This window comes from Cryptomeria japonica, chromosome 6 (genome assembly GCF_030272615.1).
Source record: "Cryptomeria japonica chromosome 6, Sugi_1.0, whole genome shotgun sequence".
NCBI lineage: Eukaryota > Viridiplantae > Streptophyta > Pinopsida > Cupressales > Cupressaceae > Cryptomeria > Cryptomeria japonica.
The window spans coordinates 31,838,990-31,983,168 of NC_081410.1; the positions used below are offsets into that span (position 1 = coordinate 31,838,990).

At 36.0% G+C, this 144,179-nt stretch overlaps 2 protein-coding genes across 3 annotated transcripts; one reads left to right on the forward strand and one right to left on the reverse strand.

Annotated features, from left to right (window-relative positions):
• The first annotated feature begins 52,262 nt into the window (after positions 1 to 52,262).
• Positions 52,263 to 83,716, forward strand: LOC131069999 (pyruvate kinase 1, cytosolic). Of its 2 annotated transcripts, XM_058005550.1 has the most exons (17): positions 52,263 to 52,572; positions 65,035 to 65,131; positions 65,327 to 65,424; positions 65,987 to 66,142; positions 67,247 to 67,324; positions 67,438 to 67,569; positions 70,251 to 70,331; positions 70,861 to 70,932; positions 71,071 to 71,160; positions 75,526 to 75,670; positions 75,840 to 75,928; positions 76,056 to 76,151; positions 76,304 to 76,371; positions 76,658 to 76,757; positions 80,625 to 80,720; positions 82,496 to 82,555; positions 83,067 to 83,716. In XM_058005550.1, exons 1-17 carry the CDS (start codon positions 52,504 to 52,506, stop codon positions 83,217 to 83,219), a joined length of 1,680 nt encoding a protein of 559 aa, XP_057861533.1. In that variant the 5' UTR covers positions 52,263 to 52,503; the 3' UTR covers positions 83,220 to 83,716. The 2 variants fall into 2 exon arrangements, with proteins under 2 accessions (XP_057861533.1, XP_057861534.1); XM_058005551.1 differs by lacking the exon at positions 80,625 to 80,720.
• Positions 59,607 to 61,260, reverse strand: LOC131070000 (uncharacterized). The gene is made up of 2 exons (XM_058005553.2): positions 60,354 to 61,260; positions 59,607 to 60,262 (listed from the first exon to the last, which is right to left on the reverse strand). Exons 1-2 carry the CDS (start codon positions 60,975 to 60,977, stop codon positions 59,882 to 59,884), a joined length of 1,005 nt encoding a protein of 334 aa, XP_057861536.1. The 5' UTR covers positions 60,978 to 61,260; the 3' UTR covers positions 59,607 to 59,881.
• Positions 83,717 to 144,179: the final 60,463 nt, after the last annotated feature.

Genomic DNA, 144,179 nt, shown 5'->3' on the forward strand with positions numbered 1-144,179 from the left:
ATACAGGTGGAAACATTGAAAGACCTTAAGATAGAAACTCGATTAAAACTATAATCCTTTAATCTACAGAAAGTAAGCCGAATCAAAAGGAATCGACTCCAACCTGGAGTCTAATGACTAAAGGTGACTTCTTAGTGTTGTAGAGATTTCCCAAATTCTTCAAGAAGCCCAAAACAAGTTCAAGAGTCTCTTCCCAAACTTCGATCCAGACAACAAATTCCAGATTCCCCAAAAGAATTTTCCCAAATCTACCAATTTCATTCAAAATTCCTAAACCCCAAAATTTCACAACCCAAAATTTTCACGGGAATGCAACATTTTTCCCCCCCTGCTTTTTTATATCCTTTCTCAAAATGTTAAAAAAAAGCAGGGAGATATCCTTTCTCAAAATGTAACTCCTCATTCAATATTGCATGTAGGATATTTTCCCACTAGGATATTTTCCCACTATCTCCAATAACTCCTTTCTTTAAATTATTCTAATTTATTTATTCGATTTAATCATTAATTTTTTTGAGCATTATGCAATTGCCACATAAAATATATAACCCAATTAAACATTTAATCCCCTTTTTAATAATTATTTTTTTAAAAGGGAAGGATAAGTCAAATCATTGTACCAATTAGATTAGTTTAATTTAAGGTTGTACAAATTTAATTAATTACTCATTAGTACTCAAAATATATATATATATTTGTAAAGTGGAAAATTGAGAGCTTAGCAAATCCACCACGGGGAAAGGAGGATTCACTAAGCTCAATTTTCACTTGAAGGGACTTTACATTAAAAAGAGGGGGACGAATCTACTAGATCCAAGTCTAAATGATGTAAGGACTAAATAATAAGTATTTTGGTGGTGTTTGGGATGTGATTGACCCTCTTTTGTAAGTTGATTAATTGAATTAAGACTAAGTGTTGGAAATGAAGACAAAGTATGTGAAAACAGTGAGCTATAGATTCGTGATTCAGTTGTGCACCTGGATCTAAGAAGTTTGAGATGATTTGGAGCTGCTCTCCAAAATCTGCTGAAAGTCACAAGGACCGTGTGTCCGGACCAGGTTGCCCCCAACTTAGTCCTCTAAACTTTCTGTGCGTCAAAAAGGGCTTTTTCATCTCTACAAATAAAGATTAACTCCAAAAGTACAACTACACACCTGCTTTCTGCACATAGAAGGAAAAGGAAATATGTTCGAAATGGAATAATGAAATTGGAATGACTGAAGGTACAAATCCTCCTCTTTGAGGGGATGTTGAATTCCTTGAAAATGAAATGCTTATACCTCCTTGTGAAGTTTTGCTTGCCTCCACATGGAATTATGATTAGGATGATGATCTCCTCTTTAATGCTTGAAATCTTGGCTTTATTGTTGCTCCAAAGCTTGAAGGAAGATTGAAAATTCTCAGTTGCTCTTGAATGCTTGATAATGGTTGTGGGATTTCATTAGATCTTGTGTTATGTCAAATGAGAGGTGAAATACCTGTTATATACTTCTTTGTAGGAATAATTGATTGATTTTCTGACTTGAGCCGACATAGAGGGGATTTTCTCGCTGTAAATTTGAGTTAGGTTAGGAGGAGGGGATCAAGATAGGTCCCCATTAAGGAGGATCAGGCTGCCAAACCTTGGTCCTACCCTAATTTGGGGCAAGATCAAGGTACAAGTAGGGTTTATCATTGAATTAGATGAAGTTCTTGACATGTATGAGCATAATCAGGTCAAGGGGTGCAAACACTAAGGTGAAGACCCAAATGCAGTTGAGAATTGTAAGGGGTGCAATTTTAGGACATTACATTTAGCCCCCACTTTAGCGGGAGTATGAGCTTACGCAAATACTTTCGATAAAGTACAAGGAATTCTGATTGAAAGACTTTCACCACGTCAAAGAGGTAAGATTCACCAAGCCCCTAGTGGACTTCAAGATCTTACGAGTTCAATGATAACTTAAAAGGGAAGATCATGAGAGAGAAAAAGAGAACCATGACTGCAACTAGTAAGGTTCTCTTACTATGAGTCATGAAAAGAAGATACCAAAAATCACAAGGCAAAGACAAAGTTTGCTAAGTAACTTTAAGTATCAAGAGAGAGAATCATGAGTAGAGTGTATACCCCCACGTTAAAGCGATAGCACACACCTTGCTGGGAGCAATTGCTTTAAGGTAGGATACACCCAAAGAAAACAAGCATGTTATTGCAATAATTTATGGTGCAGCCACGGATAGGAGGATCCCCAAAGAGGAAGTTCGGTCCATGCAACAAGATCAAAACAACACAATGTAACAAGAGAGAGAGAGAGAGCCATATCAGGCGTGGATCAATTCATTGATTCAAATGCAACTATCAGTAACATTCGGATTACATGCAGGCAACTGCCTTATTAATGAAATACATCCATATGCATCAATCTGGAAGCAAACATCAGATTCAAACTACAATCTACTATTCTATATCCTTGCCCGCCCATCTGCTACGATCAAATAAATCATTATATAGCATCCGAGAACATCCAGGTCGTCCAAGAAAGATCACATTCCCCAAAGAAAGGAAAATGAAACGTGTAGATAGGTCGGCCCAAATATGAGATGAAAATCCTTTGGAAAAGAATCACCACGAAGTGTGAACCAACAAGAGGGTCAGTCAGGCATCAAAGATAATCTCACATATAATAAGTCAACTCCACAAATCAAGGTATCTCTTCGTAAGATTCAAGAACACCAACTAGCCGTTAAGCTCAAGCATCCAGGGAAACAAAAAATTGTCAACCAATCTGGAAGCAATAGCTTGCCGGAAAGAGATCCAAATGAAATGCAGAAAGAAGAACAAGAATGAAGTTCAAATATATCTCCGCAAGAGAAATGATCAACGCCAAGGTATCCAGTAACTCTTGAAAACAAAACTACTAAAAATAATAAATAAACTAAAAGGAAATATTTTTGGGTGATGCAAGATTGCCAAGAACCAGGGATGCTCCTGCATTAGACTTTCGAGGTTAATGAAAAGTGAGTCCCTCACTTTGCAAGGGCTTGAGGGAAACCAAGATGGTCTACCTTAGCTTGAGAATTCCAAGAAGAATCCTCAACTAGTCTACCTTTCCACTTCACAAGATACTCTCGGTACTGATTGTTGTGTGTGCTCTTACTGACTCTGTTATCCAAAACTTCTTCAATGTCATCTAGTTTCTTCTCAGGAAACTGCTTCAATTTTGGTTTACTATCATTGAGTTTTGCTTCATGATATTGATAAAGATCTGCAATATTAAAAATATGTGATATGTCCAAGGTTTCTGGTAGCTCCACTTCATATGCATTACCTGAATCACGGTCCAAACTTCTTCATTCTCAACTTATTATATGTTCCAATAGGAAACCTCCCCTTTCTCAGATATACCATCACTTCATCTCCAACTTCAAATTCCTTATGTCTTCTTTTCTCATCCGCCTTCTCCTTTTATTTTCGATTCATATCTTTGAAATACCGCTTTACCTCTTAATGCAATAACTCCATATGATCTCAATAGTTTATGCTTATGCACTCCTCTTAGCTTCATGACTAATATCTTTCAATTCTGAAACTCCTTTAGGATTCACTCCAGTAACTACCTCAAATGGTATTTTTCCTGTACTCCAGTTTACTGAATTATTATATGTGAACTTTGTCTTTGCCAATATCAAATCCCAACTTTCAGGTTTATCTCCACTCAAACATCTCAACAAATTCCTCAAACTCTGGTTCACAAACTCAGTCTGTCCATCTGTCTGTGGGTGAAACATAGAATTGAACTTCAAATTTGCCTTCATCTTCTTCCAAAGTGTCCTCCAAAAGTAACCAACAAACTTAGTATCTCTATCTGAAACAATGCTCTTCAACAACCCATGCAATCTCACAACTTTAAAAAAAATAGATCTGCTACATGAACTACATATGTTGTCTTCTTACAAGTTATTAAATGTACCATATTTGAAAATCTATCCACCGCAATAAATATAGAATCATTTCCTCTCCGAGTCTTCGCTAATCTTAATATGAAATCCATGCTTATATCTTGCCAAGGTCTCTCTGGTACTGTCAAAGACTTATATAATCCAGTACCCTGACTACTTTCTTTTGCAACTTGAAAAATTCTACAAATTTGAACATATTTCCTGACATCCTTATGAATCTAAGGCCAAAATTAATTTTCACTCACCAAAGCCATTGTCTTATCAATCCCGAAATGTCCTGCCAATCCTCCACTATGTTTCTCCTTATCAAATTGTCTCTCATAGAACTTCGAGGTATACGCAACTGATTTCCCCTAAACAACATCTCACCTTGAATAAAATAATCCAACCACTTACTCCAGTCTGGAACAATAGGTTCAACACAAGCTCTCCAAGGGTTTGCAAAATTAGGGTCTTCCGCATATAGGGTTTTCAATTCATCAAATCCCAATACTGCAACTCTCATTTCTGTTATCAAATTTCTTCTTCTACTCAAGGCGTCAGTGACCTTATTTGACTTCCCACTTCGGTGTTTTAAAAGAAAAGTATAACTCTGTATAAACTCAACCGATCTCTTATCTCTCTGATTCAACTTACTCTGACTGCTCAAATACTGTAAAGCATGATGATCCATGTACAACACAAACTCCTTAGGCAATAAATAGTGTCTCTACTTCCTCAAGGCTTGAATTATGGCATAAAACTCTTGATCATACACTGAATATCTTCTTCTCGCATCATTCGAATTCTCACTGAAATCCACCTGAAAGACTTTACTAAAATCCGGTAAGGCTAACATGGGTTGCTCAGTCACCTTTTGCTTCAACAATTCTAAATTGTGGTTTGCTCCAGCTGTCCACTTAAAATACTTTCGGTCTCCCCTCATTGTCTCAGTCATAGGGCTACAAATTGCACTGAAATTTCTGATGAACTTCCGATAGAAACTAGCCAATCCATGAAATGATCTTACCTCTCCAATACTCTCTGGTATAGGCCATTCAATGATTTCTTTCACTTTCTCAGGATCCATCTTCAATCCATCTGCAAATATCACAAAACCAAATTATACAAGCTCCTCCTTCATGAAACTACACTTTTTCAGATTAATCAACAACTTCTCTTCTCTCAGTCTTTACAAAACTTGTCTCATATGCAACAAATGTTCCTCTTTTGTCTTACTAAAAATTAGAATGTCATCTAAACATATACTCACAAACTTACCCAATAATTTCTTCAATACCTCATTCATCAATCTCATAAAAGTTCTCAATGCATTAGTCAATCCAAATGGCATTACCAACTACTCATACAAACTTTCATTTGTCTTCAATGTTGTTTTTCATTCATCACCTTCTCTGATTCTAATCTGCTAATATCCACTCTTCAAATCATTTGTGAAATATCTAGCTCCACTCAAACAGTCCATTATGTCATCCATCCTTGACAAATGAAACTTGTACTTTACTGTAATCCAGTTTATTGCTCTTGAATCGATACACATCCTCCAATCTCCATTCTTCTTTGATGCCAACACAGCAGGTACTGCACAAGGGCTTAGACTTTATCTAATCAAACCTTTCCTCAATAACTCTTGCACTTGCCAATTCAACTCCTCATTCTCTATCAGTGTCATCTAGTGTGTTACCTTATTAGGAAAACTAGCTCCGGGAATCAAATCCATGCAATGAATTATGCTTCTCAAAGGGGATAATCCACCAGGTACGTTATATGAAATGATTTCTTCATCCTCTATCAGCAATTATTTTATCTCATCTTGTTGTTCTTCCTTCGGTTTCAAATCAGGTTCCTTAGGTATCAACACATAACACACATTTTCACTCTTCAACCCATCTAGAAACTTTCTCCCATCGACCAAACAGATTCTGACACTCGTGCATATCTCACTTCTCAAGGGTTCCTCTAGAGGCAACAAAGTTTTCTTTCTCCCATTTGCAACAATAGTATAGATATTCCTTCTCCCATCATGCATAGCTTGTTTATCATATTGCCATGGCCTTCCCAATAAAACGTGGCAAACATCCATAGGCATAATATCACACAAAGCTTAATCATAGTATTCTCCTATCTTCAACTTAACTAAACATTGCTCGCTTACCATGATCTTATCATCATCTTGAATCCATGCTATCTAGTAGGGTTTAGGGTGTTTCAACCTCTACAACTTTAGCTTATTCACCATCTCCTCTGAGGCCAAATTTTTTGAATTGCCATTATCAATAATAATCTTACAACACTTACCTTCCACCTTACATCTTGTTCAGAACAAATTCTTCCTTTAAAATGGTTCCTCATCTATCTCATTTTGGCATAGGGCTCTTCTTATCATCAAACCTTCACCATCCTCTAGTTTGTTCAACGATCTGGTAGGTTCTTCTTTTGCAAAAGCAGTTCTTCCACCATTCTCAGTCCTCTTAATCCCTTGTCTGCAATCAAAATCTTGGTGTCCTTCGCCACCATACTTAAAACGGGTTCCAACAAACTTTCTCTTATCGTCTCTCCTAAAATCCTCATTCTGGTAACCACCTTGTCCACCATTGCAGTAGTAATTTCCTTTGTTCCCTCGGTTTGAATTTTCATCACTCTTATCTTCTACCTTGCCTTTATTCTATTCCAAAAAGGATCTTTCACCTCCGGTAAAGGATCTATCTCTTTTAAATCTTCTACATCTTCCTCTTTGTCTCTTCTCATGCTTCTTATTAAATCTTTCTTCAGCTTTTAGGGCATACTAATAAGCTTCTTCCACACTCTGCAATTTCACCATACTAATATGATCTTGTATAGACATTCTTAAACCATTAACATACCTTTATCTTCAACTTTATCTTCAGCATGTCCAGATCTGATATTCAACTTGTAGAACTCCTCGGTGTACTCCTTCACACTAGATTCTTTTTGCTTCAATTTCTGCAATCTCCAAAACAAATTGGCTTGATAATCCACTGACAAAAACTTCACCTTCAACTTACTTACCATCGGATCCCAAGATTTAATTTTATCCTTTCCTTTCCTTTGTCTATCAGTCTACAAGTGTTCCCACCACAAGAATGCATGTCCCTTCAACTTTGTGCAAGCAAATTTCACCTTCTTCTCTTCACTGGTACCCTCAAAATCACAGTATTTCTCCATCTCGGTGATCCAATCTATCAACTCATCCAAATCCAACTTACCACTATACTCTAGTGGGTTAAAGTGTGGTTTATTGTTCACATTTGTCAAAGCTCTAATCAATCTTTCATCATCTTGCACCAACTCCAGTTGACGTCCATCTTCTGGTTCAACATTATGCTCTTCTTCTTCTTCATCACTTACATCCTCAATATGTCGACCTCTTCTTTGCGCGGTCTCAACAACATCCAAACGAGTTGCAATCTGTCTCAAAATATCCATCACTACCGGATCAACATCTCTCTAGTTTCCACCTCTTGCATTACCTCTTCGGGCTATAGGAGCAAGTCCTCTGCAGTTGCTGGTCAAATCCGCAATCCGCCACCCTATAACAACAAAATTCAATAGGACAAACTTTCACTATGATACCAACTGGTGCAACCACGAATAGGAGTATCCCTAAAGAGGAAGTCTAGTCCATGCAGCAATATCAAAACAACACAATGCAACACAAGAGAGAGAGTGCCAAATCAGGCATGGATCAACTCATTGATTCAAATGCAACTGTCGGTAACATTCAACTTACATTTAGGCATCTGCCTTATTATAGAAATACATCCATATGCATCAATCCAGAAGCAAACATTAGATTCAAACTACAATCTACTATTCTATATCCTTGCCTTCCCATCTGCTGTGATCAAATACATCATTATATAGAATCCGGGAACATTTGGGTCAGCCAGGAAAGATCACATTCCCCAAAGAAAGGAAAATGAAATGTGTAGATAGGTCGGCCCAAATATGAGATGAAAATCATCCAGAAAAGAATCACCACGAAGCACAGACCAACAAAAGAGTCAGATAGGCATCGAAGATCATCCCACATATAATAAGTTAGCTCCATAAATCAATGAATCACTCCACAATATCTGGGAACACTAACTAGTCGTTAAGCTCAAGCATTCGGAGAAACGGAAAATTGTCAGTCAATCTGAAAGCGATAACTTGCCGAAAAGAGATCCAAATGAAATGTGGATCCAAAACAAGAATGAAGTTCAAATCCAAATCCACAAGAGAAATGATAAATGCCAAGGTATCTAATAACTCTCAGAAACAAAACTGCTGAAAAAAACAAAGAAACTAGAAGGTAATATTTTTGGGTGATGCAAGATTGCCAAGAACTAGGGATGCTCCAGCATCAATTTAGCCCCCAAGAGAGGATAAATCAAAGGAAAATGAACACAAATAAAAAATAATGAAGTTGCTTCACTTATCTTTGGAGTCAATATACTTGTTATGATAACTCGTGTGTGTGTGTGTGTGTGTGTGTGTACATAGAATTGTCCTCATCCCCCAAAGAAAGGAAACAACCATGGAAGAAGGGAACACGTGTCTTTTGAGTCAACATGGGAGAGACCAAAATAAATCTCAACACTTTGCATCATCCTCAAGTAGACAACACTAGGGACAACAAATAGAAGAATAGGGGAAACAAAGAGAAGAATGTCATAAATAAGTAAGAGAGGAGAGAGAGAGAATCTACAATGCCAATGAAGCTAATCAAGCACATCATCCTCCCTCCGATCTTTGTGATCACTATTTTGGGAAGGTGGACAACATGCAAGAGGATCCACATCGAGCACAGTAGATGGAGCTATCACAAGTTCCAAACAAGGACCATGCTCTAATGATGAGTCACTTTGTTTGTTACTAGGAGCTAGGATTAATGCTTTTGAAAATTTTGTAGATATATCATTGTCAACATCAACATATTCATATTAAACATTAGAAATATTAAGATCAACATTAGAAATTTATAAGAATAGAAGCTCTAATAGGAATAGAATTTGAACCATCATTTGTTTTAAGTATTTTGCATCTTGGAGAATTAGGTTGAACATCTTGTTTAGGAGAAATTGGAATCATGTCAACAGTTGGTGTTCTAGGAGAAGAAATGGTTTGGGAAGGAACTTCACGAGCTCTAGCATGATGTCTCCATAAGCATTCTCTCACACAACGATTTTGTCTAGTTTTGGTTGAAGGTTGAGGAGGGTTAGGCTCATTAGGTATAGGATTCGTCTCTTCTTTTAGAGAAGGATGAATTGGTTGAGGTCTTTTAGGCTGGACAATAGGAGAGGTCGGTCGCTTCTCTCTATAATATTAAGGAGGAGGAACCACACCATATAAAGGAGGAATGGGAGTTGTAGGAAGGAGACCATGTCCATCATGAGGAGGAGGGATAGGTATAGCCTTAGGAGGAATAGATAAATGCTTAGGAGGAAGAGTAGACTCATCCATAGGAGAAGGAATAGATTCTTCTTTAGGAATAAGAATATCTCTTTTCTTAGGAGAAAGGATACTCTTTTCTTTAGGAGAAGGAATGGGTGCCTCTTTGGGAATAATATTATTTCTTTCCTTAGGAGGAAGAATAATCTTATCCTCAAGAAGGGGTATATGATTATCAAGAGGAATGCTAAGTGTTGGATTTATCAGTTTGCTCAATGACAAAATCATTTCATTTTTTTCAGTTTTGATATTATCTAAAGAGAGCATCACTTCTAGGTTGACGAGGTTGGAATCGTTCAGACAAAAAGTAATCAAGACAAATATCTCCATGCCTCATTGTAGGTTGAAATATGTTATGATTAACAATTATGGTTTCACCATTATGAGGAAATTTCAAACACTTATGAATAGTAGAAGCGGTCACTTTCATGGAAGAAAGCCAAGGATGTTTCAACTTCACACAAAATTGAACGAATGTAGGAATGATAGCAAATTGAACATCTAAACATTTAGTGCCAACATCACTAGGAAGTGTCATAGAACCAATAGCATGATAAGAGAATCCATCAAAAACTTTAACTATCACATTAGTATCATCATATATCACTTGATGCAATTGCAAAGTATAAAGAAATTCTTCAGTTATCAGATTAACCATGCAAGCAGGATCAATAAGCACTCCTCTAGAAGGCATGCCTTTGATTTTCGCACTTATGTATAATGCGCCATCAGGTTCTTTAATGGTCTCACTAGGATCAAATGATATGCATAAATCCTTAAGAGGTTCTTGTTGATCTACAAGGTTCACCACATTATTAGATTCAAAGCCAACATCATTGGGAGAGAAAGCAAGATGATCAGTCTCAATCACATTAGTGGAATGGGATGATAAAGGATCAGTGAAAATATGAAGGTTTTGGTTAGCAGGAGCTAGGGATTTTTTTCCTCTATCATTCGCACCTGCCACAGATATGGTATTGTTATCAATCAATTATTGAATCTTACTTCTCAATGAAAAACATTTTTCAGTATCATGACCAGGCTGACGATGATATTGACAAAAAGTTTTAGCATCAAAGTAAGGTGAAGTTGTTTTAGATGGATAAATTGGTTTCATTTGGGGAAGTTTTAACACATTCCTTTGTATTAATTGAGACATAATGCTATGCAAAGATTCATTCAAAAGAGTAAATTATTTTTCTCTTTTAAAGTATCTAGATAAAGGAGGCACACCTGTAGTGGCTACCAGTTGATTGTTGTTGTTGTTGTCATTGAATTTGATGAATCCATTGTTTGGTTTTAACTTCGCAAACGATTGTTGAGCACTATCACCCTTATCACTCAGAGACATGGAAGGAGATGATTGTTCAAATTGACTCACAGTCAGTTGATAATTGTGAAGTACTACACACAATTGCAGAAAGGACCAATGTAAACTTAGTTAAGAGAAGTATTGTGAAGTAACTTTAGGACCAATGTTATTGTGAAAATATTGAATAAAAGCATTAGCCAATTTTTGAAAAGAAGTAATAGAATAAGGAGGCAAAGAACAATGACATTGCAAATCTCTATCCCTTAATGTTCTAGTAAATAATTTTGCTAACAATCTTTGATCATGAGCAAAGTCACTACACAAATTTTGGAATGTTTTAACATGAGTTAAGGGATCACCTTTTCCATTATAAAGTTCTAATTGAGGGACTTCTACATGTTTAGGAGGGACGAATCTAACAATGTCATTGGATAATGGGCTTGCTACATCAAATGTGGGCACATTATACTTGGATTGATTCATAGAAGTTATTTGTTGTTGTAAGGAAGACAGTATTTGGGTAAACTATTGATTGTAGCTTTGGTAGAAGGATGGAAATTAGACATGTTGGATTGAGAGGGTGGAGTAACATTATTGAATGAAGGAAGAGATTGAGAATAAGGAGGTGTGACACTATGATAAGGAGATAATGGAGAAGGTTGGGTAACACATGGAAGACTCATGGGAGGGATAAAGGAATTGTGATTGAAGGAGTTGCCCCCTTGACTAACATTTATAGGTGGTGAGTGTGATTGGATAATAAAGGGAACACTCGTGGTAGGAGAAATAAAATAAGAGGTATTTCACCCATGGCTAACATTTGTAGGTATGACATTTTGTGTAGAGTTAGCCATGATGTTTGATGTGAAAGTAGGAACACTAGTCATAGGAGTTGTTAAAAGAATGGATTGATTAACTTGACTAGGAGGTTGCGTATAACCTAGGTTTTCAGCACAACTCTTCATGGGCATGATATTAGAATCAACAATATGAGCAATACCACAAAAGATATCAACACCATGTTTATCACTTTATGTGCGATGAAAAATATGTGGGCTAAACTAATGGCTAAAAAGAAAGCCAATTGACCAAAAAAGCACAAGACATCATACACCTCAAGATTAGAATGATAAAATGAAAATGGAATTCAAATGAAATAGAAAATGCAAACCAAAATCCCTCTTAGATTTGATAGTTCCTTGATTTTTATGTATGCTTGATAACGTCTTTGGATGTTCGATAATGTTCCATGATATTGATGCAATGATAAATGGATTGATGGATGAAAATAATAAGGGATATGGTTGAGTGATAATTCCAGCATAGTAACAGTGTGATGTATGAAAAGTGGATTCAGAGAGGATTTAGTCTAAAAATGGAGGGATTAAATAGGCAAGACGAGGAAGGGAAGGATAGGTGAAGAGGAGACAGTTGTCCTCGAAAAAAGGACTAGTGGCTCAACTATATGGGAAAGAAATGGCATGTGTCCTCATGGACACATGTCTATTTTGGGAAAAGCCACCCAAAAATAGGAAGAGTGAGGACACATGTCCATTTTGGGAAAAGCCACCCAAAATAGGATATTTTCTTAAAAAGGAGGAAAAGTGGTTAGGATGTGCACACCTGTGTGAGAGGTTAGAAGGGATAGGATAAGGTTGGTTGGAGGGTTGACTAGGCTAGGGAAGTGGGTTGGTTAGGATAGGATTGGAAATAGGTTAGGGAGAAAAGTTAAGAGTCGTGTGCTCGAATAGGATTTGAGTCCAATTAATTAATTGAATTAATTAATCAATGGGGGTTTTGGGAAAAGGGATATTTAATTAATTAAAGGTAATTAACCAAATGGGATGGCAAAAAGGGGATTAATTAACTAAGTTAATTAATTAGGAGGAAATGGGTTGGGGTTTAATTAATTAATTGGAAGAAAGGGGAATAATTAACTAGGTTAATTCATTAGAAGACAGGGAATTGGGGATTAATTAATTAGAGGAATATGACTGGGGGATTAATTAACTAGAAGAAAATGAATTGGGGATTAATTAATTAGGAATTAATTAATAGGAATGGGCTAATTAATTAAGAATTAATCAATTGGAAGAATGGGGATTAATTAACTATTTTAATTAATTAGAAGAAAAGGAATTGGGGATTAATTAATTAGGAATTAATTAATAGGAATGGGCTAATTAATTAAGAATTAATTAATTGGAAGAAAGGGATTAATTAACTAGGCTAATTAATTAGAAGAAAAGGAACTGGGATTAATTAATTAGGAATTAATTAATTGGAAGAATAGGATTTAAATTTGATTAAATTAATTAGCCAAATTTAGGTCTCTACATTTTTCCCCTCTTCATGGTGGTGGTAGAATAGTGTCAGTGCAAAGAAAAATAAAACACCCGAGAGCAAGGAAGCAAAAAATGCCCCAGGCCCAAAGAAGGAATGGGTAGGGATGCCCCCTAGAGAGGGTACACGGGGAAAAAGGAACTAGACTGCGTCTTGAAAGAAACATTACCCCAACGAACAAGATAGAAGGAAAGAAGAAGAATGGGAAGGGGAGAAAAATGAAAATATAGTTGATGATATGGATGAAATGATCATGGAGCTCGAGCACCCGCAAAAAAGGATGCCATGTAGAGCACTTATTTTGATTTAGCAATGTTTGTGAGTCACCAAGGTATGAAGAACTGGGGTGGAATTTTACATCCAATGCATGAACTGACACATATAAATAGACACACAAGCTAATCTAGCACCACATAGAGTTACAGAGACCCTGCAAGCAATAGTGCTAGAAGAACCCCAAGCAGAAGATATGCCCCAATGTAACATGAGATGACAAATACCTCATGAGGGTACAACAAAGGGATACACCAAAAAGACACACTCGAGAAAAACCAAAAGCAATAAGATCACATCTCAAGCCTTGTTATTCCTAGCACACCATGATATAAAAGATCGTGGTGAGCTCTTGAGAGCTTAAAAAGATAAACAAAGATAAAAAAGAATAAAACCCAACACGAGTGTCTCAGATGCCTTTTGTCAAAAGGATAACGAATTTGATTTCCTTGGGAAGGATACATCCCAAAGATGTCTGACTTGAGGAAGGATACATCCTACACAGACTAACGATGGGTGTTGGTGAGAAGGATACATCTCGGAACAACACCAAGATAAGAGATTGATGATGGGATGACAAAAGGTACCTGATGGGATCATGATGACAAAGACGCTCTAGGATGATTGTTGAAGAACTAACTGATAGGATATGGTCTCGAAGGACAGGACTGACAGACACCCATATACAAGACACTAAATGCAAGATGACCTAAGAGAATATGGATGAAGGAAGAAGACCTAGGGACATGCATGATGTTGCCCCAATCAAGATGAAAAGCCATGATAGATTGATGATTGACTAGATTGATTGAAGAGAGAGGAGTGATTGGAAGAAACCCGATAATGATGATGATTGGAGGATTCAATTAGATAGGAGTGATTGGAACAAACCCGATGATGATGATGATGATTGGAGGATTCAATTAGATAGGAGTGTTTGGAACAAACTTGATGATGATGATGATGATGATGATGATGATGATGATGATGATGATGATGATGATGATGATGATGATGATGATGATTGGAGGATTCAATTAGATAGGAGTGATTGGAACAAACTCTATGATGATGATGATTGGAGGATTCGATTAGATAGGAGTGATTGGAATAAACCCGATGATGATGATTGATGAGTTGAGACATTGTCATATCTCTATCCTCAAAACTCTTGAGTTCTTATCATCTTTTGGTTTGCATAGTAATAGTGATGTATTGGAAGTTGAGTATATGTATTCCATATGTTAAGCCTAAACTTATTAAATCATGTTTTATCTTTGTCAGTTTATTCCTGCAACCATGTGATTTATTCCAATTGCTATGCAGATTATTTAGGGCAAGATCATATGTGAAATTAATATATATATATATATTGATTAAATAAAATATGTATGTATGTTCTTGTATGTTATTTCTTTTGTAGTGCAAAGAATAAATGATGTTGCGGTGGATTTTCGCCTATCGCGCCTATTGAAGGGAAGGATACTTAAGTGATGACTAAAGATCAAATTGTAGAAAAGTTGAGCAAGCGTAAGGGACATCATAAGAGAAGCAATCAAGCAATACTACCAATGTCTAACTTAAGTGGACATTGAAGTTGTAAATACCACCACAGTATCTTATGACTGTGGTTCGGTCTAGATCCGTGTTTCCTACAGCATAACTCTAGCTATCTCCTTTCTCGGTCAATCATCTGCCTCTTCTTTTCGACGTGATTTGTGTTGTCTATTGTAGATTATTTATTTTTAATAAGAAGCTCTTCTTCTTCTCAGAGGTTAGATAGAAAGAGAAAAGAATTGAACAGAGGATTTTTCATAAGCATTATTGAGTTTCTTGTCGTATTGAACCATGTAATGATTTTCCAAGAACAATGAATAAAATTGTGTTATTCTGATTTTTAAGAGTTGTTTTCAGAAAGCCTGGTATCACTCATCCAAGGGGGCCCACTTGGTGAGTGTTCTTGTGCATTCATTAAAATTAGTTTCCTTTCATTAGCCGCAATAGACATTCTTGCATGGACTGTTCTTGCAGCCACTGGAAATAGATCCACTGACTATTCCTACAGCCAAGCCAGAGCAGAGTAATTTATGTTTATCAGCATTGAATTTATCTAGTATTGCTTTTATGAGTTTATGCAGAAGTCTTCCTGTAGCCTTTCTATAGTTTCAATTCTTGATTATCTTTTCCGTATTATGTTAGTTGCTGCAGTAATGCAGAATAGTTGTCACGGGAACTTAGTGCATATATAGTGCAAACCCATTTCAAGTATTACGTCCCTGGGTTGACAATCAAATGAACACTAGCTATGAAAATAATGACTTTACCAAATGAATGTCCAAACTTCAGGTTGAGACTTCAACTAGAGTTATTATTCTTATTGTTGTGTTGAACATTTTTGGCATCGTTGCCAAGGATGGTGTCAAACTAAGAACCTGTTATGGTTATTATCTTTTCAGTTTTCAATTAATTGTTTTTTTTTGGCATACCTGATTGTTCAAAAAATTTCATGAATCTGCATGCATAGGCAAAGAAGAGATGTTCTAGGTAGATTTCTGCCCAGTCATCCTAATCATGCAGAAAATAATTCCTCATATATAAATCCTTTTGTTGAAATTTATCAAACCCCAGAGAATTTGAACCACCCCGAATCTGAATTCCCAAAAGGTAGTCTTTAGTTCCTCTTTGGACCTCAAGAAGAAGAATTTCATATAGTAACAACCCCCACAAGTCCAATGCAAGGAAACCCACCTCCTGGTGGAAATAATCCACCACCACCACCTGTAGACCCAATGTTTGAGTTCCCTATATCTGATTAGCATGATAATGCCAATCTCAAGATTGCTCCAGCTTCTTCCCTCCCTAAATTCTATGGATTGGTGACAGAGGATCCAAACACATTTCTGTTTGAGTTTGATGTTCTCTGTAGGAGTTTTGACTATACTACAGATGCCCATAGACTCAAAATATTTCCTGCCACCTTGAAGGAATCATCCTTAAGAAGGTTTATGAGCTTGGGTAGTAGCACAATCAATACATGGGATGAGATGAAACGATTGTTTCTTGCAAAATATAAAGATTATTGTAGATGCACTGATCGTCATGGGGATGATATCTTTAGAATGACATAGAAAGAAGATGAGAGTCTTGAGGATTATCTGGAGAGGTTTCTCTTCAGTGTCAAGAAGTCCAAACATAATACTCTGAATGAAGATTCCCTCAAGTTGATATTTTTTAGGGGAATCGGTGATGAATGCACTGATTCTTTGGATCTTATGGGAAGAGGTGATATTACACAGTCCACTTGGACTGAAATAGGACAAATTTGTAAGATGTATTCCAGAGTTTCTTCTAAGAAGAATAGGTGTTTCAAGCCAGGAACACCTTCATCAACATCTAGTACTCGAGTTTCTAGAATGGAACTTAGTCATTTATTGAAGGACTTTAAGGAGGACATCATAAATAATATGGCTACTCAGTTGGATACACTTTCAGCTAAGAAGAAGCATGAAGAAGCTGATGCATTTCTTGTAGAATTTTGCCCTCATTGTAGACAATGAAAGAAGGATTGTAGATGTAAAATGGTTACAAATATGGAGGTTCCTAACTTCAAGCCAATACAAGGTGACGATGAGCAAGTCCTCTATGTTGCTCAAAGAAGGCCAAATTTTCAAAGATAAGGTATGCCTTCGGATCCACTTTCTTTTTCTGGTTAGAGTGGACATTCTTATGTACCAAATAACCAAGGCAACCACCATATGCTCAAAATCTTGGTGATTATAAAAAATGGTATGGTTCTCAAGGCCAAGGGCAACATTTTGCTAATCAAATGCCACAATGGCAGCAACCATAAGGGAATTGGTATCCACCTCAGGGCCAAGGAAGTCAGTTTCAAGGGAATTAGTAACCTACTCCTCAATGGAGGGGGAGTCAGCCATGGACTGTCCAATCTTTTGGTTATCAATAGCCTATTCAGCAGCTGCAACCTCCTGCAATAATGCCTCCTCCTACAGCCATTGTTGTCCCACCTAAACCAATGCAGTTGCCCTTTCAACCAATGCCAAATCCTAATATCAAATCTCAACAACAACAACAAGCTTATTCAACTGTTCTTAATCAATACCCAGCCTATTCTCTATCTCTAAGTGATATTCACCTCCGATCTGGGAAAAAACTACATAATCCATCTCCTCCAGTTATAATTGAGGTACAAGAAGAACAAGAAATCTCTGATCCAACATATATAATACCTCAGAAGCAGATATTACCACCATTTCCCTAGATATTGAAAGAAAAGGATGTTCTCACATAAGAATAGCAAGGCTTTGATATTATAGACCAACTGAAACATGTTTGTGTTAAAATTCCATTATTGCAAGCAATAAAAGATGTTCCTATATATAGTAAGGCACTGAGAGAAGCATGTCTAAAAAAACCTGGCAAGAAGAAGAAGGATCTGCAAACAGTGCATGTTATGGGTCAACTGATAAATATTATGTTAGGAAAGGTTGCAATTCCAAAATATTCTGATCCAAGTAGTCCTATTGTAAGTATAGTCATTAATGGCAACCAGATAATAAAAGTTTTAATTGATTTAGGGGCAACCATTAATGTGATGACAAGAGAAGTAATGAAACAACTTGAAATCAATGGTCTAAGGCCTACACCCATAGTTCTACAGCTTGCCGATAGCTCTACAGTGAGACTAGATGGTATGATTGAAGATGTAGTGGTTATTTTGGATTCCTGGGAATACCCTGCAGACTTTATGATTCTATCTCCAAAGGTAATATTGGGAGGATATCCGATAATTTTGGGAAGACCTTGGCTTGCCACAACTGATGCATATATTGGATGTAGATCAGGGGATATGACTATTTCAGATGGGAACTCTACAAAAACATTAGCCTTGTATTCTCCTACACAACCCCAGTGTGATCAACAACAAGCCATTTGGCCTATTTTGGGAGAAGAATATGAGGAAGTTGACTCTATTAATCACCTTATGATGATTAATCGAGGGCCATTCATACAATTACATGATGAAGATTCAATTCTTTATAAAATTATAATAAATGAGTTGATACAAGAACAACAATTGAAGGAGTTAGTACCGAATATTACAGGTTTAGACTTTCCTGTAGCCACTAATATATTGCATACCCTGTTGCCGCAGGAAGCCTCTACTTCTCATTTTTGTGATATAAACCAGATTGATCTTACTATCAAGATAGAATTTGATTTGAATAAATGTTTGAATATCAATAAAGATCTTTCAGATACTCAAAAGGGGACCCTCATGGATTTGTTGAAATGTCATAAAAATTCTTTTGCATGGGATTACAAGGATATGCATGGAATAGATCCAACAGTTTGTACCCACCGTATCTATATAAAAGAAAAAAGTTGCCCACTCAGATAGTCGTAAAGAAGAATCAATCCTGCATTAAAAGAAATGGTTAAAGAAGAATTGCAGAAGTTGTTAAAGGCTAGATTTATCTATCCTATCTCTGATAGCCAATGGGTATCACCTTTGGTAATAGTCCCTAAGAAAGGAGGAAAATGGAGGGTATGTGTTGATTATAGAGCCTTGAACTTAGCAACAAGAAAAGATTATTTTCCATTGCCATTTGTGGATCAGGCATTGGATTCTTTGGCTGGTAAAAGATATTTTTCATTTCTTGATGGATTCAGTGGTTACAATCAGATTTAGATAGCCCTGGAGGATCAAGAAAAGACAACATTTATTTGTCCTTAGGGCACATATGCATATTATGTTCTTCCTTTTGGGTTGTGTAATGCTCCAGCCACTTTTTAAAGAGCAGTAATCAACATCTTTTCTGATATTTCTCAAGACATCATGGAAATCTATATGGATGACTTTACAACTTATGGTTCAGAATTTGAACAAGCATTGGGGAACCTGAAAAAAGTTTTGCAACAATGTGAAGACTATAGTTTGTCATTAATAGTGAGAAATGCTTCATGATGATGCATGAAGGAATATTCCTTGGTCATCATATCTCTGAAAAAGGAATACGGGTGGATCCAACAAAGATTGAAGTCATTCAGCATATCAATGCCCCTATGAAGAAAAAAGATGTAAGAAGTTTCCTTGGTCATGCTGGATACTATAGAAGGTTTATTAAAGATTCCAACAAAATTGCAAGTCCCTTATATTCACTGCTTACCAAGGATATGGAATTTAAATGGACCTCTGCATGCAATGAAACTTTCTCGAAGCTTAACCATGCCTTGACTCAAGCACCAGTTCTTAAAGGTCCAAATTGGTTTTTACCATTTCAAATTCATATAGATGCATCTGATTATGCAATAGGGATAGTATTAGGACAGAAGATTGACAAATTGGAAAGTGCAATATATTATATTAATAAGAACTTATAGGGACTTGAGTTAAATTACACAGTCACTGAAAAGGAAATGTTAGTTGTTATATATGAACTCAGCAAATTCAGGCACTATATCACAAGATATCCCATATTTGTGCATACAGGTCATACTGGAACTAGATACCTCATGAATAAGCCTTAAATTACTAGTAGATCAGCTCGATGGTTATTGTTGATGCAAGAATTTGATATCATAGTTGTTGATAAACCAAGGAAGTCTAACGTGGTTGCAGACTATCTTTCAAGACTTCAGTTGCAAGAGGATTCTTGTGAGATTTTGCCAAGATCAAGAGCTCAATGAAATGTACAAAATAGAGACACAATATAGGACAAGAATAAACTATATTCTCATCAATAGAAAATGATCAATAATAATAATTACATACAATGTAGATGAGCTTGCTTATATAGGCAAGGCTAGGGATATGTGAGCACACAAACATGACATGTGGCTCAATAAGAAGCAAGGGTAGGTAGGAAATAGGTGTGGGTAGGTAGGAGAAATAATATAATAGTCCACATGAGGTGGATCACCCACTGAATGTGGAGTGTAACAACAAGATCAACACCATAAAAGGTGGAATTTCTCCTACACACACTATCCCAATGTGGCACAAACACCCAAGTGTCTCATACCCAAACTACTATGAAATGCATTTCCTAAGTAAACTTAAGTAAGTGTAATAATATCCAAGATGAATAATTATTTACACCAACACCCCCCCTTAAGTGCAACTTAGGGGAATGCACTTAAGTCTACAATGCAACTAAGGAATGCAAGATGGGTCCCGGCTACTAGGCCATGTTAGGTACCCATGTACAAATGCAAATGCATGCAAACCAATGCAATGAAAACTCTCACAAAGTGGGGAAAGAGAGAAAAACCCAATGGGAAAAAACCCTCCCCCAAAAGAGAGATGAAAAACATACAAGAGAACTCTCATAGAAGAATGTGAAGGACAAAACCCCATGTGAGGAAAAACTCCCCCCCATATGAGAGAAGAAGAGAAGCTAGGAAGCCCCCCCTCAATGTGGAATCTGCACCAATGATAGAAGCTCGATGTATGAAAAAACTGCTCCACGAACGTCGAACAACATTCCTCCCCTTAGGAAGAAACAAAACCAAAGGTGTATCCATGAAGTCTCCCCAATCATGAAGGGAAGATGTATGAAGAAAACTCATGATGAATGGAATCTCTGAAAACTGTTCAAGTGTCCCCATGTTGATGCCGAAAGATACCCCCTCCAAAGGTGGTAAACTATGCCACACTATTGAAAAAGGCACTCAAAGATCTAGTGGAGATGGATGTAGAACATGTCCCAAAGACTCACATGTCTCCTCAAAACATAAAGAGACCTCCTCCAACTGTTGTACATAAGTATCCACAATCATGTCAACCTCGAAAGAATGATCATGTAGAGAATGAACAAGAGGGTCAGAGTGTGCCCTCACAACAATCGAAGAAGGATCACCTTCATCAAAGAGAAGATGAATGTCATCAATGATGTCTCCCAAATCTGCAATGTAGGATTCCACAAACAAACCTGCTATATCTGTCAAGTAATCATCCCATGAATCTGAAGCTGGAAGACAATGAATATCCTGCTGCATTGAATCACATGAAGGCAAAACTGTCACACTATCCGCATCATTAGGTGAAATAGGTGATGTGATATCAATATGAGGAGATGAAATACAAGGCTCAAGAATGGGGTCACATGTGAGAATCCCCATGTTCAAGTGCCCAAAGTTCTCCTCAAAATTTGAACCATCACAAGAAGTGTGATCATCATGTATAGAATCATCAAATGTGAAATCATTATCATCAACAAAATTTGAAAAGGAGTATAACCGAGATGCATGATCAACCACCCCAGTCGCAATGATAGCTCTAGTCTCCAAGTCTCTAATGAAAACTGAGTCAAGTGTGAACTCCACAACTCTCTTAGTTGCGCCATGTGTGATTTGATAGATAGAAAGGAGATTGTTTGTCAAGTGGGGTACACACAACACATCATTGAAGGAGTTATCCCCAATGTCAATAGATCCTTTCCCAATCACATCCATGTATGTATGATTGCCCATCAAAATCTGTGGTATGGTGCAAGGCTCAAATGTAGAGAACATAGACTGTGAAGATGCCATATGATGAGAAGCCCCTGAATCTAGAAGCCATCTCTCTGAATCATCATTGATAGTAGCACATAGAGCTTTTCCTTTTCTTGTTCCAAAAGGGTGAGTCTTCCCACTTGTAGAAGTGATGAATGCTTGCCCTTTTCCTTTTGAATGTGAGGAAGTGGAAGTTGATGAATCATCCTTCTTGTAGACTTTAGGCAAATCAATGTTATACTTTTTGATGATATGTGTAAGCTCATCAATCTTCTTAGAATGGCAACGATGCTCCTCATGACCAATCTTTTTACAATAAGCACAAGTAGGTCTCTCCCTCTTTGGTGAATTATCTCTCTTGGAAGAGGATGAATCTCCTTGTTGTGGAGAAGATGGTGCTTTTTCTTTAGGCTTTGATTGCCATTTCTTTTTGTTTGAGTTGTCCTTTCCTTGATTTCCTTTGTTCCCTTGATTTGCCACTAATGCTTGAGACTTAGAAGCCTTAAGAATGCCCATGCTTATCAACTTAGTTTGTTCCATCATCAACATTTCATTGAAAGCATCAAATGTAGGTGTAGTCACATAAATCTGTCCACTTAATTAAATGAATACTTAGTATTTATTTGATTATTTAACCATCAATTAATGAATTAATTAAATTAATATTTAATTAATTCATCTTAACCCTCTTCTCCTATTAATTAAATAAATTATTCAATTTATTTGATTTAATTCACTTAACCAAATTCAGACCATTAATTAAATAAATAAATCATATTTGTTTAATTAAATCTTCTCTCACATTTAAATAAATTAATATTTATTTAAATCCCCCAAAATCCCACCTCTCACATTTAAATAAATTAACATTTATTTAAATCACCTTTATCCTCTACCCACTTGTATTTTCCTACAAAAGCAAGTTGCACAATTATTTTAAATAAATAATTTATTTAAATCACCTTTATCCTCCACCCACTTGTATTTTCCTACAAAAGCAAGTTGCACAACTATTTTAAATAAATTATTTATTTAAAATCCTATTTATCCTCACCCACTTGAAACCTTTAATGGTTTCCCTTAAAGTATTCAAACTTGATGGCTTTAAAGTCTTCAAACTTGATGGCTTCCTTCTATAGTCTTCTTAAGACTTTAATGGTTTTCCTTAAAGTCTTCAAGCCTTTAATGGTTTCCCTCAAAGTCTTCAAGCATTTTAATGCTTTATCTTCATTTTTCTCATTTAAATAAATTAATATTTATTTGAATATTTATCCAAATGCAAATTACACTATTTAATTGAAATAAATGATTTTATTTTAATTGAAAATACCAAAATTTCTCCCACTTGCATTTTCCTACAAAATCCACTTGCATGCCTAAACCCCTTCTAGAATTTTCTAATCACTTCTAAATAACCTAACTCCTTCTCTAAACTTTGTCACATTCCTAAGCAAAAGGGAAGTCACTTCTCAAACCCTCAAAGTCTTTGATAACCATTAAAGGCTTTCAACTTTCAACCTTCAACCACTAAATGGCTCAAAGTCTTTGATAACCATTGAAGGCTTTCAACCTTCAACCACTTAATCCCCAAAGTCTCCAATAACCATTAATGGTTACCTCAAACCCTCCCACATGGTTAAAACATTTATTTTGACTCAACCTCTACCCAACCCAAAGGTCTCATCAAGCCATTAATGCTTTGACCATGATTATCTCTTAAACATTTGCACAAAGGTTTATCCTTGGATTAACTCTTAATCCAGTGGGTAATCTTAATTTGGACTTGACCCTTAGCCTCTAGATAACCATGAGGTCTTCTCAAGCCTTTAATGCCTCCAACCTCTTCTCTCAACCCAATCCTATGTTGACACTTGTCACCATTTTATTGGTGTCAATTGTGCACATGGATCCCCAACTTTCAAACTTGGCCCTTGATTAAACCATTCAATCTTAACCCTTCATTTCCCCATTTCTTCTATAAATAGAACCCTTCTCCTCAAGCAAAAAAAGGAAGCATTTTAGAATATTGTTGTTATACTGGCATTAGCATAGAGCTTTCTCATAGCATCACTATCTACACTTGCATAGCATTTGCTTATCATATTCAACTATCTTGAATCTCCATATGGCATCCATGGCTAGTGCTAAAAGCTGAGAGCTACACTCATTTGGGACTTGGAGAGGAGAGGAACAAGGGAGGAGCAACTATGAGCATCTTGATTAGCTATTTTATTCTATGTTTATATGCTTTCTATTTCATGCTTAATATCTCTCTTGATATGCCTGTTTAGGATAATCTTTTGTTGCTAACACTAACGTTTGTTTCTTGTGCTCTTGTGTGTGTTGCCATCAAACAGATTTTCTAATCCTTTTTGCAGGGCATCAGTAGGCATTGTGTAGCTTGAACCCATTGTCATCCTATGGGTTTGGAAACTAGAAACAAATGCTGCATATTTTTGTGGAAGCTTGCCTATCAAGTTGAATATCAATTGAGTATCCTTCTTATCAATGCCACAATCTTTGAGTTGTGCCCTCAACTCATTTGCCTTAGTGACATAATCTTGTATAGTATCAAAGTTCTTGGGATCTAACATGGTGAGATCACTATCAATTTGATATCCCCTAATCTCATCAACTTGACCATACAAGTCTTGAAACTTTTGCCAAGCATCCTTGATTAGAGTACACTTCTCAATATGAAAAATGAGATCCTTTGATACATACTTTCTTAAGGTACCAATTGCCATGATATTTTTAGTGAGCCAATCCAAGTGACCAACTGGATCAACCTTAGGATCAGCTGGAGCAACAATAGTTCCATCAATGTAATGAGTGAGTCCTTTTTCCATAAGTTTACTCCATGCATCAATTTTCCAAGTAGCATAATTATGAGGAGTTAAGAGAGGAAACTTAGAAGAACCCATAGCAGCAAAAAGGAAGGAACACAAGAGCACAAAAGCACAAGAGACACCCCCCCCAAATTCACTCAATCAAAGTACCCCCCCAAAAATGATGATTTTGGCACTTTATATGTAGTGCGTGTACAATAGGCCACTTGCAAACAATGGCAAGGTGGACTTCTAATTTTTTTTTACAACTACCCCAATAGGCTGAGAACTACAAAGCAAAAGATCAGAAGATAGATCTATGCCATACAATTGCCAAATTGGCCAAATAAGACCATATGATGAAAGTACAATTTCTACCCATAATTGCTGTAAACTGATAGCATATTCTGATAGTAGAAAAAAATAACGCACTTTCAAAAAAAATGGCACTTGAAAAGGAGTTCGTATGGGCCCGAACGGAGACCTGGAAGTTGCAGAAACAGGGGTTGGACAGGTACAGTCACCAAAAACTGAGAATTATAAAAAATATGTCCATCAAAATCATAAAATAATTCCACCACATGAAAGTACACAAAATTCTAGCCCATTTCAAAAAAAATTGCACCCAAAAAGGAGCAAAAATGAGCAAGTTATGGCCATTTGAAGTTGAACTGCAAAATCAAAAAGCTCAATGAGAGGGGCCTGCAAAATTTTTGAAAAATGATGATGTCAGAAAACTGCGGGGTTAAATTTGACGGCTGTATGACCATTGCGAAAACTTCACCTCCCTGCTGACTGGGCGTTCGTACTGTACGGACTGCTGACTGGGTAGGTGACTGTGCAGTACGGATGATGACGTGGCACTGTACAGTGGCGTACGGACGGACTGTGTGGCACAGGTGACGTGGCGTACAGAAGTCAACAACGGGCTAGTGGTTGCCTGCCACATGGCAGACGTGGGGCCGCCTATTTTGGTGGTCGTCGGTGAAGGGAGCAGTTGGAGCCGAGGGGCCGGCGGCAGGTCGGGAGTCGAGGCTGCCGGCGAGAGAGGTTGATCGACCGGCAGAGGTGGCAGTTGCGTGTAGAGTTGAAGCGAACGTCGGAGGAACTTGCTCGGACGGTGTTGACGAGGACGACAGGTACAGCCCTGCGACACCTGTGACACGCAGGTACGGGGGGGTCTGCGGACCCCCAAACATAGAAACCTTTTTTTTTTTTTTTGATTTTTCAAAATTTTTTGATGAATTTTTTTTTTTTTTCGGAAAATATAAATTTTTTTTCGAAATTCATACAATAATAGTAAAATTGGTGGAATTTTTTTTTCTCACCAAAATAGGCCGACTTTATAACCAAAATTCATGGAAACGGCCACCTGAACGCAATGACGAGGTTGGATCTGGTCTAGGATGCCTCCAAAAGATGTTGCTCCTCAGATCTACCTCTAGACGTCGCAATAATGTCTCTTCAAGACGAATCAATGAAGCCCCAATGGCTCTGATACCATGTGAGATTTTGCCAAGATCAAGAGCTCAATGAAATGTACAAAATAGAGACACAATATAGGACAAGAATAAACTGTATTCTCATCAATAGAAAATGATCAATAATAATAATTACATACAATGTAGATGAGCTTGCTTATATAGGCAAGGCTAGGGATATGTGAGCACACAAACATGACATGTGGCTCAATAAGAAACAAGGGTAGGTAGGAAATAGGTGTAGGTAGGTAGGAGAAATAATATAATAGTCCACATGAGGTGGATCACCCACTGAATGTGGAGTGTAACAATAAGATCAACACCATAAAAGGTGGAATTTCTCCTACACACACTATCCCAATGTGGCACAAACACCCAAGTGTCTCATACCCAAACTACTATGAAATGCATTTCCTAAGTAAACTTAAGTAAGTGTAATAATATCCAAGATGAATAATTATTTACACCAACAATTCTAAAGTAATAGATGATGCTTTTCCAAATGAACATTTATTCCTTATACAAGCCCACACTCCCTGGTATACTGATATTGCCAACTATTTAGCTGCTGCTAAAATGCCAATTTATTTCTCTCCTAAAGAAAGAAGGTTGTTAGTAGAAAAAAGTTTCCATTTCTCATGGATTGCTGATTGTTCATTTTATACTGGGCCTCGCCAAGTCATGAGAAGATGTGTAAGGGAAGATGAAATATATGATATCCTGCATGCATGTCATGATGAGCCATGTGGAGGACATTTTGCTACCAAAAGAACAGCACTCAAAGTACTAAATACAAGATACTATTGGCCCACATTACACAAGGATGCAGCACAGTATACAAGAAAATGTGACAAATGTCAGCATATGGGAAGACCTACTAAATCTGATGAGATGCCATTATATCCACAAATATCAGTAGCACCATTTGATAAATGGGCTTTAGATTTTGTTGGCCCAATTGATCTACCTTCTAATGGCAAATCCTACATTTTGGTATGTACAGATTGTGTAACAAAATGGGTGGAAGCTTGTGCCATGACACATGCAAGAGATAATAAAGTGGCTGAGTTTCTTAATGAGGAGATATTTACAAGATATGGAGTACCAAGAGAAATTGTCTCAGACTAGGGCCCACAATTTACTTCAACATTGATTGCAGCTTTGGTAAATGAATACAATATAAGGCACATGAAATCTACTCCATATCATCCACAAGCTAATGGACAGGTAGAGGTTACAAATAAAGAGCTTGAGGCTATTCTTACTAAAACAATATCTGTTCATAAAAAAGATTGGTCTCATAGGCTTTCAGAAGCAATTTGGGCATACAGAACAACTTGGAAAATGCCAATTGGTTTTACACCTTTTGAGATGGTTAATGGAAAGCAACAATGATGCCTATTGAATTTGAGCATAAAACTCTGAGGAAAGCTTTGCAATTAAATATGATATTATCTGAAGCAGAAAAGGAACGTATTCAGCAATTGAATGCTCTAGATGAATGGGGGAAAATGGTTGTCCAACAGACATAACTGATTCAAAATCAGAGAGAAAAGTGGCATGATAAATATATCAAAGAAAAGAAGTTCAAAGTCCGTGACTGGGCACTATTGTATGACTCCAAATATAAAGATACTATGGGGAAGTTGCAAACCATATGGTTAGGTCCATATAAGATAGAAGAAGTTTTCAATAATGGAGTTGTACGTTTGACAACAATTGACCCTGTTCGGTTTAAGCTTTTGGTGAATGGTCACCGATTGCGTCTGTATCATAAGCCGACCACAAAAGAGGAGTTCCTGCAGCAATTTGCCCAAAAGGATGAAACACAGGTTCTTGCAGCAACTGATGAGATTCCTACAGCAACTGATCAAGCTCCTGTTGCAATTGAGCAAAGTAATAAAGGTAAGGTTCTTGCAACCACTACAATGAACATACTTGTTGCTTCATCATAAATATTTCCATGTCTTATGGGAATATTCTTCTCCATAAATAATATTTCATCCACATCATTCCATCCCATCTTCTTATCTGTCATTTCACTTCATTTCACCATCATTTTCGTACGACTGCGGGTATGTACATATTGTATTTTATTTTAATTACGCATTTATTATTTCATTATGATTATGCCTTTCTAAATCCAGGTACACTCCCCGAAATCTCAACTTGTGTGGACACGTGCTAGGTTAAGTTGGGGGGGTGCTTTATGGTTCAGTTTCCAAAGTTAGTGATTATTTGTCCTTTTCGGTACTTAGAATTGATTGCTTGCCATCGTTGTTTTAACAAGATATTCTTTTCACATAAAGGAAGTAATAAATTATGCTGCCAAATGGAGATATGTATAGAATTTTCAATTTTGCAAGTCTGTCGGATATTTTGTTCCTTCGTTTCTCAACTGCAGAGTGTTCTATACTAACAGAGTAAGAATGGGTGGTGATCCAATCTGCCATGAGCCAACAGTCCATGAAGTGTTCCTACAAGATGCTCTTTGTGAGCATTACTTTAGACACCATGGTTGGATTGATTACTTTTTTGAAAATCAGAGATTTTAATGAAGAAATTGTTGCAAAGTTTATGCATTCCTTTAACGAAGAAGAAGCTATGGTTAAAGGTTTAAGGGTTATTGCTATAGAGCAGCGAATAGCTAAAGTAACAGGGTTGCCGCAGGAAGGATAATTTTTTCTAGAATCAAAAGACGCAAGGAGTGCCAGGGGAGAGTTTACAATTCCCACAGATGGACCTCTAACGGTGGACAAGCAAAGAACTAGAAGGGTTTCCCTACCAGCAGTGTGGCCTCAGCTAGCTTTATATGTCATGAAATACATTACTTGTGAAGGGAGATATTCAAATCTACATTCACCATATTTTAAATTACTTAGTCAATTACGGCATGGTCGGAGGGTGAATGTCCCTAATTTTCTATACCACCTCATTTCTACAAGTGTTAAGGAAACGTAGAAGAATGGAAATTGTTTCGTCAGCCATCATGGTTTGGTTAAATTGCTTGTAGAACATTCTCTTAGAGATGTTTCACAAATGGAATGGGGGGTATTTGAGGACATATTGCAGTTTAGGGTTGAAGATGCTCCTGTTGAAGATGCTCCTGTTGTAGAGGATCCATCAGTTGAAGAAGAAAATATTGTAGAACCCTCTTCTCCTGTAGTTGCTGCAGAGGATGATTTGCTCATTGCCGAAGGAGCTACGGTTATTGTGGAAGAAGAGATGGTTGAAGCAAATGTGGAGCAACCCTCCACTTCTCTTCAAAGAGAGTCACCAATTGCAAAAAGAAAAGGGAATGAATTGGAAATAAATAAAATAGATGAAGAACCTATGGCCCAACCGCATGCAACTCAAATTTCTCCTGTAGCCAAGAGGCGTAGGTCAAAAAGAAAAACTCCTGCAGCAACTAAAACTATTCCTGCAGCCACTCCAAAAGTTTATGTGAGAAGAACACAGAGTAGAACCCAGAAGGCTCATCCAGCAGGTGATCCAGAAAAGGTGATTGTAGTGGAAACATCAGAAGAAGGAAGCCCTGCAGATGTTGAAATGCAGGAAGAAGGTGATGAAGATAGACTGTCAAATCTTGCTTTTGTAACACAACAACTTGAGGAAACTATTGGAGAAATTCTAGGGTAGATTGAGGAATTTATTGAAGAGATCCCAAGGCCTAAGGTAACACTATTAGACCTCCATCATCCTTAAGAAGTTTATCTATTGCTTTAACATTTTATAGACAATGGGAAATAGAGAGGGCTAGATTGCATGGGATTATTGACAAACAACAAAGATAAATTGAAAAGAGGGATAACAAAATTGAGGAATTAAAGGCTAAGGTTGAAACAATTGCTAGTATGGTCCCCGAATTGATGCAATGTAGGGCACCTCCAAGGGTTTATGCTTTGCATTTAAAGGAATGGTATTTAAATTTCAAATTGAACCACATTGTTAGGGACCTTAGCCCCTCTTTAGAAACCCCTGAGGAATTTTATTATGCTTACCAGACTTCTCCAGCAGCTATGAAAAATTTGATATGTGAATTTTATTTACATAACTATGCTATACCCTCAGACAGTGAGTGGAACCCTTTATTATATATTGGGGATATCCATATAAAAGCTTTAATGTCATGGATCCAAAATGAGATCAACATGGGGGCACAAGCTAGGGCCTATAAAGATTTTGAATTTGACTGCCCATTGCCATTGAGGAAAGAAGCAAAAGAACCAAGAGTTCTTTATTATGAATGACATAAATTATTGGTAAGAGATGATGTTAGGAAACTAGTGCTTCCAATGAGAGAAGAAATATACCAAGCATATGAGCATTTAGTTCAGACTGATAGTGCAGCTGCAATAGATGGGTTAACTAGGTGCTGGAATAACTTACCAGACAAATTGAAATAGGGAGAACCTTATTTACTGCAAAATTTTCAGGTAGCTATGCAGCGAGCCCCCAAATATATACAACTGGGCAGAGAAAAGGCCAATAACTGGTTACCGCTAATTTTTCAACCTCCTATTCTTATGTGGCTACTATTGGGATGTCAAACTCTGGATAAGCCCTATGATGCACTCATAGAAGAATCAGCTAGATGGTCTAGGCTGGAAAAGATGAAGGGGTTTCATGGGAATTTAGCTTCAGGAGGAACAAGCCAAGGAACCATTGGTGATTTTAGAGTTAGTGCAAGAGTCAGAAATTTTCCTTTTGTTGTAGGATCAGCAAGCTCTTAAAGTTGGGGGGCATGATGAGTTGAGACATTGTCATATCTCTATCCTCAGAACTCTTGAGTTTTTGTCATCTTTTGGTTTGCATAGTAGTAGTGATGTATTGGAAGTTGACTATATGTATTCCATATGTTAAGCCTGAACTTATTAAATCATGTTTTATCTTTGCCAGTTTATTCTTGCAGCCATGTCATTTATTCTAGTTGCTATGCAAATTATTTAGGGCAAGATCGTATGTGAAATTAATACATGTGTTGATTAAATAAAATGCATATGTATGTTATTTCTTTTGTAGTGCAAAGAATAAATGATGTTGCGGTGGATGTTCGCCTATCGCGTCTGTTGAAGGGAAGGATACTCAAGTGATGATTGAAGATCAAACTGTAGAAAAGTTGAACAAGCGTAAGGGATGATATAAGAGAAGCAATCAAGCAATACTACCAATGTCTAACTTAAGTGGACATTGAAGTTGTAAATACCGCCACAGTATCTTATGACTGTGGTTCGGTCTAGATTCGCGTTTCCTGCAGCATAGCTCCAGCTATCTCCTTTCTCGGTCAATCATCTGCCTCTTCTTTTCGGCGTGATTTATGTTGTCTATTGTAGATGATTTCTTTTTAATAAGAAGCTCTTCTTCTTCTCAGAGGTTAGATAGAAAGAGAGAAGAATTGAGCACAGGATTTTTCATAAGCATTATTGAGTTCCTTGTCATATTGAACCATGTAATGATTTTCCAAGAATGATGAATAAAATTGTGTTATTCTGATCTTTTAAGAGTTGTTTTTGGAAAGCCCGGTATCACTCATCCAAGGGGGCCTACTTGGTGAGTGTTCTTGTGCATTCATTAAAATTAGTTTCCTTTCATTAGCCGCAGTAGTCATTCTTGCATGAACTATTCCTGCAGCCACTGGAAATAGATCCACTGACTATTCCTATAGCCAAGCCATAGCAAAGTAATTTATGTTTATCAGCATTGAATTTATCTAGTATTGCTTTTATGAGTTTATGCAGAAGTCTTCCTGTAGCCTTTCTATAGTTTCAATTCTTGATTACCTTTTATGTATTATGTTAGTTGTTGCAGTAATGCAGAATAGTTGTCGCAGGAACTTAGTGCATATATAGTGCAGACCCATTTCAAGTATTACGTCCTTGGGTTGACAATCAAATGAACACTAGCTATGAAAATAGTGACTTTACCAAATGAATGTCCAAACTTCGGGTTGAGACTTCAACTAGAGTTATTATTCTTATTGTTGGGTTGAACAATGATGATTGGAGGATTCGATTAGATAAGAGTGATTGGAACAAACCCGATGATGAAGATGATTGGAGGATTCGATTAGATAGGAGTGATTGGAGAATTCAAAAGAATGGATAAGATTGGAATGCGAAGGGGAATTGAGAGGCAGATGAATCGATTCAAAGGATGAGTGCAGGATGTGGTGTTATGTGGAGCCTAATTAGACTCGGAGGTTAAATTTCCCTACTTCTATCAACACAATTTCTCCCCATATTTTTTGATGGGGGTTTGGGGGCAACACCCCCAAGATGGGGTCAAGGGGAAGCGCCCCACGAGGCTAAAAAAGACTCATCATTTTAAAAAGGCATCGAGTGTTATTTTTTTCTATTGGAGGACATGTTATAACCGGGGGAGAGCCGAAAGAAACCAGGGGGAAAAATCATGGGGGGCGCAACCCCGCTCATGCGAGGGTACATCCCACAAGTGCGGGGCGTGACCCCGCTCACACGAGGGTGCAACCCATAGGTACGGGGGAGTGCATCCCCGTGAGTGCAAGTGTGTATACCGCGGGTGCAGGGGAGTGACCCCGCTTGGGGGTATATCCCCGTGGGTGCGGGGGCACGAACCTGCTCACGAGGATGCACCCAACCCCGCTCATGGGGGTGCTTCCCCGCAGGCACGGGGGTGTGACTCCGCTCGTGGGGTGCATCCCTGTAGGTGTGGGAGAGTGACCTCACAAAAGTGGGGGCACAAACCCATCCGTGGGGGAGAAACTCCACTGGTGCGAGTACGCAGCCCCGTGCACGAAAGATCGAATAGAAAAAGAAAAAGAGGGAGTTGGAGCGGGGAAAATAAAAATTTCCCCGCAAGCAGACACTATCAAAAAAGAAACTGATGACGATGATGACGAGATTGTGATCAAGGCTTGAGAACAAGACAAAGGATGCGATTGGATGGTTGGATGGATGATATTGGATAACTGAAGAAGATGGATAGGATTGGCATGAGATGACAGCTTTTGAGGAGCAAACAGATCGAGGGAATGCGGGTACCATGAGATCCTGCATTGAAAAGATGCAAATGTGATGGAAATGCACATGGGGGGAATGAAAGAATGGGGGATAGGATGAAAAGGATTTGGAGAAGGAAGCATTATGGATGTGGTTGGGAGATGCAAGGATGAGGGATGAAGGGATGATGGATGAAGGGACTAAGGTAGATGAGGATACAAATAGGGTAGAGGAACATGATCATGGATGAAGGGATGACGGAACAAGGAGATAAGGATTGGTGGATGGAATGTGTTGGTGTAAATAATTATTCATCTTGGATATTATTACACCTTACTTAAGTTTACTTAGGAAATGCATTTCATAGTAGTTTGGGTATGAGACACTTGGGTGTTTGTGCCACACTGGGATAGTGTGTGTAGGAGAATTTCCACCTTTTGTGGACTTATCTTGTGGGTGATCCACCTCATGTGGAATATTTTATTATTTCTCCTACCTACCCACACCTATTTCCTACTTACCATGTTTCTTATTGAGCCACATGTCATGTTTGTGTGCTCACATATCCATATAGCCTTGCCTATATAAGCAGGCTCATATTCATTGTATGGAATGAACGATTGATGATCCAGTTGATCAGTATTTTCATCTTGATAGAATACAGTTTATTTCTATCACATATTTTGTTCTCTCTTATTTGTGCTTTCCATTGCCTCTTGATCTTGGCAAAATCTCACAGAATGAAAGGAGGATGGATTGGAGGAACCAAAAGATAAGGATAGGTGGATGAATGGATATGATAAGATAACTGACAGGAGGATGTAAATCTCAAGGGAAATGAATGGAAGATAGGGAAAAGGATTGGTGGATGGATTAGGTTATGGATGAAGAGATGGAGGAACCAGGATATAAGGAATTGGTGGATGGATGGATAAGATAAGATATGGAGGAACTGGGAGATAAAGATCATGAAGGTATGGGGAAGGATTGCATGGATGGCAGGAAGGATGAGTGAATAGGAAGGATGAATGAATGAATGACTTGATAGGGACATGGAGGCCAATAGCTGTCCAAAGCATGTATATATGGGGGCCTTTTTATTCTTTCAAGATCCAAGGGAGGATGGAGGAAGTAAAATGGATTGGATATGATATGATGGGTATGGTAGGCAGATGGAGATGAAGGATGAAATGGCTAGATGTCCATAAGAACTTGCCCCCCAAATGTAGAGAGAAAAAGGATGAGGGGAATTACACATGATGCATGTTTGCCAGGTTTTCATCATGGTACTTGTCCAAGGCGCCTGTTTGCCAAGTTTTCACCAGTGGACGAATTTTTTAATTTAATTTAATTTTTAATTTTTCTGATTTTTTTTTTTGGTATTTTTTTATTTTGGGAGGAAATATATGGATGGAGCTAGATGAGGATAATTGGATTTGGAGGATGGATGGATGGAGAATTCAAGCATAAAGTTTCATATCAAGGTAATAGGAGCCCATTTGGAGTGATCATTGGATGTTGGTACAACTGTATTAGGAAAGAGTGGATTATGCAAAGACTTGGATTAGATGGTTTTGATGGGGAATGTAAGGGATATGGTAGTGGCAAGTGTTTGGATGGAAGGAAGGAAAGTGAATGTGATGGGGGGATGTTGTCAGAACCAACATTGGCACATGTTGCAGAGGATGTGAGATAAGTAGATTGGATACAAATGTATCATGTGAATATGATGGAGGCATTGTGATAGGTGGCTTTGGGACATAGGGACCCAAAATAGATTTTCAGCTAGTGGATTAGCAATTTTGGATGCTATTTGAGATTCTTCTTTTGGATGCACTGTTTCTTTTTGCTTTGCTTCCTTTTTCTTTGGGATCCACATTGCTTTTGCTTTTGCTTTGGTGGGCCTTTGCGGCCTTTGGGATTCATTGTATTTTTGTATCAACTTTTGCACTGTTGGAACATGTCTTTTTGAATGGACATGATCATCTTCATATTGTTGTGGATTTTAAACTTTATGTATTTTTTATTTGGCATCCAAATTTATGCTAGTAGCCTTGGAAGGAGTGTGCAAAGGTGTAGGGGATGGAGGAATTATGGGTGAAGTGATGGTTGTAGGATGTTGGATGTAATGCGATGACATTTGCCTTCATTGATCTTGATGAGGAATGAAAGGAATGGGATGTTCATGATGGGTGATGGAGATAGTGGATTCATGCATGAAGGGACGAGTAGGAAAAGATGGAGGATGATATTTTCAGATATAAGGGCCCAAAATGGATTTAGCATGTTGGGGATATATGAAGGTATATTTTGGGATATAGGGACCCAAAATAGATTTAGAGGATGAAGGAGGAAGATGGATGGTTGTTTTAGCTTTATATGATGGAGGAGGGGGGATGACAATAAATGATTTGGAAGAATGATGGGGAGATTGGATGGCATGTTTGGAAGTATACTTGGATTTTGCATTAGTTGTACCAACATTTTTGGATGAAGTACCTTGGGATATGTAACCGAGACCATGCGATCTTGGATGTGCTTTAACGTGGATGGGCTCCAATGTACCTTGCTCATGTAGGCCTAAGCATTTTCCTTGATAGTTCATTTTTTTGAACATTTTATCTAAAGTAGGATACTTGTTCTCTGGGTAACAAGATGCAAGTCCTTTATCAGATGGAGGAGAATGGGTGGTGCATATGAGATGTTCTTATGTTGTGAATGACATGTCATGGACAAGTGTAAGCGATCCAAGGGGATAGAGTGATGGTGGTGGGATGATTTGGATAGGAGGAAATGGAGGATCAATAGGTGGAGAATATGTAACATGAGGGTCTCAACTTGTATATGGGATGGCAGGATCTTGATTTGGATGGAGGGATGATAAGGGTTCTTTAGATGGAAGAGATGGAATGATAGGATCTTGATTTGGATGGAAGGATGATAAGGGATTTGGTAGGATCTTGACTTGGATCAATATGCTATGAACATGCTCTGGAACAAAATCTTGGAATGATGGGATTGGTGTGGATGGTGTGATGAGAGGTGAGTGGGTAGACTCTTCAAGTGGAATGGATGGAATGATGGAAGATTCAATGACTTGGGTAGATGGAGTGGATAGAAGGTTGAAAGATTCTTCAACTGGGATGGAGTAGATGAAAAGATGGGGAGTTCCTCAACTGGGGTAGATGGGAGTATGAGAGATTTTGCATTTGAGGTAGATGGAGTGGATGGAAGGACAAGAGGTTATTTAGCTAGGATAGATGGAGTGGATGGAAGGATGGGAAATTCCTCAACTGGAGTAGATGGAGTGGATGGAAGGATGGGGAGTTCCTCAACTGGGGTAGATGGAGTAGATGAAAGGATGGGGAGTTCCTCAACTAGGGGAGATGGAAGGACAAGATGATCTTCAACTAGGAGAGATGGAGTGGATGTAAGGATGGGAGATTCATCAACTGGGGAAGATAGAGTGGATGGAAGGATGGGAGATTCATCAACTGGGGGAGATGGAATGGATGGAAGGATGGGAGATTCATCAACTGGAGGAAATGAAATGGATAGAAGGACAAGAGATTCATCAACTAGGAGAGATAGAATGGATGGAAGGATGGGAGATTCATTAACTGGGAGAGATGGAGTGGATGGAAGGATGGGAGATTCATTAGCTGGGAGAGATAGAGTGGATGGAAGATTCATCAGCTGGGAAAGATGGAGTGGATGGAAGGCTGGAAGATTCATCAATTGAGAGAGATGGAGTGGATGGAAGGATGGAAGATTCATCAATTGGGAGAGATGGAGTGGATGAAAGGATGGCAGATTCATCAACTAGGAGAGATGGAGTGGATGAGAGGATGAGATATTCATCAACTGAGAGAGATGGAATGGATTGAAGGATGGGAGATTCATCAATTAGGAGAGATGGAGTGGATGGAAGGTTGGAAAATTCATCAGCTGGAGTTTGGATGACAATAGGAATAGGTGACGGGGATTGTGGGTCGACGATTTTTAATGGATGAAAGGTTTTCGATGGTGGTAGGAAGTGAGAGAGGAATGATAGATGTGGGAGTTGGAAGGGAAGTTGGTGGATTGAGATAAGATGTGGTGGATGGTGGACTGAGATAGGAGGAAGTGGATGGTGGAGGATTGAGATGAGATGAAGGATTGCGGCTGGTGCCTCGTGTTTGTTCATGAATGTTCATCACAACAATAGATGAAGGTAGTTCTTGTAGATAAATGAATCGCGGTTTTGAAACAATAGGTTGTGATATTACTTGAGGTTGATGTTGCAGGGCACTGACCACTTGTGGCATTGATTAGATGGGTGGGGGTACAGATGATAATGGCATTGCGTAATTCACGCCCCTAGTCACAACTTGCGTGACAAATGATGGCAGATTAGGATTAGATGAATGATTGAGATAGGATGAAATGTTAAAATTGGATGGAGAATTGGATAAGATGGAAGATTAGAACAAGATGGAGAATTTAGATGAGATGGGAGATTAGAACTAGATGGATAAGTGAGATAAGATGAAAGATTAGAACTGGATGGAATTTAGATAAGATGGAATATTAGAATTGGATGGAGAAGTGAGATAGGATGGAAAATTGGAATTGGATGGAGAAGTGAGATAAGATGGAAGATTAGAAGCGGATGGAGAACTTAGAAAGGATGGAAGATTAGAAGCAGATGGAGAATTGAGATAGGATGGAAGATTAGAACCAGATGGAGAAGTGAGATAAGATTGCGGCATGACCTGGAGATCTGTCTCATCAGGTTGATCAACCATACCCTCATCATCATCGACATAGGGTGAAGTGGAAGAAAATGAGGAATGACCATACTCATCATAGTAGGATTGAGAGGTGACTTGGATATATGTGTCATTAGGTTGATCAACCATACCCTCATTGTCATTGACATAGGGTGAAGTGGAAGAAAATGAAGGGCGAACAAACTCATCATAATAGAATTGTGACACGATGATTAGTTGATGAGTTGAAAAGATGAACGATGATAATGGACGATAGAACAAAGACCAAGATGAAATGGGGATTGACTTTGAAGAAGTTGGAAAGAGAATGAAATTTGATGTTTAATATTGGATATCTGATGTTCAACCTCTGACTTAGGAAGAATGAAATGATGATGCGAATTGGGAGACAAGATATGATGAAGGATGATAATCCTGATGCTGGGAGATATGAGACAAAAGGTGATCTAACCAAAAAATCGGCAGCATTTGGATGCAAAAGGGACACAATGATTGAACATTGCACGAAGCTAAGAACTAAAGGATACTAATCGAACAAGAATCTAGAGACTCACGAACAACATAACACCTAGAGAAAGGACATCTAGGACCAGAGAAAGACACGGATAAAGATATCAACTACTGATAACCCAAAGATTTCTACCACAATGCAGACAACATAACGATAGCGTGACAACTTCTAAAGACCAAAATCATAAGAGATAGATCCTGAAAGCTAGTAGATCAAGCATTTTCTAAGACAATACATACAACATAACAACAACACAATGACGTCTAAGACTGAGATCATAAGAGATAGGTGTAAACTACTGATAGATCAAGAAGTGTATAAAGTATCACAGATAGCATAATGGTAGTACAAATGATGTCTAAAACTGGGATCATGAAAGATAGACTCTAACTATTGGGGAAATGTAAGATTGTAAATCAATGAAGCAAAAATTGATAGCATAATGAGACTAAGTGACAAATCGTGACTAGATAAAAGACAACTTGCTATAATAGGCCACAAACCCACCAAAATGAGACGCAAACCCGCTAGAACAAGATGCAAATCCGCTAAAAAAAGATGGACAAGACTGAAAAATGCTTGGACAACATAATGATACCAAAAATGAAAACCATGTTGTTTCAGGATGCAAACCCATTGTTTCACGGTGCAAGCTCGCTGGAACAGGGTGTGAACCTGCTGGAACAACACAATAGGCAGTATAAAAAGCGAACCCGCTAGAATAGGACTTAAAAACAACAAGACACGAACTCGTTAGAACAAGATGCAAACCCGCTAGAACAAAGATCAAACCCGTTGGTTGAGAAAATGGCAGTGACTACGCTAAGTATGTCAATTCTGGCTCAAAGCTGACAACATTCCTGCTAATACAAGACTGCAAATCCGCTGAAACATACCACATGCCTGCTATAACTGACTTCAAACTTGCTAAATTGATACTTTGACAAAATACTTGACACCAAACACAACAAGCATGAAGATTTGACCATAAAATAGACAATATCAGTTAAGTACAACCCTATGGATAGTCAAATGACAGTATGTGTTAAATCTCCTTGCGCAGAATACCACATCCAACTGGATAGATAAAATCCTAACAGCACTGGCTCCACCCTCGACACACTTCTCGGGCATGCCAAGCTTCGAATTCCTAGGTAATCACTTCGCAGTGAATTTTCTATCTCGAATTGGGGGGTACATTAAGAGTTTCTTTGGTATGCGCGTATCACAACACTTGAGTTAACACATAGAAGGATTTTTGGATACTAAGGAACAGTTAGCTCATAGTAATTTTCTGACAGGTCCAGTCCAACAACAAATTCTCGAAGCAAGCCACTTACGACTTTAATTGAGCTTATCAGTGCAGAGAAGGCTTCCACATACGACAAATTCACTCAAGACTTCAGTCGTTTGACCAAGTTTTTATATAGTGGCTCAAAAAACATCGCTCAACATCATGCTGGGAGAGATGCTATCCCCAACGCGCCCTTGTTTTGAAACACTCCCTTGAGGTGATGAGGCCCCTAAGAGGTGATTCACTACTAAAAAGAAAAATGAGTGTCGCTAACACTTTTCTCTTGCACATACGACCACGAGAGCCAACGGGAGAGGATAGTGTGTGTTAGCAGCAAGACCACTCTATAGATGCACAAGCGTGCAAGACACGGAAGACATGGGGTTCATTCCTTTACTTGAATTGAAGTGTGCCTAATTACTTAGAAGACACAACATGTCCATTCCCTTAATTGAATTGAAGTGTGCCTAATTATGCAATAAGACACAAAATAAAGAAGGAAATGAAACAAAAGAAATGAGCAAATTTGTTTCAATGAAACCTCATTTTTTTAGCAGTCCTACAAGCAAAATGTTAGTGTTTAAGCGCTTAGGGGTCTTCTTATAGCTTAAAATGCTGCAAAAATGTTAGTAAAACCATCCAACAACACACAAATTAGCTGATTAGTACAAAAATAGCATGCTGAAAAATCATATAAATGATAATTAGTGATCCTGCTACTGTAGGGCGCAAACCCGAGGTTTCAGGGCGCAAACCCGCTATTTCAGGGCATAAACCCGCTAGTTTAAGTGAACTCGTTGGTTGTCTAAAACGTGTTCTCACTGGCTGTCTAAAATGCTAACACAAAAGTTAGCTAATTAGTACCAAAAATAACATTCGAGAAAATCATGTAAATGATAATTAGCAATCTTGCCACTGTATGGCGCAAACCGGTTGATTTAAGTGAACTCACCGGCATGAGATAAATAACCTGTTGGTTTAGGGTGCAAACTTGTTGTTTCACATACAAAAGTCAATTATAATTTATAAAAAAGTGAAACTTAAAGAAAATTTTACCTTTCGTACAAAAGTGATGATGACGATCCTGCGGTTGTATGAAAATGATATTAGCAAACCCGTGGTTTTAGGGCGCAAACCTGCGGTTTCGTAAAATCAAAGGATTGAGAAAATAGACTTTCGCTTAAGCGGAAATCAACTTGTAGATCCCCTTTTTTGCTTGCAACTACTCAACATCTGCAATAAACACACTCAAACAACAAAACACGTTAAATGACCTGTGAAGTGGGTGCCACTGGGCGTGCCAAAAAAATGTGCGATGAAAAATGTGCATGCTAAACTAAGGGCTAAAAAGAAAGCTAATTAACCAAACAAGCACAAGACATCATACACGTCAAGATTAGAACGATAAAATGAAAATGGAATTCAAATGAAATAGCAAATGCAAACCAAAATCTCATTTAGATTTGATAGTTCCTCGATTTTTATGTTTGCTTGATGACGTCTTCGGATGTTCGATAATGGTCTATGATACTGATGCAATGATAAATGGATCAATGGATGAAAATGATAATGGATATGGTTGAGTGATAATTCCAACAAAGTAACAATATGATGTATGAAAAGTGGATTCAGAGAGGATTTGGTCTAAAAATGGAGGGATTAAATAGGTAAGATGAGGAAGGGAAGGATAGGTGAAGAGGAGAAACTTTTCCTCCAAAAAAGAACAAATGACTCAACTATATGGGAAAGGAATGACATGTGTCCCTGAGGACACATGTCTATTTTGGGCAAAGCCACCCAAAAATAGGAAGAGTGACATGTGTCCATTTTGGGAAAAGCTACCCAAAATAGGATATTTTCTCAAAAAGGGGGAAAAGTGGTTATGATGTGCACACATGTGAGGGGTTAGAAGGGATATGATAAGGTTGGTTGGAGGGTTGACTAGGCTAGGGAAGTGGGTTGGAAGGATAGGGTTGGTTAGGCTAGGATTGGAAATAGGTTAGGGAGAAAGTTAGGAGCAATGTGCTCAAATAGGATATGAGTCCAATTAATTAATTGAATTAATTAATCCATGGGGGTTTTGGAAAAAAGGGATATTTAACTAATTAAAGGTAATTAACCAAATGGGATGGCAAAAAGGGGATTAATTAACTAGGTTAATTAATTAGGAGGAAATGGGTTGGTGGTTAATTAATTAATTAGAATTGGAAGAAAGGGGATTAATTAACTAGGTTAATTAATTAGAAGAAAAAGAATTGGGGATTAATTAATTAGAGGAATAAGATTGGGGGATTAATTAATTAGAAGAAAAGAAATTGGGGATTAATTAATAGGAATGGGCTAAGTAATTAAGAATTAATTAATTGGAAGAATAGAGATTAATTAACTAGGTTAATTAATTAGAAGAAAAGCAATCTGGGATTGATTAATTAGGAATTAATTAATAGGAATGGGCTAATTAATTGGAAGAATATGGATTAATTAACTAGGTTAATTAATTAGAAGAAAAGGAATTGGGGATTAATTAATTAGGAATTAATTAATTGGAAGAATAGGATTTAAATTTGATTATATTTAATTAGCCAAATTTAGGTGTCTACACTTTGAATCATTCTTTTTAATCCTTCAATCAATGGGAGAGCTTCACTTTCCAGGTATTCTTGACTCATCCATTGTTGAATATTGTCAAATTGATTGTCCATCTTCGTCAATTGGTCAACCGATACCCTAGATAATGATTCCTCCACATCATGAGAATTATCAAAAGGATAAACGGGAATATCTATAGGATTGGAAGAACCACCAATATCCTCATTGAAAACACTTGCCAAATTAGGCTCCATCTCCTCAGAAATTAAACCTTGGGCAACTTTAATTCTATAACTTCTCCTAACGAGGATACTAGAGGTCAGGACATAGAGGGGATTTTCCTGCTACAAATTTGAGTTAGGTTAGGGGAAGGGGATCAATATAGGTCCCCATTAAGGGGGACCAGGGTGCCATGCCCTAGTCCTATCCTAATTTGGGGCAGGATCAAGGTGCTAGCAGGGTTTCTCATTGAATTAGATGAAATTCTTGACATGTATGAGCATAATTAGGTCTTCGATCAGGCCGAGGGGCACAAACATTGAGGCAAAGACCCAAATGCAGTCAAAAATTGCAAAGGGTACAATTTTAGGACGTTAAAATATTATTATTAATTATCTCTTAACATTAATATTAAATAAAAATTAAAATATATATTTGGAGTAACAAACTATGATTAGCAAAACATGAAGGACCAATCCGATGACTATTGACATGACAAGACAACAATATCGAAGACTAACAACAACCACAAAGATACCTGACAAGGATCTCATTCCCGCAAGAATGATGGTACGACAAGGGGTCTGATTGATAACTCCACTTTCCACATTACCATTGGGTCACAGAGCATGCTCTGATCTGAAGGTTCAAGTGGAGTTGATGCTCAGTATTTACAGCTACATAAATAAACTATTGAGCATATATATACAAAATAATCCATGGAACATCATATCCTGAAAAGGGAATGGAAGCAATGTAGCTTGCTCGTAAAGAGAAGTGTGATGCTTTTCCCTTTCACCCAAGGACACCAAAGATAGAAACAATGTTCATCAGATCAATAAGCATCAATAAGCATAAAGAAGCTCATAAGTAATCCATGTCAATAATCATCTGGCTACTAAACATAGATACATCATATAATCACATCATAGACAACATCATGAAATTAATCATCTAATAATCCATACATCATAAAACATGAATGTCATATGTACTATCCATGAGACATAAAAAGCATCAAGTCCAATGTCATAATCGACCAACACCAAAAGGATCTAAGCTACACAGAGAATCAAAACCACAAAATCTGACAGGCCAAAAAGAGGGTGGGCACTACACTATAACTCATCCTATTAGTTCAAGTGACATATCCTAGTAAGATAAAGACAACTTAATGTGAAGAATTACATATTTGAAGGAAAAAAATCAAATAGAGATAAAGAAAAGGAGAAAGGAGAAAGTGATTATATTGGTTTAATCAATAACCTTTTGAATCATCAATTGTCATGCGTTTTGTATAAAGTTGGTGATACCTAAGCATGTTGAGGTAATTAAAAAAGATCCCATGTTAGCCATGGTAGTGATGAAGCATCTTTGAGGGAGATTTTGAGTAGATGGATTCTATGTATACTAATGATGATTCGCTTGCAAAGTGTTTCAAGAAATATACAAGCTCTAATATTAATCTCTATCCAAATAACCGATAGATGATTTTAATGGATGATATACAAGGCTTGGAGAACTACAATGTGAAAATCTAAAACTTATATGTAAATCTAAATTTGAGTTACCTTAATATGGAATTACCATGATTAAATCTATATTCTTATGGTGATATAAATCAACCAACTTATCATGCTTAATAACACTACCTTATGTGGATTTAGAATAATAAATTATACATATCATCACCACAAGATAACAACAATGAGGCACAAATCAACAACATAAGATCATCACAAAACACAAGATTTGCATGGAGAAATCCTTGTAGGAAAAAAAATCCACCAAGAAGAGAGGCAAAACATGTATTATCTTCAAATAAATTATATTGCAATACATTCACTTCCATTCTCCTCTTTTCCTCCAACATGGAAGCACCTCTATACTTATGAACAACCTATTTATGCCTCAACCTATCCTTGTTCCTATAGAGTAACTATACATTCAATTGTTCCTCCTTGATTTCTAAATCCAAAAAGTTGTTTATATATACATGACAAGAGATCCAAAGCATCAAATAAGGCATCTAAATAATACTCTTCATTTTGGGGTGACCCATGTAGTTCAACGATTAAAACTCTTGCTTGGTGAAACCACCACCAAGGTTCAAATCCCTGTTGAGTGGCTATGCTCACAGGCTTGATACTTTTGTTGGGCTAGCGTGCTTGTGGATTTGAACAACAATAGTGTTCAACACCTTAAAAAGTGCCCATTACCGATAAAAAAAATCTTCATTCCAAGTTTCCCCAACCCTTGGAATGAGAAAGGACAACAATTTTTGTCTCCAAATATTTCTCTCCAACTTGGGCACCCAAAATTGGAATATAAACATACATTAAATATAATAAATGATGAAATACTAAGAGACACATGTTGCTTCTTCCAAATTCCCACTAAGAGAAGTCCAACAATCACTTATTTGTCCTCTTCACTTGTCATTAACCATCCCATTCTATGTGTCCATGTGTGGGGCAAACAATATTAAAAATTCATTTTCACATGTCACCTTTACCATTGCTAATGGAACTTATCACCCCTTACGAATGTATTACAAACAAAAAGGAGAATAAATATTGAAATTTATTTTCTCAATACACCCTAAGTGCCTAGGAACACTATCCCAGGATGTTGGAACCATGCAATATGACATAGGATTTACAAGGTAGACGACGCCTTAATCCTAACACATAACAACATAAGGTTTGATCTTTAGGCTATAGTTGAGATATCAAATACTTATGAGTGGGGATTTTGAATGACTTTTACATGTTTCAAACAAAATTTGATGTGATTTTAAAGGGTACATTAAATATTTTTAAAGCTCTTGAGAAATATTTGTTACCTCTAATATGTGACAATGGCGACCAAGTAAAATCATTAGGTGATAGGAAAGATGAATTCTATAATATTGCTCCAACTTTAGTGACATCAATCACTCAAGAGGATAAGGTTGATATAGTTTTATGTAATGTTAAAATAGAAAAATTATTAGAATACAAGTTTAGTCTTAATAGATTCATTAAGGAAGCAAAATTACTCCTTGATGCAAGATATATGACTCATATATGAGGTAGTGAAGATTTTAGAATACAAATGACAATGTAAATAAGAATATGGTGCATGGATATGGATTCTATACATCACTTGAACTCTACTAAATCTTCTAAGCATATTTGTTAGTAATTTAAGGCACTATAGATGATTAGATGACAAAATTTTAAATATGAGAGAACTAAGAAGAGTTAAATAGGATTGAGAACATGATTGAAGGTTTAATTAGCCTCATATCTTAGCTATAAAAGGAGACTATTGTGAGAGTCACTAATGGATTCAATATCCCAGGATCACTTGCAAAACCAAGATCAACCTTCTACACGAGAGCAACAAAGAGGATGAAATGTTGGAATATGGTGCAGTAATAGAATAATGATATTATTACACTCAAAATGATACAATATGGATCAACACTTCCTTATATTGATTGAGTTGATATGAACTTCATCAAAATTAACTCATAAGGGAGAGGTCAGTGTTGGTTATATAGCAAAATATGAGCATATAATTTCAAGATGCGTAATAACTCCCAAATACCAAAATTAGGTGGGAGTTTTACCTACTTGGAAAATGCCAAACATGTGGCATAACCTACTCTAAAGAAAATGAAATAATGGTTATGAGAGGTGGCATAAGAGGACAAAAGAGGGTGTGAGACTCAACCACCCATGTGTGGGTGAGAGCGACACTTGTAATCAATGGATTATGCCATGTGTCCTTGCATAAACCATGTTTCATATAACCTAAGTATGCTTAATAATGTGTAGGAAAAGTAAATATAAAAAAACATACACTAACAACTATGAGTTCAAATAAAAACATGCTTAGATATCTAGTTTGTCTATAAAGGTTGATTTCCTATTTGTATTCTTAAAATAGAGTAATAATGGTACTTATGTTTTCATGGGGTTTTTTCGTATTCTCTTTTCTTTAGTTATGTTCAAATTTACAGGAAGAGATAAGTGAGTTCTTAAAGAATGGGTGAAATTAGAATGAGAATGATCTTTGTTCATTTCTCCATTGAGATGGGTTTTTAACTAAGATGTTGACTTCTAGTGGAGAATAACACATCCATTTAATATGTGGGAGTTACGAATTTCCATTCCTTCTTCTATTGGGGCTTGCCAACTCCTCAAGATCCATATAGAGGAGGATACATTTCAATTCCTCCCTTGAAGTGTTTGATTTTATCCAATCTACACCAATGGATGTAGGTGATGTGTTGGGCCTTAAAGAGAAACCTTTGGTTGTTAATGCCATCCCATTTTTTTGGTGGCCTTGTTTTGCAGGAAGATGGTATTGCCTTGGTTATGTCAATTTCATCTTCTTCTTACACCAACTTGTTGGGTATGGGCATTGTAGAGACATCTTTAATGATATCTTAGATAATAACTATGATTTCTAAATTGAATCTATAATGTTTTACCTTACTCTTGTCAACCTCAACATCCAATAAATTTGAAAAACATACACTTGTTGATTCCTAATGTCTATTATTCATTGATAGGGCTCAAGGATTCAAAAGGAGGAGTGCCTACACATTCACTCACAATAGCTAGAACTACCAAAAACAATCAATGTATCAACTTGGGCTTTGTAGGAGTACATTGGCTCCTCTCTTTGCATCATCATGGAGATGAGCTACTATAAGTTGCCCTCAAGCATTTTGCAAGCTTTTGCACTCATTTTTTTACAGAAGAAATGTAAAGTGACACATGTCACTCATCCATGAGCTTGCATGTTCATTTCTTCTATAAAAGGGATGCATTTCATTTGTAAAGATAGCTTGGAAAAAGCAAGATGCTCGAGTTATTTGAGTTTGTCTTTAGGGGAATGTAGCTGTAATATTATATGTAAGTTTTCTTTAATGACATAATTATTTGTGATAGAAGTTGTATGAATAAATGTTGTATTATGTAGTTTTCTCCCTTCTATTATGTAATATTTTTTTTGAATAACATAATCAAAGACTGTGAAGTTCTTTGTACATATTTGTTGCATCAAATTATTATCTATGCTAGTCTCATTTAAGGAATGATATAATGTTTTCATGAAAAATAATAAGGATGCGGTGTTATAAGTGGATTATTAAGTATGACTACATATGCATAAGCCATTATTAGGTCACATTATTGTAAGGAAATAGTATTCAATTAATATTAAATTATCATCATTAATGTTAAGTGTTAGAACATAATATTGTGTAATATTATGATTCTATGATCCCTATTTTATATAGGCACTGATCAATCTTTAAACATCTATTGATCCTAAAACACTTTTAAAATGATAAATCTTAAGAAAGACATAATTTATTTTTAATTATTATTTTTCTTCATACTAGAGCTTTCAAGATCACAAGGCATTAACCACATATGTATACAATTTACAAATCCTTATCAATACGTATGAAGATTTTTATCTACTAGGCACTACAATATAATTATGTCATGTATTTTCACTAAGTGACATAAAGGGGTACCCACCCTGGTTTTGTAGAACCTAAAGTAAATGTGAGAAAATTGTAAGATTTTCCTCTTGTTCATTGGCTAATGTTTTAATAGTTTTCAAAATTATAAGATCTGATAAATCTTAAAATATATCAAAATATAGTCGGGGAACCAATCTTGTGTATCATACCTTATGTTTGGATGCTTGGGTGTTGAGTGAGCTGGTGGTATAACTAATACATGAAAAGTGGTAATAGATTTAGGCTTAATGGTTGCTTAGTATAGAATGCAAAGTATGGAGCAACATAAGCCATGTGATATGCGAAAAAGAATGTAAGTTTCAATTATGTCATTAGTTATACCTTCATTATATGAAATGCCATCCATAGTAATGAAAGGTTTAAATATATCACAAGTTTTTGTCATAATAGACATTGCATGAAGTAGACCACACAAAGAAAATGTGCTTAAAGGATAAATATAATAAGAATTGAAACACATTAATATAACTCTCTAGATAGGAAGTATGCTACATTTGATAACAATGAAGGAGTAAAGTAAGAGTATCTAATAGTGAAGGGAAAGTGATGATGATCAAATCCCCAAATGAAGAAATTAAATGTATGTGGATAGTGAAGGGAAAGTGATGATGACCAAATCCCCAAATGAAGAAATTAAATGTATGTGGATATAATGCTTTATTAAACAAAGTGATCCCATTTGTGTGATAGTATGCCTTAAGTGAATCAAGGATGAATATATTGCATTTCAAGATGTATTGTAAACATGTCAAAATCAATAAGGGAAGACTAAATATATGACAAATATAGAGGACCATGATAATCCATGATATAAAAATAGTAACCCATCCAAGGATAAGGAGTGTAGGGGTCACACAACTATGCAATAAGGATATAAAACCTTGGCAACAATGATCAAATGATATGTAATCGAGGGGCACTTGTATCTATTATAGAATAGAAAATAATTTATAAATTAAATTTAAATATATGTAAAATGTAAACTCTAAAGTGAATGCAAGAGTGGATAAAAAGTTATGATACATAAATAAACACACCAAACCCATAAGTGACTATGTGTTTATGAAGCACATTGATTGAAATGAAGTTTATATTTGAAAATAAGACATGAAATAACAACTATAGATTAAATGAAAACTATAATAATGATGAGAAATCTTAAGAAAACAACTAGGTAGTGAAGAATAAAATAAGTTCATAAAATGTAAAGAAAAATAAACTTTTTTTTATATTTAATCTAAGCTATTCTAATATGGTACAACTACATAAAAGTCGCAATAGATTAATTTAATTATTGACAATTGTAAGCACATGCATTTTAAAATTGTAAATGTGAAAGATAAGGCACTTACCTCTATGTTCAAAGGAGAAGAATAGTTCTATAAACATACCAAGTTTTAGATGCCTTGTGATTAAATGTAAAATATTATAGTTTATAGAGCTCTCATCTTGGATTTGTGCATTTAGTTTATAATGTGTGGAGTAGAGTCTATAAATCATGGTTAGATCCATGCTTTCAAACATATTTTATAGTTTTTGAAATAATTAGACTGTTTATATACTTTTTCTTGTTAATTTGTTAGATTTGCCTTTACTTACTCTATTATCTAAATTTGTGATATTTAAAAATACATATAAAGGGCTATTGGTGTGTTGTTAGGTTACATGTTCTCTAAAGTCAACCTATATAAGATAGCAACATTGAAGACACCAAACTTTAATTGTATAAATCCTCTAGAGCAATGTGATGTAGGGCTAAGTTCTTTTAAGTACTTGCAATATTTTGAATTATTATTATTATTATTATTATTATTACTATGTTTGATTAGATTGACCCTAGACCTTCCCCATTTTTATGGAAGGCCAAGAGTCACAACTTAGAATTCCACTTAGATGTCCCTATTGAGAATTGAACTTGGGTCTCCACAGTGAGAACCCAGTGTTTTAACCAATTAAGCTCAACCCCTTGGACGATATTTGGTGTTATTAATGATGATAGTGAATGCAATTGAATGTCTCTCGATATAAGTACATAGCAATGAATTGCACAAATATGTGCTTAGTAAATTCAAAGTGAGAAAATGATAGGTGATACTCGATCAAAATTTGAATTTGAATTTTGAAAAGTCAAGGGTCAAATTAGAAGATGTGGGGTTAAACACATGTTTGTGAAAATGTCTCGAGAGACTAGGGGAAGCGTACCAATAATCATTATAGCTAACTTTGTGCACCCACATATTCTAAATGATACAATAGATTTTGAAGATTTTTTTGTTGTTGTCTCTGTATGTAACTTAAGTGCTTTTAGCTGTTGTTTTGGCTTCTGGGTAGTAACGATGCATGTTGTGGGATCCGTTATGCACACAAGGGTCAAAAAGTATATTTTTCAAAGTGTTGCCTGATACTTGCTTAAAGATGCCCCGATAACCATGCACTTAAAATCTCCAATACTTATGCACAAATGTCCTAGCAGTCGTGTGCTATGGATACCAATAAAGGTGCACAAATGGGCCAATTATGGTCCAAAAAATCTAAAAAAATGAGAGGCTATTGGTACATGTGTAATTTATTAGTGAGCTTTTAGTTTTTTGTTTTTTTGTTTTTTTAAAGTTAGTAATTGGGGGGTTGAGTGTGGAAAGAGTGTACGGTTATTAGAACATGAACGACAATTGGTGCTCTTCCCCTAGAAAAGGTCAAATCAAGTAGATATAAAAGTGTGTGTGTGTGAGGTCCACACACGTGAGGTCCAATAAATGTGTAGTATAAGTAGATAATTAATATGTGTGTATGAGTGATATATGAGTAAATGTATCAAGATACATATCTATATGAACATATATAAATACCATTAAATTTTCACAATCCAAGATATTTTTGTATGTCTATTTTTATATTTGATTGTATAGTGTTTTTCATAGATATTTTGAACTATGATCTATTTTCAAAATACCCTAATCAAATCCTCAATTCACTATACACAATAAGCAAAGATTAAAAACAAAACAACTTTATATAAAATTATCTTATTATCAAAACACCTAATCAAATCCTCAATTAGCTATACACAATAAGCAAAGACTAAAAAAAAATTGAACTATAATCTATTTTCAAAATACCCTAATCAAATCCTCAATTAACTATACACAATAAGCAAAGATTAAAAACAAAACAACTTTATATAAAATTATCTTATTATCAAAACACTCAAGCAAATCCTCAATTAGCTATACACAATAAGCAAAGACTAAAAATAATTTCAACTAGATTATTCAAAATACCCTAATCAAATCCTCAATTAACTATACACAATAAGCAAAGATTAAAAATAAAACAACTTTATATACAATTATCTTATTATCAAAACACCTAATCAAATCCTCAATTAACTATACACAATAAGCAAAGACTAAAAATAAAACAATTTTATATAAAATTATCTTATTATCAAAATACCATCAAATCTCTCAATAAACAAAGACTAAAAATAAAACAACTTCATATAAAATTATCTTGTTATCAATATATAAATATATTGAACTAGCCTATTCTCCCAAAATAAATGCAAAACTAAATAGAAAAATCAGTTTGAATTTAAGATCATTTCCTTTGACTTTAAGATGATTGAACAACTACCATCACAATTGAAAGATAGATAGTTGATATCAACACGTGGATATCTGCTCATAATATCCCCAAAATATACCCATAATATACCCACGTAGAATATCAAACATCTAGATTTTGTAGACGTAACTTACCAATTAATGACACGCAATCCGACTTTATAGCCGTGCCGTTTGTATATGACTTTATTCCAATAAAAGTAAAAACTATTAAAAAATAAAAGGGAGACTCACGGAGTTCGAAAACAAAACAACGGTCGGGGGTCCCAACTCCGAGACGTGGGTTTATAAAATACGAGAAAGTGGGATCCACTAACCCTTATGTTGTGGTTTTACTATGGGTAACAGTAAGAAAACCGCTTTACTGTGGCCCACAGTCCCACACATCATGGTAGAAAAATATTACAGAGTACAGCGAATAATAATTGAAGTTTCCGTTAACAAAGCAAAAAGAATAAAAAAGAAAACGCGAGTGTGCATCTAGAATCAAGAACACGTGGACGGTGGACTGGAAAATAACTTTACATCAATGGTCGTCGTTCCGTCTTGAAAACAATCGACGTGCGCCGTCGATTTGAACCGGCCAAAATAGAAAAGAAAGAGAAGAGTAGGCATTGAAGTCAAACGTAACAGCGAGCTTGGGAAACTGCGGCTCAGAGAAGAGAGCAGAATTTCGGCGGCAGGCCTAACATAAGTTTTTTGTGCCTTCCCTTAATAAGTACTTAATCTTTCTACCACCACAACATACAGATTCTCTGCAATTTGTGAAGATTTTCATCGCAGGAGAAGCTTTGTTTTAGATAGTAAAGAAAGGAAACGAAAATGCAGGGAGCTCATTTATTGCTCGAGGAGCCTATTCGCATGGCTTCGATCCTCGAACCATCCAAGACTGTGAGTTAGATTCTATCTTTTACCTGCAAATTTTAAATTACTTCTTAGGGTTTTGTAGGTGTGTTGAAAAGATTTATTAATTTCTTCGCAAAGGTGATAGAGATGTCGCAGATTCGATCCTTAGCCCGATCGTCATAGCTATGTACAATATGTGACATACGGAATAGGGAAATAGTGCCGCGATTTAGAGAATGTGATGAATTTTACAGCACCTTTTTTTTCTGTTGTGCTTTTGAGTCACTTTCCGATGAAGATTAAGCGGAAAAAGCTGTTTCATGAGGAAATTTGTGAAATTTATTTTTAATTTTGATTTTACTGTTCGTTTGAAATACATATTTTGATTTATTTTGTTTTCTGTAAGTTTTCTAATCAATGTTTAGATTTTGTAAGTTCTGTTCAAGAGATTCTTTTTTCCTCTTTTATTTTTTTCTTTGCATTTGTGATTGGGAGGTCGCGGGTTCGATCCATGGTCCGATTTCTACAGCTTTGTTTGATAGATGATAAGCAGAGTAGGGGAAAACCACTGCCATTTAGAGGTTGTGGTTAACTTTTACAGTGGCTTTATGAGTCACAATGTGGTGAAGATTACACGGAAACCGTTGTCTTATGAAGCAATATGTGAAGATTATTTGTAGTTTTGGCTGTTTTACGGATTTGTTGTTAGATTCTGCTTTTAGTTTTGTTTTTGCTTCATCTTGTGCATTCCCATTGGTGTTGTTGGTCATTTTAGCTGTCGTTTCTAGGATCACTGACCTATTTTGTGTTCGAAGACAATCGAATTTTTGTACATTGATTTAAATTGGATTAACAGTTGATGGGGATAGATGTTTTGTGGAACACCATTTTAAAATGGTGCAAATTTTGGAAAAAAGTTAACTTAAAAAACAATTAGAATTACTCACATTCTTTGCAGCATGAGATTTTTGTGCGCTGGATAATTTTGAATTTCACTTAATTTTTAAGATTAAACATGTTTGGTGCCATTAGCCTAAAGTAAGCCTAAGACGTTATACTTCGAAATTTAAGAAATTTTATTAAAAATGACCAAGCACAGCAGATTGGTAGTTCTTATGTGTTTAATGCAAAAATATTTTTGATATCCTGTTAATCTAAGATTCAATGTGTTCAGTGCCTTTGTTATTTGCCCCCTCGTAACAAGCCTGATAATCTTTGAGCTCGGAGACAGTTTCCAGATTGAGGATCTAATTTTTTCTGCTTTATAACTAGCGTGAATCTGTAGGGTTACACATTTACATAATATTAACTTTATTATTAGCTGGGCAGAGCAGCAGACAATTAGATAACATGAAGCACGGTTTGGTTTAACATGATCAATTAGATGCAGAACACTGGGGCAACATTTGCTGGCAAATAAACCATTAGGAAAGCTCTGAGTGGTTCACAGTTTTCTAGAGGTGAATTTAGACAAATGGGTTTTCTGCATCTATACGCAAGGTAACAAAATTGGCAGTAAATCTATCTAAACCAAAATTTGAATGATATTTGCACCAGATGAGACTGCTCTGTTTGTGTAAATAGATCGAGAAATTGAAAATTAAATCCTCATTGCAGGCGATTTTCAGAAACGTGAAAGGTGAAATGCAAAGAAGATAACTATGTGAGAATGAAAAAGCTATCTGTCTTCAGCCCATTACCCAATTTCATAGCTTTTTTCAGCGTGCAGTTCCAAGGGATCTGCTTGATCTTACATCAACGAAAGAGGTTCCTTAATTTAGAGGTTTTGGCTAGTTTATGTTTGCTTTTATCACCATAGTTCATTTTCTCAATAGCTGGATGAAGATTGGTATATATTATACAAGAATACACAGGGCTTCTCGTCAATCTGATTGTCTTAAGCACCTGCTTTGAGTACCTGATTCTCAAAGCCATGTTTAGTCTTACTTCCTTAAACACGATGGCTGATCCTGCACGGATGCATCTGCAACATTCAAACCTAGTTCCAACTATTTACGTTTTAGCCTTTATTTGCATGAAAAGATATATTCATTAATAAATATTGGAGTTGATTCCTCAACCCTACAGCTTCCAAGGATCATTTGTAATCAAACACCTGTTACAAAAGGAGAGAAATAGCAAAGCTATGGAGGCCAAGAGCTGAATGATCGACAAAAGAAATGAATCACATTGAATGTGAAAACCTCATTGTGTAAGTGAATAATACAATGAGAATCCTGATAAAAGGAAAAAAACAAAAGGTAAAAGCAACCCTAGAGAAACCCAAGGTGAGGATAAAACAAGATGATAACATGTTGTTAATGTTTTAGCAACACAGAAATCTGAAACAAAATACACAGAATTTATCCTGGGAAAACTCTCCACTTGAGGGTGAAAAACCCAGCCCACTCAAAATGAACTTTATTACATCTCTGGAAATGAATACAACTGTTGATAGTTTCAGATTACTATCAATCTCAATAAGATAAGTTTGATTCTCCACAAATCAATCTTGACAATGAAGTCAAATGATACATCTCTTATACATTCTATAAACCTTATAAGTCTGAAAATTCAGAACACAGAAAACATATAATATATCTGATCTGACAGACTACATACACAATATTCTCAACTTGCTACAGACAAACGAGAGAAGCCAGCAATATATGTCTATCCATCTGTCCAAGAAGAAGAGCAATGAATATAAAGAAGAAAAGACACAAACAGTTACATCTTCACCGACAGCCATATGGACATGAAGAGTCACCGACAGCCACAACTACACCGTCAGCCACATAGACATGAAGAGTCACTGGCAGAGAAGTGAAGAGACTCCATGGTGGAGAGGAAGAGTAACTGACAGGGAAGTCAAGAGACTCCACGGTGGAGAGGAGGAGTTAGATATTATCTTAGATCTCTATCGCAGCTTAAATCTTTAACACATGTGTCCTCATCCTATGATTTGAGAATCAAAAAAGCACATGACCTAAGTAAGCCCAAGTACTAGAGTGAAAAGAGACCTGTAACACCCTTTTACTCTTAACAATAAATATATTTGAGCTGAAAAGAGATAACCTCACTCTGATTGAATATCCCACAAGTACTTTAACAAAGCCTGAGGATTATTTATCACTTGGGGCGTTAGTTACCAGTTTGTCGAAAAACATAGCTGGACCTAGGCATGATTTGAACCCAGTTTGAATTCAAAACCTGATTTGCATGTGGGGCTGCCCAGGGTTTTGTTAAACAGGATTGGATTTGGTTGGGACATACCTAGATGGAACTTGAGCAAACCTGCAGTAAAAAAGTTCCTTTTTCAAACACTGAATCATTTGCAGTCGAAAGGTATTTATTTTCATCCTATGGCTTCATGTGGTTGAGGGCCTCATCCCTTTTTGTGAGTGACAGGCTATGGGTTGGATTTCTAACTGTATGATGTATTTTCTAAAGTAGGACTTACCATGTCTATCTCCGTCCCTCTTGTAATGCTGCATTCACCATAGTGATCAATGATGGAATTTAGTAAAGGAGCCACCAGAGGTATTCATCAAATAATTTTGTTAGACTTGGAAAGTTGAAATTGCCATGTGCTTTTTATTCAGTCAATTCTACTTCCACCTCTCCACTTCCTTGCCATTGAACCATGTTGAATGTGATGATAAACGAGATTTACATGTGAGCAGGACATACCATGTCTATCTCCTTCACTCTTGTCATGCTGCATTCATTAAGGTCATCAATGATGGAGTTTAATGAAGAAGCTACAAGAGGTATTTTATCAAATAATTTTGTTGGACTTGGCAAGTGGAAATTGCCATGTGCTTCCTTCTGCATCAATTCTCTTCCACCTCACCACTTCCTTGCCTTTGAACCATGTTGAATATGATGATAAACAAGATTTACATGGTGACTAGGATTTTCCATGTTTGCTCACTCTTCCGAAATTTTACCTTCCACTCTTTTGCTTATTGGAATGCTAAACCTTATCACGTGTTCAAATTGGTTTTACATAAGCCTTAATATTTAATAACTTGTGAAGGCTTAAATTGATAAGGACATATTCTTTGCTTGTCATATCTTGCTTTCTCTTCCAAAAATTTGCCTTTCGTCCTCTACTTTTTGGAATGCTAAACCTTGTCATGTGTTTTACTTAGTCCTATTACACGTCATGAATAATAAATTGGGAACTTTCAAATTGATAAGGATGTATTATTGTAAAGGGTTTTTTCTCTCTGAGTATTATTATTATTTCTAATGCACTCACTATTTATTTAATGAGAAGAAATTAGGTGGATATGGTTCAAACTCATGTAATGAGGGAGCGATGGCAACATCTCATAAACAAGAAGGATTTGAACAAAAACCTACACATTTCTTTCTTCCTTGCAACCCATCTTAACATGTGAGTAGAGAGTCATATGGGAACAAAAAGTCGATTCTTGCTTGTCCTTCAAATGGGTGGAACTACTATTATTCTCTAGTCACCAAGATCCCATACTACTATTTGAGAGTTACCTGCCACATGTGCATTTAAGAGAGTATTATTATTAATAATAATTGCAGAAGAAAGGGATTTCCATTTGGAGCACAGGGAGGAAAATTAGAGGCATATAGAGTAATTACAGTGTTGTGCCTCTACTGTTATCAGAGGACGAAGGATGAAGAGATTTGGAGCTGTGGTGTTTTCCTTCACTTTAGAGTTTTCAATTTTCTTGTTTGGAGATGGTGCAGGGGAGAAGCCCCAACAAATTTAGAGGGATTGGTTGGCAAGTTGCAATTTTTTTTGTCTTCCCACAACAAAACCTGAATTGCTTAAATGTAATGGAAGGGCCTTTTTTGACCATGGGACTTGAATGGTTGTTTTGGGTTTTAGAGTGGTGCAATTTGCCACCATATGACCTATGCCATAGCATTTTTTACATCGATTGGGAAGCCCCTCATGATCAAGGAGTTTTTCAAATAATAGTCCACAACCTTTAGAACAATTGTTGCTGCATTTACTTTTGTTGCTGCATTTACTTTTGAAATATCAATTTCAATTAGAATCTGGTCTAAAGCAGTTTGTGTGAAGATTGAGGTTGTTGAGTTTGTAGATGGGAATTTCCCCAAAGAATTTATAATATTTGCAAAGCAAGGGTCAATCTAGAATAAATGGGGAAGGTTGACAAGCCTTACTTAGACTACAAAATTAAACAATTCTGTGAGGGAATTGAAATTAGGATGCCATGGTTTCAACAAAGGAAAGTGAGTTTCTTAGTTCCATGCATTTTTTGGAGGATGAAATCTTGATCGATGTTGGATTCAACCTCAACCATAAAGAAACCTTGTGCATAGGGATAAATTTTATAATTCAACCATTTCCCATTTGCCATTCAGCTGTGATTGGTATTTTCAATTTCTAATTATGCCTGTAAACAATCTGAATATATGAGCTCTTATTGTTAATGCCCTTAACGTGTATAAAATCTACAAAACTAATGGGGTAGAAAAGAGAAATTGGGAATGGGAAACAAGGTTAATGGGTTTCAAGGGCAGGCACAGCAAATGAAAAAGCCTTTATCTAGGTGCGTTCCTTCCCCTTCCTAAAAGTATGTAGTCTCATTTTATTCACAAGTAATTATAATTAATTAGCAAAACCAAACAAATTCAATTGACATTGATTCATTATAATACTAATTGCACAATGTGCTCTGAGCTTCTCATTATTTTAGAATATGAAGCTTTTACCTCTCCTTTTCAAGAAATATGGGATTTTCAAGATATGAGGGAAAAGCAAAAACTCAATACCTTAAACAGTTACTATTGAAAGACCTGTCCTTCTACATCGGAATGGGAGTAGTTCTCCAACTAAAAGATCTGCCAAAGACATCTGTGGCTACATAATTCCAAACAAGTTTGTCAATTAGCAAAATTCAAGAAAATTTTTGTGATTGAGTTTGAAGAATATCAATGAGCATCTAGTTTAATTTTTATTTTCAGCTAAGAAATAAATCTGCAACATTTACCAAAGACTCAAAACAGTTGTTTTTCCAACAAGTAACAGTCAAGAGTCAAGACTGTAAAGCAATAAAAAATATCTAAGTTATCAATATGTAGTTAGTAGAAGGAAGAAGAAAAGGTTGGTCGCCAGTTTTGGCATGCTCTGGTGGACAGAAATTTAAAAGCTATAACAGAAATTGTAAATCTTTTTAATGATAATACAAAGGTAGCGGACCCCAAGTCTGCAATTGACTTATTATTTATTAACAAAGTAGTACTTGGTTGAATTGGCTCTCTTTCATCATCTCTAGAAACATCACTGAATTCATCACCAAGAAAGATACGATTGTTTGCATTGGCTATGTTTCCTAGAATATGTTGGAGTTGTGAAGAAGAGGAGGTGGATACTTTCACTGCTTTATTCATGTACATTGTAAGTTGCTCTGACTATAAACAAGATCTTCCAACCTTCCAAAAAAAATTATGCCCCCTTTTCTATAATGAATGTGGTCAAAGCAGCTCTTGTTTCTCCTACATGCTGATGAACTTTCCTTAACTCATATCGGAATAGCACAGGAGGTGGATACTTTCACTGCTTTATTCATGTACATTGTAAGTTGCTGTGACTATAAACAAGATCTTCCAACCTTCCAAAAAAAATTATGCCCCCTTTTCTATAATGAATGTGGTCAAAGCAGCTCTTGTTTCTCCTACATGCTGATGAACTTTCCTTAACTCATATCGGAATAGCACTATTGTTCAAGTGTATCTACTTCATAAGAACTCTACCCATGGTAACATTATATTTACATTGCAGTGGCATGACAAACCAAAAGTGTAAATGGAATTTGATTACATGGGTTTTAAATTTGGAAGAAAAGGAAAATTCAGAATGCTAGAATACTCATAAATTTGTTTGCCTGCAGCTTGAGAGAGAAAAAGTGACAAAAATGTCAAGTTTGAGGGTTTTATGTATGAAAATGCTTTAGTTTGAAAAGTCTGCTGTTTTCTCAATTATAAGTGGGTTAAATATAGGTTTTTTACCTAAGTTGCTGGTACGGGTACGGGTACGTGGGTACGGTACGCTGGTACGGCATTTTTTTTAGGGGGGGCCTGGGTACGTATGGGTACGTCCGTACAAAAAAAAGTAAAAATCATAAATATATACATATATACACTCTAATAAGTAGAAACAAAAATTAAATTTAGAATCCCACATATCATCCATATGCTAAACAAAACTTGGAACTATCATATATGATTCATATTGATATAACTATAAGTCTATAACAAAATTACAAACTTTGAATGTTATGATAGATATCGAATTCATTGTTCACTGGCTCAACCGTTCAACAATAAAATGACACAACTAATAATCAGCAATAGCATCATATGGGTCACTAGGAAGATCAAGATCAACATCATCATTGACATTAGATGATGTAGGTAGAGTACTGGAACCACATGCAGCCTCACTGCCACTTGCACTAGCAGCACATTGGCTATCAGACTCCCCAGAAAGTAAAGATTGTGTGGCAGCTGAAAAATCCAAATCAGTTTGCTCTGGATCTACATCCCAAAACTTTGTGCTCCCATCCTTATACTCATTTTGTTTATGAGTAAGAAGGCGCAAGTTTGAATGCACATAAACGAGCTCTTCTGCCTTACTTGCTGCCAGTCGGTTGCGTTTCACTGAGTGGATAAAGGAGTATGTGCTCCAATTTCGCTCAGATGAAGAGGAACTAGCAACCTATTGAATAATTGACACAAAGTGAGAGGGTGACAATTATAAAATAGTAAAAAATCTAAATTTAGAGAGCAATAAAAATTAAGAAACTTACTTGCGATAAAACTTTGATTGCAAGAGTTTGAAGGTTTGGTGATGTATGGCCATTGAGGTACCACCAAGCATGAGAATCCTTTTTATACTTGTCACGGAGAGCGGAAACACTTTGACCATTGGAGGCTACAAAATCAGCAAACTCACTTGTCATTAAATCCTCCATTTCAGAATCTGGGAAGAGTTTAGTAAGTGCTGTCCTACACCCTTCACTGACTTCTGAATCTCTATATGGTGGTACCCTTGATGGCTTAGCAAGCATTTCATCACTATAAAATTTGGGAGTCAATGCAAATGCAAGAAGATGTAGTGGGGTGGTCATTTTGTTCCACCGCTCAACACAAATTGATTGAACCTCTTTGAAGAAAGTTTCTTCGGGATCTTGCTCTTTTGCATTGATGATGGCTTTCATTTTCTCAATCATCGAGTCAATGCCATCATATACCTCTCCCAAACATGGGTGATCCATGTCAGTATAACGGATCATACTCATGATGGGCTCAGTGAAACTCAAAAGATATTCCACTCGATCCCACCAAGTGTCATCTAGGATCATGCGCTTTACATTTGCTGCCCTTTCAGTATTGGATTGCCTCCATAGGGACCAACTTTGACTAATTACCATGCTAGCAAGTGGCTGTCGCACCTTCACAAGTCGCCTCAAGACGATTGTGTTGGATGCAAATCGGGTCTCGGCAACCTATTCAAAAATTAAAAATAAAAATTAGAATACAAAGAAGACATGATAAAAAAATAAAAATTAAGTAACCATCAAAGTGAAATGTAGATTTTAAAAATTGAAGTGTTTCAATTACCTTTAGCAACTCCAACTGTGAAAATGATCTGAAAATGGCCTGTGACATGTTATGGTTTGTGATGAACATTTGGATCTCTTCAGCCTCAACATAAATTTGTTTGATCCAATCTATTTTGCTGCCTATCTTTTGTAGCATGAGGTTGAGAGAGTGGACAGCACAAGGTGTCCAAAATATGTGTTCAAACCGTGTCTCAATCAACATACCTGCAGCTCTACAATTCTTTGCATTATCCGTTATTACTTGGAAAACATTTTGAGGTCCCACATCTTGAATGCATTGTATAAGGATGTTAGCAATAAATTGTGCATCCTTCACCTGTCCTTCACAATCCACAGCTTTCAGAAACATTGCCCCTTTAGGGCACACTGCAATTACATTAATTAATGGCCGATTTTTGGTATCCTTCCATCCATCTGAAATGATGGACACCCCTGTTTGTTTCCATGAATTTCTAATGGGAGCCAATGCATTGTCTATGTTTTTTACCTCCTTTGCTAGTAAGGTGCTACGCACCTTCTCATAACCTGGCCCTATGTACCCTTGTGGAGCCTCATTTACCTTTTTCAACATATCCTGCCAATATGGTGATCGTACCACATTAAATGACAAACCGTTTGCATATAGACATCTTCCAACGGATTGATCTGCAATCTCTCTAGCATCATTCTTAAATGCTCTCTCTAATGGTCCCTTGCTTCTCTTCACAATAACAGGTTCTTCACTAATTGGGTCCAAGAATGGGTGGCTCTCTACCACGATATCAGGAAAATCGCTATAAGATGGAGAAGTAGGGGGCCTCTTTGATTTACTTCCTCTTCTTGTCAACAAAGGATGGTTTGAGGCACGACCAACTCTTGCATCTGCTTCCTCTTGCTCTCTAATATATCCTGCTATTTCTTGAGGTGACATCCCATTTCCATTCTTTCCTAGACATGGTTTGATTCCTTGTTGGGGAATGGCACAAAAATGGGCTTTGACACGACTGTAGGAGCTAGTTTTTTTCGTACTACAGAAGTTGCATATCCATAAAAATGTTCCACCACCTTTTACTTGGTCTATTATTTTGACATATTTCCATAAAGGTGAATTTGGGTCAGTTTTGAAAGTCCGTTGAGGAGTAGAGCTTTGAGGAGTAGAGCTAGTAGTCGTTGCCATTATGATTTCTACAACAAATTAAAAAAAAAATATTAATATTTAATATTAAACAATAGATTATAAATGTTAAATATATAAATAATAAAATTAAATTTAATAATTTATTTAAAATAAAAGTGAAATTATTATAATTATGAAAGTTATTAGGTTTTTAAAAAATATACCTATTATTAAATTATTATTATTTTTAATATTTTAAAAATGAGTAGTTTTTAAAAAAAATTAATTATAAATATTAAAATTTAACAAATTAATAAATTTTAATTATTAAATTAAAATATTTAAAAATATAACAAACTAATATAGTTTTTAAAAAATATACCTATTATTAAATTATTATTATTTTTAATATTTTAAAAATGAGTAGTTTTAAAAAAAAATTATTATAAATATTAAAATTTAACAAACTAATAAATTTTAATTAGCAAACTATTAAAAAAAAAAAAAACTATAATAAATATTAAAATTTAACAAACTAATAAATTTTAATTATTTTTTTAACTATAATAAAATTTAATAAAATATAGCACACTATAATAAAAAAATTAATATCATACCTGATCCCGAAGCCCTCCCGCTGTGGCGCCTCCCGCCGTCGTCGCGCGCCTGCTCTGTGCCTTCGCCCTCCTGCCGTGGCGCCTCCCGCCGTCGTCGCGGGCCTCCTCTGTGCCGTTGCCTCCTGCCGTGGCCCGTGGCGCTTCCTCTGTGTCTGCGTGCCTTCTTTCACCACTGTGCCATCGCGCGTCCTCAAACCCCTGTGCCGTCGCGCGATATGGTTTCAAAATTTCGCGTTTTTTCGGTTTTCACGAGTTTTTATTTTTGCCTTTGCTTTAGGGTTTTAAATGTTAAACGACATATTCGACCCGTGGAAAAACCCCTCGAAATTTGCGAATGATGCGGATTCGTCAAAAAAACCGTATGGAATCGCCACGTCTACACCGGATGCGTTGGGATTCGTGAGTCAAATATCGGATACGTTTCAGGGGGAAAAAATCGGTACCCTGTCCGAATCCACAGGGATTTCGGGGCAAATCCGAATCCGATACGCACCGCATCCGGATTCGTGGGCAAAATGGGAAGTACCGGTAACTTAGTTTTTTACCAGTTTGACCAAGTTATGAAGAAGACCAGGCAACCTGGGCCAAAACGACATGCATTCACTTTTCAGTGGTGGGTATGTTTTAAATGTAGGTACCCTTGTGTTATTGGCATTTTTTGTGATTGTGGCTCTACCTTCAATATCCAAAATTGTTAACATGTGACTTGCCATCTTTTGCTTCTAGTATTCCAAGTATCTCTTCCTCTACCCTCTATTTCCAACATCAGTCCCCAATTTTGCTTACAACTACAGGATCTAGTTCAAAGCCCTCAATGGCTTCATAAAGACCAACCATAGTTTCGTTATCACTCTTTCTATCTATATGAAATTTGTTTAGGCCGCAAATAGTGAACTGCTGCATGAATAGATGTGTGCATTATTTTCCATCCAATTTTAACTGTATGCCATATCTCAATATAGTTTGTTTCCATATTATTGAGAGCTTTATGAATGGCTTCCTTACAATGATCCGTGTTTTCATAAAGCACACTAAGACAATGGGTGCCACTGAACCATGTGAAGTACTTTCTCAGAAATTGCGCCGCACATATAAAACCTTTGTTGCACTTTCCCAGAAATTGCTGTTTAGAGCGATCTGCACTATGTTCATTCCTTTAGGACCTTTATAAAGAACAAGATTTCCCAACTCAGTTGAGCAAATAATTGTAAGAACCCTAGGGCAAAACAAACAATTTCGATTTGCTGTTATTGTGTGATATTTGACGAGCTTCTGAGCATACAGGAAACACATGACAAGCAAAATGATTCAAGGTACAACCATTCCCTTGATACCAAGTCAAAACCCTTGGATTGTTTTCAATTATCAGATTACTGTTAACTTTTTTTATGAATTTATCCAAAATATTCATGTCTACATCAACTATTCAACATAAACAATCACAAACCATTGTTGAAGTTATAAATACCGTGCCAAACAAATAACAGCATAGAACATGACAGTTACAACAATCACCTGTTTCTTTTGTCTCAATAGTTTTGATATTGAAAAATAAACATAGTTCCAAATGGAATTGATAGACTTAGAATATGCTTCTTGAGCAATTCTTGCAAGCCGTACAAGAATTGTTGGTTTTTTTGTCTTTTTGCTTTGACAAGTCTTTTTTTATAGCTTTTTAAAAAATATATAGCTTTTATACCCTAACTGATCTAAGATTTGCCCATTTTGGATTGCATCTCACTTATATAGCTTTATCGTTTACTAGTTTTAGTTTTAGGTGCACTGTTTTAGTTATTGGATTCTCTTACACATTCTTTATTAACTTATGTATCGTGCTTTACTTTTGAGTTACATTGATTCACTCTGGTCATTTATGGACATTTTTATATTTTCTTTCTTTCTGAGGAAAGTGTAGTTCATCCATGTGTAGCATAGAGTCTATAGGTAATCTATCTTCTAGCTCTATTGTATTCTATTTGCCATGTTAAATGCTTACAACTTCCTATATCTAGTTTGTTTTAATTAGTACAAGGTTACAATGTAAGAATGTTTCATATGGATGTGAATCTATAGTTTTTTAGGTTGTGACAAGTTTTGTAGATAACATTCTATCAATTAAGTCCTAGAACTTAAAGTTTTATCTTTATTACAGAATTTTTTTCCAGCAATGACAAAGATTGTTGGCACACTTGGACCAAATTCGCGATCTGTTGAAGTGATTGAGGGATGTCTAAGGGCTGGAATGTCTGGTGAGCCTTCATAGCTTTCGGTGGAACTTATGCTTATTTTTACATTGTGATATTGCTTCTTAGTTTGTAGCCTTCTGAAACTGTGTCAGATTTTTAAAAAATGAATGATTTGTCTATTTTCAAAGTGTTGCTCTGGTACATATTGACCTGATTGTGTTTTATAACATTGTCCTGTAAATGTCTGGATTCTGGCAGTTGCTCGTTTTGATTTCTCAGATGGAGACAATGACTATCATCAAGAAACTCTTGAAAATCTCAAGATTGCCGTAAAGAAAGTTAAAAAGCTTTGTGCTGTAAGTTTAATTAATCCTTACAACTGTTTTGTTGATAATGTAGAGTGTACTTATAAGATTGCACTACACTCAACTACTCACAATTAAATAGATTTTGCCTTTTTGTATCCTCAATTGGGTATCCTATCAATAATTGGCTTTCCATGCTATCATCCTATATGTAAAGTCAGTAGTCTTTAACTCTTGATTTATGTCATATGAACTTGTATTCTCGAAGAATATCTTATACTTTTTATTGCAACATTTGCTCATTGATCTATAAGTACTACCCTTGTCCTAAATGCTTTTTATTTTCTGGTGCTTTCTTTTGAATTATTGCACACCTCCTTTTCTGATGTTTTCTTAACAAGTATGATCTACAATTTCTACAATATTTTGTTGTGGATAGGAATATAAATCAGATTTCACATTGTGTAGTTATTTACAAGTTCAGTTCTTTATTTCTTATTCTGTTCCATCAAATTTTTTGAACCTAATTCTAGTGTGTGGGGGCTTTATTTAGTTATAGCTTTGTGTTTCAAAACTTCCCACGTATGACAATAACGTATAATGCACATGACAGGTCATGTTGGATACAGCTGGTGCAGAATTGCAAGTTGTCAACAAGAGTCAGCAGGCTATTGTGCTAGAGATGGATGCTTTTGTGACTTTAACACCTGATCAGAGCAAAGAGGCATCATCTGAAGTCTTGCCAATAAACTATGGAGGACTTGCAAAGGTATGGCTCTCATTTTACCCTTTATTTTTCATTTGCATGCGTACACTAATCCATGGGAATTAATATATAAAAAGTAGTACTTGAATTTGTCAGACAGTTGTAAACAACTATGCTGCTGAACATGTCTGAGAGAGAGACTTGTTTTTGCATAAATACATGTCTTTATATTTGATTGCATTGAATTTCAATCTTCTACAACAATCATTTTTATGGTACCATACTGTACAAGAAGTAAAGCATGGAATTTAGAAAACACTGTTATTTATTCTTATTTCAGCTACTGTGGCAATTTCTGAGGTATACACTAGTCTAAGCGGAAGAGCTTGCAAACTTTTTGTCTATTTCCCCCTTGCACATCTCTTAAATCAAGCTTTTTTTCTGTCTGAAAACTCTTTGAAAGTAATATCATGTATATATGTTTGTTTTGACTATTGCTATATCTCCTTCTTAAGGGGCATGTGTGTATGGTCTATTGTTCCCATCCTCAATTTTTTTAACCCTTTTGTTATGTTCTTCTCATTGTGATGTTATAATTTCAAAGGTGCATTGTAACACCTGTACACACTTCCTTTTTATAATTTTGTTGTCTTTCTTCCATGGTTAACATACATCTTCTCTTAGATATCAGTACAATAATTTGGTATTTTGAGAAGCAGTTGGATTGTAAATGGCCAAGTATGGTTGTTTGTTTTTTAATTCTGTGAATGGTATATTTCACTTTATGTGATGTTAATTGAATCATGGGCTATCATGTTCAGGACTCCCACTTTCTCCCGTGCACAGCTGACAATTACTATTTGAATCAATAGGCCACTGATATCTCTGGATTATGTTGCAGGAGGATTGACATCTATTTTGGCTTTATATTTGATTGCATTGAATTATATCTCTGGATTATGTTGCAGGAGGATTGACATCTATTTTGGCTTTATATTTGATTGCATTGAATTACATCTATTTTGTCTTTATATCATGTTCAGGACTCCCACTTTCTCCCGTGCACAGCTGACAATTACTATTTGAATCAATAGGCCACTGATATCTCTGGATTATGTTGCAGGAGGATTGACATCTATTTTGTATTTTGATTTCCTTATTCTACAGGTAGTGACAAAAGGAGATACAATATTTGTTGGGCAATATCTGTTTACTGGAAGTGAGACAACCTCTGTCTGGCTTGAGGTTAAGGCTCTTTTGATATTGTGTCTATGAACATTCTAGCAGAATAAAGTCTGTGCTTTTAGGGATATGTATAGCATGGATGCTGATGATTCTGCCGATTGATATGAGTGCAGGTTGCAGATTTTAAAGGACAAGATGTAATTTGCATTGTCAAAAATAGTTCCACACTTGCTGGCTCATTGTTTACAATGCATGTCTCACGAGTTCATATTGACCATCCTACTCTCAGTGATGCAGATAAGCATGTAAGCTTTCACCTGAATATTAGTTGTAGTTGCCAATATTGTTTTTCTGATTCTGTGATTTGTAACGAAAAGTTGTTTTGTTATAATAAGTTCGTAAGATGAAATGTTTGAGCTAATTCTAGCAATTAACTTGAAATGCTCAGATCTACTTAATATGTCAACTTTTGAGCAATATAAGCTTTGCCTTAGCTAGGTGTGTTGGTAGACAAGTTATAATTTTTTGTAAGATGAACTGAAGATGTGAAATTCTTGTGGATAACATGAGCGTTGTATTTTTATTTGGTCTAGATCATTATATTGTACTAATTGTAGTTAAGTTGCATTTTTATTCTGCCCCAATGTTCATAGAATTGTGATGTGGAGCAGCTGTTTGTTGTATTAGCTAGGTATGTTGGTAGACACGTTATATTTTTTTGTAAGTGAAATCTTTGAGGATGTGAAATTCTTGTGGATAAGATGAGCTTGGTAGTTTGATTGGCTGTAGATTCTTATATTCTAGTTAAGTTGCATTTTCATTCTTTCCCTACGTTGTTAACAAATGACTGTTCTAACAGCTGCTCATGTTACAACTCTGGCAAGACGGGCAAAATAAAAATGCAACTTGAGTACAATATAATAATCTGTACCAAATCAAACTACAAAGCTTATCTTATCCGCAAGAATTTCACATCCTCCAAGCTTTCACTTCACAAAAAAATGTAACTTGTCTACCGACATATGTAGCTAGAGGCAAAGCTTATATACATCATATATGATAAACTAAATATTAAATATTATACACTAATTTATTTCAACTAAATATTATAATATGTCATTATAATTTAATAGTTTTTATTGATTAATTTTAAAATAAAGCTAATGTGACATTATATAAAAAACTTTGTGATATATTTTGAAATTTAAACACTTGTATCTTATCTGTTTTTTGTGTGTTGCTACTGTCATTGCATTTCAGATTTCTGTTGTCTAGTGAGATAGTTTTGCCCTTAAGAAAACATCCGATGCTTTGGATTGAGGTATGATTCACTGTTTTGTGTCAAAGCTTAGTATAATATCAATGCATCAACTTGACCACTCATATTATGTATATAGTCTAGTGAACATTGTGGATGGATTAGCTAGTTCATGTTACATTGATTCAATTAGAGGTATCGAGAATTATGGTTTACTATGACTCACCTCTTTGCCAGTTAGTTCAACACCTCAACATCCTATGTTAGTTGAGGATTCTTGATTTTGTTAATGCTAATGGCAAGCCAAAAATGAGTACAATTCAAAATTGAGTTGTATTGTTTGCTATCCCTCATCTCTTTTTCTATTGGTCGAGTCCCTCAACTTCCTATGTTGGTTCTTAGACTACCAAGTTGGCAGTCATAAATCCAGGAGTTCTTGTCTATCCTATGAGGCAAATGGAATGCATCACATATTATGGTCTACAAATTAAAAGAACATATTCCAATAAAATATCTCACTGACCTTAATTATGTTTTTAACCTCAGTTTTTGATCCTATGCTTGTTTGAAAACCAAGCAAGGGTAATTCCATGCTAGTTATCTGGATTTGTTACATTACTTGGAATTACCCATACAATCTATATCTACCTAACATGAACTTAACATGGACTTAGTTGATTTTGGAATTGGATTCTACATATCACAAAATACTAGTACTGACTTGGTAATTTGAAAAATATGGTACATAGAGAGTTTTTAAGGAAGCAATTTTTTTTGTATACTCCTTGTTATAAATACCATTTGAGGACAAAAGAACTAATCAATTTCATGATACTTTGCAAACATTTGCAAACATACATTAAACGAGTATAAAAGCATACTTGAGTTGAGGGAAACAAGTTTTTAAATATTGGAATAGGTCTATGGTGGTTCTTGCACAATGGTCTTTGATAGGTCTTTGATGTTGCAATCATGATACTTTTACATGTCTCGGCAACATACAATTGATTTGCTTGTGCTATGTCCACTTTTGCCATTGTGACTGTTTTTGTCCTAAGTGTAGTCTGATCATCTTATGCACCAGTCATCATAGTTAATGTTGAATTCTCAATCTTGATTGTACAATTTGATAGTCGATCAACCTCCTTGAATATTATGAGAGATTAATTTGACCCCATGATTTTCTTATGATGGAGATGAACGTTTTAAAGATAAGGGGAATAAATTGAGAAGAGAGAACACAAAAACTTAAAATGTGGAAAGGAGAGAACAAGGAAATTGGTAACATTAGGGAAAAGTCATTGACATCCTGTAATACTCCTGAATTTTGTTTTGTACAGTTTTGCTTCAATGCATGCCATACACTCACTTAATACAAGTTTATATGTGGGGTCTTATGCATTGATTCTGTACCAAATATGAATATTTCTAAAGCTATGCCAGGATGTGGTTTTAAGTTTTTTCAAGGCCCTTGTTTGCCTTTACTAGCTAAAAATCATTGCAACATGTGTCTCATGAATCTATCTTAATAGTTTGGTTGATTTGTTTAATGAGTTTTTAGTGTAATAAACTTTTCATTTTTAAGTGGATTTAGAAGTTAGATACTTCCTGCGATAATGTAGCTTTTTAAAAAGCAGCTGGCAGCATAATCTTCATGTAGACATTGTTTTACATCTTCTATTTGATTCTTTCAAGGTTTGCAATTTAATTTAATGACATTTGCTGTAGGTTATTGCAACTTGGGGAGTACGTAACAGCATTGACTTTATCTCTTTGTCATATACCCGGCATGCTGAAGATATTCGACAGGTGAAAATTGCAATAAACAGTTGATTATTAATTGCTTATTTTATTTGTGCTACTTTATAGGTTCCTATATAATTGTGTCTATTCACTGGGGACTATTAATGTAGGAGCATAAATTATATTCGTAGTTCTACCTTACGAAGTTCAAATGTTTTGGTTCTTCTGTTTGAATGACTTGGGAACATGATCCTTATTAAGGAAATGTTAAACATTGTTTCCTTTTTATTGATCATTTTAAGTAATGATTGCATTATCAAAGGAACATAGACACCACAGATTGTGTGCTGGCTTTCTAGAGAGTTGTTAGGTTTGCTTTTATGATATGGGGAATGCATTATATTCTACCCCAAGCAGTGATTGCATTATCTACTGCAGATCTGAGAATGAAGTAAAATTGATGACAGAATGATAAATGGGTATATCATAGAGAAGTTTAAAATTTTTATTAGTGAAGTACATTGTAGAAAGCAATTTGTTGGATACTTGATACTTGTGCAATTGCCTTAACAAAAGTTTCTTGTGTCTTGTGTAGACACGTGCTTATCTTGCTGAGCTTGGTAATCTTCAAGAGACACAAATATTTGCGAAGATTGAAAATGTAGAGGTATGCACTGTGCCAAAAATGAAGTCTTTAAGCTTTAACTTCTCTTTTGGGTATATGTTTGGGAATCTTGAATGACAATGCCCCACTATAACTGCACCATTGTTTTGATCTTATGTTTGTTGAAACTTATTGTTGCAGGGTCTGGAACATTTTGATGAGATCTTGCAAGAAGCAGATGGGATCATTCTTTCACGTGGAAATTTAGGGATAGATCTTCCACCAGAAAAGGTCAGATATGTAATTTATGTATTCTTTCATTACATCTATGACCCTCTATTTCTTGATTATGCTGAGTTGTTTTTGTGCTCATCTTATCACTTTTCTTATTTAAATTACCTGATTCTTCTTCTGAACAAATGTATAGCTAACCTATGTTTGTGCATTAATATACAGTATATAGTATGGTATTTATTCAAGTCATATTTTTCTTTTGTACTCTTAGAAATACTCGGGTCAAGAACTTGTATATTCTTTGTATCTAAAACCTATTCTTTGAGAATCTAGATGTTAAGCAGCAATGTTTGATCCATGTGGAGGCCCATTCAGATTGTAACAAAGTTGCCATTCTTTTCTTTTCATTTCTAATTCCTCATCGCAATCACAAATGCCTTTGAAGATCTTTATCAGATACTGCTTAGGTAGAGGTTTGGCAATCCAAACCAGGCTGGAATATAAGAGGGATTTTCCTCAAATGGTTAGATGCTTTGTTGGCCAAGATTGAATATGGGACCCAATTCTCTTTAGGAACCAATGTTTCTGCTTGAAGATTCGGAATTGTTTATGGTTTTTAAGCAAGACTATTTTGAAACATGCCCTTGGCACAAAGTATGGTTTATGTATTGTGATGAACCCTTGCTGGTTCAATTCTTCAAACTGCTGTAATTCAATATTTTTTTCTGTGTTTTTGATTATTAGAGATGGTCTTACAGAAGTTGCAGAAGGGGTTTTTTTAATTTTCAATACATATTGAAAGAATACATGAATTTAATCAGCTGAAACAAGGAATTGGAGAATTTAGAAGCATACCCATAGGTCCTTAGCCAATTTATTGAAATTAAAAGATTCAAACCAGCAACTTACAAAGTTCTGATATTTATTCTGAAAACATATCAGATCTGCTCTTATTTAATAATAAGACGCCCAAACAATAAGAAGATGGTGCCAATAAATGAGCAAGCTGTGTGTTTGGGAAAGAGACTTCCAACAAATCTGTCTTGTAAGAAGCCAAATCTGCCCCAATTTGATTCAATTTGATTTCTGAATGAAACCAACCAAGCTGCAACAATTCGATTGATCTTTCACAATCTCAAAGCCACTGAATTCTGAAGAATGCATGCTCTCCAAAACAGCTCCACACCCTAGCCGCCATAGCCAAGTGCTCATAAGAAATGTCAAATGCTCAATATCAATGAATGAGGTCTAATTTCATCTTGGCTGCCTAAATACCCAAAAGGTACGATTTTTGGCAATTAGGTTTTTTTAAATCATAACTTGCTTTTAGGGTTCCCAACTTAACCCTAAAAGGGATGCCCAACTTAGGAGATATTAAATTTTCACTTAAATAAGTGATGGACTTTATGATTTTATTTTAATATTTCATTAAAACATTAATTGCCTGCGAGAACCACTTAAAAATTCATCTCCCCCTTATTATTGCTTAGAAACTAAATCTGTCAGAAGCTGGGGCCACAGTTGACCATGCCAGTGAAAATAGGACCATGTAAGGTGCGATTTTTGGCAATTAGGTTTTTTAAAATCATAACTTGCTTTTAGGGTTCCCAACTTAACCCTAAAAGGGATGCCCAACTTAGGAGATATTAAATTTTCACTTAAATAAATTTAAGTGATGCACTTTATGATTTTATTTTAATATTTCATTAAAACATTAATTGCCTGCGAGAACCACTTAAAAATTCATCTCCCTCTTATTATTGCTTAGAAACTAAATCTGTCAGAAGCTGGGGCCACAGTTCACCATGCCAGTGAAAATAGGACCATGTCTATTTTTAGCATTTCCCCCCTAAAAAATAGGAAATCCTCAAAAAGATGTCAGAAACTGATGAAACGAAGACCAGAACTAAACTCAACACTGAACTAGAACAAATAGACTGACTACCCCTCAAGACACTGCATCATTGACCTCCTTATCCATACCCTGTTAGCCTACAAGGGTCCAAAAATAGGCTAACTCCTCAAACCACTGTCCCTGACTAGGATGGGGACATTACGTGTATCTTCATTAATTCTTGTTTATCCATTATATCAAGGATTTTTGTTTGGTTGGATTCCTATAATTTGTTTGTGAGAAAATATTAGTGCAATGATCTTTTTGAATCATATCTGAACTGAATTCAGTGTATCTGCCCTCTATCATGGTGATCACGGTCTTAATGGGCTGATCCTTTTTCTAGATCTTGGAATGCGATTTCTAGCACTTTGCCTTGGAATTCTTGCCTACTTCAAATTGGTTTCAATGCTTCTCAGAATCATTGCAAATCATAGTGGCATTTTTTGTACTCTTTTCATTATTCTTCCCTTTGCTTAATTAAGGCTGCACCTTGCTGATTAAAAGACTCACCATTTTCCATCTTCCTCTCCATAACAATGTAAGCTTGGACAATTTTTTTTTCAGCAATCTTGGGCTTGTCTATTTAGTCTTCAAGCTACTTCACAATATCAGTCTCGAGTATCTAATCTTGTGTGGATTATTTGACTTCTGAATTTACTGGTATAACCCAGCACACTTGACACTTGGTTTCTTGAAATCACTTCATTTATATCTAGGTGGTTACTTCTTCCAGGCCAAAGAATGTTTATGTAACTTTTCTGCCAAAGGAGTGCAGTGTTAGAAAGCTCAAGATATGTAAGAAAGTGTTGTTTTTTACTTACATTATGCAAACTGGATAAACCTCTTATCTATAATAGTTGATTTTATTTTTTCTGCATCATCAACCTCTACTTGTATTGCCTTGGGCCTGCTCCCTTCCTTTATCTTTGACTTTGGGGGGTCAGTCGTTGGCTGTTATTTTAATTTCTATTGAAATCCTAAGATTGCCATGAGTGCTTCCATGAACTTTTCTATATGTCAAGTTTCCCATTGATTGAGAGAGACTTGCAACATTTGTCTTCAACTTTAGAAGTCTCCATTTTTTATTTTCATACACTTGGAATATGTTTGTTTCTTGAGCGAAGTACTCTAAATTCACAATTCCACCTTATCATGGAAATATATACTCCAGTGGTATCACCTGATTTAACTTTTGTTTCAATGAAATAACACAGTGCACACTGTTGAAGAAACAGTTTGAAAACTCAGTTACTAATATTGATCTTTAACTAGCAAAGGTTTACTGTTATCTAATTCACTGCACTAATCATTCTTTATCTGTGGCTGATTTATGTTAATTATGTTTAGTTTGTATGAATATGATCAGTAATTAGCAAAGGATTACTAGTATTTAATTCACTGCACTAATCTTTTTTTATCTATGACTGATTTATGCTAATTATGTGGCTGGCTATTTATATACATTTATAGAGTTGCCCATATTTCTTGAATTTCTTAAGGGAATGAAAGGTGAACTTCAAAACATGGAAAAAGTAACACTTAGCAGCACACACATACTTTCAACATACAAGATTTACTGTGGGAGGACCTAGCACATGCATGGTTAAACACACAATTTACTCTATAGGAACCTAGTGCAGGAAGACTCTAGCAAATGGGGCCTTCACCTCATTCCATTTTCATTTACAGTATACAAGCTCACAAGGCCCTGAAACACTGCCTTCAACCTATCTCTTCTGAGAAATAGAAATTCCTGTTCTCTACTCGCACACCCTGTGTGCTCTACAATTCCGAAGTGCAACTCTAGATTCATCTTCAGCTGCCCTGCAGGACTCTCCTTTCAATAAGGCATGATTGAAAACCTACACCGAAACATCCAAATGATGATCCAACTTAACAGCTGGCATCCAATGGATTGAACCTCCACTCTGAGTGATCGGTTTTTATTTGCTGTTTTTTGGGAACAGTTTGGTCATGGTCATACCTTTCTGTGTTTTGATGTTTCTGTAATGCTGTGTTTAAAAGTGCAGGTTGTACAAGGCCGTTTTAGGACCCCATACATTTTATTTAAAGTCTTTTTACAAATCTTGAAGTGACTAAGTTACTTAAATTTTAGTGTTCTGAGTATCATGCAAACAGATAATAGTCTTGCGTTTTAACAAGAACAGGTATACAATAATTGTGATGTGAATCATTTACAAATGGATCCAATTTGGATAAATGTGTGGACAGTTTCTGGTGTTTGATTTGGGATTAGAGTAGTTGCACTGAAATTAAATGTTGGGAAAAAACTTCATTCCTGGTAGACATGGAGAATAATTTTGTAACAGATATCAATTTATTCTGTGAACTCGAAAATTAGAAAAATCAAGTAATCAGAATTTAGTTTTCCTCTTCTGTTGCTTGTTACTTTATGTAGATAAGATCTAAGGAGAGTCAGAAGTGAGAGAGAGCATTGGGGACAAATATGAAATTAAGTTACTTTCTTAATAATGCAAGGAAAATTTTCTTTTCCAACTGTGCAGGTGTTTTTATTCCAGAAGGCTGCCGTACATAAGTGTAATATGGTTGGAAAGCCAGCTGTTATCACTCGTGTTGTTGACAGTATGACAGACAATCTACGCCCAACTCGTGCAGAAGCAACTGATGTTGCAAATGCTGTGCTTGATGGTGAGCAAATCCTTAACCTTTGTACATATGAATTGTCTGAGTCTTTTGACATATATAACTGTGACTGAGGATGAGATGTCTAGTTATGTCACATAAAGTTGATTAACACTCTTTGAAAGTTAATTATTCTTCGGTTGAAGATTACTCAGCAGGAAATTCATGGTTACAGGTACAGATGCAATTCTGTTAGGTGCAGAGACTTTTCGTGGATTATATCCCATTGAGACCATCTCAACTGTAGGAAGGATCTGTGCAGAAGTGAGTTTCTGTGTAGTAACTTCTGTTTGCTTCCCTTTCTCCAAATTTATGTGATGAGATATCAATTTTGAGATCATATTATAATCTGAATAACTCCTTAAATGACAACATATGCTTATTCATGCAGGCAGAGAAGGTGTACAATCAGGCTGTTTATTTTAAGAAGACTCTCAAATGTCAAAGTGAACCAATGTCTCACTTGGAATGCATTGCAACCTCTGCAGTAAGTACATAACATCATTTTAATTAGTTTTGCTGTGATTCGTGGGTTTCCTTTACAGATGAAATTTAATGAAGGTTGTAAATCTCTTTTTGTTTGATTTGTGGAAATTGATGAAAATCAATTTGATACAACCATTTGTATTATAATTTCAGGTAAGTGCAGCAATCAAAGTGAAGGCTTCTGTTATAGCAGTATTTACAACATCCGGACGAACTGCTAAGTAATTGTTGTCACATTGTACATTATATATTCTTGGACATTTAAAACTATTGAATTTGGGGAATTGGTGATAAGTCACAATTTGGTTTTATTTTAACCATTATTGAGGATTGGTTATTTCATAAATAAGGCAATTTTGTCAATGCTAGATTACCTGTTGCCTTTACATGTGAATTTCATTTATCAACCAAAGATGAATGCACTGCTTTAGGAAATGCTCTGATATATAGATAACTCATCTATGCACTCTGATTCTTAACATGAGATTTATGTCTTATTTGCCCCAGGTTGATTGCGAAGTACAGACCTACTATGCCAGTAATTTCTGTTGTCATTCCAAGGTTGACAACAAATCAACTGAGATGGAGCTTTACTGGTGCATTTCAGGTATGCTATACATAACGAACTGTTCTGTTTTTTCTTCTGTCAGAGTGACACAGATTGTACTGATCAAAGTAACTTTATCATTCTGTGTGAGTTTGTGAGCAAGTCTTTCAAGTAAGATTAATTTAATAAAAAATGATGAGATCAATACTTACATCTCAGAATTATGTGGTGCTGGTTCAATGGTATATAACCATGGATTGGGGTCTTGTTTGAACTGGATTTGTGATCTGGGCCAGTCTGTTTGAAAATTTGCATAGGGGGTGGGATATGTATTGTGGGTGAAATTAGGTAGAATCTAACAGAGCCTGATGCTATACAAAACAAATCTCTATGTAGATAAGCAGTTTTGTTGAGTTAATTTATATTTTTTTATTATTTCTAGAATGAACCAGGAAATAGCCGCATGCTTGACTTGGCATAGATAACATTTTTGTTTCTTAAAACCCTCCCTGTGCTGGAAAAAACATCCGTGCCTTTTGGTTTTGATAAGAATGGAGAATGCGGTCTGTGGGTGTGGCAGAGTGTGTTTAATATTTTATGATTAGTGAGCTATTTTGTCTTAAGCTCACAATTTTCTTGTAGAGACATGCTCATAATTTAATGTTAGTAATACTTAAGTTGATATGTGGGCACAACATCAGGTAGGATACCATGATGCTTTAAGGTATAGTTTTTGGAATGCTTGTGTATTGCATGCCTCAATTTTGGCTAGTCCATGGAATCCCCCATTATTGTACTAATCTTTCACTGATAACCATTGCAAAGGTAAAAATTGAAAATAGATGGGGACTTATTTTATTGTGAAAGGCTTATTTTTATGACTATTATTAAATTGTGAAAGGTTTATTTTTATGACTATTGTTATTTTGATGATAAGAATTTACTTATTTATTAAGGAAATGTATTTTATGGTTTAATATTTAAATATAGACACATCAAGGGTATAATGGGAAATGGGTATATATGTATATATTGTATGGATGAATTGAATGTTGTAAATACGAGTAGCTCACAACATTACTAAAAAGCTGAGATACCAGTTCTTGGGGAAAAAGGCTGGGTCCGGGTCCTGCCCAGGTGGCTGGGTTCTCTGTGGCAGGACCCACAGAGAACCCGGCCACCTGGGCAGGACCCGTGTGGAACCCTGGGAGAACCCAGGCGGACTCGGGAGAACCATGGCCCATGGGTTCCCAAAAACAGGGCCCACGGGTCATAAAAGTAAAAAAAACAATTGAAAAACAACTATGTATCATTTATCTGTTATCATTTATGTATATATGTACTGACGTACCCGTACCCAAGTTTTTTTTTTAATTGGCCGAATCCGTATCGTATCAGTACCCGAATCAGTACCTTAGCTAAAAAGAAAGAGAATATGATATTATTTATATTAGGATACTGATTACATAGAGGTTCATCTCCTTATAGAGTTTGGAGGATGAAAACAAATAAAGATGCAAAAGATAAACATGACATGACTCACCCTAAACGCTAAAAATAGTAAACTCACTTAAGTCACTAAGATGACTTTATTACAAAAGTAAGTGTCATTTTGTAATAATCATTTAATATATTCTTTTAACACCCAAATGTAGGAATTATATTGCGAGCATGAAGAATGAACTTTCAAGATTCATAGGCCTCTATTTTTGCAGGTGATTTGTTTATACGGTGGTTGGTGGTATAATTTGTTTCAAGATTTTTTATAAAAAAACAATATGGTTCAAGGTAGAAGTTCTTTTCATAAAATTATGTCAAACCATCATAGTTTTGTGCAGGAAATGAAATTTTAAAACTGGAAAATTTCAAATCATAAATATAAAAAGAAATCATAACAATCCAATGAAATTTTATTTAAAGAAAAGGCAGAAATTGATCATTAAAGAAATTACAATCTCAAATGGTACACATGTTCTTTTTTTTTTTTGGTTTAAAATTGAGGGTAAATGTTTTGACTGGAGCTATTAACTGGCGAGGCCACAAACAGTGGATCTCATACCCAACATGAACACTCAAGAGTAACACCCCAATAGGGGTTTCAACCTTGGTAGCAAGAACCACAACATCACGATTTAACCATCACACTATTGAATTTGAAAGCTTCTGGATTTGACTGCATGACCATTTTTTATATTAATGCTTCAGATCATACTCTATGATCATGCTATGCCATTAGGGGCAGCTACACATGGGTTTTCAATCTTAGTTTTCCATGAAAAAAAAATTGGTGTTCACTTATGATTAAAGTAGATATACAACATATTATCTAGATTCAATGCAATGCTCCATCTGATTTATTTCTGACACAGGAGGTCATTGCTTGATGAGGTGTTACATCCTTTCCTGCAGGACTTTATGTTTGTGTATATATTCATTTTTTAATTTTTAATTTCAGATTTCTGGGCATACCTATATAGTATAGGCTCTTGGTGAGATAACAAAAATGCTAGCCCTTGTTTTTGTGGGAAACCAAATCAAAATTTAGATGAGAAGGCAAGTGCTTGTCTTGCAAATTAGTTCATTTTTCTGTTAAATGTACAGTTGTATCTGTGGCAAGATATGTTGAATTATTGCATGAAATAATATGTAAGAGCATTAAAGATGATCATTATTGGCATGATCAGTCTTAAGAGCATTAAAGATGATCATTATTGGCATGATCAGTCTTGTTTGGTATTATTTCTAAGATTCCAAATCAACCATAAAAGGGACCAGGGTAAAAACAATTACCATAATGAAGTCTAATCATAGTAATTGTGACATGATCTGTTTCATTTGGTATTGCTTCCAAGACTCCTAATCAACCATAAAATCAACCAGGGTAAAACAATCGCCATAATGAAGTCTTATGTGTAATGTCTCCTTTTTCCGAGTGAGCCTCCAATGGAGATTTCTAGCCTATTTTATTCCTGTAGGCAATAATAAGGGAATAAATTAATTAAGTTAATTATTTTAAAGTTGTCCCAATAAAATTAAATCCCAAGGATAATTTTCTGTTAATTAATTTAATTAAAATGACTTAAATGGAAAAATAAATTAAATATTACAAAGTCAATTTATTAAATAAATTATCTTCTAGAAGCTTTAAGGAGGTTAAATCAGATCTTTCTAGAAGATCCAGCTGAACCTTTAAAATGAAATGAGAGCAAGTCATTTGGACATCTTGGATTTGATATTTCTTTAAGAGGATTTTGGAGAGCTTTTTCTCCAGGTTCAGCATTGCCGTAGGACAAAACCCCTTGGGTATTTTGGTTGGTTGGATGATAACCCAGCTTAACCCTTGGTGAATTCATATCAGGGTTCACAGTTGCACTTCAATGGTCAAATTGTGAAGACTTTAGAAATTTGGAAGTCTTTCCGAAAAGGTAAAAAGTGGGTTTCGGGCAGATAAAAGATTAATGTTATTTTTAAATATTTGGAGGAAAAGGCACAAGGGTTGCAAGCTACGGTACCTGCTACATTACGGCTACAGTGATACTATAGTCCCCACATTGTGATGAATAACTCAAGGGGAACTAATGATTGCACAAATGTCAGAAATTCTTTATGCTCGACTTTCAACACATAATATTCTTTATCTCAAATGTCTTTAAATTGCGGAACACTTTTCTTATATGAATAATAAGCATGTTTAGGAAAACAAAATAGTTGTAGGTTATGTAATATATAAATCATCTTTTGTAAGAACAAATAAAAAAACATACATATAAATGGTAAGCAATGTTTTTTAATCAACTTTCATATTTTAGAATGTTATAATAAGACGTACTTGGTTTTTTATTTTTGAACTTAGTGTGAAACATTATGCCATTATCTTTGCTAAACAACGTATCTTTTGGAATTTTATAGTCATCAAATTTCATGCAGAACCCGAACCAGTTCACTTTGGGTAACTCATTGGTCACATTTCCAGAGGATTCAAACTCATGCTCTCTTGTATCATCAGACAGATCCATTCTTCAGGTAGAGCTCACAACACACATCTAAATTCTGGTGACCATGTTTGGTAATGCCTCCCATCTACAGGGAGCTATATATGTGGTTGCTACAAATTCGAGGAATGATGGGGAACATTCGTGACAAATTATGCTTTGAGGAGATATTGTATAGGCCAAACTCAGATGAAATGCTGTGCATGCATATGATTGGATTGTTATTCTTTTACTAATAGGAATTATTTTCCCCGTCACAATCATCAGTCTGTACCCTAGTTTATAGTTCAAAAGTATCAGTGAAAAATTGCTGACACATGAGTTAACTTGGAGGTGATTTCTACTGGAAAATCGGCAAGTTAATCGTACAATACTGATGAAATAGGTTTGTATGAATTTTGTTTTAAATTTGTGTTGTGCGCCCTTTCTGTGCACTTTGGCAATGGGATCTGAAACAGCAATTTGTGCTGATCATTGTGAGTGAGTCTGGCAATGACCAGCTGGGAAAATGCTTTTCTCGCGTAGACAGTGTAATGGGATTTGGGCTGGATATTGTGAGCACTCTATCGAGAACATCCAATCGCCTGATGTATCTGAGACTCAGTATATGCATTTTACAGTGGCATTGGGGGAATCAACAGCAATGATGGAGCGCCTGAATATTTCTTTTTTATTATGTATTTTCAATTTTATTTTTGTTTTATGATTTTTTATTATGTATTTTTAACCTAAGACTTTTAGGTTTGAATTTGAAAATTAACATTAATACTTTTATTATTAATATATGTGAAATTGTTAATATATAACTATTATTATATGTTACTTTTATTAATATGTATTAATAGTTTTAAATTTATTAATACATAATTTTCTATTAAAAACAGCCCTAACCAACTAGGAATGATTAGCGTGCTTATGGCCATGGCAGATTATTGATGTGCTAATGAACTACTTTTTTGATCTATGAATGAAGGAAAGACTACTCAGTTATTTAAATTCTGTTTTATGCATATTTTTTTTAGTATTGGGTAAATATGTTTTTTTTTTTATGTTTGGAAAGATTCCTGAGTTTTTACCGTGTCTGAGTCAAACGTCTGCCAAGTTTGTTGGGTAGTATGTTTTTAAACTATGACTAATAGTATCTAAAGGCAAAATAAGTAAAGTGATTAGGGAAGATGCGTATAAATGGTTCGATAATGGCATAATGTACCTTGGCATAATGGTTCGATATGGTATAAATGGTTCATGCTCGTTTTAAATATCATTGTACCTTGTAGGTATAATGCTTAACATCATGTGAGGATTGCATTTCTTTTGTGTTATATATTCCAATTAACCTTATCATTAACAAGTATGTATTTTCTTCTGGTCTTGACTTTTTCCTTTTGTAGTGTACTAATGTTAAACAGCTAGAGTAACGAAAGGGCTCTGTAGCTCACTTTCATATTATTTTAGGATCGCCAGGCGACATGGTATTTGGTAGAGTTGTTGAGATATATTCAAAAAGCAACATTTATCTTTCTCATTGTAGTCTGTGAGCATGCTGAGATGTTTAATTAGTTTTCAGGAGCAAACTTTAATCTCTTTGAATACAGATATGATATAAATTTTGTAGGGAGATAACTTTAGATTCATCATACAACATCATTTGTTTGTGTTTTTGACGTTCACACTTAAGTTTAGTGTGATTTAGTATTGGAAATTAGTAGTACTATTATTAGTATAAGAATATTGATGCTAATTGGTAATGATACAAGAAATGAGAGAACAAAGGGTTTGTTATAATGGAGATTAATTTTCTTGCAGGCAAGACAGTCTCTCATTGTTAGAGGAATTTTTCCTATGCTGGCAGATCCGCGACACCCGGTAAGTCCTTTTAACTTGAGGATTGCCAATGAGATTTCTTAAATATCAATCATATCTGCTAAAAGAAAGTCCTCAAACGATGAAGTAAATTTCTTGATTGCAAGCATTTATATTGTTATGTTGAACCCAGTGATAAGATGCTATCTCAGCTTGACCATTATGATAATATATAAAAACAATATCTGCTTAAACCATATTATTCCTTCTATAGCTATCTCTTTTCCTCGTTGGGGTAGAAAGTGAAAGATATATCCTGCATGATTCTTTGAGGGTTCAATTAAATTCTTTCTTGCATGAAGTAAATTGTTCCGACATGTAAAATTCTTTTCTGAAGTTCGGAGCTGTTTTATTTGATATCAGAAGAAGAGATTAAAATGGAATGAACCAAGGAGGGTGCCCAATAGTGTGTTAATATTTTCTTTTCATACTAAATATGCAACAGTAATGAATCTCTGATAATCTTCAAACCCTTTTTATAAGTTTGAATATCTTTTTAATCATTGTGTTGCAGGCTGAGTCAACCAGTGCCACAAATGAGTCTGTATTGAAGATTGCATTGGAGCATGGTAAAGCAGCAGGATTGATCAAGCCTCATGATCGAATTGTTGTATGCCAAAAAATAGGCGATTCAGCAGTTGTGAAGATAATTGAGCTTGAAGATTAGAGTGATGGAAAAAGCGGTGTGTGGTTATTTACTGTATGTATGCTTTTTGTTGAGGTATTTGCATGTACCTCATTTATCCAATAGCTAAAAGACAGCTGATAGTACTCTCTCAATTTTGTAGACCTTTTAGGTTGCATTTTGAATCTCTCTGCAAAATCTATGCTGATTCAGCAAGTGAATTTTGATATTCAAAGTTTTGTTTCTGGTAATGTAAGCCAGTGCTTAATTTAATGAAATAAGTTTTGCTTAGGCCCATTATATAATAGGCAAGTACACTAATTATTTCCATACGAAATCGCATGGCGAGCCTGTAGTAGAGTGTAATAGTAACGCTTTGCATTGAGTCTGTAAATTCCTGCATTGGATGTTCGAACTGTATTTTACATCCAAGAGTAATTTATTGTAGATGAAATCAAAGTGGAATTTAGAAATATGGTTTCTCCACATTATATCAGACATATTACTATGAGACATTAAGGAATGCTGATTCACTTCAATTTTTTCATTTAAAGAATTTATAAAATTATCTTGCCTAAAGCATATTAGAATTAATATCTTCAATATGAAGAGAAGAATTATTAATAGATTATTTTTCTGATTTTCTTGGACCAGAAATAAATTTCTGACTATATCACACAGGAACATGTGGCTTTTCCATTCACACTGTCACTGGAATGTTTTGAGGTCATGGGAACAGCTGGCTGTGCCCATGATGCCTAGCAGTCCCAGCAAACAATAAGGTTAGAAATTGAAAAAAAAAAGAATGAATTGAGCATAGTTGAAAATTCTGCCGCATTAAAACCAATCTGGCAATCTTCATTGGTCATAGGTTAATAGACCTAATAGGAATGCTTTCAAAGTGGGACTGTACTGAGGATTAATAATATGTATTTTTGCTAAGTAACGTTCACTGGAAAAATTGCAAATAAGTTCAGTATCAGATGCATATTGTCGTATATTTTTTGTATTGAGGGTATAATTTCGTAAATAATAAAATTCCCATTGTGAGCATGCACTAGTTTGCAATCACATAAGACAAAATGGAAATATAAGTCTACACTTGCAACGATTAGGTGAATTTCTAATGAAATTTTTAATCTACAAAAATAGTACAATCTGGAAGCAGCTCAGATCATAGGACAATAGGGAATTTTTAATGATTAGTTTGATGAGAAATGAGAACGGCGGATCATAGGTAATTATTTTTAGTTTTCAGGTTGTCTTGTTTGCAGTATTAATTTCTTTGAGAGGCCTCTGGAATCAATGACATGGGCGTTTATTGTCTGAGCATTTCAGATCCTTCCACTGGATCCATATTCAGGTAAAAACAGTGATAAGAGGTTAGCTACCTGAGTCTGAAAGGAAATGTTGCAGTTAGAGGTTGTATTGCTGCTAGGACTGGAGCATAGAAACACAAGCTGATGTTAACCTACCATGTAAACAAATTTGTGACACTAGCTAGTATTTCTAAGAACATAAGCTGTACTAATTCATCATCAATTCACAGGAAGAGAGAAATGTATAATACAGTATCTCACTAATTGAAAATGAAAACAATGAAATTTTGTTAAACTTACTTTATGTTGAGTCTCATGTGAATTCTCAATTCAGTTCTAATGTTACATGATAATGGTAAATATGATATATATGATGAATGCCCTGTATATGAAAAATTTATATAATGAATGTCCTGTAATTGTATATGAAAAATTAATATTTTCTACATTTTAAAATTTACCCCTATTCATTAATTGCTGTCTCCGTAAAAAAGATCTTCTATCCCCTACCATCCCAGAAATGTGTACCCTGCTCTCACCAGTCCCAGGGGAATGCCACGCAACTCTAGAAAGAGTTTCTTTAGATCTATTAAAGTGAATCTTTTGTTGTGTTGACAAAGCTGATCATGCTCAGAGGCATGTCTTTCTAATTTGTATGTCTGGTGGAGGATTTGGTGAACAAAAATAATGTTGTAATGCAAATTGAGATTTGCAACATTCATATGAGATGCTTTCAGCAGACTTCAAAAGATTTTAAGATATAAACAAAGGTGTGATACTAAGGTGGGAAATTTAATTTGGAATTGGAATTCCAAATGCAGGATGCCAAAAGCCACTGGAAATCCTTATAAATAATGCCTGTGTGATTAGAATTTTTTTGTAGGGAGGATAAACATCCTGAATATATTTGCAGCCCATTGATATATGGGGTGCTATGGGCATACAGGAAATTGACCTCCTTTGGCTTAGTGCCAAGGACCGGGGCAACCATGATTCCCCCAGGGCATGATCCTGATTTTATCCGTTCAGAGCATTGGACCTTTTCCCTCAGCAAGGCTTGATAACTGATAGAGCAAGGGCGACTTTTAATGTAGTTGGGGTACAGGTGGATTTGTTCAAGTTGCAGTGCAGCCATGACTTTTTTTTTAACTATGGTTGCATTTATTGCATAACTTTGCCTGTACGTTGAAGTAGTTTAGCAGCTGCACTAGATATTGTTAATTTTGTCAGTTAGTTCCAGAGAAAAAATGTGGTTAAGCTAGGGTTGAGGTGTTGCGTTGAGTAAATGGAAGCGATTGTATCATTGAGGTTTTTGCTGCATTTCATTTGCAAAACACCTGCTGTAGACACAGAAAGAAGGAAAAAAAGCACACTTGGCATGCTGAATCTGAAAAACATTTATTTACAGAGTTATGAGACTACCGAAGTTGATATGATTGTCAGGTTGTCATATAAATCTATCAGGTTGTCGTGGATCAATTTGGAGTGCTCATTTTAGAGGGGGTTTCCCCCATCCAGTGGTTTTGACTTTGCTATAGGGTGGCAACCTAGGGTTTTCTTTCATCATGGAATTTTTTGGTTGATCGATTTTCATTTTTTTGTTATCGGATAGTAGTATAACAAAGCAGTGCTGAGCAGAAGAATGTTCAGAAGGATAGGATAATCAGAAAATCAATTATAAAACAGTTCAAGGAGGCAATCATTGTTTTGACTATAAAGAATGTTTTAATATCACTTGTCACTTATTTGTCTTTATTTATGAGTGTGTAGATCAATTTATCATTTTAATATATTTTCAGCCATTAGAGAGATTTGAAAAATTGTAAACCTATTGTGGATGTTTTTGTAGCATCTCTTTTATGTGTTTGTATATGGGTTTGCGAATTTTATGGATGGATTACTAAGTAGATAGATCTATGAATGGTATATGTTGATGCTTAGATAAGTAGATCTATAGTCACCACCTTTTCTAGCCATTTCCCCTAATTTGCTGCCCTGGAAAACTCATCAATATCTTTGTATGTGTTCCAATCAACTTACACCTAAACAAAATCTAAAAACATTTTGTTTCAGTTTTCGTTTGTGTTCATAATTCATTATTTGTAGAGTAAAGAACACCACCTTTTGTAAATCATGGAACTCATGGAAATCACCCTACATTGCACAGTTTTTAGTTTGTGTTCATAATTTCATTATTTGTAAAGTGAACCATTTTTTTAAAAATCATGGACCTCACCTCACCTTGCATGTGAATGTGTGTCCAAGGTGTTGTATCAGCTATACAGGGGCTAAAGATAGCTATTGCTTAGTACAATGACAACCTTAGGGGTCGAGTATGTGAGTTGAGTAGCTATCATTCGTTTCATTGTTTCTTATCTTAGGTGTTTTCAATAACCATTTAGATATAACCCAACAAATTCCCTTTGAAGTTCAACTTGATCTCAATGTGTAGAAGATGATATTCGTTGGTGTTGATTTAGCTCTGAGTCCTCCATAGTTATATATTAATGAACTAATCGTATTCCATTGTAGACAACTTTGGCTTGTGGATGAAAATCAATTTAAGGAATGGAGCAATGATTTTGAGACCTAACACACTATCATGTTCACTTGCTCCTTTGATTGTAGTTTGTGGTAAGGTGGTTAAAAGTGATTTTTCTTTTCTTGTCATAGTCTTATTTCCATATTCAATGGGCTTTGGCCTTCTCTCCTTGATCTACATCAATGGGTTTCAAGTTCTTGAAGGCCTCTCAACATGGATCCTATTGATCTTCATTGTACTAGAGGTTTCTTTATAGTGGGTTTCATCTCTATTGAAGACTTGGAGGCTGTATAGGAGGGCCAGGGATGGTTTTGGTGAGAGCACCATCTCTCTCAAAACATAGTTTCCCTCTTTCAACCCATGAACTAAATCTCTCAAGGTTGTGCATGCTTGGGTTCTACTGTCGTACCTCCCTCTTCAATATTGGGAAAATTAGTGCTTTGAAGATATTGACAATGCTATTGGGCCTTTTTTGAAAGTAAATGTTACATCATTAAACATTTTCCACTTAATCTATGTTCGCATATTAGTGAATGCACACATCTTCAAGCCTCTTCATGGAGAGGTTATTTTAATGGCGGAAAGTAGGAAGTGTGTTAAGCCACTTGACTATGAGAACCTTACTTTTTGATGTCAGTAATGCTTTGCTACCAATCAATTGGCATTTGTGTGTCTTCTTGCTCATCATAGAATTGTGAAGTCTTCCACTTGGTGACTTGAACACTTTCTCGACCATTTGATCATCAACTCAATTGATGTACCATCATGGGATTTAGGAATTATGCTTCTCTCATGTTGGATGCAGATTTTGATCCTTTAGAGTCTTTCCCTTGGGTTGATACAATTTTTGATAGCTCTTATTCTATTCCTTGACCATTTTAGGGGACTTTAGGAGGACTTGTGATATTGCTAAGTTGATGGAGCTTTTTACTCCATTAGAATTTCCTTTGTCTGCTTCACATGTAGTTCAATTGGAGGTGGTGGTGAAGGAGGACAATATCCCTTCTCCCCATTTTGTTGATATGGATGAAGATGTTTCTTAGACGACCATCCAAAGGAGAAAGAGAGGTCATCCTAAATTGGTTTCAAACTGCCATCCCAACGTTACAGGGGGTGATGATAGATAAGAAAAAGTCATGAATCATATGAATCATCAAATAGGTCTAACATATTTTATTTATGGATACCCTATAATAGGGACATTTGAAGGTGAAGTTCACCTTCACTTCTTGGACAATAGTCTCAAGTCGATTGATGCAAATTGAAGTGTAAGTGGGTAGTGGTTACAATTGTGGGTTGAGGAAGTTCGACTCCTACAAATGATCAATTATTTTTTTTACTCACAAACATAGTTTATAATTATTTCTGCCTACATGTCGTTGACCTTGTAATTTGTTGTCTTGGCTTGTATAGTTTGTCCATGTTCATGTTGAGTCTCATATTGTCTTATAAATATTATAATGTTTTATGTAGTAATGACTCATTGTTTGTCACAATGAAGTATGGACGTGTCATCTTTTTTTGCTCCTGAATTTTGGTCTATTCTTGGAGTTAATTAAATCCTCGTCGTGCTTGCAAGAGGCACATGTCTCCAACTATAATTACTTATTTCTCATATTTATGTCCCAAAAAGTATAAATTTCCATCTTTCCTATTTTGTTGTCCTTTACCTCCTTGTTTACGCATGTTCATTATTTGATTTGAGAAATCATAACTAGGTCTAATTTACATCAAAAGATTTGTTAGTTATAAATAATTGCTAAGTATTCGTTGTGAGCAAAGTCTCCAGTGCTTTCCTATAGTTGGAAGAGGTTTCACAACTTTTATCAACATTTGATGATAGATTGAAACTTTGTAGAAATCACCAAAAGAAAAAAAGAAGCAAGTGTAAATCAAAACATTTTAGGGTTCCAAAACCTAAGTGTGGAGGGGAAAAAGCCAAACCAGGTGACTAGGACCTAATACCACTTCTGCCAACACATTGGGAATATGAAAGAGCCTAGGGAGATAGCTCACTTTGGCTACTTCTTGTGAGAAAGAGAGATCCAAGGATTATCTCTTAGGGTTTCTATTCCTTTTGTTGTATCTGAAGAGAAAATGTGAAAAATAGGGTGTGATTGGTTAACTAGACTAGGAGATGAACAATGAAGCATATATGAACTGAAATTGCAGAAACTTGCAGGATTGAAATTGAGATACTGAAAGCAGAGAAGGGGGAGCAATTTGAATGTGTACTCGGTGTTGAAAAATGAGCCAAACTGACTGGGACAGGGGTGCCACGCCTTGGTCCTATTTTGTCTGACAAAAAGTTGCAACTGAAGGCCTGCAAATCCGATGTTCTAAGCTTTCACTTTGTTGAAAATCACCTGAAAGTGGGGGGACCAGGGCGCCACGCCCCTATCCCTGATGATTTTGGGACAAATCTGAGGCTTTGGAACAATCCTTGTGCCTTTCAGTGGTCTTGAGAGACTTCCGGGTACCTGTACGTGCACCTGCAACTGAAAATAGGGTTTTGGGTGGCTTTATGGGGTTTTGCCTTAGTCAAACTCCTGTTTTGGTGATTTCCACCTCAACAAATAGCCGATTTGTATAGTAAAATAGTGTGTGTAGGAATCTTGTGTGTGTGCAAGACCTTAAAATGATGAATGCAAACAATTTAGAGTAACCCTATGCTTTAAAGAGTAAACCCTAAATGCTTGTAATTGACAAAATGAATGCTCTAAATCAATGATGCTAAGTGATCTAAAGCATAAATATAAATTTGCAAAATGATGTAATGAAGCTCATACAAAGACATGAAAACAACATGAAATCATACTCAACCCCAAGGGAGGGGTACAAGCCAATCTTCAGTCGATGATCTCCTATTATTTTTCAGTATCTTCAAGGCTCCTAATTCTTGATGAATACTTGATGAATGCTTGATAGATGTTTTGAAGACTCCACATAAGCTTCTCTTTCACTATATAGAAGCCTCCTTGTGATCGCTAGAAGGCTTCGCCAAAAACCCTTCCTTAGATTAGATTACCCCCTTTCAAATGAAGAAATAGAGCTCGTATGTATGAAACCCTAGATCTTAATTTCGTCTTTTGGCCGACCTAAGATTTGAATTTCCCGCCAATTTCTTGGGGTTAAGCATTATAATATCATAGGACTATACTCTTGAAATTTTGAGAAAAATGTCGGGGACTGTGTTGCACTTGCACATGGTCCGACCAACTTTTCACCAAATTTTCAGGGCCGTTAGATATGATGATATTAGAGTGAATCCCAAAGTTACAGTTGATTTCAAGATGTTTTGACATGCAAAATTGGGCCTTAAAGGCTGAAATAAGACATAATTAAGGTTTATGATTTAATGATTTATTAGAGGAATAAAGTAAAAAAAAAGGGCACACTTAGGGTAAAGGGCCCAATTTTATGATGTAGGGAGTGATAAAATATGACTTTAGATTTAATTAAATTAATTAATTAAATGCTTAAAGAGAAATTACGATGCAAGATGCAATCACACTAAGGCGGGTGCTAAACCAAGCGTGGAGTTGTACCACCCTAGCAAGGGTGTACAATTTATGATGTTACCTTTAGCCCCCACTTTAGCAGTCATATAACACTACGTTCATATGCAAGCTAAAGTAAAGAAAAGTAAACATTCATGAAAAATGATATATCCACAAGTTAGTATCTACAGTACATAGTTAGGAACCACATGTTAGATAAATTCACAAAATCACCTAAATGCTTACTAAGGAAGGCGATGAAATTCGAGGGTAGTTTCGGCTTGCTAATTTAGGGAGTTGAAACAAGGTATCATGTTTACCACATCTAACTGTGAAAGAAGATTGATGATAAATGCTCACAAGAAGATTTGATACAGGATCAAAAACTAATGGAGAATCATTTGGTAAGAAAGAGTTCTAAACCTCAATTCCAACACAACAAAGAGAGTGAGGATTTGAGAGCTCTCTAACACAAGATGAAATATTTAAATGGAAACAAATGCAAGAGTTATAATCCAAAAATGCAACTCCATAAAGGAAAATGGAAAAGAATGAAGGATTGAAATGACATCAAAGAGAGATTATTTATAGCAACACTCTTCTAAAAGAAGGCAAGAGATCCTCATCAAGGACATGCACGTTCACAAAATAGAAGGGTTTATTATAAAAGATACTACTCGATGAAGAAAAGAAATCGATGAATGATCAAAGACTTCCAACACCAAGGAGGAGGTCCCAATTAAGGATATGTACTTAAGATCCCCATTAGGGATGCTTTTTCCAATATGAGAGAAGGAATTCAAATATGAATACACCTCTATAATCAATAAAAAATCCTTATAGAAGACACTACTTCACAAAGGGGAAATTTTAATCTTAAGGAGAGATGTTTGAAATCACTCTTGCGCCCCATATATAGGGAGAAGAGATGAGATAGAAATAGGCCATTATGTGGCTTCCAAAAGTATGATTGCACGTGAAATTGTACCGTCATGAATGACAATAAGCCCCCAATAAGTCAGCTACCAATGTCACATAATGATGAGCAACATAATAGCCATTAATGTTATTTAAATACATGATAGATTGAATGAGGTATTTGAATATGACATAAGTGAGATTAAAAACATGTATAAGATGATGAATGTTAAAAAGTCTTTAGAAAGAGAAAAGTTTATAGGAGAAGAATAGGCCACTAAGTCATACTTTTCTTGCACACAAGAAATCTTAGGAGAGGGATAAGTGTAATTCATTAGAGCCTTATTCCTAGAAGAAGATATTTTGGAATAAGTAGAAGATAAAGTCTCATAAGTGGGATTAGAAATCTCTTAAGGAGATTCATAAAGAGATTTGTTCATCACCAAGATTTCCTTATGAGGGGGATGAGTGTTGAAAGAAGTAGAAGATGATTTAATTGAGGTGAGGTCATCATCACTACTAAATGTAGCATTCACATTGAGAGATGGTCTTTTAGAAGCTTTGGTGGGCTTAAAAGGATTATATCCAAGTCCAAATGAAGCTTCATGTGTGTTATGTTCTAAAGGAACTTTAATTCCTTGTTCATTTGCGCCACAACCATTGCCATTATAGCCACTCTTAGCTAAAATGTGAAAACCAGGACCAGAAAGGGGTGTCAAATCAGAAAGAGATGGTTGCGCCTCATAGGTCTCAATGCTATATGAATTAGAGGAAGGATTTGAACAATTATTTGAATCAGAAGCAACCATAAAGTTGTTACTTAGTTGTTTAGACAAAGTGGGTTTCTCTTTAGGTTCCTCCTTAGATTTCTCCTTCTCACTCTTAGATTCTTTCCAAGATACTCTATACTCTCCTATAAAAGTAGGGTTAAAGTCTAGAGATCCCCAATCATCATCTGAGAGCACTCCTTCGGGAGAAAATATATCTTTGGGAGGAGATTCCGATTGAGTAGAAGAATCAAGAGTACTAGAAGGAACAAGATCATTAAAGGAAATAGATGTATTCAAAGAAGTAGGAGGATTGGGAGAATAATGGCCAGTAGTTGAACAAGAAGATCCAACTTTTAATGGAGCTTGAAGATTGGTATCAGCTAACAAGGTGTATGCCTTATTGTCATAAATGAACTTGAATTGTCTATACAAAGTTGAGGGGACAACTATGCTATGAATTCACGATCTCCCTAATAGAAGGTTATATGTCAAATTACCAGTCACGACATGAATAGGTGTAGATAAAGTAACACAACCTACCCTAACATGCAAGGTTATGATACCTAAAGATTGTTTAGCAACATTATCAAAGCCTTAAATAGAAATAGAAGCAGGTTCAATGAGAGAATGATCCACATTAATCTTATCCAATAAGTCCACATTGTAAACATTAAGGCCAGATCCATTGTCCACAAGGGTTCGTCGTATAGCATTATTGTTGATAATAACCACAACCATAAGAGGATCATATTGATGTTGGATTTCATGAGAAGGTAACTCATCTTGTGTGAATACAATTTGAGCTTTTGGTTTACTTGTAGGATCAATCAAAGAAGCCATGTTATTAGGTGTCACTGCAGGTGGGACATCTAAGTTTTTCAAATTATCTTGTAACATCCCATGATAAGCAGGTGAAGTTTGAACCAAATCCCAAATGGAAATTTTGGCAGGAGTAGCTTTAAGTTGTTCAATGAGATCATACTCCTTACTAAGAGTCTATGATATACGAGGTGCTTGTGGAAGAGTAGGTTGAGAGGGAGGAAGTGAAGTTGGAGTAACTGGAAGAGGATTAGGTTGCCTACTGTTTCTTGTGTTGTAGGTATGAGCAACCACATGAGAACTCTCTTTAGTGAATTTCTTAGCATACTCATAAGGGCTCTTAGTAGGATAACCTCCTTGCACAGTAATAACAGGTTTCTTAGGAGTGCAAAAACAATCATTAGCATAACCACCTTGAACCACTAAGATAGGCTTACATTGAGAACTTTGAGAAGGACAAGTACCTTGAACTATAAAGAGGGGTTTATTAGGTGTTTCACTCACATGTATCAAATTGATTGAAGATGGTTTAGGAATATCAAAGGTGTCCTTATGAATTTTAGAAGAAGAATATACAAGATTGTTGGAAGAGTATTAGTAGGAAATGTCATATCATCCTTTATCATCAAAGGATCTACAAGGGTAATCGTCTCTCTAGGAGAAGGATCAACATTACTATCTAAAGTTTCACCTTTGAGAGGGAGGCCTTTGAAAGAGATGTTAACAATCTCTTCTTGAACTAAGGTATCCTTATGAGTAGAACCTAGTTGGGGAGAAGTAGATGCCTTACCTTTAGAGGGAGAATGATTGAGATTCATGAGAGTTGAGATGCTATCAAGGGGGTTACTTTCATAGGGTAGAGAATACTCAAAACCTTCTTCTAATGATTTATCCCAAATAGTGAGGTCTTTGAGAAAATTATTAGAAATATCTTGCACAAAGATGTCCTTATTGTTATTGCCAATTTTGGGAGAAGGAATAACATTTTTCATTAATTCTTCATCCTTAGGAGGGAGAGCATCACTACATGTGTTTAAATCAACCTCTTGCCTCAAAATGTCTTCAATAGGATCTCTAGGGGAGAGAGAATTAAGGAAATTGATTATGATTTCATCTTTTTTTTCAAGGCATCTTTATGGGTAAGACAAGCTTTAGGGCAAGGAGAACCATTTCTCATTAATGCATCATCTCTAGTGGGAATTTTGTTGAAGTCAAAAGAGGAAATGCCATCACTAGGAAAAGTAGGGACAATACCATCTTCTTGCACAAAATGCTCCTCATGAGGGGAGTATTCTTTAGGAGGGAGATGAATATCTTTCTCCAAAGATTCATGCTTAGGAAGGAGATCCTTGAAGGAAATGGTCAGGAGATCCTTGAAGGAAGGAGCTTCAGATTTATAGTCCATGTGATTGTCATAATGAACAATCAATCTCACAAAGATCCGAGACAATCATACAAAGGAAAAAAGGGTTTTGAGGAGAAAGAAGAGGCAACATGCATAAAGAGACGAACCACAATCCTATTGACTGTCTTAAATCTATAAATCAATCCTCATCAGAAAAGGATTTAAATATTGTTGATGGTCCTTCTATTGCAAGACAACCCTAGGGTCTATGACAAAATTGTGTCTAACCTTTGTTATTATCAGGAAGCAAAGAATAATTTTGGAAGCAAAGTTTCAATCAAGCCACAAGGAGTAGCAGAGGGTTTGGGATATTGTAATAGTCCTAAGAAGAAGGTAACAATAAATGGAAGTTGTGTTAAGAATTGAAACAATGAAAGGTAGTCTAAAAAGCTATAATGGAAAAGGAAGTAAATATTGTCATTAAGAGTCTTTGTAGCTACAAGACAGTCAAAAGATAGTAAATAGAGTCCTAAGACAGTGGCAAAGAAAGGCTTCAAATTGATTAATAATAGTCAAGTTTGATTGTCACAACAAATTCAGAGAAAAGACCAGTCCCACCAATAAATGAAAGATCTAATATGGTGAAAGAGAAAAGGATCAAATCTCTCAATGAGATGGATGGTATAAAAATATGACAATCTAACAAAGTCATCAATGATGAATAAAATTCAGCGTTTAGGTTATTTTGTATGCCACAATCAGTAATAGAAAGCAAAGGTTTTGATTCTAATATGATAGACCCATGCTTAGGAAAAGAGAGCAATCACCTTAAAGAGGGCAGTCATCAATACAATGACCTTCAAGGGCTAGCATCAGTGAATAAAAGTGAACAGTTTAAGAGAAGCAATGAAGTCTTCAAAAGACAATGATGAGAGACAAATTTGGGACATCTAAGAATAATCCCTTGACAACACCAAGACAATGTCCTCTTAAGAGAACCATCATATTTATATGATAGAGCTTTGGAAAATTCATAAAGAATGAAGAGAGATACAGTCCACAGAGGTATCCTATTGTTCTTGTTACCAATTTTCCACCTCTAGACCATGAGGAGCTCTAGGTTTTTTAAGAAGTTTATTGAAAAGCTTATTGCAAAGGCTTTAAAAGAGTTAAAAGGGAAAATGATATATCAAATATTCTTGATATATGTTTTGAAGCAATGAGTATTGATTTATTTTTACTTAAAGGGAAAAGGAGAAACTCTAAAGACACTCAATTATTATATTTGTAAAGGTGAGTCTTGGTCATACGTGGTTTTTGTCAAGTCAAGCTTTGGGAGGGAAGTCAACATTGTTTAAACTCTTTGAAATTCCCAAGGTTAATTCTAATTCATGGTCAAACCGTGAAAGCTCGATTAAATACACTTTCAAAGAGAAAAAACCCTAGATCCATTCATGCATGGCCTCCACGTTTTCTCAAGTTTTTTTGAAGGAGGAGTTCAGAGAGAAGATCTAAGATAAAAATCATGAAGGATTCTTCAGTTATCTTAAGAAGAAAAGTTTTATTGAATGCATTCTCAGTTTCCCAATGCATAAGACAAGGTGTTATAAAGAGTTTCAAAGCCAAATACACTACATGGATAGGGTTTCCATGTGAAAAGTCCTTTGGAATCCTGTAGACATTTATGCAATGCCAATACTTCATCCATGCACACTTATTTCAATGATAAGGTCGGTTACATTTCTGTAACTTCCATTTGCTACACGAAGATTGAAGTATGTTTATATGCATATAGAGTTTGCTTTGTTTACTTTTTAAGATCATAGCAAGAGAAAATTCACATCATGCATGAGAGTCAATGGACAAAAGGACACAACCAGAATAAGATGCATAATAAGAGGGCATAACTGTAAGAAAATACTTTTGAAGATCATAGCACTGTGAAATAAGAAAAGACAGAGGCTGTCACAGTCAAGATAGTTCTTTGCCATTTTAGAGCATAAAGAACATGAGTAGTCCCAAGTCTGAGACTCTTAGGACAATCATGAACAACAAATACATTGAAAGGATAATGCTTAAGACTGAACTTAAAAGCACAAAAAAGAGAATGCACGAATAACATTTTTTAGAAAACAGAGAAGAATTGAATTTCCAAGCGAATATAAGAAAAGATAGTCCCAAACATGGTACGACATTTAGTCCACACATCCATGGAAGGAACATAGTGCAGTCCTAAAACAAAGAAAGAACAGTCCAAATAATAATGGGAAATGGTAAAGATCAATGCAATAGAATAGATAGTCTTTGATCTTTTTTAATCGATGCAAAATCTCACATGAGATACATGCATTTCTTTCTCATAGTTCACAACCCATAGAGTCAAGAAATATAGTCAAAGTAGATAATATAAGAGTTGTAGATGCATGGTTCAAGGAGACTTTGTGACTGTGTATCATACCTATACCACAAAGTATAATCCTCCATGAAAAGCAACAAATATTTAAAGGTAGTTTGCAAAGGTTATAAGAGTAAGAGTTGCTAGAGTTTTATTTTCTTCTTCTCCTTCTTCTCCTTCTTCTTCTTCTTCTTCTTCTTCTTCTTCTTCTTCTTCTTTCTTCTTCTTTCTTACTTCTTCTTCTTCTTCTTTCTTCTTCTTTCTTACATTAACTGATGGTGGTACAGGGGCACTGGTAACTAGATCATCTAGCATAGCCGTTGGAGGAGGTTGAGCGGGCACATCCTCATTTATTTCTATTCCTTATAGCTATCCTTGGTGGAAGGAATTTGGCCAGTGGTACTATTTCTAATCCATTTGTCACTCCGAGGTCTGCCACCTTCTTTAACAACCCAGACTCCCTCATCTTCTCATTAAGATTTTTGAGTAGATCCTCATTGCTATCTTGGGGCCCCACTTCTTCATCGGGGTCAGTAGATGTATTTTTCTTGAGTTTGATCTTGTCTTCCGAGCATACTCCTTATAACCCCTTGACTGAGGTACCCTTGAGGTAGACTCCCTTTTATTTTCCCTTTGAGGCACTCGACCTGACCCTTTGACTTAGCCATTGTTTGGTCCTATTGATGATCACTTCGGAAATCTTTTCTATATTCACGTCCTCATTCGCGGACCACCTTATTGGGGAGAGGGCCTTTTTATCAATTTCTAGCCCTTTGTAAGCAACATCAAGCAAGTCCCCATTGTCCCTGAGGTCTTTAGGGAGTTTGGTCTCAATTTCAAAATCTCTTATTTGTGGCATTGATAACCTGTTATAATTTTTCTCTCTTACTTTAAAACTGTCGTGGAGGTTGGCCCAAAAATCCTCCAGTCTAGGCTTGTGTCCCTCATATGCCTTAGGCATAACTTGCTTGAGCTTCTCGTAGGGATCATAGAATTCCCTAGCATAGTCAAATTCTTTCAAGTTCAAATCTTGAAGCTCTGGCTCCGCCAACTTCGCCACCTGTACCTTGGAGCACGAGAAGTATCCAATAGATACTGAAAATCAATGGCTGTTTTGTGCTTAGATGACATGAGGCCTAGTAGTTGCTTGACATATTCTAACAAAATTATCCTATCATTATAGTACCCGGGGAGTAGTATTGGGTTTCCTGTAAATCCACTAATCCTAATGTAAGTGGAGCGTGGGTTTTGGATAAACCAGAATGCCTACTCTTGAATGATAGCCATAGCCTCCAGGCTAATCCGGTATCCTGTATCTTCCGTTAGTTTAATTATCACTGGAAAAATGAAGGCATCATTGATTCTTTTGAAATGAGCCTTTGCATTGACTAGGGTGAGTTGGGAATAATATTCCCATACCTTCTTTATCCCCTAATTGACCCTCCACCTGTAAGCTTGGAAATTTGCCAGCTCTCATGGCCACCCAGATGACATAAGATGTGAAGAAGAATTTCTTAGTCTAGTGGACCTCCTTCATTTGTTTACATATGTCTGAGAGCATCTGAGGCCAATTAAAATATTGCTTTTCCACCAAGATAGTAGTCATGAACTGAAACATCCACGGATGAAAGTGTTTACAATCGGGCTTGCCAAAGGTCCCGCTTAGCATGATAATCAAGTCCCTTTGGGGCTCCTTGAAGTCTGTTCTCAGGATCTCTGTTGCCTTCAGACCTATTTTCCTCTCTTCCTCCAACCACTTCTCATTCATGTGCCTTTTGTTCATTGTAACTCTGTCATTCCATACCTTTAAGGCTTCCTATTCGGTTGAGAGGAATATCTCATCTCTCGTTGCGATACCGAACATGAATCCCATCATGTTAGGGGACAAATCTATGACCATTTTTCCCTCTGCGTCGGTGCACTTTCTGGTGTTAGGGTCGTAAAATTGGGCAATTGTCATTATGTACTCAGGTGCCTGCATCGATTGTGGAAAGATGGTCGCCTCTACTATGCCTGATCTTTTAATTATCCTGTGTGGGGCCTCCAATCTTGGCTTATGCAATTGGGTTCTAATATCCTCAATTTCGATATGGCCAATTTTAGTGTCAGTGACCCATTTGACTTGATTGTCCAACTTTGAGGCGTAGACCTATACTTGATAGTGGTATTTCATGGTCGCTGGAAGTTGATCAATATCCTTGCCTCTTTTTCCAGAAGATGAGTCCATCTAACTACTTGAATATGCAAGCAGAAAGCAAGTTTCAGTTCCTTATCCAAAATATTAAACATTCATTCATTTCGGGACTTCAAGGTTCTAGAGTCCCGGGGTAGGAAGTTTTCCTTTTAAAACAGGGTCTGGAACTCCGGGGTTTCAGGGTTGGGTAGATAACAAATGATTCCAGAACTCTGGGGTTTCGGGGTAGGGAGTTGAGGCTCATCTCGGGACTTCGGGGTCCCAAGCCAAATAAGAGATACCCAATAGGACTTATAAAGGTGGACCTCGGAACTCCGGGGTGAGTGGTAGTAATTCCTCGAAAGGGATAATCCAGAACTTTAGGGTTCCGGGTTTGGAAAAACAATCAACCCGAAACTCTAGGGGTCCGGGGTTGGAACTAGGACACACGGGAACACAAAACAAAAAACAAGAAAAGAAGGAAACAAACAAAACCCGCGACAAAAAAGAAAAATCTAACCTACAAACAACAAAGAGGGCAAGAAAAATCACCGCCCTAGTGAGATGAAACGCCCAAGAACGCGAAGGAAGCTAGGAAGTTCAGAAGCACGCAGTCGGGGGGGGGGGGGGGGGGGAGGAAGCAAGAACTCTGAAGGTGGAATGCACAAATGAGCTTCAAAAAGCTCACTATTCATATTTATACCCCCCCAAACTCATCTGTACGAACGCTTTAAAACAGACCTTGGGACTTTGGGGTCCTGGGGTTCCAAGCTCGACAACGAAAACAAAGAACAAAACATCCCACCTCAGGACTCCGTGGTTTTGGGGTGGATAAAACACAATGCACCTTGGGACTCTGAAGTTTCGAGGTAAAGAACTAAAAAACACACCTCGGGACTCCCAAGTTCTGAGGTGAAGAACACAAGACAAAGAGACCAACCTCGAGACTCCGAAGGTCCGGGGTTCCGAGGTGGACAAAGTGAAGAGACAAGGAAAGAGACCTCGGGACTTCGAGACTCTGGGGTTCGAGGTGAAAGAAACAAAAACCAAAAGAACAAAGCAACACAAGGCAAAAATAGGGGACCCATATTTCAACACAAGGAAACTAATGGGGGATAGATATGCATGGCATAACAATGGGTTCGAACAATAAGGCCAACAACCATACAAATAAAACTTGATTTCAGACCTAATAGAGTAGCTAAAGATCAAAGTCACAGTATAAGAGAAACTTTCAATGAATAAAGTGATAGACATTAAGTATTTTATGACATACTTGACACAGTGAAGATATTCCAAAGCTTCCAAAGATAGAGTTATTTAATTCCTTGTAAGATCTATGACAAAATAATCCATACCATTTATATATGGCATGATCATTGAAACACTAAAATGACATGTAGTATTTAGGGAAATGAAGTCCCAAACATAGAAAGGCTTCACAAAGTCACATAAGGGTTTTCAGAGGATCGCAATATGAGTAAGATGATAGTCTTGAGCCCATGAGAAAGGTTCATCAAATGGAAATATCTCTGTCAAGGTAGCTACAATAGCACACACCACAAATAGTTCCTTCATGCAAGCAATAGCAGTGTGTTTACAACCAATATAGATCCATGATAGGGAAGCATTAATAGAAAGCATGCTGATGACTGTATTATTGAAGAACAATGAGATAATCACATTTAAGAGGCATCTAGACAATGAGTTTAGTGAAAAGGGGCACAAAACAAAGATAAGGGTTTGTAGCAGTCTTGAGAGCAATTATAAGATGCAACACAATAGTCAAGTATGCAAATATTAGTCCAAAAAGATAGAGACAAAGATATTCATTAGGGCATGATCAACAATAACATATGCAATCCATTATTTTTTAGCCCCATGCCAATAAGTGTATAAGACAGATGCAAAAGCAATAAGACTAGCCCCTACCAAGAGAGTAAATGCAATGGTATGAGTTAGAAATCACAACCCAAGTTCTTTGTTTTCAAAGTCCAAGATAGTCATAAAGCTTTTTGATAGTCCAAAAGGACATTGATCACAGTCACAATGAATGAAGATAGTAAATGCATGGGGAGAAATGAATGAAAGATTCAGATTGTAGCTCATTAAGAATTGTGGTGATGGACCCAAATAAAGGCGAATCATAGTCATACAATGACTTTGACACAATAGGGGTACCTCTCAAAGGCTCAAAGTAGTTCAAACAAAGATCACAATTCTTTGTGTGAAAAAATAAAAAAAACTCAATATAGAAAAAGTAAAAAAGATAATACCCAAAGAAAATTATCACATGCTTTAAATGCAGAAAACCAAAATATAGTCATACAAAGACAGAGAAAGACCTTGGTAGCAGCATGGATGCCATAAAGATAAGCCAAATATAGTCACACGAGAAAAGAGTTGAGTCATAAAGTGAAGATCTCACTCATGAACAACTACTATAAAATCCAAAGTAAGGAACCCATAGGCCTTAAAGACAACAAAAAGAAGATAAAGCAACATTTTCCCCTAAGAAGCTTCATCAAGACAATGAAAAGAGCAACATACAGGTCATACAATCCACAATAGAGCAGTAGTTGTCAAATAAGGATAATCAGCATTAAGGCAAAGATTTGGTCATATTCAAAAGGAAGTAGGACAACAACAACAACAACCACATGCATTATCATGATAGTGAAACAAAATCATCATAGTCATAGGTCAATAGATGAAGTGTTAGAAGCCTTTCACCATTGGCGTTATGATGAGTATAAGATAGTGATATGAAAGTGCAAGGTATCATATTCAGTCAAAGGGAGACCTTCAAGTCAAGGAAAGAATGAATTAGATCAACAATTATAGATGCAATGATAGTAGCATAATTGCAATAGGAAAATCACCCTTTGAGAGTAGTCACAAAGATTAGAGACCTAAGGATAGTGACAATGGATAGCAGTGATAGTGAAGATCAACAAAACAAAGATCTCAGATTGAGAACATGCCGTGAAAAGACCAACATAGGTGTTCTTCAAAAGTTGCATAACCTAAATACAGTGAAAAGATGCATCTCTAAGAAGAGATAAAGACAATACATGATAGATTTAGAGCCATTCACAAGTATCATGAGATAAATAAGAGATCAAAGCCAAAAGAGAAATGTGTCAAGGATAGTAAAAGATCAGTATGACAAAAACACAGTGATCAAAATAATGAGAAACAAAATAAAGTGTACTGTTTTGTATCAAGATAATGTTTCTCTCAATCAAACAATTTGGGCTTAGGAAAAGGGAGATTTTAAGGAGTTATGAGGCAATTTATAATCAGTTTTAAGCCCTACAAAGGTGTGATATGAGTTGAGACAGGTTTTCAAAACACAATCAAGAGGTTTTGATCATTTTTGGGTCCTAAAATCAAGGATTATTTCTTCTATTCACCCAAAGAATTTCAGAATATGCAAGTTATCTACATCATCCAACTTTCTAAAAGGAAACACATAGTTGCAAGGTCAGTCATATGGGTTAGTATCAGTTAAGAGGAAGAAGGTGGAGTTATAAATGATGTAATATTTAGGAACCTGTTAAAAGAACATTTTTAGGGAAACTACAATAGTTTAAGCTCAATTTAGGTCCTCATATAGGTTATGCACCAATAAAGAGGCATTTTGGTGCCATATACAACCAATTTGAGACAATTATACCTCTCTTTTTGCATGAATTTTTCTTAAATTCGACCTAAGAGGCCACATATCATGCAAGATGGAGATAAGATCAAGGTAGAGACTTTCAGTTCAACTTGAGTTTGAAGATGAAGAGGTGGATTTCATTAGATTCATAACTACCACATATAGGGGGCATCTGGGTATTGAACTCCTCAATATTGGATTCCCTTCACTTATGAAAGGTGGCAATGCGATAGATGAGAACAAAGCTCTATAAATAGACCAACATATATAATATCTTAATTTTTAAAGAAAAAGAAGATTTGTTCTCTCTTTGAACAAGTCCTCAACAATTTTTCACTTAAGATTCATTGTCTTTTTCCATCCAGGTTGATGTTAAAGATGGTCAATTATTAAAATTTTCAGCTTCCATAGATTAGAATTAAGATTAGATTTCTGACCACTGGGAAATGTGGTTTTCTCATGATCATTTCACAAAATTAACAAATTGTACATGATAAGAATACATTTTTTTCCCTTAGTTGTTTTTCAACTTTCTTATTTACTTATATTTTATAGGATAAGAATACAGAGACAGAGAGCGAGGTCAATTTAGTGCATCCAAATGATGAAATAACTCAAGATGATTATGTGGATATTTATGGAATTCGTCAATCAAGAAAAAATCAGGGGACTGGAAGGCTTGCTCATTTATTTTAGGTTTATGACATTTAATCTTGTTACATATAATAAGACATCTTTCAACATTGCAATCTCTTTCTATATAATGAATTGTTGACCGTCTTCTTTCGGCGTTAATCAGCATGAAACAAAGCTTATGTTTGCAATGGTTGGGCTTGAAGGATTAACTTGTAATGTTATAGATGAAAATTTGGTTAAGGCATGCAATTCAAGGGACATTTTGTCCTTGATCAAGGGACATATCATCCCTTGATTAAGGATATCTACATTGCTATATTCTCGAGCCTTCTTATGCCAGGGACATTTTGTCCCTGAGTCAATGATGTTTTGTCCTTTGGCTAGGGACGCTATCACTAAGGCAAGACATCACGTCCTTTGACTAAGTACATTAGTGGCTTGAAATTCTATCATCTCTCTTGGAAAACATATGCACGTCTTGGGATAGCTTTGCCTTGGGCTGCATGTCATTTAATGAATCCCAATTTGGGAGATGATACTATATTTGCAACAGTCTAAGCTCATCAAATATATGTTGTAATACTTGAATTTTGTTCTTTCAACAAGCTATAGAAAAGAAAAAACTTGGACTTGTTTATTGAAGCTTTAAATCATAGAATGATTATCTCAATAAAGAGCATTTTGAGATATGCAGTGCTTTAATTTCTTTCAAAAAAATAAGAGCTGATTTGAGATAGATGTCGAACCTGGTGGCAAAGCTTGCCTGTATAGTCACAAAGATGACTCCAAAAATTGCTAACCCACACCAACTAGGAGACCTATTTATTTTTAGTTGAATCCTCTGTACTACCACCTAACTCATGATTGGAAATTTCCTTCAAAGAGGACATCCTTTCACTCAATTTCGGTGGCATGATGCTATGAGCTTTGTTACCTTCCTCTTGCATCTTGTCACCAACCATTTTTTTTGCTTCAGATTGTTTCAAACAATAATGAGAAAAAATAGCTTGAACAAATTTGCCACATGCTTCAAGATGGTTTCTAAGATTGGTCAAGCTATTGTCTGTGAAATTCAATCTATGTTAGCAATTTGAGATATTAAAAAATAATGCAAGAGAAACATCAAACAAATGCAAATAAACACTTGTTCTCTACTCAATCTTACCTAATTTATAAACAAAATTATAAACCTTCTCATTGTTGTATTGGTATTGTGAAAACAACCTACTTGTTTAACAAAAAATTAGTGTAAAGCTTGTTCTCTACTCTTAAATAGGTCATTATGAAATAGCTTTGATACCAATCAATGAAATAGGGCAGGCAACTGAGGGGGGGTGAATCAGTTTTCACCAAAAACCTACACAACTTGAACTTGATCTTAGATATGATAATTAAAAATGAAATCATAAATCAACAACACATCATAAACACACATAACACCAAGATTTTTGATGTGGAAACCTTGTTAGGGGAAAAACCGTGGTGGGAGTAAACCCACAAAAGATATACTTCGTGAGAAGTATTACAATGGGGGATGCACATGCATTCAGGCACATTGCCTAGAGCTCACTGCTCAAAATAAAAAGGGCTACAACCTAGGGAAGGCCCATTGCTTTACAAACAATCATAGATCACTTCTAGAAATCATGAACGAAGAAATAACATCCTTAATGCCTGGTTACAGTTCCGGTTAAGCACATAACAAATTCCATCTTATTCTTCACACTTCTTCTCTGCTTCCAAAATATCAACACATAATTCACTCACATACACACACTCATCCACTCTTCCATGCCTCACACAAGATTATTACATTTATTTATACATAACATCGTCCTTGGAAAGGTCAACAAGATTGGCTCAACACACATAAAACAATTACAATGATATAGTTGTTGATCAGATACACATTATCATATACAAACCAAAGCAATGTTAGCTAAGACATAGCATGGACCTAAATCATTGCCTCAAACACGTTACACCACCAAAAATTATGCCTCATACATCCACAACGTGCTACAAGCATTCGGTCGACCAAGAGCATGAAGAACACCAATATACCGAAGAAACTCATCAATTACGAGCTCAATGATCAATGCGGACCACCAACATAAAAGGCACGTGATCTAAAAACATCCACAAGAATCATGAATTACCATAGTAACATCCGCACCAACACAAATTACTAGAATCACCATCATCTTCATATCGAACCTCAAGAACACTAACCGCAATGATTGTCAACCTTGAAAAATCACTTGCAGACCTCAAAACCATGAATTGTTTGAATTGAGGATACACACAAACATCCAAAACATACCTCCAAATCCATAGAACAAAATGTTACAATGCGGAACAAAATATTGAACACTGTCACCATTGAACAACAAAAAAACCAATATAACACAGATAACCATAACTCAATCAAATCTTCATGTGGACCTTTAAAAATTGAACTGAATCAACTATAAACATCCCTCTAAACACCCTTTAATCCATAAACTCTGATCTTCAACATACTTAACAGACTAACTCACTGAGCTTCACTGCATCACTGTCACAGATAGAGAAATATGTTGACATCAATGACAACACATCTCTCAAATATCTCTCAAGCATATATTTGCAACATGCTCCCCAAACTTCCAACTATCTCCCCGTTTGGCATTGATGGCAACATATGATGTGAAAAATAATCAATGACAAATAAATCTCGTCACATGACTCTCTCTCCCCCAAAACTCTTCACAGTTTTTCACATGACTCTCTTCCCCTTTGAAATCAATGGAAAATGAGCATATTTGCAATCAAACCATAAAATTAACTCACAAAACTGAATCTAAACATTTGACTCACAAAACTGACTACTCCCTTGAGTAGCAACAACCAACCATCAAATCAGATGCCAAGATTTGACTGTGAAATGCACCGGATTGATACAAATCAATGCATCTTAATTCTGACCAGGAGGTGCAATCACCCCTAACTTCCCTCTGAGATAATATTTAGGCAAAGGCTTCATGAAAATATGTGTAATTTGTTCCTTAGTAGACACATACTCCAATATAAATTCATTCTCATTTACCTTGTCTCTCAAAAAGTGAAACTTGATGGATATATTTTGTCTTTGAATGCAACATCGAATTATTAGAAATGTTAATTGCACTTGAATTGTCACAGTAGATAGCAATAGGCTCATCATACACAACTCTGATATCCTTTAACATTTGCTTCATCCACATTACCTGAGTACAATTGTTTGCAGCAACAATGCATTCTACCTCCACAATAGATAGAGAAATAAAATTATGCTTTTTGCTCAACCATGAGACCAATCTTTTTCCCAAGAAAAATGCACCACCACTAGTACTCTTCTTGTCACCAACATCTCCTGCCCAATCAACATCAGTAAAAGCACTCAAAGTAAAATCACCATCTTTAGGATACCATAGACCAAAATCAACTATCCCTTTCAAATATCTAAAAATTGTTTTGACAACTACAACATGAGATTCCTTAGGATCAACTTGAAATCTAGCAACAAGACAAACAAAATTCATGATATTAGGTCTGGTCTAAATCAAATAGAGAAATCCACTAATCATAGATCTATATCTAGTCTTATTTGACTTAGGAGAATCATCATCTTTAGTCAACTTACATCCAGTCACCATAGGAGTACCAACTAGCTTTGAATCTTCCAAACCAATTTTTTTCAACAACTCTTTCACATACTTGGACCGAGATACAAAAATGCCTTAATCTAACTGAGTAATTTGCAAACCTAATTTTTTTTTCATCTCTCCAATCATAGACATCTCAAATTCGTTCTGTATCTCATCAACAAACATTTTCAATAGGCTCTCATTTCCACCCAAAATACTATCATAAAAAAAAACTTCAACAATTAGAATGTTATCATTATCAATCTTAAAGTACAAATTACTATCAACAATACCTTTGTTGAATCTTAGATTCAACAGATAATTATCCAATCTGGCATACCATGCTCCTGGGGCTTTCTTGAGTCCATGCAATGCTTTCTTCAACTGGCACACCATATCACCTTGATCAGTCAATTGAAATCCATTTGGTTGCGCAATGTACACTTCTTCTTCCAATTCACCATTTAGGAATGCTGACTTGATATCCATTTGATAGACTTCAAAATTCTTATAAGTAGTATAAGCAAGAAAGAATCTTATAGATTCAATTCTTGCCACAGGAGCAAAATTTTCTTCAAAATCATTTCCTTCCATTTGTAAATATCCTTTACAAACAAGTCTAGCTTTGTTTCTAACAACTTCACCTTGCTCATTTAATTTGTTTCGAAAGACCCATTTGGTTCCAATTACATTTTTGTCTTTAGGTCTGGGAACAAGATCCCATGTATTGTTCTTTTCAATTTGCATCAATTTTTCTTCCATTGCTTTTACCCAATGTTCATCTTTACATTCTTCATTCACATGTTTAGATTCAACCTTTGAAATCAAACAATACTCAACTTAATCTTCAACAACTCTTTTTCTTGTTTGAACACCTTTATTTATATCTCCTATGATTTGATTTTCAAAATGATTCAACATTACATACTTGGGGATTTTTAGGATTTTCTTGAACTTCAGCTTCTTGTGTTCTTTCTTCAACAATTGCACTTGTTCCTTCTTTTAGAATGATATGCACTTGAATCTGAGTTTGGGCTTGCTTCCCTTTATTTGAGTTGTCATTCTGATCACCTGAATCATATCCAAAGGATTTAGATTATCTTCCGTTGCCTTCATCAACCTTTACATTTGCACTCTCAACTATCTTTCCCAATCTCTTATTTTAGCACTGGTAGGCCTTGCTTTTAGTAGAATAATCAATAAAAATTCCTTCATCACATCTAGCATCAAACTTTCCTAGATCTTCATCCCTCTTGATATAATATTTACTTTCAATTTTTTTGAAATATTTAATAGTAGGAGGATGACTAAACCATAGTTCATAAGGAGTCTTATCGGTATCACCTTTGATTTGCACTCGATTAAGAGTGTAAACAACAATACTCACAACTTCTCTCTGGTAGACATGCAAAACATTTCCCTCCAACATCATGGTTCTAGCATCTTCTTAAATGGTTTTGTTCTTCCCCTCCACAACTCCATTCTGTTGAGGAGTTATAGGACCAGACAACTATCTCTTTACCCCATTCTCTTCACAAAATGCATTGAACTTACCAGAAGTGAATTCATCACCTATGTTATATCTCAGACACTTCAGCTTCAAACCTGTTTTTGTCTCAACCATAGCTTTGAAAATCTTGAACTTATCTAGAGCTTCAGACTTCTCCCTCAAGAAAGTAACCCACATCATCCTAGAATAATCATCAATCAACAACATGAAATATCTATCTCCTTGCAAGCTTTTGATTCTAGAAGGACACATAAATCAATATGCACAAGATCCAAAAATCCATTTGATCAATGTTGTTTTCTCTTGAAAGTAATTCTGGTCTATTTTCCTAGTTGACATTTCTTACATATAGGGTTAGTAGGTTTCATCAACTTAGGAAGATCTCTAACTTCCTAAGTAGAACTTATCTTGATAATGTTATCAAAATTCACATGACACATCCTCCTATGCCACAACCAACTTTCATCAATCTAAGCAATCAAACAAATTTTACCATCAACATTTTAAGTGAAATATACTACCTTTTGTCTTTGTACCTGATGCAATCTCAATTCCAGAACACCCAAGATTCTACACTTGCCATTCTTGAATTGAAGATCATATCCCTTGTCATCCATCTATCCAACACTCAAAATATTATGCTTTAGACCTTCTACATGAAAGACATCATTAGTATTGTGCTTACCATGAAGAGAAATAGAACCTCTGCCATGGATTATACTAGCTTTATCATCACCAAATCTTACAATGCCACGTTCATATTTTTCCAAATTCACAAATGTATCCTTAACACCTGTCATATGGTGAGAGCATCCGTTGTGAATCACCCATTCATATTTCTCTTCAACTTGTGCAGCCAAGGCACTTTCCACATTCGTGCAACTAGTAGAATCAATAGGCTTTGGATCATCTTCCTTGATTGCAATAAACACACATTCATTATCACTTGAACCTCCTTTATCAGATTCATCATATGTCACACCTTCATCAGAAGCATAATAACATCTCTTGAAATTTAGGCTTGTAAGGTTTTCTAGGAACTCTTTCCGAACACCTTGAGGAAAAATGACCTATCTTATTGCAAGAAAAACATTTAAGAGGCAATTTTCCTTCATACTTACTAGCTCCTTTGGGTAATCTCTTGGAAATAATGGATTCAAGCTCCTCAAGCTCTTGCTCTTCTTCTTCAATTTTTTTCATATCCTTCTCACATCTAGATATCCTCCTTGAAGAACTTTCTCCTGGATCATATCTTTGCTTACCCTTTTTAAAAACACTGGCCTTGAATGCAGATTCTTAGGAAGGGAGTCACCAAACTCACTCAATTCAAAGGCTGAAAGCTTACCAATCAACATGTCCCTAGTCACATTAGTCATAGTCTAGATCTCCTCAATAGCAACAACTATGTGTTTGTATGATGCAGGTAAGGATCTGAGCACTTTAGCAACAATCTCTGATTCTTCCAACGTTCCACTAGCACATCTGATATTACACACAAGTTCATTCACTTTCTGCATGAAGGAAGTGATATTCTCATCTTCACTCATTGTCAACATCTCATATTTACCCTTAAGGCTCTACAGCTTGGCAATTTTCACATAACTGTCACCTTCATACAAAGTTTTGAACTTCTTCCAAATCTCATGAGCAGTCTTCAGTTTCATAACATTTGTCATCTCAGAATCAGCCAGAGCACTCAATTATGCTTCCTTGACCCTAATATTGTATTCAACTTCCTTTTATCTCATCCAGAGTTGAAGGACCATTTTTAGGAATGGTATACTTGTCTTTAGTAATTGTCCAATAAGATTCACCAATGCATCTCAAGTGACACTCCATGCAATTCTTCCAAAGAGAGTAGTTAGTGCCATCAAATCTCAGACTATCCTTCTTGTAGGTTGTTATCCTGAATCACCTCAAGTGGTCAAGCTTCTTTAGAGGAACTTTCTCTAATACTAATTGATGAAATATCTTTGATACCAATTGATGCAATTGGGCAAATAAATGAGAGGGGGGGGGGGGTGAATCAGTTGTCACCAAAAACCTACACAACTTGAAATTGATCTCAGATCTGATAATTAAACATTAAATCATAAATCAACAACACATCATAAACACACATAACACAAATATTTTTGACTTGGAAAGCCTATTAGAGGAAAAACCATGGTGAGAGTGAACCCACAAAAGATATACTTTGTTAGAAGTATTAAAATGGGGAATGCACATGCATTTAGACACACTGCCTAGAGCTTACTGCTCAAAATAAAAAGGGATAAAACCCAGGGAAGACTCATTTCCTTACAAGCAATCACAAATTACTTCTGGAAATCATGAACTGAGAAATAACATCCTTAATGCTTGGTTTACAGTTCCAATTAAGCACATAACAAATTTCATCTTCTTCTTCACACTTCTTCCCTACTTCCAAAAGACCAATACATTATTCGCTCATATACACACACTCATCCACTCTTTCATGCCTCACACAATATTATTTATTACATTTATTTATACATGACATCGGCCTTGGAATGATCAACAAGGTCAGCTCAACACACATAAAATAATTACAATGATATAGTTGTTGATTAGATACAAATTATCACATGTAGACCAAAGAAATGTTGGCTAAGACATAACATGGACATAAATCATCACCTCAAACATGTTACACCCCCAAAAATTATGCCTCGAACATCCGCAACATGCTACAAGCATCCAGTTGGCCAAGAACATGAAGAACACCAATATACCGAAGAAAACCATCAATTACGATCTCAACGATCAATGCAGACCACCAACACAAAAGGCACACGATCTAGAAACATCCACAAGCATCATAAATTACCATAGCAACATCCGCACCAACACAAATTACTAGAATCACCATCATCTTCATACCGAACCTTAGGAACACTTACTGCAATGACTATCAATATTGAAAAATCACTTCTAGACCTCCAAACCATGAACCACTTGAATTGAGGATACACACAAACACCTCAAACATACCTCCAAATCTGCAAAACAAAATATTACATTGCGACAATGTGAAGCAAAATACTGAATATTGTTACCATTGAACAACAAAAACACCGACATAACACAGATACCCATAACTCAATCAAATCTTCATGCAGAACTTTGACAATTGAATTGAATCAACTATAGACATCCCTCTAAAAACCCTTTAATCTGCAAACTCTGATCTTCAACATACTTAACAAACTAACTCATTGAGCTTCATTGCATCACTGTCATAGATAGAGAAATATGTTGACATCAATGACATCGCATCTCTCAAATATCTCTTACGAAAAAAATATGTCCATGTTGTTTAAGGAATTAAAAACCTCAAAAAATGAGAATCAAAAGTGACATGGCAAGGTAAGGAAGCTTAGAATCAACAGGAAACAATCTTAAAAATGAAGGAAATATCTGAAAATGGTATTAAAAATTTCAAGAATATTTTGGAAAGCTAAGTTACAATACCAAACGTTTTGGAAATTTCTCAAAAATGACTAGAAATGTTTCAGAATTTGCTGGAAAAGTTTGCAAATTTTTTAATCCCATATGTATAAGTTTTTCCCATGCTTTGGAAACCCATTTTCAAGTTTTCGTCCTACATAAAACAATTACTAAGATTCAAAGGAAAAATTCTTCTTTTTCAATATAAATTCATTTCCAGTACATTTACAAAAACAAGCACAATATGTTGTGTTTGAGAATTTCAAATGCTAAAATATTGTAGATCAAATTTGATTGAGGTAATGCAATGTCTACCATTGAAATAAAATGTAGGTTTTTTGGAAATGGGTACTATATGAAATAAACTAGAGTAGAAAGCCTCCTTGTACAATTATTGCAAAAGATCCATAATTAAAAAAAAATTCAATTATGAAATTTCACAAATTTAATATGGAACAAAATATCAGGTGTCAAGAGACAACAAAAGAAGAATATCACCATATAAAACAAATACAAAATGAATTTGAAGTGACTGATAAAGTGGGAATAATTGCCTCCATCTATACACATTTCAATAGGTGACATAAAGGTAAGCCAACCAACTAAAGCTTTAGCCCCAATATAATAATAGGCACAAGTTACACATGTACACCCATTAAAATATTTAGACTCAGTAACATATTCAAGAGATATAAAAAAGTAATAAATAACCTAATGATATACCATAAGTGTCAAACAATCAAAGAGACCCAACAAGATAAGTTTTACACTTTCACATCCCCCTAAAACACAACTTGTAGGACATCTTAATCTATAGATAATGATTGCATTGGTTTGTAGGGTTTCCGGATGAGGCATAACTGTTTTCCCCTCATCATAAACATCAGACATGTGGCCAACATTTTTGCAATTGCTCAAATGATCAAAATTTCATGTTTTGTTATAAATGTCAAGAAAAGCAACTTTTGGTATTCCAACTTGTAGTTATCTTTTGTTTTGCTACTCTTTTTGTCTTCCCATGGAAATGTGAAGCGTTAATAAGCCCTTTGTAACCAAGAAAAAAACATTCCAAGGGAAGACTTCTGAAGATTAGATTTGTTTTCCTTGTATTTTATAATTTTCCATATGTCTTTCATAAGAAAAATGCCAGTACAGAGGTTGGGATTGTGATTTTGGCGTCAGAAGAGTTGAATTAAAGAGATAGTTTAGCTTGCAAAGGGCTGAGAGGCTGAACCATTTTATAAATATTTTTAAGAAAGTGTTTAGCTATCATTTGCTGGAATTTTTACCCATACATGGATTTCTCCAAAGTAAACCTTTGTTTATTTCTTCATATTTATGTGTGCTCTTATTTAATTTTGTTGATTTCTATTGAAAATGCATTCTATTTATTTGCAGTCTTGATTAGCCTCAAAGAAATATGTTGTTCATTAACTAACGAATGAAATATCCATCATATTTTTTATATTGGTTTCCAATCTAGGTCCATGATGACGTGTACATGTATGTCACCCATTATCCTCTTCTAATTCAAGGTTAATATTGGCCCACCTAGTGCACCTTAAATTTCCCCTAGCACATGAATTTTATTAGTTTCATTCCCCTCCTATGTACAAAGCTTCTGATTTTAGACAATGAGAGTGTCAAAAACCAAATCTCTCCCATTTATAGGCTTCAAGGCCACAATATCTACTAAAATATTCACACCCGCTTCTTAAAGGTCCTCAAAACACACAAATAAAGAACCCTTTGTATTAGAGTTGATAGCCTCGTACTTATCCATGTACATAGGTGCATCATCATACAAAGCCATCTCATCCTCTGAAAGACCACAAATCACAATTGAAAGAGTCTCCATCTCCATAGAATATGTTTCATCATCAATATGGTCAACATGAGTATCAATGTCCTGTAGTGCTCACACAATGGAGTAAAAACATCATCACTAAATCATACAAACTTGTAATAGCAAAAGTGATACATGTTGCAATTGTATTAGGGTTTAACGGATTGGTGTTCTATAAATTAGGGTTCAATACGTTACCATTTTTATAGTGTTAAATCCTTCAAACTCTCGAAGTATGAGAAGTGTCTTGACAATGATATAACATTTGCAAATCAAAATTTGATTTGCAAAGAGCACTGGCTTACCTTTTGTTTGATTTTTGGGCTCCCTTGAGTACTTCACCTACAGAGACCAAAAAAAATTTGTATTGGATTAGAACATTGTAACTAGATATTAACAACCAATAATATTGCCACTTAATGCAAGAATGAGGTGACCCAAAGAGATACCATTGCTGCGATAAACTCGTCTTCTTCTTCTTCTCCTTGTTTATTCTGACCCAAAAATGAAGGATCCAGAATTTCTCAAACAAGCATGAGCATGCCCAACCCATCGATGTTGAGGGTTTGGATAACCTCAACAAGTGGTAAGAAATGCCCCTCTATCTCAAGTGTATTATGGAGCAATAGGATTATGGAAGATAAAACAAAGGATTGTTTCCAAAAACAGAGGATAAGGATTAGATTCAAGGATCAGTCAAAACTACCCAATAACCAAACATGCCAAAAAAATTTCCTCGCCTTTCCTCCCTTTGCCGCCTATTGGAAACTGTATGTCCTTTTGTCTTTATTTAGGCAACTAAAATAGTTTTAAGGACATGCATTTTCAATAGGTGAAAAAGGGAGGAATGATGGTGAATATATATATAACGGTTGCCCAAACATAAATTTGATGTTAGTTGTAATAGAGGAGTAACAATCATTTATTTAGTCATTTTTATTTGTGTGACTAATTATTTAGTTGTGTTTCTTACCCGATGACCAAATTAGTCATTTATTTAGTCATTTATAGTTGTGTTGCAAAAAATGACTAGAATTTAGTCATTTTTAGTTGTCGTGACTATAAGTTTTAGTCACTTAGTCATTTATTTGCCAAATTATACTAGTGAAAGCTTCCCCTGGAAAGATGCATCCCCATAATGCACCTAGCTAGAAGGAGGGGCAATGACCCCAAAATTCTCCCAAAGAAACTCAAATGTATCCTTCGCTAATGCCTTGGTGAAAATATTTGCAACTTGCTCTTTCATAGAAATGTATTCCAATTGAACTTCCTTCTCAACAACTTTCTCCCTTAAATAATGATATTTGATTGAAATATGCTTTGTTCTTAAATGCATAACTGGATTCTTTGAAATGTTTATTGTACTTGCATTGTCACACATAATAGGAATTGCTTCATCATATGTTAAGTCGATATCCTTAAGAGTCTATCTCATCCACATTACCCGAGTACATCAACAAGATGTCGTTGCAATACACTTTGCTTCTACAGTAGATAGGGAAACCAAATCTTGTTTCTTACTGAACCAAGAGACCAATCTATCCCCTAAAAACAATGCACCACCACTAGTAATCTTCCAGTCTTTGACACTTCCAGCCCAATTTACATCAGTATAGGCTTTCAACATAAAATCTCCACCTTTTTTGTAGAAAAGTCCATAATTTATAGTACCTTTCAAGAATTTGAAAATTCTCTTTACAACTTTCTTATGTGTCACCTTCAGATTTTCCTAAAATCTAGCTGCCAAATAAATAACTTGCATTATATCTGGTTTGGACGTAGTCAAATACAACAATCCACCAATAATTGATCTATGCTTCTTCTGTTCAACTTTCAGAGACTCGTCATCTTTTCTCAAATTGCATCCAATAGTTCAAGGAGTTGTGACCAATTTGCAATCATCAAAACCAAACTTCTTAAACATTTCCTTCACATACTTGCTCTAAGAAAAAAAAATTCCATCTCCTGATTGAATAACTTGCAACTCAAGAAAGAAGGATAACTCACCAATCATTGAAATTTCAATTTTTTTTTGCATTTCCTTAGCAAATTCTTTACATAAACTATCATCTCCTCCAAATATAATGTCATCAAAATAAACTATAACAATTAACAACTGTACGCCTAGAATTGTGGAATCCTGCAAATGAGAAACACTTCAAGCACACCAATGAAACATTATGTTAGAGATTATAAATCATAAACAAGTTAGTGAAACCAAAATCTCAGCACGTTGCATTAACCTCTATCTTCAAGGATTCCTTAGATTCAAGGCGGCTCTTAGCTTGGAAGAGCACTTGATCTTGGAATGACTACTCAAAGAACGAGAGCTAGCATATGATCTAAGATCTAAATGAATGCAACTAAGATCTTAGTGATGAGCTAATGATATGCAAAATTAGATATATTACCAAAATGAGAGATTTAGTGTGAGATTAAACTAGCATGAGAATGATATAAAGATGAAATAGAACTAGCATGATATACTAAGACATGATATGAAATCTATGCTATGATACTTACTACAATGATCTCAAAGAGAGGCTAAAATGATAAATGCTATGTGACTATAGTGTAGATGCATAAAAATTTGGATCCTTAAAATGGAGGAAATGGGCTCTATTTATAGAAGAATTGGTCAAATAGATGGCCAAGATTGAATTGGCTTAAGAAGGGTCAAGATTGAAAGTTATCAATCCATGTGAGATTTTCAACCCAATCTCATATTGACAAGTGTCACCATGAGGAGGTGTGAGAGGATGTTAAGTAAGCATTAGATGCTTATTAAGCTTTGAGGGTTAACCTAAAGAGGATGAGCCATTGGATAAAGCTATTATCCAAGAATGAAGGCTATTTTCCAAGAGTTAAACTCTCATGCAAAGTTGAAAGATGGTCAAAGGGACAAACCATCATGGGTTAGCATGGTGAAGAGATGATGTCTTGTAAGAGCATTAAAGGCTCTTTGAAGACTTTTGAGGTTAACTTGTTGGAAGGTAGATATTCTTCAAGGCTTTTGTAAGAGCCTTACAGGTTTGGAAAACTCAACAAGTTAACTTGTTTAAAAAGGTTAAGTCTTCCACGCATTTTGAAGACTTTCCCCAAATTTGGAGAAGTGACTCCCTCAATTTTAGGGATGTGACATGATTAGAGAAATTTAGGCTAGTTAAGTGGGATTTGAGGACTTCTAGAAGAATGAATAGGAGGTTAATGGAAAATGTAGGAGAATGCAAGTGGGATATTTAGGAATTTTATTTAAAATACAAAGATTTATTTCAACTAAAATTAATGCAACTTGCATTTTTAGGAAGATGCAAGTGGGGGGAATTTATAAATAAATATCGATTTATTTATATGTAGAAGGGATTTTAATTAAATGTAAATTGAATTACAATGGTGGAAAGTGAATAAATATAATTTATTTACTTAATAGAAGAAGGGGGATATCAATTAAATGTTGAATTTAATTAGTGGCTGAAATAGAAGAAAATGGTACATTAATTAAACCTTAGTTTAATTAATAGGTGGATAAATGATAATTTCTTACCCTCTTTTGTCTGATTTTTGAGCATTTTGGCTAGATTTTTCAAGATTTTTAGCAAGTTGTCCGTGCCCTAGTTTTAGGTTCACGGTTTAGCGCATTTGATTTTTTTCGAAGCGCATTTAATGTTTTGTGTAGCGCATTTAATTTTTATCGTAGCGCATAGGAGTTATTGTGTAGTGCATTTGTTCTTCAATTTAGCACATTTGATAATTATATTAGCACATTTGATCTATTTTGTAGTGCATAGGTAGACTATTGTAGTGCATACGATAATTTGTGTGGTGCATTTGATTGATTTAATGGCACATGTGACAACTGTTTTAGCACACACAAAATAACGCATTTGATGACGGTTTTGGCACATATAGGACAATGAGCGTTTTTTTATAGTTTTAAGAAAATTTTGAAGTTGACCAATTTGATATTTGGGATGTAGTTGATGTCTGATACTTGGTTCAATGGGCAATAGGTCTTGTTTTCATCTATTTTTTGTCAAAAATATTGAAGTTTGATATAAATAGGACTGGATAAAGTGTTTGTGTGTTTTTGGATAGATAGAGTTTATGATCAAAACTCTATATTTGATAACGTGACTTGTGAAACTAATAGGAGAGGTCTACTTGAGAGTGTATGATTGACACTCCAAGTGGTTGATAAGGTCAATGACTAGGTCACTAAAAGGATAGGTTGAGATGAACCTTACCACTTTGATAAGAGTTTAAGATCGAAACTCTAAAATGATAGCGTGACTGTCATCATTGATATGGGTCAACTTGAATTTTTTTATGGGACAATTTGATTTCGATATGGGTCTCTTGGAGTCGATATGGGTTTATTTGGTTTTTGATATGAGTCATTGATGTTGATATGGGTCCATTTGAGTCGATAGGAGATAAATTTTGTGTTTGATATGGGATTATTGTGATTTGTTAGGTCACTTGTATGTCGATATGCGTCATTGAGTCACTTATATGGGTCAATTGATGTGACAAGATAAGATGAACTGACTGGTATTTAGATAGCGTGACTTGTGTCACTGATAGGAGAGGCTGGTTTGATAGTTGAATGACTATGTCACTGATATGATAGGCTGAGATGAACCTTCCCATGTTGATAAGAGTTTAAGATCAAAACTCTAGAATGATAGCGTGACTTTTGTCACTAATAGGGGCTTAATGAGATTATTTAAGATCTCACAATAAAGAGATAAAAGATTGTTTGATGAACATATGTTGATTGATTGAGTTGATAGATAGAACTAATATGGTGTTTGATATTGTGATGTAGGCTCGATTGGGTGTACTGATGCTTCAAGAGTGATACCCAAAGACATTGGTCATGCGAGGATCCTTGACCAATGATGACGAAGCTGTTATTGTTGTGTGCGGCTTGTCACATATCTTGCACATGCCTTCCTATCGGAAGAACATGGCTCTACTGATTGCATTGGTAGAGAGGCGGCACAATGATCATAACACCTTCCATTTGTTGACTACAGAGATCAAAATGATGCCACAGGATGTCTATAAGATCTTGCGGATTCTGATCATGTGGGAGTTAGTTCAGTATGATGTGGAGGAGCAGGGCGGGACTGCTGCATTATAGGAGGTGTTTGCTGATCCACAGATTACTGGATCTCAATGGCATGGTAGAAAATGGTAGATCAGTATGCCCCACTACCATCTATATTAGCAGGGTTGATTGGTGGCTTCCTCTATCCAGATAGGAGGTCTCATGGATTTTCAATTTGATAGGGTTGGATATTACGACAGATGATTCGAAAGAGGACACAATATGCATAAGGTATCTGTGTTTTGGCCCATTTATATCACGAGTTGCACCAGGTGGTATATGATAGGGGTGCATGTTTAGCAGTAGGGGTCACATTGTTACAGATTTGGGCATGGGAGCATATGGAAGTGACCTATCCCGTGGTGGAGAGACCATGACTGACAAGATTACCCTATTTATTTATGTACCAACAGGAAACTTCCCAGCCCATGCTTGGGAAGTTGGACTACCGAAGACAAATTATAGATGACATGGATTTAGTGATTTTGAGACCATACATGGATTGTGAGGGCTAGGGCGAGGATGCTGCAAAGATCCCAGTACTATCTTAAAGTAGGTACTTGATAGGGAGGACTCTATGTTATTGAGAGATTCATTTTGACACGTGTGTACCAACAGTTTGGTCGTACCCAGGGGAGGCCTCAGGGTGTGGCCATATATGCTCGAGTGCATAAGGAGAGAGCAGACTGGGGCCCTACACTGGATTTTGATATAGAACGAGAAGAGTTTGAGACATTTCCACAGGTATCGTAGGATATGCAGATAGGACTGGTAGATGTAGGTATGACTAAGTAGTATGCTCATTATTTTGCAGAGCATATCTTCCCACGACTGACAAGACTTGGGGAGCCAATACCACCTTTGGAGGAGGTAGGTGATGATGATGAGGGAGGGCCTGGAGGTCAACGAGGTGGTAGGCAAGGGAGGGGGAGAGGGAGAGGTAGGAGAGGTGGTGGTGTGGGCAGAGCTCAATGGAAAATTGGTCGAGGTGGAGAGGGTGGAGGAGGTGATGGTGGAGGAGGAGAGAGAGGTGATGGTGGTTGAGGCCACAAGGTTATTGGTAGAGGGGGAGGATGGCGAGAGGAAATTTGTCATGGAGGGCCATTGCAACTAGAGGAGGCAGTAGGGGGGAGGAGTTTGAGGAGGAGGATGGTTCATCCGAGGAGATGGAGTCAGAGGAGTCAGGGGAGGAGGTGATGGGTGGGATGGATGAGGAGGAGGAGGAGGACGTGCAACCTTTGATTAGGCGGAGGAGGATATATATGCCTCCACCTACTGCCCCAACATAGGTTATAGTAGCACAGGTGGGTTAGGATCCACAAACTTCACAGCTGCCCACAGTTCAGATTGTCATGCCCCCTCACCAGCAACGGCTACTTCAGTCCATGGTGCAGAGGTTACATGCACAGTTGGTTCAGGCTCAGGGACAAATAGCATAGTTACAGGGTGTACAAGGTCAACTAGTGCAGGCATAGGCACACATTCTTCAGTTGTAGTGGCAGGTTGCTCAACTACAGGGACATATCACTCAGTTGACCACTAAGCGCAATATAGAGATAGAGCGATGGGGTCATGCAGAGAAACTTGCATAGACAATCCAACAGAGTGCTGCCCGAAGATTGATTAGTGATACAATTAGGGATCTTATGTGGCAGTCAGAGAGGGACGAGCATTACAGGAGTTTGTATCATCAGGTCATGCCACCAAAGCGACAAGCACCCTTGTTTGTACCTAGCTCACAGCATGGGGGTTCTTAGAGATGGGAGGGTAGTCAGAGAATGAAGAGGACTAGGAGAGATCCCAGTGGTGATGGTACAGGTGGAGGTGATCCTAGTGTCTTCCCGACAGTTTCAGGTGGTAGTCATTCCTAGATTGTGCTCTGACGATGTATTTTTCTCATGTATATTTTGATATTCTTTTGATCATTGGATATGATGTACTTATTGATGTATATTGACGATTTTGAGCTTCTTGTTGATGCACATTTATTTCTTTGATATTATATCCAGGGACATTTGGACATTTATTCTTTCAGTTTGATTCATTTTTGACATGTATCAATTCTTTTCTTTTGGATCGTCATGAGTCACATATGCATGATGATACGATACTGACATGCTTATATATGATGTGGATGCATTTACTTTTGATGATCTAGATGTTGGGATATGCAGATCTACATGATTTGTCGCAATGATTATTTTTTATGTGATTGTGTGTGATGATGTGATGAGATAATCTATATGTTTTGAAGGTGATATATGCCTATGTGATGATTGCTTTTATGATATGCAAATGCAAATGTATATGTGTACATGTGATGAATAAATGTCCTATTAATCTTTGATGATATATGCATGTGTAGATGATATGAAATGAATATGTAAATATTTTAAATGATATGATAAATGCTTTGATATGGTACTAAATGATAAATGATTTTAAATGAAATGTTTTTAAATGGAAATGATGCTAAATGATTAATGATATATAAAACGAGACTAATGCAAAGATAAAATGTAATGAAAATGAAATTCAACGATATGAAATGATAACAAAACTAAAAAATGCAACTAAATGTAATTAATATGCAATGATATGAGATGATAATGAAACTAAATGATATAAAATGTAAGTAATTGTAACTGTAAATGATATGATATGAAAATTTACCTAAGGATATGGAATGCAACTAAAATTATTAATGAAGAATTGCAACATGATATAAAAATGATAATGCAACTAAACGTGACATGTTAACTGATATGAAAAATGACAATGCACCTAAATGAGAATTTTTAAACAATATAAAATTATAATGTACCTAAATGCCAATTTGTAAACGATATGATAATGATAATGTACCTAAGTGTGAATTTTAAATGATATGAAAATGAGATGTATCTTGAAAATGAGATGCAAAACTAATATGATAATGCAATGATACTAATGAACCGATTCATGATATGCAACTAAGTGGAAATGACTTATTAATGCATGCTAATATGAAATGATCCCTCGTTACTAACATAGTCATCCTTTTGATCAAATTTTATTGTGCTTCCCTTTTGTCATCATTGAGCCTTTTATATTTTGAAAGTTGATACTAGCATCATGGTATAATTGAACCATAATGACCTGAGGATAACTTACATGGAGTTTGATATTGCAAGGTGACACAAGCGTCGAGGTATAATTGAACCGAGATGATCTGAGTGTTGCTTGCATAAAAAAAACAAGAGTTAACCTTTGTCCTATACAAATCTGAAATGTCCTCAGTGATATGTTACCCAGTCACGTCGTGAGACAAACTTGCACAGTAAAAGGTGTCACTCACAAACAACAGACAAAGAAAATGTCACCCTCCTTCCTTGCTTCTCTAGTTTTGAGACATCTTGGAGTCACTTAGGAGATATGATATCAAAAATTAAAAAAATAACCATAGGTAAACATGCATGCTACATTATGTATTTTGTCAGATAAAACATCTTGCAAGTAGATCTTTGTTTAGTTTGTTTAGTTCTTGGTATTGATAGTTTTGAAAGTTGTTTTTGTTCAAAATGTCTCTGTTTGATGGTTATTTCCTTTGTTAAAAACTCTAAAAGACGAGATGCCCTCAGTTGTAGTCAGGATTTTGCCCCTAGCTATGTACATTTCTTTCGATATGGATATATACATTGATTTCCAATCCATGGTGAGATATGATGCGGATAACAATTCGGATAATCAAGGACAATTGTAATGCATGCTAGAATTCATCTTCAAATAAACAAAGTTATCAATTAGAAGCACAAGGGAAATCATGAATCCCTATCTAATCAACAAATCTAACAAACCAAACAATGAAATGATACAATCAAGAAAAATAGGAATTATAATTTCAATCTATAAAAACTCCCTATTCCGTGACTGCGTATTGCTTCCATTACTCTTCTCCTCTTCGTGGTATGATGACTCTCAGATATTGCGCTGGTAACCTGCAAGTGACACAAAGATTCAAAGTTCGTGATTGTTGAAAATGGAGATTGGATGCTCAATTTATAGAAAATTGGAGAAGATTGATTGAAAGGTGGAATAGAATGATCAAGAGGTGTGAACTCAGGTGAGCTCAAATGCAAGTTGATAGTTGACCTACTGATTGTAGGAGTGAAACTCAATAGATTGAATAGATTAATTGAGTCAACTGATTGAGAAAAAGTTGACTGAAGGAAGAAAAAGAATGATTGGAGGAAATAAAGAGGATGACACAAAGAACTTAATTTAGAAAAAGCTAACTGAAAGACATAAATAGAAGTTGAAGAGATAAATGATTTAATTAATTAATTGATTGAATTAATTAATTTAGCATGTGCTTGCATTTAGATTTAGATTATTAATTTAATCTTTGCATGAAATTTATTTAAATAATTGAATTTATTAATTCAATTTAGCATTTGAATATATTTAGAACTTGACTTTGATTTTCAATTTGGTTTTTGAAATCACGCACATGTATTTGAATTTGGAAGAAATTAGAAGAAATGTGAAATTAAATGAAATTAGAATTTGGGGATTTGGAATTGGAAGAATTAATTAGCTAATTAAATAATTTAAAGAAACTATTTAATTATTTAGAAATAGAATGTAATTAAATAATAAAGATTATTTAATTTAAAGGATTAAATCACAATTAATTAAATAATAAATATTTAATTAATATTTAGAAAAGGGTTGAATGATTAGATGATTAGAGATAGAAATTGAATAATTAGTAATTTATTTAAATAATAAAGATTATTTAAATTGAGAAATTAACCATAATTAATTAAATAATAAATATTTAATTAATATTTAGAAAATGATTGAAATGACTAAATGATGATAGAATAGGAAAATAGAATAATTAGTAAGATTATGAAGAAATATGAAATTAGAAGAAATTAGAAGAATAAGATTAATTAACTTAATTAAATAATAAAGATTATTTAATCAATTAGAGGAATAATTAGTACATGATCAATGAGACATTTTTAGGTGTCTACATTTGGCCCTCTTTGAGACAATGTCGAAATGATGTTGTTTCAAAGAAAACAAAAAATTCTGTCCCAGTACTGCCTTGGTATTGCTGTATAGTGTAAATATGCCCCCTCGGAAAAGTGGTCGAAAAATTCAAAAATTGAGACCATGTTTTCGATACCAGTTTAAAGAGCAAGCGTGTGAAATTTCGCGTCATTTTGAGATCGTTTGAGTAGGCTACAAGTTGTTTGAAGTTGGCGGGGACCACGGGCATCAAGGTGTCATAAAACCCTAATTTTTGAGCTATAAATAGAGAATTCTAGGTTTTCATTTGCTCACTTGTGATTTGATAGTTCCTTGGTTTCTTTGTTATTTTTGTCCCCGTTTCTGAGTATTTTGATCATCATGGCGGGTTATAGAGCTTGATTGCACTTGTCGGACCGAGTACGTTCATTTTAGAGACCTCCTGGGACTGGCGGCATGGTATTTTTCATTGTTTTTCCTTGATTTTTGCCTGTTTTTCAAAAATTGTCCTTGATCATTTTTTGCTCTGCATTACACAATCGCTTGTCGATTTTCACGCATTAGTGTTTAGTGTACCGCAAACGCTTTAAATGTTACCCATGCATCGTAAGTGTCATGCATTAGCTTTAACATGCCACATTCGTGTGTATCATTACGCATAAGTGTGTTTTGTCACGCATTAGCTTTAATTGTCACACAAGAGTCTTATTTGTACCACATAAGTCATAACTGCTATGCATTCGTTGTCATGCGTTTGAAAATATTTTAAGTTTATCTGCATCCGACATCTGATATTTTGATCATTTTCTCATTGCAGGAGAACATTGGAATGTTATACTGTCGACAGAGCAGACCTAGTGGACTTGATCTTCGAGCTGACCTACCGGATGATGAGATTGAGCATATTCGTCAGCTTGGTCTTTACCATGTATTGCATTTGCCAGAGGTTACAACCAATAGGGCCATGATTATAGCTTTGATAGAGCGGTGGCACTCAGAGACGTGTTCGTTTCATCTTCCGACTGGTGAGGCATCCATTACCTTAGAGGATGTATGGCGTATACTACGTATTCCCATTCATGGTGAGAGAGTTATATATGACCATGATGATGGTATTGGTGGACTATGTGCACTTTTTGAGTGTGAGATTCAGGATTTGTAGATTAGTGGCCGTTATGAGATCCCTTGGGCCCGATTAGACTATGATGACTTGACCATTATATTATGTGGTATTGTCGATGGTTTACTGATACTTGATCGACGAGGTCATGGGTTTCCAGTTGGATGGGGCAGAGTGCTTCATGATATGATTGTGCATCATCAACTATATGCTTGGGGTCCGTGTCTCCTTGCCATGTTGTACTATTAGATGCATGGTATTGTGTATCTGGGATACCGTTCTATCAGTTGTGTTGTTACTTTGCTGCAGACATGGGCATGGGAGAACATTTCTATTTCTAGGCCTGTCGTTCATGTAGATTTGTAGCCTGGTGAGCCTTATGCCTTTAGGTATACAACAGGTATCAGACACAGGGGTTCGGGGAACACCTTGTACTGGAGACATCAGTTGGATACATTGCAGCATTTCATTTGGAGACCTTACTTAGATTGCCCCGATTGGCCTGATGATGTAGTGCACTTGTCTTTCTGCCGACATTAGAGATATCTGATTGGGAGGACCTTTGAGACTTAGCAGATCATAGAGATGTATCTTCCTAGGTGGGTTCTCAGACAGTTTGGTGAGGTACAGGTGACACCTGTTGTTACTGCATATTTTGCTCGTGTTTCGTGTGAGGTATCTGATTGGGGTGTGTGTATTCAGCCACATGTTGCTTCTATTGAGTTTGATTCTTTGCAGCCATTACTCTGGGGTTGGGGTAGAGGTGGAGTGGATCCAGAGATGATAGTGGAGTATGACGCATGGTTTGCTAGGCATGGGCCAGTGCCTTTGACTGATCCTGCTATTCCGATTACAACACAACAAATTCGCCATCCTAGACAGCGGTTGAGGATAGATGCAGGGGAGAGAGCCGGAGGAGATGGTGGAGATGGGGGAGATGGTGGTGGAGATGGGGGAGAAGGTGGTGGAGATGAGGATATAGACATTGGTGGAGATGTGGGAGGAGGTGGTGGAGATGAGGATATAGACATTGGTGGAGACACTGAGTCTATTAGTAGTGAGGACGACGACGATTCTTCGGAGTCATCGAGTAGTGAGGGTGATGATGATGATGATATGCCAGAGTTGGAGGATGTGTCTGGTGCTGAGGATGGGAGAGGACAGGTTGATGATGAGCTGGAGACTCTTAGAGCGCAGGTTCAGAGTTTGGAGGACGAGGTCGCTAGACGAGATATCGAGTGAGATCGTCTCTAGAGGGAGAGAGATGAGGCAGTGCAGAGATGTCAGATTACTATGGATGTCTTCGATCAGCTTTTTAGAGCAGGTACAGATGCATGCGACCAGGCAGATAGGTATTTCACTACTGCGTAGGAATCTATTTATTATCGGCAGGCATATGAGAGATTCATCCCCAAGGGTCAGAGAGAGCCTAGCTCTAGTGCATACATGGAGAGGAGATTGAGTAGATCTACTTCACGACAGACTAGCAGTGGTGGTGTTATGGGACCACCTCGACATCCTGGGGCAGGATCTAGTGGACATGATCCATTGGCTGATAGAGGCAGCATTGGTTGATCATGTTATCTGAGCCTTCGGGCTTATTTATTGTATTCACACACATTATCATTTTTGAGTTATATATATATGGCATGGGGGTTTTTGGAAATGACCTATGCATATTATTTTCCATGTATGCTTTATATGATGTTATGAGTTGTATGATGCATATCTACTTGAATTCTATATGATTCTAAATGCAATGGTAATACATGTATGTAGTAATGATGAACTAAATGAATGTAATAATGAATGCAAATGAACCTATAATGAATGCAAATGAACTCTATAATGAATTCAAACGAACTTCATAATGGATGCAAATGAACCTATAATGAATGCAAATGAACCTTTAATGAATGCAAATGAACTTCATAATGGATGCAAATGAACCTATAATGAATGCAAGTGAACTCTATAATGACTGTATTTTTGTATGATAATGGTTGAATCAATTTTAACTCAAATACTCCTTGAAGAAATGTTAGTCAGATGGTAGAGAGAAACAATGATGTTAGAAAGAATGGTAGAAAGAATGCAATTTAGATAGAAGATGAGAAACCGACAAACTATCAATAGAAAATGAGATGAGAATGAAAATGAAATTGAATGAATCACAAACCTATGTCACATATTTTATTGCATCAATATATATTCATCACTGAGCCTTATTATTTGAGGAATGAAACTTTAGCACATCAGGGTATAAGAAACCAAGATGCAAAGATATCTCATTGTAGAAACAAACACGTAGCAGACAAGGAGTGAACCCTCCATTCTAGGAATTGCATTAGGGGTCGAGGTATGTGTGGAGATTTCACCTTGATGTGAAGGCTCTTATCACAGACACCCACTAGAGCAATTTCCCTACAATTTCATCGGTTCACACCACAAACAACAAAAAAAGAAAAAGATAATGCTCATCATAGCTCCTCTAGTCACTTGTAGACATCCTTGAGTAGCATAGAAACAATATCTGTCACCAAATAATAAAAAGATAAAGATTGACCCGGACAAAATTCAGCAGCTATACTGACCTTGTGCCTTCGTTCTCAGTTGTTTGATGTGATGGTTGATAATGTCTGATCTCAGAAAGTTGCAGACCCCATTTAAGACTAACCTGTCTGATTTCGAGTGTATCGTCTTCTGTTTAAGACAAGATAATTATCACGTTGATATGGATATGATATGATTGATAAGACAGTTTGATCAGTTGATTGCAAATGTTTGACTGGATAGTCATATCCTTTGTTAACTTCATGCAAAGTGTTTGCTGGATATCTACTAGGGTATTTGTTTCTCACAAGACATTTTATTGCAAGTTTTTCTGATTGATTGATTTCTGATTTTTAGTTCTTTTCCAAGAGCTTTTTTGATGTTTTTGGATTATGTAGGTAGATTTTTGAATTTTTTTTGGATTTTGTCAGGACTTTATCTGATTTTTTGGATTTTTTCAGTACTTTATTTGATTTTTTGGATTTTTTCAGGACTTTATCTGATTTTTTGGATTTTTTCAAAACTTTATCTGATTTTTTAGATTTTTTCAGTTATGCCCCCAGTGTGCAGATCTGTATGATATGATGATCTGCAGAATGCATATGGAGACAAATGAATTTTTGACATGACCTATGTGAATGCAATGTGCAGGATGAAAATGCATTTCCTATTCGAACAAGGTTGACTGTGTTTGTTTTTGCATTTGAATACACCAATTGAAATGGAGGTGCAAAACATTTCATAGATAAGTGGTCAATCAATCTCTAAGGCCCTTCAGAACATTCATCTCAACACACTTAGTGACTAGGTTTTACAAATGGAGATGCAAAAAACTTCCCCATTGGTTCTTAAAACTTTGATCTTCTTTTGCCCATGTGTGTGTAGATGAATTAATTCCTGCTCTTGTGTTCACTAAAGATCCTTAGCATCCTATACGACTAGCTATATGGATTATTCTAACTTCAAAAGCATCTCAAATAGAGCCTCACTGCCAGCAAGCCTTGAGAGCTTCAACGAGGTTATAGATTGTAATTTCTCAAATATTGCTCCATTGCCAGTAGGCGTTCATAGCCCTGATGGAGTTACTTGCATGTTCCCATAGTCAAGCTTTTTTTTATCGCATTTGTATACATGATATTTCAGTTATATATCATTGCTCTTTTGCTTTGAGATGGATATTTGGCATAGCTCTTTTTATTTATATTTTCTTGCTATGACTTGTAAGTAATGAAACCTACTTGGGTATGACAATTACAGTGGCACTGAAGTAGAATTTCAGATTTTTCACTAGTCATATGATCAACTAGGTGTCTAGAATGAATTAGAGATTTTGTTAATGTGTGAGGTATAGCAATTGATAGATTGTGGGTTAACAAGTCTCAAATAGTGAAATCACTACCCAACCATAAGTAAAGTGTCGTCACAGGGTAATGCTGAGAATGAATGACTTTAGAACCCCAAAGACTTCATGTCTGAATATCTAAGAAAGGCGATGACCCTTGTTTTCTTTAGATGCAAACAAATGATAAACTCGAATAGTTGCCTTGTTTTATTTGATGCTTCTATATAAGAATGCAAAACTTTAAGAATGTAATGCGTCTAAAAAGGAAACTACATGTTATGCAGTGTTCTAAATGATACAATATGCAATGCGGAAAGTAAAAGCTAAACTACACAGCCCTTAGGTATAATATCGCTTAAGGTGCATGCTGTTCATAGGGTTAGAGATTGGATCTCCCTCCATGGTAACCAAATGATAGGCTCCATTGCCTATGACCCTTGTTATAATGAAAGGACCTAGCCAATTAGGTTCAAATTTCCTTGGCCTTTCTCGTTCTGCTAATTTCCTTTGATTCTCTTTAAGTACTAGATCTCCCACTTGAAAGGTTCATGGGCGGACCCTTTTATTATAACTTTGTCTCAGTCTATTTTGATATCCTTGTAAATGATTGAATGTCGTTTGCCATTTTTCATCAAGGGTCTCTAGTTCTTGCAACCTTGCTACCCTGTAGTCTTCTTCTGATATAATGTTCTGTAAGGATATTCTTAGAGACGGTATTTTTATTTCAATGGGGAGTATCACTTCTGTACCATAGACCAAGGAATATGGTGTTTCTCCTGTAGGTGTGCACACTCCTATTCTGTAAGCCCAAAGAGAGGGATTTAACTGAAGATGCCAGTCCCATCCTATGTCAGTGACTACTTTCTTAAGAATTTTCAGTATTGTTTTATTCATAGCCTCTGCTTGCCCATTACTTTGTGGATAATATGGCGTGGCAAATCTCTATTGTATGTGGAATTTTTCACACAACTCTTTCACTTTCTGGTTTTTAAATGGACGCCTGTTATCTGTAACAAAGCACATTGGAATTCCGTATCTACATATAATGTAGTTGAGCATGAATTTTGCTATCTTCTTTCTAGTAGTGTATGTTAAAGGAATTGCCTCAACCCATTTTGTAAAGTATTCGGTGACTGTCAAGATAAACTTGTGCCCATTGGACGAAGTAGGGTTGATTTTACCTACTAGATCTAATCCCCATTATGAAAATGGCCATGGTGATGTGATGGGTTGAAGATCTTGTGCTGGTGCATGAATAAGGTCTCCATGCATTTGGCATTGTTTACACTTTTGTATATACTTGTAAGCATCTTTTTCCATGGTTGGCTAGTAATACCCTGTTCTCAGCAGTTTCTTTGATAATGGCGGACCGCTTTGGTGAGCCCCACAGATTCCATCATGGACTTCTTTTAAAGAAAGGTGTGCTTCATTCTCATCTAGACATCGAAGAAGAGTTCCATCGAAACCCTTTCTATACAGAGTATCAGCTATAATGGTGTATCTAGATGCCTTACGAATAAAGGTCTTCTTTTGATTTCAGGACAGATCTGGTGACATGTATTGGGTATGCAAATATGTATATATTTCATTGTACCAAGGTGATTCTGGACCCATAATTGCACATACATAGTCTGATAGGGGATCTCATATGCAGGTAGTATTAACTGTTCTATGATGAACTCAAACTGAGTTTCGTTAGCAGGCATATTCAAAAGAGATCCTATGGTTGCCATTGCATCTGTTGCCTTGTTTTGTATTCCGGGGATTTGTTAGAAGGTAATTTTGCTAAAGTGCTACTTGTAATCTTCGACCAACTTTTTATAAGGCATGAGTTTGTCATCCTTCGTATTGTAATCATCATTGACCTGGTTTACAATTAATTGCGAATCACCATAGACCCGTAACTCTTGTATTTTCCATTGCACAACTATACGAAGCCCTATGAGGAGAGCTTCATATTCTGCCATATTGTTGGTGCATGGGAAATTGATCCTAAATGACTTAGGTATAACATCCCCTTGAGGAGTAATGAAGAGAATACCCACTCCAGATCCGTGATTTGTATATGATCCATCAAAGTATAACTTCCATATTACTGAGGCATTTAGTGTAAACACAGATTCGTCTGGAAAGTCTATCAGCACTGGGTGACTATCTTATATAGGAGCCTCTACTAATTGATCTACTATGATTTGTCCTTTGATAGCTTTTCTATCTATGTATTCTATATCAAACTCACTCAAGATCATAACCCACTTGGCCAATCGCCCGGTCAATGTCACTCTACTAAATAGGTATTTGAGTGGGTCAAATCGTGCAATGAGTTGTACCTTATGACTCAACGTGTAGTGTTTGAGCTTTTGGGATGCAAAGATTACTGCTAAGCATGCTCTCTCTATGGGGGTGTAATTAAGCTCATAGCCGATCAGAGTCCTACTTATATAATAAATGGCTCTTTCTTTTCCATTTTTGTCATGCTGTGCCAATAGAGCTCCCAAAGCTGAGTTCATTGCTAATATGTATAACAATAGAGGTTGTCTTGGAGTAGGAGATATTAACACTGGTGTTTTCAAAAGATAATCTTTTAGAGCTTGGAAAGCTTCTTGGCATTGTTCTGTCCATTTAAAAGTAACTCCTTTTCTGAGTAAATGCTGGAATGGGTGACACTTATTTGCCAACTGTGCTATGAATCTCCTTATGGATTGCAATCTTCCTTGTAACCCTCTGAGATGTTTAAGTGTTGATGGCGGTTGCATATCAATGATTCCCTTGACCTTGGCAGGGTCTATTTCAATTCCTTTGTTTGATACTATAAACCCTAATAGTTTACTTGTTGTTACGCCAAACACACATTCCTTTGGATTTAATCTGACATTATACTGTTCCAACCAATCAAATATCCATGTAAGAACTGCAAGGTGACTTTCTTTGGTTTGTGATTTAGCCAATATGTCATCCACGTAATCTTCCATTATGTTATGGATCATGTCATGAAATAATGTTGTCATGGCTCTTTGGTATGTTGCCCCGACATTTTTAAGACCAAATGGCATCACATTCCAGTAGTATGTTCCCCATGGGCATGTAAAGGCTGTTTTATGTTGATCTTCTGGTGCAATTTTAATCTGGTTGTATCTTGAAAAACCATCCATTAAGGATAGCATCTCATTTCCAGCTATGAGGTCAACTATCATGTCAATATTAGGTAGCGGGAAGTCATCCTTAGGGAAAGCTTTATTTAGATCTCAAAAATTGGTACAGATTCTGATGCCTCTTGTGGGTTTAGTCACAGGTACCAGGTTTGATATCCATTCCACATAGTCAATAGGTCTGATAAAACCTACATCTAGCAACTTTTGTAATTCTATTTTAACCAGTAATGCAATACTTGGATGCATTTTTCTCAATTTTTGCTTGTAATGTTTAACTCTTGGTATCAATGGTAAGTGATGCAACACTAATTCAGAATCTAAGCCCGACATGTCTGAATAGGACCAAGCAAAGTTGATAGGTCATTGTTTGAAGAAATGAATGAATCTGTCTTTTTCTTCTTTGCTCAGTGATTTTGCTAGATGGATGTTATGTACAATTTCCCCTTCTGCTATATTTACTTCTTCTGTTTCCTCTGTAAGTAATGCTGAACTTTCCCTTTCCATAGGAAGATTACCCAAATCACTTTTGTCATTATGGGTAGTTTGATCCTTATCTTCTATTTGAGAAGTACTTTCTTCTCCAAAGTATGCCGTTCTATTTAGGTCTATAGCAAACCCTGCTTTATGATCACCTTGTGGAAATCCTTCTCTGACTCCTAGAAATTCTGAAATCGCTTCATCATTTTCAAACCAATCCAGCGTTGGTTTTCCTTCTTGCCCCCAATCAATCAAGTGTGAATGTACTAGGGGTAAATCATTACTCCCTTCTTTAGTAGACTTGATTGTTTGACTAGCTCTATGTATCTTCATCTTGTATAAGCCTTATTTGATTCCTTAATATTACACTTTTTGGTGGGCTCGAATCATGGAGTGATAAGAATTCATAGTCATATGAATCTGTCTCACTATCAATATATGTTTCATCATATGGGCTATCATCACTTATTTCTTCTTGTTCCTGTCCCTGATTCCGTTGTAGATTGACTGGTCTTCTTTGTGCATTAATGACCCTTCTTAAGCCAGGTATAAGCCTTTGCAATCTTTCTTCATTTGTTTCATTAGGTTGAGCCAGAGTTGCTTCTCATGGTAGAAGTAGTGACAATAACCATGGGTGGGATTTAGGTGGTGGTGGTAATCCTGCATCTGTTGCCACATTAGCATGTACTATTGTGTCAATAACTGCATCATTTTGTAATTCCGTAGTGGGTTCTTGTAAGAGTTGCCTCCTGTCTTCCCCATCTGATTCTGCGCTTGGTGATGTAGGTACCTGATTGCTTGTTTGAGATGAAGATGGAAGAGCCTGTGTGGACCAATTCCTTTGTGATATGTAATCTGATGGTTTGCTTGGTCGATTTAGTATATCAAGGGTACACTGTCTGGCTTGTGTGATATGTTGTACATGCTTGTATCCCAATCCCCGATTTCCTGGATTATCATTAGGAACAACAGGTTCTAGTATTCCTTTCTTTTGTAACCCCAAGTCTGTGGTACCATCATATCCATGTCTTTGGAGTATTTTGAATCCATTGCCATATCGATCTATGTGTATTCTGGGTGTTGTCATATGATCTTCTTCTCTATATATCCAATGGTTAATATCTTCGTTCAAGGATTCCTCCTCTAAGTCTCCCCATCTAATGAAAGAGCATGAGTCTGAGTATCTGACAATTTCTTTTCCTTTGTCTTTCTTTTGTACTGTAGTGTGAGGTTTCCCAAAGGACTTAGGAGAAAAAGGCAACTATTTCCCATTTAAAGTATTTGCAATAGAGTACTCCCCACAACCTATATCCATTATTTGTAGGGAGGATGTCGTAGGAATATCTTGTTGTATTTCTGTGATCTTTAATGTTTCCAACTGTGTAGTGAGAGGTGCAGCCTGATTGATAGGCACCTGATTATCGACACTGTCTTTTAGATAATTACAATGTTGAAACAGATTTGGATCACCCTTTATGGTGATTTCAATACCATTGTATGGGAATTTGACACACTGATGAAATGTAGATGGTACTGCTTGCATGGTGTGGATCCATGGGCGGCCCAATAACATGTTATATCCCAGCTCTATGTCCAAGACTTGAAAAGTGACCTCTGTCGTTATTGGTCCTACTTGTATAGGTAATGTTACAATGCCTTTAGATGGATGTTCTTCATCATCGTAAGCCTTGATGTTTATCATTTTGGAAGAATCAATGTGAAGTTCAGAATATCCCAGTGCTTTGACCAACTTTAAGGTACAAATGTTCAGAACATCTCCCCCATCTATAAGTACTCTTCTGATTCTTTTCTTGTGAATGTAAGCTTCCAGATGTAGTGGGTCATTATGAAGCAGTTTATCACTAGGAATATCTTGTTCTATAAATGTAGTATGTGTACCTTGTGTTAGATTTCCTACCATAGACTGAAAGGCATGTTCATCTATATCTCTGTCCACTACTGAATCTTGAAGTGCTTTGTCCAGTATAGCTCTATGATTGGATGAAAAACAAAGTAGTTTGAATAAGTATATTTGTGCCAGAGTTTTCTTAAGTTGCTCAGCTACATTGTAAGTCCCTACTGCTGGTGGTTGATTTTGTGGTATCCCTTGTAAGGTCACCTTTGACCTACGAGTAACCACTGCACAGTCTCTGTCTCTGGGAGTAATTGTGATTGTAGCAACTGTATCATTTTTATCATAGGGTGTCTTATCTAGATTTATATTAAATCCTTCTTCATAGTCCCAATGTGTATGTTTGACATTCATAATATGTTCAATGAGTTCATCTTTAAACCAATCTGAGTGAGATGGTTAATCCTGCCCCTAGTCCTGGAGACAAAGATTCATATCATCATCGTACTTTGGTCCTTCAGATATCATGCAAATTTGGTTGTCATATTTATGAGTGTCTTGATATTGGTCCTCTTGATCAGGTGTTTCTTGCGAATCATTGTTTGTTGTATCTCCTGAACTAATGGCATGAATAGTGTAGTTGTATGAGACTTTTGTGTAGTTAGCCGTGTTGTCTTGGGTACCTGATGTGGTCGCTTTTCCCTTGTCATGATTAACAAAAGGATATTTACAAATCATATGATTTGTGTTTGTTGAGGCCTTATCCATATCAATTGTGATGTCCCCTTGGTCTATCATATCTTGGACCAAGTTTTTTAATTTGTAGCAACTTGCCATTTTGTGACCTTTAGTCCTATGATAATCGCAGAAATCATTGTCATTCCACCATGTAGATTTGAAAGGACCTGGTTCATATACTCTTACTTTAGGTAGAGTTATCATGTTTGTCTGTATTAAATTTTTGAGCACTGACTCAATAGGTTCTCCTAAAGGTGTGTAACTTCTTCTTGGAGCGTTTACGCTGGGATATCTTGTGTTTGTATTTTGCGTAGCATTTAAATTGGTTGAGGTTGTGTTATTCCCGGTATGTGGATTTGTTGACTGACTCGTTCCTAGTGATAAAATGGGTTGAGTTCTATTTATTGTTCTGGCGTCTACAATACCATCATTGGTCACTTTTTTGTTTTTTGACCAAAACTTAGATTTGTCATTGTTGTTGGTATTGCCATACTTTATAAGACCTTTCTCTACCAAGCCCTTCTCACATTTTAGAGCCTTTGCTGTGATTTGTTTGAATGTGGTAAGACACTACATTTGTATCAGATATTTTATCTTAGGAATCAAATTTTCTGTAAACATATCCACTTGCTCTGTTTCTAGGATGATTGTCTTGCATCTCCTGTAGAGAGCCCTCCATCGTTGTATGAAGGATGCAAATGTTTCATTCTCGTATTGCTTAGCATCACATAAATCCATCAAAGTAACCGGGGTGTCAATGTTGTGCGAGAAGTTGGCAATAAATTGTTCAGCTAATTCCCCCCATGACATGATGGTTGGTGGTAGATGTGAAAACCACTCTAAAGTCGGACCTCCCAGACTTTTAGGGAATAGTCTCATTAGGTAAGTATCTTCCGAGGCAACTTCTATACATGCCGTAAAAAATTCTTTGATACGATCTCTAGGATCACCCTTCCCTTGATATCTATCAAATTTGGGCGTTTCAAAATGTTGTGGGGTGGCATGTATAATGTGTGATCAAATGGATAAGGACGTAAGTCCTGCATTATGTAGCTCTTTTTATCATTACCAGTTTCCATGGTCGTCATTTGTTGTTGCAAACTCTGTACTTGCTGTGTCAGAATATCTGTTGATGTCAAAGGTATACCTTGTGTGTGTGTATGTCCCACAAAAGGATTCGTGGTTGCATAACTAGAAGGTTGTTGAAAGGTACCAAGATTATAACCTTGTGTGTTGTGTGTTCCAGTAGGTATTGTGAAATAGGCAATATGTGAACCCATGTTTGGTTGAGTTGTACCTGTTGTATTGGTAATACCTAGATTTGCATTTTGATAACCATATGTGGATCCCATAGAATAGGAAACTAGAGGTTGGGTTATACTCATTGATTGCGTTTGAATAGGTGTTGAGATACTTGACATTATCGGTATGCTCTATGATAGTATACTAGCATTGATTGCTGAAGATGACACCCTTGTTTTAAAGTTTGCATTTGTGTTGACATTTGTTGGAAGAGGTACGTTTTGAGGAAGACTGGAGGTCGTTGCTTGTATTTGCATCAAGGGTGGTGTTTGACTATTATCTTGACCTAAAGTTTTTCCTGGTGATAAAATCTTTGTGACATCAAAATCCTCAGGTAATTTTGCCCCATTTTGTATTAATAGCGAAAGATACTTGTCCCTATCACTTTGTATAAGTGCATCTACGATCATGAGGACATGCGAGTCTTACTGTGCGGACTCAATTTCTTCCTTTGTCAAATGTTGTTGTAATTTGTTTATGGTGGACATTGTCTGTGTACCTGAGTGTTGACCTGTTGACATGTCCATGTTCCAAGTAGGGTTTATAGACTATGTGTTGTTCGGGTCCATTATTCCTTTTGCTTTCTGGGACCTTGTGACGGGCATCTAAAATTGCCTATATGATGATGGTTCTATGCAAGACGATGACCTAAAACTAGACAGTAGATGTAAATATGAGGTATGCAATACTATACTAGACTCTCTATTGAGGATTTTGATGTGAGACCTTTTTAGCCTTTCTAGTTTTCTCTAATGCAAGTCTTTCCATTTGTTGACGAAGTTGTTCGGCCTCAATCTCTTTATCAATCGTATGGGCAATCCTAGACTCAATATCTATCTCATATATAACTCCCATATATTGGGGTGCGCTTCTTCTTAAATCCCAAGCTAAGTTAGCTAGACCATCAATGATTTCTCGTTGACCGCCGTTTGGAACTAGATTAGGTTGCTCGAAGGGGAGCAAACCATCACCTGGGAGACCCATGAAGGCACATGCTATGAAGCTATAACTAATAATGGACTTAGACGTATATGAGGTCTAGATGAAGACATATATGATAAATTGTGGGCTATGCAACTAATATGGATGTTAATGAGGACATAAGTGGGACTATGCAAAAGACTAAGGACAATAATGAGGACTTAAATGGGACTAAGCAAGAGACTATGGACGATAATGAGGACGTAAATGGGACTATGAAAAAGACTATGGTCACAAGTATGTAAGGATGTTTTGAAAATAAGTTTCAAAAATGGACTTTGTTTTTGATAACTTCGTGTGTAGGACAATATTTTGCAGTTTTCCAAGTCCGAGAACAATGGTTGGTAGGTATGTATAGCTGACTGACTCAAATTTCATACAATCTTGGAAAATTCGGAGATACGTGGGATAGGGCTTGAAATAGCCCAAGGGATTGACTCAATACTAGTCTATCACAATGATACATAAAAAAGCACATAATACAATCTTAGGATGGATATTGGACACCATTCAGTGAGGCCCTTACGAAATACTGAGACAAAATGAATAGATAGAGAGTCTAGTAGCACTGGATCCACTCCACGGCACACACTTCTCAAGCATGCTAGTCTCTCTTACCCTGAAGATCCGATGATCTTATAGCGGAGGGATTCTTGTATCATAGTGTAAGGTACATGAAGGGTATCTATGGGGTACGATCCGCACTCCGGGAACCACTGAATGTAGGATTTTTGGCAACTAATTTGGTTCTTAGTATTAGGTTTCGAGGGATCCTGATCCAATGACAGATTCTCAGAGCAAGCCACTTAAGGCTTTAGTTGAGCTTATCAGTGTAGGGAAGGCCCCCACATACGTCGAATTAGATAGGGATTTGTGATTTCCCTTGTGCTTCTAATTGATAACTTTGTTTATTTGAAGATGAATTCACGTCGGGTTCACCAAAATGCAACACATGCTAGAATTCATCTTCAAATAAACAAAGTTATCAATTAGAAGCACAAGGGAAATCACGAATCCCTATCTAATCAACAAATCTAACAAACTAGACAATGAAATGATACAATCAAGCAAAATAGGAATTATAATTTCAATCTATAAAAACTCCCTATTCCCTGACTGCATATTGCTTCCATTTCTCTTCTCCTCTTCGTGGTATGATGGCTCTCAGATATTGCGCTGGTAACCTGCAAGTGACACAAAGATTCAAAGTTCATGATTGTTGAAAATGGAGATTGGATGCTCAATTTATAGAAAATTGGAGAAGATTGATTGAAAGGTGGAATAGAATGATTAAGAGGTGTGAACTCAGGTGAGCTCAAATGCAAGTTGATAGTTGAACTACTGATTGTAGGAGTGAAACTCAATAGATTGAATAGATTAATTGAGTCAACTGATTGAGAAAAATCTGACTGAAGGAAGAAAAAGAATGATTGGAGGAAATAAAGAGGATGACACAGAGAACTTAATTTAGAAAAAGCTAACTGAAAGACGGAAATAGAAGTTGAAGAGATAAATGATTTAATCAATTAATTGATTGAATTAATTAATTTAGCATGTGCTTACATTTAGATTTAGATTATTAATTTAATCTTTGCATGAAATTTATTCAAATAATTGAATTTATTAATTCAATTTAGCATTTGAATATATTTAAAACTTGACTTTGATTTTCAATTTGGTTTTTGAAATCATGCACATGTATTTGAATTTGGAAGAAATTAGAAGAAATGTGAAATTAAATGAAATTAGAATTTGGGGATTTGGAATTGGAAGAATTAATTAGCTAATTAAATAATTTAAAGAAACTATTTAATTATTTAGAAATGGAATTTAATTAAACAATAAAGATTATTTAATTTAAAGGATTAAATAACAATTAATTAAATAATAAATATTTAATTAATATTTAGAAAAGGGTTGAATGATTAGATGATTAGAGATAGAAATTGAATAATTAGTAATTTATTTAAATAATAAAGATTATTTAAATTGAGGAATTAACCATAATTAATAAAATAATAAATATTTAATTAATATTTAGAAAATGATTGAAATGATTAAATGATGATAGAATAGGAAAATAGAATAATTAGTAAGATTATGAAGAAATATGAAATTAGAAGAAATTAGAAGAATAAGATTAATTAACTTAATTAAATAATAAAGATTATTTAATCAATTAGAGGAACAATTAGTACATGATCAATGAGATATTTTTAGGTGTCTACACGCTAAGTGTGTTGAAGATTGTGCTGTATTTTTTAAAACTTTGTGATGGCCATGGGCTTAGTGAAAATTGATGCAAAAAGATACGATATGGGTACATATAGATGGAAGAGCCGATATATCACAAATTGCACCTATTGCCAGGTTTTCACTACGTGTTTTTATTGCAACTTTTGATTTGTTTTTTATTTTTTGAATTTCTCTTGATTTTTTTGTATTTTTTTTGTTTTTGTTTTGTGATTTTAATTTTTTTTTGATTTTTTCCTTATCTGTGCATTGGATAACTTAGGTATAGAACTTTTTGAGATGCACACCGTTGATAGGTTCGTTAAACAGGTCCTCTTCTGATGTAGATAACTGATATGCCCCTGATCTATAAGCAGATATGATGAAAAAATGATCTAGCCAATTTGGTTCAAACTTACCCTTCTTGTCCTGATCTTGGTGATTGCGAGGATTTTCCTTTAGTACCAAGTCATCGATTTGAAATGCTCTTCGCTTTACCTTGTGATTGTAGCTCTGGCACATGCGTTGCTGATATGATTTGAGGTGATCAAAAGAATGTTGTTGGCACTCATCTAACAACTTGAACTCTTTTAGTCTGTTTACCCGATACTCCTCATCTAGAATGAGGCCCTTTAGTGATACTGTGAGTGATGGAATCTCAACCTCAATAGGTAGAATTGCCTCTGATCCATACACCAGTGAGTATGGTGTATCTCCTGTAGGTGTGCGGATACTAGTTTTGTAGGCCCATAATGCTGGATTGAGTTGAACATGCCAATTGCAACCAACCTCATTTACTGTCTTTTTGAGGATTTTCAAGATGGTTTTGTTTGAGGCCTCTGATTGGCCATTCCCTTATGGATAGTATGGTGTGGAGAAATGATGCTGGATATGGAATAATTTGCATAGTTCTTTCACATCTTGATTCTTGAAAGGTCTTCCATTATCTATTATAATGGAATTAGGAATGCCATACCGACAAATGAGATAATTCAAGATATAAGAGGATATTTTCTTGCCGGTAATAGTAGTTAATGGGACAGATTCTATCCACTTTGTAAAATAATCAGTGGCTATGATGATAAACTTATGTCCATTTGATGAGGAAGGATGAATCTTGCCCACTAGGCTGAGTCCCCATTTACAGAATGGCCATGATGTGGTGAATGGTTGTAGCTCATGTGCTGGTGCATGTATAAGATTTCCATGAATTTAGAATTTTCGACATTTTTTGGTAAATTGATATGATTCCTTTTTCATGGTCGGCCAATAATATCCCATCCTTAGAAGTTTCTTGGTGAGAGTAGGACCACTCGAATGTGTGCCATAAATACCTTCGTGAAGTTCATGCAAGGCAGTTTCGGATTCGTTACGATCAAGACATTGAAGAAGATTACCATCGAGACCTTGACGGTAAAGTGTGTTAGTGGTTAGGGTATAATGGGCTGCTTGGCAAATAAAGCTATGTTTTTGGTTTCGAGATAGATCTAGTGGAAGGATATTGTCTTTTAGGTAAGTGTAGATCTTTCCATAGAGGGGTGAGTCAGAATCAACTACATGGCATATGACTTGGGATTCAAAATTGTCATAGGCAAGAGAAAACAATTGTTCCACCAGGAACTCATAACATTTCTATTTGTCTAGTATTTGCAGGAGTGAGGCAATGGTTGCCATGGTGTCTGCAACTTTGTTGTTCAACCTTGGAATCTGTTCAAATTTGATGTCTACAAAGTAAATTTTGAAGTCATCCACCATGAGTTTGTAGGGCATCAACTTGTCATCATTTGTTTGATAATCATCATTAACTTGATTATTGGCCAATCGTGAGTCTCCAAATACTTTTAACTCTTTGATCTTCCACTCTACGTCCACCTTGATGCTTGTGACTAGAGATTCATACTCAACAATGTTATTTATGCAAGGAAACATTAATCTGTTAGATTTAGGAATAATGTATCCTTTTGGTGTGATGAATAGAACACCTACTTCCGATCCATGTTGTGTGTATGATCCATCAAAGTATAAGACCCAATATTTTTTTGATATTGTGAGAATATCTGTATCTGGAAATTCCACATGGATTGGATGACTATCTTGTAGTAGTGTTTTTTCTAGCTGATCTGCAATAGCTTGACCTTTGATAGCGTCCATGTAGTGAATGCCAAACTCACTTAAAATCATGAACCATTTAGCTAACCACCTTGTGAGAGCGACTTTGTTGAGTAGATATTTTAATGGGTCAATCTTTACCACCAACTTGATTGTGTGAGCTAGAATACAGTGGCAAAAATTTTGAGAAGCAAACACCACTGCCAAACAAGCCTTTTCAATGAATGTGTAGTTGAGCTCGTAACCATTCAATGTCTTGCTGATGTAGTATATTGCTCTTTCGTTGCCCGCTAAAACTTCTTTTGCTAACAATTCTCCTAGTGATACCTCTATAGCTGATATGCAAAGAATGAGAGGTTTTCCTGCTATTGGTGGTACCAAGATAGGTGGATTAATTATATATTTATTGAGTTGGTGATGCAGGATCATCCCCGGTTCACAACAATCTTGCATCAACAAAAAAAACAACTTTTCTTTTTGTTTTGTTTTCTGTTTGCAGTTTCAGTTTTCCTTTCTGTGTGTCCCATTTTTGGCTCACCAGATCCTGTAGAGTTGGATTCTACTTTAAGACTTGATCATCTTTCTTTCTTTCAGACTATATTGCATTTGGATCACTTACCGGAAAGATATCGCTACCGGTTTCTATGACATTTTCTTGTTACCGATTGCCTGAGACCTATTCTAGTGATCTACTGGAACCCATTCCGAAGCTTGCGGAGCCTTGGGCATTGATTTCGATGTTCCTTGGTGTGTGCCCGACCTTTTTCCACAATCTACATTTTATCCTTTGGATTTTTGGAGGAATATCCTGGTGGAGGCCGACCTTGTTCATTTTTCACATTAGGTCTTGTTCTTCAGGTTTTGATCCCTTTTGGGCCGACTGGATCCTTTGGATCGATATATATATATATATATATATATATATATATATATATATATATATATATATATATATATATATATATATATATTTGTAATCGTTCTTTAGAATGCAATCAATTAGAATCAATCAGGGTTTCAGATAGATAGACTATGCCTAGAAGATAGATCTTTCGATTCAAGGTCATGGTTGTGACCTATTCTACCAAGCCTGTGTGCCAGTATGTTGTAACCCAGTTGTTACTGGTTGGATGTAATCAAATTTCAGGCAATAAAACTACCTGTTTTGCATTTCCTCTATCATATATGTGTGTTTCCGTTATGTTTACTCTTGTTAACCGGTCCAGACTGATCTCCTTGAGGTCCCTCCTTAGCGGTGACTGCTACAAGTGGTATCAAAGAGAAGTTTCATTCCAGAGGTTGTGTGTCCTGAAATTTTGTTGTAGGGTGGCAGATTGCGGATTTGACCTGCAATTGTATAGGACTAGCGTGAATCAATGACACAGAGAGGAACTAGGAATGGTGGAGTGCGCGTGAATGCAGACCCTGCTGTGATGGAGATGTTGCAAGGAATAGCAGCCCGGTTAGATGTCATGGAGATAACCCAGAGAAGAGGTTGACATATTGAAGATGTAAGTAAAGATGAAGGAGAAGAAGCCCCAATAGAACAAGTAAACCTACCGGTGGTTGATCCAGATGAAGAAAGGTTTTTAAGGGTTTTGAGTAGGGTGAACACTAAACCTCATTTTACCCCACTGGAATAGGATGGGAGGTTAGATTCAGATGAATTGATGGATTGGATCTCAGAGATGGAGAAGTATTTTGATTTTGAAAACATTACAGAAGAGAGGAAGTTGAAATATGCCTATACCTGGTTGAAAGGTCATACATCTCTTTGGTGGGAGCATTTGCAAGTTGATAGACAAAGAAGAGGTATAGAAAATATTAAGACATGGGATCAGATGATTGCTAAGTTGAAATCAAATTTTGTGTTGGCAAATTTGTTGGCATAAGTAATGGTGTTGGCATAACTGGTTCATCAGTTAGTATTGTCATTGATGACTAACTGTTGTGTCATAAAATTGTGACCCTAGCAATTTTTGACTATACTTGGGTCCTCACTCACGTGAGTTCGAATCCTCTATCCTGATTGGAGACTGGAGATTGCTCAGCTTGTGGAAACAACTTCTTCCTTGGCCTCTACATCACCCTGTCCACACTTTGCCCTGGAGAAAGGGGTAGGACAAGGGCGTGGCGCCCCTCTCCCTGCCCTATTTTGGGGTAGGACACTTCCTAGGGTTGCATTGTTGGTTGTGCCTCGGGCGAGAAAATCCCCCGATGTCAGCTTGTGATGAAATTCAAATCCATGAACATGTATTTAAGGGGCATTTGTCCTCTCATTTGTATAAGGAAAATTTTGATAAGTTGGATAGGTCAAAGTTGGAGAGATTCAAGTTTCATAAGCGATCAAACATTCAAGCATTCTTTCCAGCATTGAGCATTATCAAGTCTCCTTTCAAGGCTAGGTGTTGCATTCAAGTCAAGGATTCAACCATT

Coding starts and splice junctions, on each gene's coding strand:
- LOC131069999 (XM_058005550.1), top strand. CDS start 52,504: ATGCAGGGAGCTCATTTATTGCTCGAGGAGCCTATTCGCATGGCTTCG. Junction 75,929..76,055: donor TAGGAAGGATCTGTGCAGAA/GTGAGTTTCTGT, acceptor TTATTCATGCAG/GCAGAGAAGGTGTACAATCA. Junction 80,721..82,495: donor CAGACAGATCCATTCTTCAG/GTAGAGCTCACA, acceptor ATTTTCTTGCAG/GCAAGACAGTCTCTCATTGT.
- LOC131070000 (XM_058005553.2), bottom strand. CDS start 60,977: ATGGTAATTAGTCAAAGTTGGTCCCTATGGAGGCAATCCAATACTGAA. Junction 60,263..60,353: donor CAATCAAAGTTTTATCGCAA/GTAAGTTTCTTA, acceptor ATTATTCAATAG/GTTGCTAGTTCCTCTTCATC.